Raw genomic sequence first — 125,404 nt, 5'->3', positions numbered from 1 at the left:
TTTTTAGTTTTAAAGCTCATTATTACAGCAATTTTATAAAACAATTATCCAGTTTTACTTATTTTATTTATTATTTTGCAATAGGGCAGAGAGAGTATTTTGCAGTTTTAAAGCTAATTTCCTGCAATGTTAGTGGGGGCCCCTGAATATCAGGGCCCCTGGGCACGTGCTCTGTGTGCACGGTCCATAGCTAGCTAGACTAACTAAACATTTTCAGTGATTATCAGTGACTGACAAAACAAGATAAAAACTGCTGATGCACAAACAGATTAAAAAGGATTTTTAAGTATTGAGACAATTGAGACATGGATTGTGTATGTGTGCCATATCGAGGGTGAATTGGCAAGCCAAAAATTCCTAGTGCCTTTGTATGGTCGTAGGTAGCAGGCACACCGGTTTGTGTCAAGAACTGCAACGCTGTCGGGGTTTTTCACGCTCAACAGTTTCCTGTGTGTATCAAGAATGGTCCACCACCCAAAGGACATCCAGCCAACTTGACACAACTGTGGGAAGCATTGGAGTCACCATGGGCCAGCAGCCTTGTGGAATGCTTTCAACACCAATGAATTGAGGCTGTTCTGAGGGCAAAAGGGGGGAGTGGTGTTTTTAATGTTTTGTACACTCAGTGTATATATTTTTTGGGGGGGTGCCCTATGCGACAACTTATGTCGCTTATGCCTGGAGGCTGCCCTGCGTAAAATCTTTCACTCCCAATAACCTTTCTGCTGCAGCTACTTTTATCTTCTGTGAGTTCTGTGCAGTAGGCTACAGTTAATTATCATAGAAATGAACGCCAAGAAACCAACCTTGCTAAAACACCTACTGTCCAGGTCACTCAGTCCTGGCCTACTTACTGATATCCTCTTATGACCCCTCACCCTTGGCCCATCACCCATGTCACGTTCTGCGCTGCTCGAACCCTGGCAACCTCAACCTGTTGTGACGACCCTCCCACTCTGTCTGCCGTATTCTCTCTCTTTATTCTTGTTTCCTTATTAGGATGCCGGTGGGCGGAGTTGGGAGGGTCGTCAGCTACATGGTAAACACCTGGGCCCGGGTGTGTCCCATGATAAATAGGGACACACCCGGGGGACCAGTACATAGGAAGAAAAAAAAATAAGAAAAATAAAAAAAATGGATGAAATGTATGCATTCACTACTGTAAGTCGCTCTGGATAAGAGCGTCTGCTAAATGACTAAAATGTAAATGTAAATAGACCTCTTCCACATTGATTGGAGAGACTCTCTCCATGCAGACACCTTGGTTGATTTCTGTTGTGGTAGTTTTGTGGCTTTTTGGTTATTTGCTTTGGCACCTTTCAACACCCTGCATTATTACATTCAGGCATGCAAAACACTCACTTACACTACTGATTACTGATTACACACTTCATTGTTCTTAGTTTACTTTATTTAAAAATATATATTTTGATGTTCCTTGTCTCCACTTTGTCTCCCTTTTGTTGCGAACTCTGAGCCGGTTCGTAACACTGTCTAATAGCATAGGCAGCCAATACCTGTCTCACTCGCACAGGACATTTCTGATCCCCAGCAAAATGGTCTCCCCCCACAAGCTACTTTCTCCTCAGAAATTACACACTCCTTTGTCCCATGCCTTCTTGCACACTTCTCACATCTAGGAATCTCCCTCTTACATACTGCTGCAACATGAGTGGCCATAACCATTGGCACCTGAAACACAGTATGGGGTTCGGAACAAACGGTCTCATGGGATAACTAGCATCTCCTAGCATGACTTTATCAGGCAAACACTCAATCAAAATTCAAAAGGATAGACATGGTCTCCTCAGTCTCGTGCTCGCCACCGGGTCTGCTTCTCACCAAACGGTGTGTATCAGACACCAGGGATCCTCAACTTCAGTTGATCCATCTCCCTACTCAAAGCCATAGAGCGATTCTTTAATAAAGCACGGATATTGTATTTGTAATCCAGCTGAGCAAGCTTCACTTCTCTGACATTAACTTTGGCTGTAGCATTTTGGTGTCAATAACAGTTTTTTTTAATCGCTTCGGGCGTTGTTCAGATGTAAAGTAGTATATTTTCAAAACTGTAAGTAAAAAACTCTAAACTGAGAACACTAGTAATGCCCCCTGTCTTATGTTCAGAACCTTTGATTGTGCATTCATTCGAGTTGAACACATCTTTCACCCCTACATAAACCTGGTTCAGTAGCTTATCCATTTTGAGCAGTTTGATTAAGTGATAGTTAAATGTATTGTTAACAAATGACAAGAAAATCATATAAAAATAAAGATATTGCATTTTGAAAAGCACATACTGAATATGTATTCAAATTGAAAGAGTGTTTTGGTGCAGTGAAGAAGTGATATTGTGAATTTGTTTTTTGAAATGTGAGCCATTGTGATCATCTGTTTAGATGTTTGCCCTTAGAGTTCTGAAAATGTACAACGTGAAAATTGCACTGAAGTGATTTACCTTTTTTGTTGTTGAGGACTTCAGTTCCATCAAAGATGTGGCTCCATTGCATTATTCCATTTCAGCCAGTAGAGGTCGCCCTGAGGCTGATGGAAATTATACTAAAGTATCAAAGGTGGGGTAATTTCTTTCAACTGGGAGAGGAAAATACACAACTTAGAAAAAATTACCACTGGTGTATTTTACTGACAGAATCAATACTACGATTACCCAATTCAAAACATTTGATCAACATTTAGCAGATGTATTGTTCATGTCAAATGATCTCCATCATCACGTTTCTATAAAACAAGGTCTATTTAAAAAAAAAACAACAGATCATTGTATTATTTATGGTATTCTGAATGTCAGACTGCGATTTAACTTAGTTTTCTGTAAGCAAAATCAAGACAATACTGTCCAGAGAAGTGTTTTAGTAGTTGTGCAGAAGAGCCATGGTCGTGTGTACAGTAGTTCCCCTTTAACAGTGCTCCTGTAAAAGTAAAAGCAGAAGTGAGCCATGCAGTGTGTATATGGTGTATGTTGTCTGCTTGACTATTGTGAGAGGGGTGACTGACGCTGTAACCTCAAAGAAGGAAGTACGGCTCTTCTACAGCCTAGTGAGACGTATGATGATGTGTCATGTGTGGTTTTAGCAGGCGCCGTGTAATGTCAAAATCAAATAACATTTTATTGGTCACGTACACATATTAGCAGATGTTATTGCAAGTGCAGCAGAATGTTTGTGTTCCTAGCTTCAACAGGGCAGTAATACCTAGCTATATTTTATATCTTTTATTTAACCTTTATTTAACTAGGCAAGTCAATTAAAAGAACAAATTCTTATTTACAATGACGGCCTACCAGAAGGCAAAAGGCCTCCTGCGGGGACGGGGTCTGGGATAAAAAATTAAATAAAAAATATAGGACAAAATACACATCACGACAAGAGAGACACCACAACACTACATAAAGAGAGACCTAAGACAACAACATAGCAAGGCAGCAACACATGACAACACAGCATGGTAGCAACACAACATGACAACAACATGGTAGCAACGCAACATTGCGGCAGCACAACATGGTAGCACCACAAAACATGGTACAAACATTATTGGGAACAGACAACAGCACAAAGGGCAAGAAGGTAGAGACAACAATACATCACGCGAAGCAGCCACAACTGTCAGTTAGAGTGTCCATGATTGAGTCTTTGAATGAAGAGATTGAGATAAAACTGTCCAGTTTCAGTGTTTGTTGCAGCTCGTTCCAGTCGCTAGCTGCAGCGACCTGAAAAGAGGAGCGACCCAGGGATGTGTGTGCTTTGGGGACCTTTAACAGAATGTGACTGGGTGTTGCATGTGGAGGATGAGGGCTGCAGTAGATATTTCAGATAGGGCGGGTGAGGCCTAAGAGGGTTTTATAAATAAGCATCAACAACTGGGTCTTGCGACAGGTATAAAGAGATGACCAGTTTACAGAGGAGTATAGAGTGCAGTGATGTGTCCTAAAAGGAGCATTGGTGGCAAATCTGATGGCCGAATGGTAAAGAACATCTAGCCGCTCGAGAGCACCCACCTGTGTATAAATTACGTCTCCGTAATCTAGCATGGGTAGGATGGTCATCTGAATCAGGGTTAGTTTGACAGCTGTGATGAAAGAGGAGCAATTACGATAGAGGAAACCAAGTCTAGATTTAACCTTAGCCTGCAGCTTTGATATGTGCTGAGAGAAGGACAGTGCACCGTCTAGCCATACTCCCAAGTACTTGTATGAGGTGACTACCTCAAGCTCTTAACCCTCAGAGGTAGTAATCACACCTGTGGGGGAACCAAACTATATGACCTTTGTTTTGGAGGTGTTCAGAACAAGGTTAAGGGCAGAGAAAGCTTGTTGGACACTAAGAAAGCTTAGTTGTAGAGCGTTTAACATAAAATTCGGGCTGGGGCCAGCTGAGACTGTATAATCTGCATATAAATGGATGAGAGAGCTTCCTACTGCTTGAGCCATGTTATTGATGTAAATTGAGAAGAGCGTGGAGCCTAGGATCGAGAGTTGGGGTACTCCCTTGGTGACAGTGGCTGGGACAGCAGATGTTCTGACTTTATAAACTGCACTCTTTGAGAGAGGTAGTTAGCAAACCAGGCCAAAGACCCCTCAGAGACACCAATACTCCTTCCGGCCCACAACAATGGAATGGTCTACCATATCAATATATTTGGTCAAGTCAATAAAAATACCTAACTAAATACCTAACTAAATGCTTGTGTTTCTAGCTCCAACAGTGCAATAATACCTAACTAAATGCTTGTGTTTCTAGCTCCAACAGTGCAGTAATACCAAACTAAATGCTCGTGTTTCTAGCTCCAACAGTGCAGTAATACCTAACTAAATGCTTGTGTTTCTAGCTCCAACAGTGCAGTAATACCAAACTAAATGCGTGTTTCTAGCTCCAACAGTGCAATAATACCAAACTAAATGCTTGTGTTTCTAGCTCCAACAGTGCAATTATACCTAACTAAATGCTTGTGTTTCTAGCTCTAACAGTGCAATAATACCAAACTAAATGCTTGTGTTTCTAACTCTAACAGTGCAATAATACCTAACTAAATTCTTGTGTTTCTAGCTCTAACAGTGCAATAATACCTAACTAAATGCGTGTGTTTATAGCTCCAACAGTGCAATAATACCTAACAATACAAAACAATACACAAAAATCCCCAAAATAAAAAGAAAGGAATTAAGAAATATCAGAAAGAGCAACGTCAGAGTCCAGAATTTAAATATATATGTATGATGATGGTGTGTATAGACAGTATATGAATCGAAAATGTGTACAGCAGGAGTTGTTTTGGATGAGCCTTGACTAGAATACAGTATATACATATGAAGTGGGTAAAACACTATGTAAACATTATTAAAGTGACCAGTGTTCAATAGCTATGTACACAGGGCAGCAGTCTCTAAAACTAGTGGACACTACATAACTTAAAAAATCTAACATTACTGAGCGTCTCACTTTAAACTACCGTCTTTCCTGTAGTTTGTTGTGTTGTTGCCAACGTAGTGGTGCTAACCGATGTGACACTAACCGATGTGACACAGATGGTGGGCAAATACTACAAGATTCTTCACTTGAATGTGATGATTCTTGATACCACGCTGTCTCGCGAAAAACAATGTTGTGATTAGATTTTAACGTGCCTACGAGCTGTGGCTCACAGCAGACTCATAAACGTTCAGTCAGACATTCACGCTTGCCATACACATGTCACGTCCTGACCAGTAAAAAGGCTTATTTGTCATTATAGTTGGTCAGGGCGTGGCAAGGGGGTGTTTGTTTTGTGTGTTTGGGTATTGTGGGTTTAGGTTCTAGTTTTCCTATTTCTATGTTTAATCTAGCTTTTCTATTTCTATGTGAGTATTGGCAATGACCTCCAATTAGAGGCAGCTGGTTGTTGTTGGCTCTAACTGGAGGCTATATTTAGTTGTGTTTGTTTTCACTTGTGGTTGTTTCTAGTATAGTCTGTGCACCTTACTGGACTGTTTTTGTCGTTTGTTTATTTTGATTAAGTGATTTCTTTAATAAAATAAGAAGATGGGCACTTTACCCGCAGTGCCTTGGTCTGTCCTTTACGACGCATGTGACAACAGTTGAAATATCAAATAATTTTGAAATGAAAAACAATGCTTGCAAAATTCAGAGCTGTAAGGGTTTTACACCTTAGCTTTGGTTAAAGGCAAGTACAAACGCATACCAGTAGTCCTGCTCTAGTCTATATATTCATACCAGTAGTAGTCATTAGTCCTGCTTTAATCTATATATTCATACTAGTAGTAGTCATTAGTCCTGCTCTAGTCTATATATTCATAGTAGTAGTCATTAGTCCTGCTCTAGTCTATATATTCATACCAGTAGTAGTCATTAGTCCTGCTGTAGTCTATATATTCATACCAGTAGTAGTCATTAGTCCTGCTCTAGTCTATATATTCATACCAGTAGTAGTCATTAGTCCTGCTCTAGTCTATGTATTCATACCAGTAGTAGTCATTAGTCCTGCTCTAGTCTATATATTCTGGTTGATGTGAAACAACATCATCATCTCACTGGCTTCTTCTCTGACGAGCTCTCATTGGCTGTTGCTGATTACTGTTCTCAAAACGTGTCGTCACTCTCACACCTCAAGAGCATTCCAGATTTTGTGCCGATAAAATCAAACGTTTGAAAATATCGGGGACGTCCTAGACTGCTCAAAGACGAGATCGGTAGCCCTCAGTTTGTGTCTTTGACCCTCTCACATCATCAGTGACAGCCATGCGCCCCGAGTAGGCACCGACATGGGGGATTTTGTCTCCGATCTCTAAAACTTGTCTGGGACAGCTAAATCGTGGCCAAAGTCGTGTCGTGTACACCCGGCTTAAGGTGCAGGGTAGAGTACCGGGTGGTAGCCAGCTAATGACAGTTTCTAAGTTCAGGGTAGGGTATTGGGTGGAGACCGGCTAGTGACAGTGACTAAGTTCAGGACTAAGAGTACTGGGTGGAGGCCGGCTAGTGACAGTGACTAAGTTCAGGGCAGGGTACTAGGTGGAGGCCGGCTTGTGGTGGTGGCTGTTTAACAGTCTGATGGCCTGGAGATAGAAGCTGTTTCTCAGTCTTTCCGTCCCAGATTTGATGCACCTGTACTGTCTCTGCCTTCTAGATGGCAGTGGGGTGAACAGGCCGTGGCTCGGGTGGCTGAGGTCCTTGATGATATTCTTGGCCTTCCTGTGACACCGAGTGCTGTAGGTGTCCTGGAGGACAGGCAGTGTGAACCCGGTGATGTGTTGGGCTGACCACACCACCCTCTGGAGAGCCCTGCGGTTGCAGACGGTGCAATTGTCGCACCAGGCGGTGGTACAGCCCGATAGGATGCTCTCAATGGTGCATCTGTCTTAGGGACCAAGCCAAATTTCTTCAGCCTCCTGAGTTTGAAGAGGCGCTGTTGCACCTTCTTCACCACACTGTCTGTGTGGATGGACCATTTCAGGTTGTCTGTGATGTGCACGCCGAGGAACTTGAAGCTTTTCACCTTCTCCACCATCGATTTAGATGGGGCGTGCTTTCTCTGTTGTCTCCTGAAGTCCACCATCAGCTCCTTTGTTTTGTTGACATTGAGGGAGAGGTTATTTTCCTGGCACCACTCCGCTGGGGCCCTCACCTCCTCCCTGTAGGCTGTCTCATCATTGTTGGTAATCAAGCCTACCACTGCTGTGTCGTCTGTAAACTTGATGATTGAGTTGGAGGCGTGCAAGGCCACACAGCCATGGGTGAACAGGGAGCACAGGAGGGGCTGTGTGGGGCCCCTGTGTTGAGGGTCAGCATAATGTAAGTGTTTTTGCCTACCTTCACCACCTGGGGTCGGCTCGTCAGGACGTCCAGGACCCAGTTGCACAGGGCGGGGTGTGCAGAAAGAGCCATCTTTTTTGGTTGTTAAGTATTTGATAAAAGGTGTGAATCTTGAAAGTGCTTTCTGATGTCACTGTTTATGTATATGTGTGTGAAAGGGAGAGGGGGAGGGAGAGAGAGAGAGAGAGAGAGAGAGGTTAGATAGGTAGGTGTGTGTGTTGGTGATGTGTTCTGTATCTATCCCTGGGTTTAACAGGACTGTATCCTTTATGGTGCAGACTGTAGCTGCTGGCCATGCATTTCCGTCTTGTTGGGATCCCAATGTAAGGTGGGATTCTAGACTGTGATGTCACTGTGTGGGGGTGTATGAGAATACTGGTGGTGGTCGTGGTGTTCGCGGTTTGGTTGGAAATGTGACCTTTGGGCTCTGTTGGCTTGTCATCCACCCCTTTCCAACTCCTCCTCTCCCCTCCTCCTCTCACCCACAGCCAAGAGGTATAGCTGCACATTCACATTCTGCAAAGTGGTTCAAAGTCCCTGCCTACCGGGCAAAACAGAGGGCCACAATGGAAATAGAAAAGAAAAACTGTTATCCTTGATGATTTAAAATACTTTGCATCTACATGTGTGGTGGAATTGTGTTTTTAAATGATCAAATAAATCAAATAAAATTAAAAAAGTTTTGTTCACACAGTTTCAGCAGCTGAAGACAAAGCCTAACATTATTGCTACACCAAACAATGGGGAGCCTAACATTACTGCTACACCAAACAATGGGGAGCCTAACATTACTGCTACACCAAACAATGGGGAGCCTAACATTACTGCTACACCAAACAATGGGGAGCCTAACATTACTTCTACACCAAACAATGGGGAATCTAACATTACTGCTACACCAAACAATGGGGAACCTAACATTACTGCTACACCAAACAATGGGGAGCCTAACATTACTGCTACACCAAACAATGGGGAACCTAACATTACTGCTACACCAAACAATGGGGAGCCTAACATTACTGCTACACCAAACAATAGGGACAAAGCCTAACATTACTGCTACACCAAACAATGGGGAGCCTAACATTACTGCTACACCAAACAATGGGGAATCTAATATTACTGCTACACCAAACAATGGGGAGTCTAACATTACTGCTACACCAAACAATGGGGAATCTAATATTACTGCTACACCAAACAATGGGGAGTCTAACATTACTGCTACAACGAACAATGGGGAATCCTAATATTACTGCTACACCAAACAATGGGGACAAGGCCTAACATTAACGCTACACCAAACAATGGGGAATCTAACATTACTGCTACACCAAACAATGGGGACAAAGCCTAACATTACTGCTACACCAAACAATGGGGACAACGTCTAACATTACTGCTACACCAAACAATGGGGACAATCCTAACATTACTTCTACACCAAACAATGGGGACAAGGCCTAACATTAACGCTACACCAAACAATGGGGAATCTAACATTACTGCTACACCAAACAATGGGGACAAAGCCTAACATTACTGCTACACCAAACAATGGGGACAAAGCCTAACATTACTGCTACACCAAACAATGGGGACAAAGCCTAACATTACTACTACACCAAGCAATGGGGACAAAGCCTAACATTACTGCTACACCAAACAATGGGGACAAGCAGGAAATATAATCTTAGTGTTTCAAGCATGAGCGGCACCTGAGACAAATTGAAAAGACAGAGAAACTTTAGACATTCCCCTTCTATTCACCATCTCTGTCCCTGTGTGACCATCTCTGTCCCTGTGTGACCATCTCTGTCCCTGTGTGACCATCTCTGTCCCTGTGTGACCATCTCTGTCCCTGTGTGACCATCTCTGTCCCTGTGTGACCATCTCTGTCCCTGTGTGACCATCTCTGTCTCTGTGTGACCATCTCTGTCCCTGTGTGACCATCTCTGTCTCTGTGTGACCATCTCTGTCCCTGTGTGACCATCTCTGTCTCTGTGTGACCATCTCTGTCTCTGTGTGACCATCTCTGTCCCTGTGTGACCATCTCTGTCTCTGTGTGACCATCTCTGTCCCTGTGTGACCATCTCTGTCCCTGTGTGACCATCTCTGTCCCTGTGTGACCATCTCTGTCTCTGTGTGACCATCTCTGTCCCTGTGTGACCATCTCTGTCTCTGTGTGACCATCTCTGTCCCTGTGTGACCATCTCTGTCTCTGTGTGACCATCTCTGTCCCTGTGTGACCATCTCTGTCCCTGTGTGACCATCTCTGTCCCTGTGTGACCATCTCTGTCCCTGTGTGACCATCTCTGTCTCTGTGTGACCATCTCTGTCCCTGTGTGACCATCTCTGTCTCTGTGTGACCATCTCTGTCCCTGTGTGACCATCTCTGTCTCTGTGTGACCATCTCTGTCCCTGTGTGACCATCTCTGTCTCTGTGTGACCATCTCTGTCCCTGTGTGACCATCTCTGTCCCTGTGTGACCATCTCTGTCCCTGTGTGACCATCTCTGTCCCTGTGTGACCATCTCTGTCCCTGTGTGACCATCTCTCTCTCTGTGTGACCATCTCTGTCCCTGTGTGACCATCTCTGTCCCTGTGTGACCATCTCTCTCTCTGTGTGACCATCTCTGTCCCTGTGTGACCATCTCTGTCTCTGTGTGACCATCTCTCTCTCTGTGTGACCATCTCTGTCCCTGTGTGACCATCTCTGTCCCTGTGTGACCATCTCTGTCCCTGTGTGACCATTGCTCAATGACAGTGAAGGCCTAGATTCAATATGGAGTGCGGAGGGTCTGCGCTAACACGTAATTTAAATTTAAAGGAAATGTTCCCACGTTCCTGCATCCAGGAGATATTTCTTCTTTTCAAAGGTTGTATGGGACTCCGTTCCTATACAGTTCCTGCCCAGAGAAATGACTGTGTTCCTGTGATGTTGCGTCATGTTATTTGCCGGGCAGCACATCTGAGCGGCTTGAGGCTTCTATGGGTACTTTCCATCTCACTCCCTGAATGTGTGTGAGTTAGAGTGTGTGTGTGTGTGTGTGTGTGTGTGTGTGTGTGTGTGTGTGTGTGTGTGTGTGTGTGTGTGTGTGTGTGTGTGTGTGTGTGTGTGTGTGTGTGTGTGTGTGAGAGCTATGTGTGTTTGTTTGTGTGTGTGTGAGCACGCTTATGTGTGTGACTCAAGGCGTGTTGTTGACATGAACCTGTATGCCTGCCCGTCAGAAGAGGAAGTGAAATGTTTGACTGCATTGCAAATCACATAATGCCTCTGAATGGAACATCACACCAGGGACCAGGTCTCTGACTAATTATTATTCTGATTGTCTGGGTGTGTTAATCAAACAGAATTTTCATTATGTTTTAATAGATTAAAAAAAGTATTTTAGTTTTTTCATGTTTTCTAATACAATGCATTCTTATGATGTTATAACTAATGTACCGTTAAGTCATATCAGGTCAGACCGATAAACAATGGGGGGAAACGTTTCTGGTAAACTACACACATTAAACTACATACTACAATTACTGTTCCCTTGCCACTGTCTCCAGTCCTGGCCTCGCAAGCATCTAGAAGATCATAACGGTTATAATCTGTGTCCCAAATGGCACCCTATTCCTTATATAGTGCACTACTTTTGACCAGGGCCCTATGCTCCTATGATCCCTATGCTATAGGGCTTTGGTCAAAAGTAGTGCACTATACAGAGAATAGGGTTCCATTGGGAACACACACACTGTACCTGGTGCCACATGAATGGGATTTCCCCCATGCTCTGAAATCTGAGATAAATGTTGTGTGAGCTATACTTAAAATGTACTGCAAGAAGACTGGAAAGGGCAGGAACACACACATTATAATAATCACTTTCCATTTCAGATTAAGAATTTTGACCTCGTCATATTTTCCAGGCAGCGCTCATTGAAAATAAATGTTGATCTATATTATTGTTGATATTGGAATATTTTTGGCTTATTTTCAAGCCATAAGTACTTTAAAAAAAGATTTTCAGATTCCCTTTTCATGCAAATAAATCCGAATAATAACTTTTCTGGATAAAGTGCCATCCAGATGCACTGATTCGTGGAGGAAAACAATTGTAAATCCACCTGATAATGTGACTGATTGTCTAGAGACTATTGTGTTGGAGAGATACTATAGTGTTATGGATACAGGTATCCTCTGTGTATTTAGTTTTTATTTAGTTTTCTCTCCTTCTGTCCTAGTCACAGGTGGCAGCAATCAGTCGCCAATCAGTCATCAATCTGAAGACACACCTCCTCCTGTTTCCATTACCCAATCACATCCCCTTTCCCTTGGTTTAAAAACCCATTCAGTTGTTTTCCCAATCTCTCTTTCTTTCTCTCTCTCCCTCTTTTGATAGAGCAATCTCTCTCTCTCCCTCTTTTGATAGAGCAATCTTCTCTCTCTCTCCCTCTTTTGATAGAGCAATCTCTTTCTCTCTCCCTCTTTTGATAGAGCAATCTCTCTCTCTGCCTCTTTTGATAGAGCAATCTCTCTTTCTCTCTCTCCCTCTTTTGATAGAGCAATCTCTCTTTCTTTCTCTCTCTCCCTCTTTTGATAGAGCAATCTCTCTTTCTTTCTTTCTCTCCCTCTTTTGATAGAGCAATCTCTCTTTTTGTATTTTGGTGCCTACATCTCATGTTGTCTTTATCCTGTGAGTATGTGCTGTTGTGGTGTATGACTGTTTGTTTGTTGGTGGGAAAAGGGGATACCAAGTCGCCCATGGGCCTACATTACCCGTAGGAAAACATTGTCTAACCCTAGTTAGAACTGGGCGGACCACCCACTGTATTTTATTGGTTAGTTAGCTAGCTGTGCTTGAAGCAGGTAGACTAGCTTTAGGTTTTTTTGATATTTATTATTTCTTTCCTTGGGTCCAGCTCAGCCCCTTTTTCCCACACCCCCATTACCGTGTGTTTAAAATAAACCTAAAGTGTTTGACGGTAGGTTTTAAGCTGTCTGTGGATTTCTTCTAGTTCTCACTGTTCCTTTTCACTGTTATGATTTGCATGAAATATGTTACGGGTCTCGTTTCCATCACCCCCTAGACTGCAGGGCCAAAGGGGTTCGTAACATATAGCTTGAATCATACAAGTCTTTGCCCTGCTTCTGTTATAATGTTCAGTGAGGAGAGATGCTCGAGGAAACTTCCTGATCTGACGTGATTGGGATATGTTGGGGGGGGGTGAGGAAGACTGGAAGAGGGAGGAGAGAAAGCAGAGGAGGAGGAGTGTTACTGGAAATAGGTGGAGGAGCAGGTCAGTCAGGTATATTACATCCCCTCTGGTTGTGTTCCAGGAAATGGGGAACACACACACACACAGGCAGACACACACACACACACACACACACACACACACACACACACACACACAGGCAGAGACACACACACAGGCAGACACACACACACACACAGGCAGACACACACACACACACAGGCAGACACACACACACACACACACACAGGCAGACACACACACACAGGCAGAGACACACACACACACACACACACACACACACACACACACACACACACACACACAGGCAGAGACACACACACACAGGCAGACCACACACACACACACACACACACACACACACAGGCAGAGACACACACACACACAGGCAGAGACACACACACACACAGGCAGAGACACACACACACACAGGCAGATATAAACACACACACACAGGCAGAAACACACACACACACACAGGCAGAGACACACACACACAGGCAGAGACACACACACACACACAGGCAGAGACACACACACAGGCAGACACACACACACACACAGGCACACACACACACACAGGCAGACACACACACAGGCAGACACACACACAGGCAAACACACACACAGGCAAACACACACACAGGCAAACACACACACAAGAAAGCGCGCGCACCTACATACATACACACACATACAAAGAACGCACTTACCAACACACCTACACACACACCTATGAGTGGGCTGGCCTAATGACATAGTTACATAACAAACTGAAATATTTGCATCAGAACTGTGATGCTACAATTCATGCCTCATGTTTCCCTGTGTATACCCTGACCTTCTCTGTAAGGAGATCACAGAGGAACGGACTAGATTCTTTCATGTTGTAGTACAACTTCCTGCTGCTGATGACATGTTGTAATGTGTGAGCCATATACAGTATGTCTCACCTATCCACCTCATTACACTACTTTTGATTAGTGATTACATTACGCTGGTAGTTAAATGGAAATAGACAGGTCTCACCTATCCACCTCATTACACTACTTTTGATTAGTGATTACATTACGCTGGTAGTTAAATGGAAATAGACAGGTCTCACCTGTCCACCTCATTACACTACTTTTGATTAGTGATTACATTACGCTGGTAGTTAAATGGAAATAGACAGGTCTCACCTATCCACCTCATTACACTACTTTTGATTAGTGATTACATTATGCTGGTAGTCAAATGGAAATAGACAGGTCTCACCTATCCACGTCATTGAGTTGTTATTTGAATTTAATTAAGAGGGAAGACAAAACATCCAAACTGAATTCATGTTAAGTTGACTGCCTGATGTTCACACTGTAGTGTACAGTTGTAAACAACCTGGTTTCAAACCCAAATGTTATCCCACTGAGCTAAAGCCTGATCGTAGCTCTTGAAGCTGCCATGAGTCGTCAAGTCTCGGAGGCAGGGTTACATTACCGTGAGTTGTAGTGTACACATGAACCAAAAGCAAAAGCCTTGGTGCAGGATGCTAGTTCAGTATCCTCTCTGTGAGGTTAGCTAGCTTTAGCCTGCCCTGTCACCACAGTGCGTAGTGGTGTGTTACAGAGAGACAGGCAGGATGCTACGTTTTTCTACAGCATTTCATCTCAGGTGTTGATAAGAAAGAACAACACACACATCCAGAAAACATGTCCTGTATTCACAGGTAATGACGTCCCTGTGTTTCTGATATGGACCAGCAGAAAGTACCTTATCCATGCGTTAAAGCCATCCCTTATGTGAAAAGAATCTCAGGTGTGGTGTATGTCATTTAGCAGAAACTGTCATTCACGTTAGGATCGGGGCGAGGGGAGGGCTTTGCTGTCATGTATGCAACACAACCTCCAAAGAGTTCAAATGGAGACTTTTGCCATAACTTCAGGCAACAGAGATTATGAAGTGTGTTGCCCTTTTAATTATGGAATGTGTTGCCTTTTTAATAACAGAGTATTTTGCATCTGTTAGCTGTCAGTCAAACTGAGCAAAAAGGGAAATCGAAACGTACTTTTGGCATTAATACCGAGTGGTTAAGGTTAGGGTTTGGGATGGGGTTTGGGATGGGGTTAAACTTAAGGTTAAGGTTAGGGTTTGGGATGGGGTTAAACTTAAGGTTAGGCATTAATTCCAAGTGTTTAAGGTTAGGATTAAGGGTTGCTAGATTGAACCTGCGATGCTCGGAGCCGTAGCTAGCAGTTTAAGCCCATCTTCAACAGATAACAGGTAACAGGCACTCTTGTTGCCCCTAATGGATGGTTGGAAATTGCCATGAAAAGACCATGCCATAACTTCACTATTCCAGAAATGGCTAGACAGTGTATTATAGACTGGTGTTTGGGCTGCATATACATTCTGTAAGAACCATATTTTCTATGTAGGCTACTTACAATTCTGAACCCTAGGCTAGCTGTTGAAACATTTGCAAAAACACTAGCGCAAATGCTTTTTGAGGGCCAAGTATAGCCTTTTTGAGAAGGAAAAGTATCATTTTGCATCAAAAGGAACCAGAGAGGAGACAGTTAATAACAGGTATTGTGCTTTGCATAGATACAATCTGATTCAATCCTCTCTCTCGCTCTCTTTCTCTTCCCCTCCCCTCATGTTGTTTATTGATACAGTAGTGTCTCTGAAAAGCTGTGACACAGACCTGAGGAGATAGGAGTGGAGACTCCCGTCAGACAGACAGCTCTTGATGAGAGCCACAGACTCAGGTAGCATCGCAGAATTTCTCAGCAACTCAATCTTCAAAGAGAAAGCGAAAAAGAGTGAAGAGGAGTGCTGATCTAGGATCAGGTCCCCCTGTTCATATCATCTTATTCATTATGATCTAAAGGACACAACTGATCCTAGATCAGTACACAACTTTAATTGACTCTTTGTGAATATGGGTAAACGCATTATAATAGTAATGATTTAAAAGGCAAAACTGATCCCAAATCAGCTACTCTGAGCTTTGTGAATACAGGCCCTGACCTGACTCAACCTCTCCTCAGGGGAAGGGGTAGGCGAGGGAGTGTATGTGACACAAGGGAAAGAACACAACTTTGTGTTGACATCGTCACAATCGTGATGTGTTTGAATCATCACTCTAGGCCCAACAAATGAAACCTTTTGTGACATTAGCCAGGTTTTCATACAATTGGCAACAGATTTTCTTTCAAATATTAAAAAATATACATAAAGAAAATATGCGCATTTCCACCAAACGGACTTCTTGCAGATAAAAAACCAGTGTGTGATTATGTAGTGCACACACAATGTACTTTTTCGCTTAAGTTTTCATGTACCGAATAACAATCTACTGTTCAATGTGTTTCCATCACATTTTGTTACAAAAAAACAGCTAAGTAAAATATCAAATGTTCTTCTGCCTACTCTGTCTGGGCTTGGTATGCGAGTTCTAGCCAGGGTAGGCTCTGTGGGTAGGTTAGTCTACATGAAGACATTATGGATAAGAGCAAGAATTTTTTATTTGTCTAAACGGCAATCAAGCATTGATCATCAAGCCACCAGTATAAGAACCTCAGCATTTATTGGAAAGGAGCATCAAGCTCCTACTGTGCCCTTTCACCACCCTTTGAAGTTCATCATAACTTATTCCATATGTAGCCTAATTTAAACTGCATGGTTTCCAGAGTGGTAGTGGGACAATGTCATCACATGACTCCAAGTTTACTTCGACATGATGGTAATTATATCAATATTTGCGTAGAAAAACCTTTCCACTGCCAATTCCCGCATAATACATTTTACCTACACAAAAAGATCCCACCATGTCAATCGAACTAATTATTTGTTGGTATTTATATAATTGTACTGAAAATTCATGTTTCCATCACAGCTGTCCTGATTGTTTTTTATAAGGTATGACTTTAGTCGCATAAAAACTGTGGCTGGAAACGTCGTTACAGTTGACGATGACAAAATAACATTAGGGAACTGAGGCTAGCCTAGGGGATGACTTTGGCAACAGTATTTAATAGAAAGCATTATGGGAAAGCTTTATGTTGAGTCATTACATTTGATTATGGTGCCTCATTTTTTACGTAAATTAGATTTTTTTTTACCTTTATTTAACGTAGGCAAGTCAGTTAAGAACAAATTATTATTTACAATGACAGCCTAGTAACAGTGGGTTAACTTCCTTGTTCAGGGGCAGAACCACAGATTTTTACCTTGTCAGCTGGAGATTCGATTCAGCAACCGTTCGGTTACTGGCCCAACGCTCTAACTTCTAGGCTACCTGCTGGTTACTGGCCCAACGCTCTAACCACTAGGCTACCTGCTGGTTACTGGCCCAACGCTCTAACCACTAGGCTACCTGCTGGTTACTAGTCCAACACTCTAACCACTAGGCTACCTGCTGGTTACTGGCCCAACGCTCTAACCACTAGGCTACCTGCTGGTTACTGGCCCAACCCTCTAACCACTAGGCTTCCTGCTGGTTACTGGTCCAACGCTCTAACTTCTAGGCTACCTGCTGGTTACTGGCCCAACGCTCTAACCACTAGGCTACCTGCTGGTTACTGGTCCAACGGTCTAACCACTAGGCTACCTGCTGGTTACTGGTCCAACGCTCTAACCACTAGGCTACCTGCTGGTTACTGGTCCAACGCTCTAACCACTAGGCTACCTGCTGGTTACTGGTCCAACGCTATAACCACTAAGCTACCTGCTGGTTACTGGCCCAACGCTCTAACCACTAGGCTACCTGCTGGTTACTGGCCCAACTCTCTAACCACTAGGCTTCCTGCTGGTTACTGGTCCAACGCTCTAACCACTAGGCTACCTGCTGGTTACAGGTCCAACGCTCTAACCACTAGGCTACCTGCTGGTTACTGGTCCAACGCTCTAACCACTATGCTACCTGCTGGTTACTGGTCCAACGCTCTAACCACTAGGCTACCTGCTGGTTACTGGTCTTTCAGACGCTCTAACCACTAGGCTACTTTTTTCTGTGCTGGTTACTGGTCCAACGCTCTAACCACTAGGCTACCTGCTGGTTACTGGTCCAACGCTCTAACCACTAGGCTACCTGCTGGTTACTGGTCCAACGCTCTAACCACTAGGCGACCTGCTGGTTACTGGTCCAACGCTCTAACCACTAGGCTACCTGCTGGTTACTGGCCCAACGCTCTAACCACTAGGCTACCTGCTGGTTACTGGCCCAACTCTCTAACCACTAGGCTACCTGCTGGTTACTGGCCCAACTCTCTAACCACTAGGCTACCTGCTGGTTACTGGTCCAACGCTCTAACCACTAGGCTACCTGCTGGTTACTGGCCCAACGCTCTAACCACTAGGCTACCTGCTGGTTACTGGTCCAACGCTCTAACCACTAGGCTACCTGCCGCCGGTCGATGAACCTTCCAGTAACATTAGTTAGGCAATAATTGATTGGATGTTAAGATATTTCATCTGTTCATTAGTGGGAAATAGCCTCTTATCACATAGACAGAGGTTCTGACTTATGATCGATTACACTATTTCAGCCTGACAACAACAACAACAACTGTAAAATTATATATTAAATGAATGTCCTGTGTCTTCAAAAGGTCATATACAGTCACATCTAATAAAAACAAAACACTAAAACTTTCAGAACTGTTTTGTAATTGTTCTTCAATATTAGCTACCAGAATAGAGGAACCTCTATGCCTAAGTCTTGAATCAACCCACAACCACAATGTGGATGCCAGACAGCTACATCATGAACAAGTTTGTGTTGTAAATTGCACCCTATTCCGTATCAGTGGTGCAAAGTACTTAAGTAAAAATACTTTAAAGTACTACTTAAGTCATTTTTTGGGGTATCTGTACTTTATTATTTATATTTTTGACAAGTTTACTTTTACTTCACTACATTCCTAAAGAAAATGATGTACTTTTTATTCCATACATTTTCCCTGACACCCAAAAGTACTTGTTGTGTTTGAAATGCTCAGCAGGACGGAAATTGCCCAATTCACGCACATATCAAGAGAACATCCCTGGTCATCCCTACTGCCTCTGATCACCGAGGTAAAGCTAGTTTCAAATTGGATATTCGCCTGTCGTTTTCCTTATGTTCACCAACAGCAGTTAGGGACCGTCAATATAGTGACAAACAAATTTTTCAAATTTCAATAGCTCTTTCACCATTATTCCTAAAACTTTAAAAACTGGGTCTAGCTAACCCGATGGCATAGACACAAACTGCACTCTATTTTGTCGATTTACATCTCGCATAATTTTAAATTATTTATTACAATTTTTTAATTTCAATAGCTCTTTCGTCATATGATCTACTGACTTCAAACAAGGTTCAGAATGTCCACTCAGTGGGCCTACACATTGCACACCCTTTAGTTTGTCCATTTTCATTTCACACGTTTTTACATGAATTTTTCAAACTTTCATATTTCAATAGCTACTTGGTCATGTGACCTACTGACTTCAAACAAGGTTCATAATGTCCACCGACTACCCTTCTATATTGCACATGCTTTAGTTTGTCCATTTTCATCTCTCATGATTTTACATGAATTTTTCAAACATTTCAATGTCAACAGCTCCTTGGTCATGTGACCTAACTTCAAACATGGTTCAGAATGTACAGTCAATGGGCCTACACATTGCACACCCTTTAGTTTGTCCATTTTCATCTCACTCAATTTTACATATATATTTTTTTATTTTAAATTTCAATAGCTCCTTGGTCATGTGACCTACTGACTTCAAACAAGGTTCAGAATGTCCACTGACTACCCTTATATAGTCAGTGGACTATAGTTATTCCATTGTACTGGATCTAATACATATTAGCATTTTACATACATTCATAAGTGTAATAATTTGTTATGACATACTGTCACGTCCTGACCATAGAAAGCTGTTATTTTCTATGGTAGAGTAGGTCAGGGCGTGACGGGGGGTGTTCAAGTTTAGTTTTTCTGTTGTCAGGTTCTAGTTTTGTATTTCTATGTTGGGTTTTGTTTGGGATGATCTCCAATTAGAGGCAGCTGGTCATCGTTGTCTCTAATTGGACATCATACTTAAGTAGGGCTTTTTCCACCTGGGTTTGTGGGAGATTGTTTTTGAGTACGTGTATGTTAACTCTGCGTCACGGTTTGTTGTTTTTGTTATTCAGTTTATTTATATGTATTGCATAGTTTCACAGTGTAAATAAAATGTGGAATGACACACACTGCACTTTGGTCCGCTCATTCCTACGACAACCGTGACAGAATCTCCCACCACCAAAGGACCAAGCAGCGTGGTATGGACCAGTGGACTATTGAGGAGAAAAGGAGGAGTATATCCAGGGCTTTGGAGGATTTAGGGGCAGGAGAAAAGCGCCTCCCATGGGAACAGGTGGAGGCAGCGAGAGCACGGCAACAAGGGAAGCACGAGAGGCAGCCCCCAAATTTATTTTGAGAGGGGGGACACACGGGGAGATTGGCAGAGTCAGGTTGGAGACCTGAGCCAACTCCTCGTGCTTACCGTGAGGTGCGTGTCACCAGTCTGGCGCCACCTGTGCCAGCCCCACGCATCAGGTCTCTAGTGCGCCTGCTCAGTCCGGTGGGTCCTGTTCCTGCTCCTCGCACTCGCCCTGAGGTGCGTGTTACCAGTCTGGCGCCACCTGTGCCAGCCCCACGCATCAGGCCTCCAGTGTGTCTTCCCAGTCCGGAGCTTCTGGCGACGTCTCCCAGTCCGGAGCCTCTGGCGACGTTCCCCAGTCCGGTGAGACCTGTTCCGGCTCCACGTAAGAAGCCTCCAGTGATGATCCATGGTCCGAAGCCTCCAGTGATGATCTATGGCACGAAGTCTGTAGGGATGATCCATGGCCCGAAGCCTGTAGGGATGATCCATGGCCCGGAGCCTGTAGGGATGATCCATGGCACAAAGCCTCCAGTGGTGATCCATGGCGCGGAGCCTGCAGTGATGATCCATGGCATGGAGCCTGCAGCGACGGTCCCCAGTCCGGAACCTCCTGAGGCGGTCCGCAGCCCGGAATCTCCTGAGGCGGTCCGCAGCCCGGAACCTCCTGAGGCGGTCCGCAGCCGGAACCTCCTGAGGCGGTCCGCAGCCCGGAACCTCCAGCGGCGGTCCGCAGTACAGAGCCTCCGGCGATGATCTACGGTACGGTGGCACAAAAGCAGAGGGATCAGTGGGCGGCGCGGGGGTTACGCCCCGAACCGGAGCCACCGCCTCTGTTGGAGGATCCGCGGGATGTGAAGGTTCTGCTTGCTGCACCATTTGTCACCCTCCCTAACCCTCCCTTTTTTTTGTTCTTTTGTTGTGTAGGTGAGTACGTGTATGTTAACTCTGCGTCACGGTTTGTTGTTTTTGTTATTCAGTTTATTTATATGTCTTGCATAGTTTCACAGTGTAAATAAAATGTGGAACGACACACACGCTGCACTTTGGTCCGCTCATCCTTTCGACAACCATGACACATGCTGTGAAAAACTCTCTTGGCTGCTGGCTCTGTCACTTCAGACATGCGCAGAGCAGACTGAAAGGGGAAGGGTAGCTCTTGACTTGAACCACAGGGGTTCTCTGTAAAGAGAGAGTAATCCAAAAGGCACAGACACACCCCTTTGACTTTCAATTGGCACCCTTGACCTGTATTTATTCTCTCCTGATTGGTCTACGTGGTGCTTAGTCAATGGGACGGCCCCATCATAACGTTTTTACACAGTCTGGCAGTCTGACTAAAGTGCCAGAGATTTGAGGAGAGACTAGAGGTTGACCGATTAATTGGCATGGCCTATCAACTCCCGAGATTAGGCTGGCAATATGAAGTGCCTATAGGAACATCCAATAGTCAAAGGTATATGAAATACAAATGGTATTGAGAGAAATAGTCGATGCGTTATAATTCCTATAATAACTACAACCTAAAACTTAACTGGGCATATTGAAGAACTGGGAATATTGAACCACCAGCTTTCATATGTTCTGATCAAGGAACTTAAACATTAGCTTTTTTACATGGCACATACTGCACTTTTACATTCTTCTCCAACACTGTGTTTTTGCATTATTTAAACCAAATTGAACATGTTTCATTATTTATTTCAGACTAAATAGATTTTATGTATTATATTAAGTTAAAATAAAAGTGTTCATTGTTCATTCAGTGTTGTTGTACTTGTCATTATTACATATATATATAAAATCACCCGATTAATCGGTATCGGCTTTTTTTGGTCCTCCAATAATCGGTATCGGCGTTGAAAAATCATAATCGGTTGACCTCTAGGAGACACATCCTCCTTTGTATTTATGGGAACAAATGTTTCCTAACACTTTGGATCCTATTCTTGGACAGTTAGAAGACACAATGCATCAATACTTTGCCTTTTTCCTTTATGATTGATATTAATGATGAAAGGAGATATTATCGCTCTCTCTCCTATTGTTGTTGCTGAATAATGGCAAAATAATGGCAAAATAAAAAAACTGTGAAAATAATTACTTAGAACTACCAATTATTATGGATAAATACTAAAGAAAAGGGTAAACACAACACTGGACTGAACCCCCTAATTGTCAAACTAATATTAATGTACAACAATATAGAAGATTCATGACTAGAGGTTATGCAATATGGGTGTATATCCACTGCACTCTTCTTAGGTGTGTAATTGACATGACCAAGGAGCAATTGAAATGTAAAACTATGAAAAATGTACGTTACACTGCATGATTTTACAGCACACAAACAAGTGTGCAATATATAAGGCTAGTCTGTGGACATTCTGAAGTTTGTTTGAGTCCAGTAGGTCGCATGACCAAGGAGCTATTGACATTTTATTTATTGCATATGGTGTATCCTGACGTTTGAGTCAAGTAGCTCACATGACCAAGGAGCTATTGAAATTCAAATGTAAAAAAAAGTTTGTACTTTGTTTACGCTCCCTAACTAATTCAACTAGGAATACAAAATGCTGCTCACATTTCCACATGTTTATTAGCTTTGGAAAGTGAATAAATGTCCAAATCGTGAAAATAAGACTTGTGCAATGTTGTGCACATTTTTTCCAACATTATAACACTTATTTGGTGTCTGTGGCTCAAGTGGTTTGAAAGCTATTGAGGTTTGAAAGTGCGACTATCTGTTGAATATCCAACTTCAACTGTCTTTACCTCGGCCCTCTGATCTGACTCGCTAAACACAAATGCTTTGTTTATAAGTTACGTCTGAGTGTTGGAGTGTGTTCCTGCCTATCCGTAAATTAAAAAAATAAACAAGAAAATGGTGCCGTCTGGTTTGCTTTATATAAGGAATTTGAAAGGATTTCTACGTTTACTTTTGACACTTAAGAACATTTTAGCAATTACATTTACTTTTGATACTTAAGTATATTTAAAAGCAAATACGTTTAGACTTTTACTCAAGTAGTATTTTACTGGGTGACTTTCACTTTTACTTGAGTCATTTTCTACTAAGGTATCTTTATTTTTACTCAAATATGACAATTGGGTACTTTTCCCACCACTATGCACTACTTTTGACCAGAGCCCAACTAGGCTTCAACTCTACAAGCCCTGGTCAAATGTAGTGCACTACATAGGGAATAGGGTACCATTTGGGATGCATTACAAGAAAATAAAAAAAGTGTTTTAAAAAGCATGACTGGAAATTTGGACAGTGGGGTGGTTAAAAACACTGTATCCATTTACCAAAACATCCAGCATTGCATCACCACGGATGACTATTGCCCCATCCAAAGACAGGAATGGTGAACACTGGTTTACTGTAAATCATGCAATAGGCAACTTTAAGGCAACCAAAAAAAAGTGAGCATGAATATAACCACAGTAGAGCTACGGGATTGGCTGTCCGGCCTCCAGAAAGAACCTGTGTCTAACAAGGACAGACTCACGAGGACAACATCTTGCTATTGGTAAAAGATATTGTGAACATTGTTACATTAGAGCCGCCCTTTAATATCTTTCACATGTTAGATCAAAGGAGAAGTTGCACTTTAAATTATTAGGCTCAAATGTCATTAAAAAGTTACAAGAATATGTCGCCTAACACAATTATGTAAAATTTTAGTTTCAGAGAATATGAAATACTGATTATTTCGTCCACTGGAAATGAGTACTAAGTATGTTTCCCATTCGATACAATCAATTGCAAACTTGTCTGGAAAAAATAAAGATTTTTATTAAGAATTAATTGCATAAAACATTTAGGAAAAACCACAGAAACATCATCAGCTTACAAAATGTTGTTCATGAAAATAATACAACTTTTTAAGACAAAAACCCATCAACATTTATAAACCATGCATACTGTATTTATAAACCATACATACAGTATTTATAAACCATACATACAGTATTTGGGTAAATTATGACATGAAAAGTAACTGATGCATTTGATGTGGAACCACGGTCAGCATCCCAAGGTGCACCTTATCCCCTATACAGTGCACTAGTTTTGATCAGAGCCCTAATATAGTGCACAAGGGAATAGGGTGCCATTTGGGATTTTACATACTGTTGATCACATCACAATGCTCTGAGAACTCTGGGATAGATAGCCCACGTGATTATTAATATGACATAGCCATTACCAGGGAATACCACAGTGCTACCTACCACTGGTCCTGTTGAAATACTTTAGAAATGCATCCTTCCTTCCTACCTCACCTGAAGTCATCATGGATCTCAATTGGTTGGATTGGTGGAAGTAATAAGGTGATCACTTTGCTTTCAGCTATACTATCACTTGTAGCTCAGTGAGTGATAGGATAGGTAAAGGAAACAAGGACGCATCTCTGAAGTATTCCAACAGTGACTGACTGGACACTCCCAGAATCTTCCTCTGAGGGAATCTGAGTACCTCGCCACTCTTCAGAGCTATAGCATTTGTAGAGATTTAACATGCTAAACTCTCAACTGGCTTTATTGTAGATGTACAGGACATAGAACACTTTACCCAAAGTGGACTTGTCATAATACCTCTATAATGCTGTTATAACAGCTGACGTAACAGGTCATGACAGTTTTTTATGATCAACTTTTATAAATGTTTTTATATTTTTTGTATTTTTACCCCTTTTTCTCCCCAATTTCATGGTTTCCAATTGGTAGTTACAGTCTTGTCCCATCGCTGCAACTCCCGTACGGACTCGGGAGAGGCGAAGGTCGAGAGCCGAGTGTCCTCCTAAACACAACCCAGCCAAGCCACACTGCTTCTTGACACAATGTCCGCTTTACCCAGAAGCCAGCCGCACCAATGTGTCGGAGAAAACACAGCCTCACCTGGCGACCATGTCAGCGTGCACAGCGCCCGGCCCGCCACAGGAGTCGCTAGAGCGCGATGGGACAAGAACATCCCACCCGGCCAAACCCTCCCCTAACCCGGACGACACTGGGCCAATTGTGCGTAGCCCCATGGGTCTCCCGGTCGCGGCCGGCTGCGACAGAGCCTGGACTCAAACCAGGATCTCTAGTGGCACAGCTAGAACAGTGTCAGACCACCGGGCCACTCTGGAGGCTCTATGATCAACATTACACTGCAACATAACACTGTCATGGAACATGGAACAGTAGACAGTTGAATCCGGACATTAGAACCACAAAGTTCTATCTGATAAAAGTTCATTCTGAGATAATTGGCTTTAAAGTTCCGAACCCTCATTGGTTTGAATGGTGTGAACAATTTTAATCGTGTGTTCTTTTTAACTTAACAACATGATTTGGGGTCATTTCATGGGAGGTGTAACCACATTCTTACAGCTGTATGCGTTAGTAAGGCCATTATAACAGCCCACTTCAAGTAAAGTGTTGACAAAAACATACTATCACCTGTTTATCTTAACCTTTATCCACCTTTTCCTCAAAAGCATATTCATCATGTTAAAACCACAAAGCATTGATTACTTCTGTTGGCAGAGAACTCAACCCATCTAACTCTGAGACTGATTGAGTGATAAAAAAAAGTACATTCATATCGTATTCATATAGCCAGTTGAGTTACCTTTGCCCTGAAAATATCTCTATATCTGTTCACAAGTTCTGACCACATTCTTGCACAGACAAAATGACTAGAGCGCTTGCTCACTGAGACTGCCCGAAGCATTTTTCACAGGCTGAGAATGTGCCGAGTCACTGAGGTGGAGTGGAAAAGGCCCAGGCAGCCAAGGAGTCAAAATGGACACCTTCTTGCCCCATTCCATTGGCTGGGGTGAAGGGGTTCTGTAAGTTCTTGAGGGCCTGGATGTTGTTGGAGTTGCTTTTGGTGCTTTCATGCCTTGCTGTCTCCATGGCGATGCCGTTGCTGTTACTCATAGGCCGGGGAAGGAGGTTGGCGTACGACTGCTGTTGCTGGCCGTCCGAGGCGGAGAAGGAACAAGAGGCGGTCATCTGGCCCTCTTGTCCCCCAGTTAGGGGCTCCTGCTTTAGTTGGAAGGTGGTCTGAGGGCCCCCTCCTCCCACCAGGCCCTGGATGATCTCATCACTCTCCACGCTATCCAGGAGGAAGCCGAACCCCGCTTCGCCACCGCTGTTCCAGGGTGCCTGGATGCCCAGGGTCTGGGTCTGACTCCCCTGGATCTGCCCTTCCTGGCTCCCCATGCCCTGGGAGAAGGATGACACTTTCCTCTGGTGGAGCTGCTGGTGTATATGCAATTGGTGGTGGAAGTGCTGCTGCTGGTGGAGGTGCTGCTGGTGAGGGTGCTGGTGGTGCTGGAGATCAGGCCCACCGGACTGGGCTTGGCTGGCCGAAGGACCCTGGAGATTGGACTCCAGACCCAGACATTGCAGGTCCCCCATGGTGAGTTGGGGCAGGATGTTACCACCACCGCTACCGCTGCTCTCCCCTCCATGAAGGTACCCAGAGGTAACACGGTGGTTCCCCTGCTGTTGCTGCATACAGTTACCCTGGCTACTACCGGTGCTCGAGGGGTTAATTCTAATGGTCTCCAGGGACAAAGTCGGGTTGGGTTGGGGCCACATCTGGTTGATGGATGTCATCATTGTGCGCTGCTGAGGGCTATGTTGTTGGTAATGTTGGTTGGCGTGGTTGTACATGGTCGGAGGGGTTTGGCGCATCATAGCGGGAGAGGGCTGTTTCATGTATATGTTGTTGATGTCTGGCAAAGAGGAGGTTTGGAGATTAGTGTTGTTGTGTATATAGAAATACATCTCTACAACAATGCTTAAATACAGCCTGGTCTCAGAGCGAAACAATACATCTCTGCAACAAGGCTTAAATACACCCTGGTCTCAGAGCAAAACAATACATCTCTACAACAAGGCTTAAATAAAGCCTGGTCTCAGAGCAAAACAATACATCTCTACAACAAGGCTTAAATACAGCCTGGTCTCAGGGCAAAAACGTCAAATATTTTCCTAAAATCCAAGCCTCTCTATTTAGTATGATACAGTGAGGGGAAAAAGTATTTGATCCCCTGCTGATTTTGTACGTTTGCCCACTGACAAAGAAATGATCAGTCTATAATTTTAATGGTCGGTTTATTTGAACAGTGAGAGACAGAATAACAACAAAAAATCCAGAAAAACGCATGTCAAAAATGTTATAAAATGATTTGCATTTTAACGAGGGAAATAAGTAATTGACCCCCTCTCAATCAGAAAGATTTTTGGCTCCCAGGTGTCTTTTATACAGGTAACGAGCTGAGATAAGGAGCACACTCTTAAAGGGAGTGCTCCTAATCTCAGCTTGTTACCTGTATAAAAGACACCTGTCCACAAAAACAATCAATCAATCAGATTCCAAACTCTCCACCATGGCCAAGACCAAAGAGCTCTCCAAGGATGTCAGCGACAAGATTGTAGACCTACACAAGGCTGGAATGGGCTACAAGATCATCGCCAAGCAGCTTGGTGAGAAGGTGACAACAGTTGGTGCGATTATTCGGAGGAATGCTGCCTATGACCCCAAGAACACCATCCCCACCATCAAACAGGGAGGTGGAAACATTATGCTTTGGGGGTATTTTTCTGCTAAGGGGAAAGGACAACTTCACCGCATCAAAGGGACGATGGACTGGGCCATGTACCGTCAAATCTTGGGTGAGAACCTCCTTCCCTCAGCCAGGGTATTGAAAATGGGTTGTGGATGGGTATTCCAGCATGACAGTGACCCAAAACATATGGCCAAGGCAACAAAGGAGTGGCTCAAGAAGAAGCACATTAAGGTCCTGGAGTGGCCTAGCCATTCTCCAGACCTTAATCCCATAGATAATCTGTGGAGGGAGCTGAAGGTTCGAGTTGCCAAACGTCAGCCTCGAAACCTTAATGACTTGGAGAAGATCTGCAAAGAGGAGTGGGACAAAATCCCTCCTGAGATGTGTGCAAACCTGGTGGCCAACTACAAGAAACGTCTGACCTGTGTGATTGCCAACAAGGGTTTTGCCACCAAGTACTAAGTCATGTTTTGCAGAGGGGTCAAATACTTGTTTCCCTCATTAAAATGCAAATAATTTTATAACATTTTTGACATGCATTCATCTGGATTTTTTGTTGTTATTCTGTCTCTCTCTGTTCAAATAAACCTACCATTAAAATTATAGACTGATCATTTCTTTGTCAGTGGGCAAACGTACAAAATCAGCAGGGGATCAAATACTTTTCCCCCCACTGTATGTATAACGTGAACGTGGAGCTAGCAACTCAAATGTTGTGCGTTCGAATCTCATCACGGACAACTTTAGTGTTTTAGCTAATTATCAATTTTGCAACTACTTACTACTTTTTAGCTACTTTGCAACTACTTAACATGTTAGCTAACCCTTCCGCTAACCCTAACCTTTACCATTTAACCTAACTCCTAACCCTAACCTTAACCCTAACCTAACGTAATATATCATACTAAACTAGTCATACATAATATATCATAATAAACTATTTGAACATAATATATCATACTAAAGCAGTTGAATGTAATATATCACACTAAACTAGTCGAACCTCTTACTTAAAAAAATAAATATTATTTAACCTTTATTTAACTAGGCAAGTCAGTTAAGAACAAATTCTTATTTGCAATGATTGCCTACCCCGGCCAAACCCTCCCCTTATCCGGATGATGCTGGGCCAATTGTGAGCCACCCTATGGGACTCCCGATCACGGGCCGGTTGTGATACAGCCCGGGATCGAACCAGGGTCTGTAGTGATGCCTCTAGCACAACGATGCAGTGCCTTAGACCACTGCACCACTCGGGAGCCCAAAAACACTAAACTAGTCGAATGTACATTTACATTTACGTCATTTAGCAGACGCTCTTATCCAGAGCGACTTACAAATTAGTGCATTCACCTTATATGTAATACATCATACTAAACGGGTCAAATGCGATCAAGGTGTAGGATACTATACGTCCTGCAATTCGTATTATATTGTACGACCGCTATTACATTGGTAGGCCAATGTTATGTAACCTAATGTAAAGTAACATATCATGCTAAATAGAGTGGCATGGATTTCGTAAAATATAATATGTTTTGCTCTGAGACCAGGTTGTTAAGTAAAGTTTATTTCAGTGGGAGATTTTATGTGTGTGTGTGAGTGTGTGTGTGTGAGTGTGTGCGTTCCACAGACAGCCACAGACAGACAAACACAGATAAAGAGGGGTAGCAAGGGGTTTAAGATAAGAGGATCAGTGTCTGGGTCTTGGTCGGGGTTGGATACGTGGTTTGTGTGTGTGTGTTCTCTTACCTTTTCTCATGGACTGGGCCATGGGACTGTGTGGTACTGCCTTCGGTCTGTTCATCGGATTCATTCCACCTAAAGGTAGGAACCCGGGTAAGGTTTTCATCAGGTGCTCTCTTCTCCTCTTCTTCTCCTGGCAACCATAGGGATCTGTAGACAACACACAGATACTTTGTTAAAGTGTCAGCCAGTGGAAACCAACATTCATTTGGTATGTTCCTGATTAATAGAGCAGTCAACATGAATGAGTAAACTATTATTACAACAGGGAAAGAATGAATATAAAAATGATATGACTTCCTCACCCTTGTCGTCGGGTAGATATCTGAACTCCATGGGCTCGCTGACTTCCTGGTCGGTGGGACGGCGTAACTGCATGTGCACAGTGACTGGGCCGGTGATGGACGTGTCGTAGTAGGGCGGGCTCTTAAAGACGATGGCCACCTGGCGGTGAACGTCAGCCTGGGAGAAGGAGCCCTTAGCCTCCCAGCCAGGAGAGAAGAAACGCACCTCAATGTCATCTGGACAGGAGCAGGGAATGAGAGGGATGGAGGGATGAGGAAATGAAGGAGTGGGTGAATAGGAGAGGCGAGACAAGGACTATGACTAAGGAAGTGCTTGGATGAATGGATGGCTGGGATGGATGGATGAATGGATGGGTGGATGGATGGGTGGTGGATGGATGGATGAATGGATGGATGGATGAATGGATGGATGAATGGGATGAATGGATGGATGAATGGGTGGATGAATGGATGGATGGATGAATGGGTGGTGGATGAATGGATGAATGGATGGATGAATGGATGAATGGGTGGATGAATGGATGGATGGATGGGTGGATGAATGGATGGATGGGTGGATGGATGAATGGGTGGATGGATGGATGGATGAATGGGTGGATGTATGGATGAATGGATGATGAATGGGTGGATGAATGGATGAATGGGTGGATGAATGGGTGGATGGATGGATGAATGGATGGATGAATGGGTGGATGGATGGATGAAAAGAGACATATAGCAGTACATTGTAATCCATGGTAGGGAAGGTGAGAATATATATTTTCAATTCCTTTACAATCTGTGGACATACTGTACCTTTCTGGACTTTATCACACAGCAGAAAGATCTCGTCTCCTCCCTTCACACAACCACTGTTCCTGTTGACCCGACAGATACGCAGCTCAGCCGTGTTCGGAGCCCCTTGGTGACAAAGGTTACAGGAGAGGAGATGGCAAAGGTTACAAGGTGTGTGTGTGTGTGTGTGTGTGTGTGTGTGTGTGTGTGTGTGTGTGTGTGTGTGTGTGCGCAAGCATGCCATGTATTTATATTGTGAGTGAAATCTCTTTAACCCTACACTCTTGTCTGGTATACTAAATGACTTTAGGGACAGACGACAGGGGCATCAAGTTATTGTGGAGTGCTCTCTAACTAGATAGAGAATCACATGCATGCTTTCATATGAGGAAGTGAACCATGGCAACAGTGCTGCTTAAAACATTCATGTTAATGTTGAGTTTGTGGTCTGCTTGCTTCCTCTTTCTCTATAAACAGAAGGGGTGCAATGCCAGACGGAGAATGTAGCCAGGTCACACTCAAAACCTCTATCTAACGTCATAAGATAGCATTAGCGTAGTAGTCACTCTTGCTTCTACTCACTGTTGTCTTAGATGAGGTTGGTGCTAGCTAGCTTTAGCCTGGCTATGGTTAGTCCTAGCTAGTGTTAGCCTGGCTACAGTGCTCACTGGTAATGTATATAGAGGTCTGTAAGCAAGCTAGGGTTAGCCTAGCTACTGGATACTCACTGTTGCTGTAGATGGGGGTGGTGCTAGCGAGCATTAGCCTGGCTAGGGTTGGTGCTAGCATTAGCCTGGCTATGTTACGGTTTTCGTATATGGAGTTATTTAAGCTAGCTAGCATTAGCATAGCTATACTCACTGTTGTCGTAGATGGGTTTGTGCTAGTGTTAGTCTGGCTATTCACTGTCTAGACTAGCTAGTGTTAGCCTAGCTATACTCACTGTTGTCGTAGATGAGGTTTGTGCTAGCGTTAGCCTGGCTATTCAATGTCTAGGCTAGGTAGTGTTAGCCTAGCTATACTCACTGTTGTCCTGGATGGGGTTTGTGCTTAGTCTGGCTATTCACTGTCTAGACTAGCTAGTGTTAGCCTAGCTATACTCACTGTTGTCGTAGATGAGGTTTGTGCCAGCGTTAGCCTGGCTATTCAATGTCTAGGCTAGCTAGTGTTAGCCTAGCTATACTCACTGTTGTCCTAGATGGGGTTTGTGCCAGCGTTAGCCTGGCTATTCAATGTCTAGGCTAGCTAGTGTTAGCCTAGCTATACTCACTGTTGTCGTAGATGAGGTTTGTGCTAGCGTTAGCCTGGCTATTCAATGTCTGGCTAGTGTTAGCCTAACTATACTCACTGTTGTCATATATGGGGTTTGTGCCAGCGTTAGCCTGGCTATTCAATGTCTAGGCTAGCTAGTGTTAGCCTAGCTATACTCACTGTTGTCGTAGATGAGGTTTGTGTTAGCGTTAGCCTGGCTATTCAACGTCCAGGCTAGCTAGTGATAGCCTAGCTATACTCACTGTTGTCATAGATGAGGTTTGTGCTGGCGTTAGCCTGGCTATTCAATGTCTAGGCTAGCTAGTGTAGTGTAGATTGAGGTTTGTGCTAGCGTTAGCCTGGCTATTCAACGTCTAGGCTAGCTAGTGATAGCCTAGCTATACTCACTGTTGTCATAGATGGGGTTTGTGACAATGGGGTTGAGGGCACGGTTGTAGTGTCCGCTGTCGTCCTGTAGGAACACCTGGAGACAGAGACGCACCACGTTCAGGTCGTACTCCTCCGTCTGTAACAGCTGCTCCCGTGGCACTGTGGGGACACACATCAATCAATCAGTCAGTCAATCAATCAATCAATCAAACCAACGTCAAGTAAATACGCACACACACACACACACACACACACACACACACACACACACACACACACACACACACACACACACACGGGATGACATGACCTTGTTCAGTGGTTGAATACGCGAGTAGTAGATAGGCTACTCGTTTCCACGTAGTTGAAACACTATTGGCCACAATAGGAAAGTGAAACATCATCTCTTTTCAAAAAGTTAAAATACGATAGACAGAGAAGGAAAGGGAAACTGGGTTGCACAGAGATCTAAGAGAGAGCGGTAGGGCATGAAAGAGAGCGAGAGGGGGATAAAGAGAGAGAGAGAGAGAGAGAGAGAGAGAGGGTGGGGGAGTGTGTGAGAGTGAGAGAGAGAGAGAGAGAGAGAGAGAGAGTGAGTGAGAGATGCGCAGTAGGCGTTAACGTGTCTTACAAGACGTCTACCCTTAACACCTTCTCTATGGTCCGTAGTAGCAGAGTGTTTGGGCTCTGACATGGGCCACGTGGGAGGTTCCCCCAGCCTCACACACAGCTAGTGCTTAGATAGGGTGGTTAGAAACATCCCAGATTCAACCCACAGACTCTTAGACCTACTCATCCACACACAGAGATATAGGTCTCCCCCCCACACACACACATATACACATACATTAACGGTTTTGACAGCCCAAAAGTGTCACACCCCCACACACACGTACGGTGACCATGTTTCACATCAGCCCACGCTTTCTCTCTTTCTGCCTCTCTCGCTCTCTCTCTCTGGGTTCTCTCTCTCTCTCTCTGGGTTCTCTCTCTTTCTCTCTCTCTCGTGGGTTCTTTCTCTCTTTGGGTTCTCTCTCTCTCTCTGGGTTCCTCGCTCTCGCTCTCTCTCTCTCTTGGTTCTCTCTCTCTCGTGGGTTGTATTTACAATGTGTTTGTTCTTCACTGGTTGCCCTTTTCTTGTGGCAACAGGTCACACATCTTGCTGCTGTGATGGCACACTGTGGTATTTCACCCAGTAGATATGGGAGTTTATCAAAATTGGGTTTTCAAATTCTTTGTGGATCTGTGTAATCTGAGGGGAATATGTGTCTCTAATATGGTCATACATTTGTCAGGAGGTTAGGAAGTGCAGCTCAGTTTCCACCTCATTTTGTGGCCAGTATGCACATAGCCTGTCTTCTCTTGAGAGCCAGGTCTGCCTACGGAGGCCTTTCTCAATAGCAAGGCTATGCTCACTGAGTCTGTTCATAGTCAAAGCTTTCCTTAAGTTTGGGTCAGTCACAGTGGTCAGGTATTCTGCCACTGTCTACTCTCTGTTTAGGGACAAATAGCATTCTAGTTTGTTCTGTTTTTTTGTTAATTCTTTCCAATGTGTCAAGTAATTATATTTTAGTTTTCTCATGATTTGGTTGGGTCTAATTGTGTTGCTGTCCCGGGGCTCTGTGGGGTCTGTTTGTGTTTGTGAACAGAGCCCCAGGACCAGCTTGCTTAGGGGGCTCCTCTCCAGGTTCATCTCTCTGTAGGTGATGACTCTGTGGGGTGTGTTTGTGTTAACAGAGCCCCAGGACCAGCTTGCTTAGGGGACTCCTCTCCAGGTTCATCTCTCTGTAGGTGATGACTCTGTGGGGTGTGTTTGTGTTTGTGAACAGAGCCCCAGGACCAGGTGATGGCTTTGTTATGGAAGGTAACGGCTCTTTTCTGGATTTTTATAATTAGCGAGTATCGGCCTAATTCTGCTCTGCATGCATTATTTGGTGTTTTATGTTGTACACGGAGGATATTTTTGCAGAATTCTGTATGCAGAGTCTCAATTTGGTGTTTGTCCCATTTTGTGAATTCTTGGTTGGTGAGCGGACCCCAGACCTCACAACCATAAAGGGCATTTTTAGCCAGATTCTAATTGGTATGTGGAATTTTATGTTCCTTTTGATGGCATAGAAGACCCTTCTTGCCTTGTCTCTCAGATCGTTCACAGCTTTGTTCTCTCTCTCTCTGGGTTCTCTCTAGAGGTTATCCCTCCTACAGCATCACCATTGTGATGCCTAGTGATGTCACCGCAGGTGGAAATATCAGTGTGTGTATAAGTGTGTATGTCTGTGTGTAGGTGTGTGTAACGCAGATTTGAGAAACGAGACTGTCAGGGCACCAATGACGACTTCTGACTCGAAAGAGAGAGGGAAGAGGGGAGTGAGGGAGGGGCTTAGAGAGGGGGAGAGAGGAGAATTGACGTAGACAGCAGCCCTGGTAAAACCTCAATGACCAGACAAAGCAAGAGGAAGGAGGTAGGGTCCCCTACTGTATGCATTAAACTGTGTATGTTGACTTGAAGTCCAACAGGCAAGGTGAGAGGGTGGCAGAGATCAGCACCTCTAATAGAAGTGGAAATAGACGTTCTCACACTTGGTTGTGTGTATGTGTGTGTGCCGGCCAGACACTGACAGGCAGACAGGCAGACGGACATACGGACAGACAGACAGACAGACAGACAGACAGGCAGGCAGGCAGACAGACAGGCAGACAGACAGACAGACAGGCAGGCAGACAGGCAGGCAGGCAGGCAGACAGACAGACAGGCAGGCAGGCAGACAGGCAGACAGGCAGGCAGGCAGGCAGGCAGGCAGGCAGGCAGGCAGGCAGGCAGGCAGGCAGGCAGGCAGGCAGACAGGCAGACAGACAGAGAGGTCTGGGTTTGGAGCTGGGTTGATTAGGTGGTACTGTAGGATGGTACTGTGAGAGTGAGGAAGGGTGAGAGAGGGGGAGGCAGAGGGGAGGCAGGTGTGTGTGTGAGAGAGAGAGCGAGACAGCCACAGATCAAGAAAGGTTAAGCAGGTGGAGGGTTGAGAATGTGAAAGGGTGAGAGGAGGAGGAGGGGGACTGAGACGGGGGAAGCTGAATCTTGAGCTGTGGGTACCTTACCACTAACAGCATTTATGTCCCCCTTATGAATCATCTCTTTGGCTGTCTAGAAACCACCTTCAAATGCATTGATTAACCCTCGTCCCAACCTGTCTAGAAACCACCTTCAAATCCATTGATTAACCCTCGTCCCAACCTGTCTAGAAACCACCTTCAAATCCATTGATTAACCCTCGTCCCAACCTGTCTAGAAACCACCTTCAAATCCATTGATTAACCCTCGTCCCAACCTGTCTAGAAACCACCTTCAAATCCATTGATTAACCCTCGTCCCAACCTGTCTAGAAACCACCTTCAAATCCATTGATGTCGAATATTGGCCTGTTGGAAACTACAACTCCCTACTACATTGCACAGTTCAGGCTTGATCTGATTTATCTCTAGAGAAACTACAACTCCCTACTACATCGCACAGTTCGGGCTGGATCTGATTTATCTTTAGAGAAACTACAACTCCCTACTACATTGCACAGATCGGGCTGGATCTGATTTATCTTTAGAGAAACTGCGCATTGAGTTCACAGGCACAAAAAATGAACAAAATGGAATTAATAATTTTTTTAAGATGTCAGCCATTTCCGCATGTAGAAGCAGACCTAGTGGTCTGTATACATAAAGGGAAGGGGGGCTCTGTGTGTGTGTGTGTGTGTGTGTGTGTGTGTGTGTGTGTGTGTGTGTGTGTGTGTGTGTGTGTGTGTGTGTGTGTGTGTGTGTGTGTGTGTGTGTGTGTGTGTGTGTGTGTGTGTGTGACTGTATCTCTCCCTATACAGGAAGCAGCTGTGTTTCACTGCAGAAGTGAAATGTTCTTCTCTTGCCTTGCCATTCGACCATTGTCGCGACAACTCGCCACCGACCATCACCACGGAAACAACGACCTGGACTGGAAACTCTAGTTATTCTACATTGCAGGTGTCAAAATCATTCCACGGAGGGCTGAGTGTCTGTGGGTTTTCTCTCCTCCCTTGTACTTGATAGATGAATTAAGGTCACTGAGAAGTAAGGCACTTCCCTCACCTGGTTGTCTAGATCTTCATTGAAAGGAATAAAGAAAAGCCTACAGACACTAGTCCCTCCATGGAATGAGTTGGACCCTCTACAGCGTGCTCGTGTTTCTCACAGTTTCATGTAAAGCCTATTGTCTGTCTCCATCGCAGGATTTATTTATATGTTTCATTTCTCTTTTTTTAATCCCACAACAAAGTTGTTTGAAATGGATCCATAAGGGCCAGATAACCAGGGCTAATCCTGGTACTACATCTGAGAAGAACTATCTCAATCTCAGTCTAGCTACACATGTTGTTACCGCCATCTTGCTTAGACCGTCGAGCCGTAAAGAGTAGCGGACATGATGAGGTAAAACATTTGAGGGGAGTTGAGAGGAAGCTGTGTAACAGAATTGGTACAAAGTTTAGCAACAGAACTGCTGTGTGTTATCACAACGATGAATAATGACTCCTACTTCCTTTTAACAACACGTTCTATATCGCCAAACAGTGACCAGATTTCCTCATTTGCTATTGACAAATCAGAGCTAGCCTGTGCTGCCTGTTAAGGCCCTATATCAGGGCACTCCAACCCTGTTCCTGGAGAGCTACCCTCCTGTAGGTTTTAACTCCAACCCTGTTCCTGGAGAGATACCGTCCAGTAGGTTTTAACTCCAACCCTGTTCCTGGAGAGATACCATCCTGTAGGTTTTAACTCCAACCCTGTTCCGGGAGAGCTACCATCCTGTAGGTTTTAACTCCAACCCTGTTCCTGGAGAGCTACCATCCAGTAGGTTTTCACTCCAACCCTGTTCCTGGAGAGATACCATCCAGTAGGTTTAAACTCCAACCCTGTTCCGGGAGAGCTACCATCCAGTAGGTTTTCACTCCAACCCTGTTCCTGGAGAGCTACCATCCTGTAGGTTTTAACTCCAACCCTGTTCCTGGAGAGATACCATCCTGTAGGTTTTAACTCCAACCCTGTTCCTGGAGAGATACCATCCAGTAGGTTTTAACTCCAACCCTGTTCCTGGAGAGATACCATCCAGTAGGTTTAAACTCCAACCCTGTTCCTGGAGAGCTACCATCCAGTAGGTTTTAACTCCAACCCTGTTCCTGGAGAGATACCATCCAGTAGGTTTTAACTCCAACCCTGTTCCTGGAGAGATACCATCCAGTAGGTTTTAATTCCAACCCTGTTCCGTGAGAGCTACTCTCCTGTAGGTTTTAACTCCAATGCTTTAACTCCAAAACTCCAGATACTGAATGGTATCTCTGCAGGAACAGGGTTGGAGTTAAAACCTACAGGAGGGTATCTCTCCAGGAACAGGGTTGGAGTTAAAACCTACAGGACGGTATCTCTCCAGGAACAGGGTTGGAGTTAAAACCTACTGGACAGTATCTCTCCAGGAACAGGGTTGGAGTTAAAACCTACAGGAGGGTATCTCTCCAGGAACAGGGTTGGACAGAAATGGCTTGTATGGCAGTTCTGCCCAATCATTAAAATGGCTTGTATGGCAGTACTGCCCAATCATTACAATGGCTTGTACGGCAGTACTGCCCAATCACTACAATGGCTTGTATGGCAGTACTGCCCAATCATTAAAATGGCTTGTATGGCAGTACTTCATGTTTTCAATGTTATCAGAGGCTGAAATCAGCTCAGGTTCTCTGTGTACTAGACCCCCACACCCGCACCTTCAGCGCACACACACACACACACACACACACACACACACACACACACACACACACACACACACACACACACACACACACACACACACACACACACACACACACACACACACACACACACACACACACATTCCCCTCTCTCACGTGGCATCCAGCACGACGCTGAATTGCACAACTGTGTGTTATGAAAAAGGGGAAGTAGGTTAGCTCTTGTCTTGTAATGGAGACAACAACGACACTTTGCTGTAGAGACCCAGAGATAAAAGTTCTATGAGGAAATGGACAGATCTTTCTCTATCTCTGTCTAGTTGTGGTTAGGACAGCAGTAACCCATGTATATATATCTACTTCTCACTCTAAATGAATATGTCAGAAAGTAAATGTGAAAGAGGGGTGGGGAGAGAGAGGGGGAGAGAGAGAGGAAGAGGGGGAGAGAGAAAAGGGAAAGAAATAAGGAAAAAAAAGGGGGAGAGAGAGAAAAGAGGGAGAGAAGGAAGAGAGGGGGAGAGAGAGAGGAAGAGAGGGGGAGAGAGAGAAGAGGGGGAGAGAGCATGGAAGAGTAAAGGAAAGAAAGGGGGGAAAAGGGGAGAGAGAGAAAGAGGGGGAAAAAAGCCAGAGAGACTGTAGCTGAGAGAGAGACTCACCATTGAATGGGTTGATCCCTCTGGTCATCCTCTGCATGATGGAGTCCTTTACCTCTCTCCTCCTCACACACTGGATACCCAGATTTTGGAAGCTGTGGATACGAAGCATAGGGAAGTCAGAAACTCAGGGTTCTGGGGCACAAAATGGTCTCCATGTATAACCCAAGCGGTTACACAGATACATAGACAAAGTGATATTATCTGGGGAATTCCCTCAGCACTGTGGTTTTGCAAAGTGAGGGGCCATTTGGACTTGTGTGTGTGTGATCACACCATCACATGCAAAACAACTGGAGGAACTCCCACAATGATGACTGGTGGAACTCCCACAACATGACTCTGCCCTTGACAAGGGGGTGGTGATGCAAATGACAGTGAAAAGGGTGATGATGATGATGATGATAGTGATAGTGATGGTGAGTGACTAAAAGTGGAAAATAATGATGATGGTGGTGACTGTGTTTATTATAATAATGATGATGGTGGTGACTGTGTTTATTATAATGATGATGATGGTGATTATAATGGTAACAGTGTGTGTGAGATAACTAAAGATGATGATGATGATGATGGGTAAAGTGATGAAGGGTAACTCACGCGAAGACCTTGCGCTCTGGGCCAAACTCAGCTTCGTAGAATCCCTCCTTGCAGTCCTTGCCCACCAAGTCATGAGGGTGGGGCCTAAAGGGCTCGTTCTTGGTTACGAGGGAAACGCGCACTTTGCCCTTCCCACAGTAGTTCAGAATCTGATGGGGAAAGAGAGGAGAGGTAAAAATTTGAAGAAGGAAGTGAATACAAAGCATTCAGGTCGTTATTGTAAAAGAGATTACTTACCGGGTTAAATAAAGGATAAATACACAAATAAAAGAGGAACATAGAAAAGAGAAGAAAATAAAAGAGAGGATAAGAGGAGGAGAAAAGAGAGGAGAAAATAGAAGAGAGGAGAAGAGATGAGAAGATAGAAGAGAGGAGATAACAGAAGAGACGAGCGGAGAAGAGAGGGGAGAAGTGAGGAGAAGAGAAGAGAGGAGAAGAGATGAGAGGAGAAGAGAGGAGAGAAGAAGAGAAGAAGAGAGGAAAAGAAAAGAGAAAAGAGAAGAGAAAAGAGAAGAGAGGAGAAGTGAAGAGAGGAGAAGAGAGGAATCAAAAACATGGACAACATCAGTGAAAACAGCAGAAAGTTGTTAGTAGACCAGAGAGTCTAGAATATTAGCAATGACATCACTAAACATTAGATCTCTTTATCATTTCATCTCAGCTGTCTGTGAGTGGTTTTCACAACGCTGGAGCAGGAAGGAGTGGCTATGTGTTCAGATGGGCCGAGAGAGTAGAAACTATTCAAAACAGATATACCTGCTCATGGGGTCAGAGAGGACTAGATTTAGCGGCAAATGCTGGCTCGAATACTGCAATACACTTGTGACTAGGATATGGTCCTGTATATACTCCTCAGGCTTAGCGTATTATGATACACTAGTGTATATACTGTAGTATTAGTGCTGTGATGGATATACTGTAGTATTAGTGCTGAGATGGATATACTGCAATATTAGTGCTGTTATGGATATACTGTAGTATTAGTGCTGTGATGGATATACTGTAGTATTAGTGCTGTGATGGATATACTGCAGTATTAGTGCTGTGATGGATATACTGCAGTATTAGTGCTGTGATGGATATACTGCAGTATTAGTGCTGGGATGGATATACTGTAGTATTAGTGCTGTGATGGATATACTGTAGTATTAGTGCTGGGATGGATATACTGCAGTATTAGTGCAGTGATGGATATACTGTAGTATTAGTGCTGGGATGGATATACTGTAGTATTAGTGCTGAGATGGATATACTGCAGTATTAGTGCTGTGATGGATATACTGTAGTATTAGTGCTGAGATGGATATACTGTAGTATTAGTGCTGAGATGGATATACTGTAGTATTAGTGTTGAGCAATTTCTGCTTTTTGAGGTCGGTTTGGTTTTGGTTCGATAATTTTTTTAAATTACCACGGTTTTGAAATTCAATTCTTTTTTTTCTTTTTTGACATTAAATGCTTATCAAATAATTACAATAAAATTATTATATTTGTGTAATGGAAAATCCAAAGTAAAAATGTTGAATCTTCAATTGCCAAAACATAGAAAATATTCCATTGTCTCTGTCAGGTCCAAATAGAAAAATAGGAAATTACTATGAAATAATAAAATATTTCAGTTGTGTATATTAGTTAGTTTTTATATAACTTTATCATTTTTTAATTCCTTAAAGTCATCATCTCATCTCAGGCAGTAACAGTCAGTCAGCCAGGCCATCTAACGTTTGTTCTCCCTGTACTGTCTGTAGTCATCCTATCTAACTAGACTAGCCTGTCTAAGTATGCTGCAGAGCTGTCTGTAGTCATCCTATCTAACTAGGCTAGCCTGTCTAAGTATGCTGTAGAGCTGTCTGTAGTCATCCTATCTAACTAGACTAGCCTGCCTAAGTATGCTGCAGAGCTGTCTGTAGTCATCCTATCTAGATAGACTAGCCTGCCTAAGTATGCTGCAGAGCTGTCTGTAGTCATCCTATCTAGATAGACTAGCCTGTCTAAGTATGCTGCAGAGCTGTCTGTAGTCATCCTATCTAGCTAGACTAGCCTGCCTAAGTATGCTGCAGAGCTGTCTGTAGTCATCCTATCTAGCTAGACTAGCCTGTCTAAGTATGCTGTAGAGCTGTCTGTAGTCATCCTATCTAACTAGACTAGCCTGCTTAAGTATGCTGCAGAGCTGTCTGTAATCCTATCTAGATAGACTAGCCTGCCTAAGTATGCTGCAGAGCTGTCTGTAGTCATTCTGTTTAGCTAGGCTAGCCTGCCTAAGTATGCTGCAGAGCTGTCTGTAGTCATCCTATCTAGCTAGGCTAGCCTGCCTAAGTATGCTGCAGAGCTGTCTGTAGTCATCCTATCTAGCTAGGCTAGCCTGCCTAAGTATGCTGCAGAGCTGTATGTAGTCATCCTATCTAGCTAGGCTAGCCTGCCTAAGTATGCTGCAGAGCTGTCTGTAGTCATCCTATCTAGCTAGGCTAGCCTGCCTAAGTATGCTGCAGAGCTGTATGTAGTCATCCTATCTAGCTAGGCTAGCCTGCCTAAGTATGCTGCAGAGCTGTATGTAGTCATCCTATCTAGAGTGTATCCTTCTGTGTCAGAGCCGGAAAAGAACAGACGCAATGGATTTTGGTCATTGTAGTAATTACACAGTTCCTGCGCTGAACTAGGTTGAATATTTGCTTTATGAAAACTACAACTCCCTTCAGCCCAGCCTCCCATATAGTTGTTGATTTGATTTCTCTCTAGAGAAACGACGCGTTGGACTAAATGGAATTCAAGTAATTGAACCGATATCGGTGAATTAGTTGTTTAATAACCGACCCCCCTCCGAATATTTGGTTAATCGCTCAACACTATGTAGTATATAACTACAGTATATAGGTTGCAGTGGCGTGATAAATATTGTGTAGTCCCCTGTAGCTCAGTCGGTAGAGCATGGTGCTTGGAACTCCAGGACAGTAGGTTCAATTCCCAGGACCGTATGTAAAATGTACGCACACATGACTGTAAGTCAGATAAAAGTGTCTTTAAATGGCATATTATTATGATAGTATTTGCTTACCTGTATGGTGGGGTATGACCTGTTGTTTTCAGAGCTCCTCTCTCCAGGGATGCTGCCTGCAGAGCGGCCCTCACACTTGTACCTGAAGCGCATGCCCCTCTGTTTGGGCTGCTCAAAGATCTGAACACTAGGCTCTGCCACTGGACAACACAACACAGGGAGAAGAGGGTTACAGATGGTTCCCTGTAGCTCAGTTAGTACAGCATGGTGCTTGCAAGGCCAGGATAGTGGGTTAGATTCCCGGGACCAACCATATGAAACATTTATATACACAAGACTGTTAGTCGCTTGGAATAAAAGTGTCTGTTAAATGGTATATACAGTACTATTATTATACATTGAGTATACCAAACATTAAGAACCCCTTTCCTAATATTGAGTTAGACCCCCCCCCACTACCTAACCCTGTTCAAAGGCACTTATACTGAACAAAATTATAAACGCAATATGTAAAGTGCTGCTCCCATGATTCATGAGCTGATTTAAAAGATCCCAGAAATGTTCTATATTCACAAAAAGCTTATTTCTCTCAAATGTTGTGCACAAATTTGTTTGTATCCCTGTTAGTGAGCATATCTTCTTTTGCCAAGATAATCCATCCACCTGACAGGTGTGGCATATCAAGAAGCTGATTAAACAGCATGATCATTACTCAGGTACTGAGTGCTGGGGACAATAAAAGGCCACTCTAAAATGTGCAGTTTTGTCACACAACACAGTTTTGAGGGAGTGTGCAGTTGCCATACTGACTGCAGGAATGTCCACCAGAGCTGTTGCCAGAGAATTTAATGTTATTTTCTCTAACATATAAGCTGCCTCCAATGTCTTTTTATAGAATTTGACATCACGTCCAACCGGCCTCATAACCGCAGACCACCTGTAAGACCACCTGTAACCACACCAGCCCAGGACCTCCACATCTGGCTTCTTTGCAAAATGTACAATATGTTACGAATTTCATATAGTTTAGTATTCCATATAGCTTAGTATTCCACATAGCTTAGTATTCCAACCCCCACCCCTCCTATGGGTTAAAGGGTTAAGGTTAGGGTTGGGGAAGGGTTAGGGTTAAGGTTAGGGGAAGGGTTAGGGGACAGGTTAGGGGAAGGGTTAGGGTTAGCTAAAAGGGTTAGGTGAAGGGTTAGGGGACAGGTTAGGGGAAGGGTTAGGGTTAGCTAAAAGGGTTAGGTGAAGGGTTAGGGGACAGGTTAGGGGAAGGCTTAGGGTTAATGGGAAGGGTTAGGGGAAGGGTTAGCTAAAAGGGTTAGGGTTAAGGGTTAGCTAAAAGGGTTAAGGTTAGGGGAAGGGTTAACTGAAAGGGTTAAGGGTTAAGGTTAGAGTTAGGGGAAGGGTTAACTGAAAGGGTTAAGTAACCATCTGTCTTATGTAACAATACCAAACGTACCATATGAGTGTTCCAGATTTATGTTTACTATGTTACGTTAGTCTATGAGACCAGGCTGGTTTCCATCACAACTGTCATAATTTTTTTTTATACAGTATGACTTTACTCACAAAGAAACTGTGGATGGAAATGTTGTTTGTGTCATGGAAAGAGCAGGTGTTCTTAATGTTTTGTATACTCAGTGTATATATAAACTGTATATATATATATATATACCAAATATGGCAATCTTCTGTATACCCCCCTACCTTGTCAGAACACAACTGATTGGCTCATTAAGAAGGAAAGAAATTCCACAAATTAACTTTTAACAACCTGTTAATTGAAATGCATTCCAGGTGACACCTCATGAAGCTGGTTGAGAGAATGCCAAGAGTGTGCAAAGCTGTCATCAAGGCAAAGGATGGATATTTGAAGAATCTCAAATATAAAATATATTTTGATTTGAACACTTTTTTTGTTACTACATGTGTTGTTTCATAGTTTTGATGTCTTCACTATTATTCTACAGTGTAGAAAATAGTAAAAATAAAGAAAAACCCTTGAAATGAATAGGTGTTCTAAAACTTTTGACCGGTAGTGTATATATGTATATATACTGTTTATAGATGACAATACACACTCAAATGCTCTACAGCTATAGTGTAAAAGGCAGTCATCAAAGCTTCTGAATAGTTACTGAGAGAACAAAGACTATGGGTAGATAATGTATTGGATAGATAATGTATTGGGTAGATAATGTATTACAAATCCTGAGAAATTGGCTCCATATTTACTGGCTTATTAACAATTCTAGTCGGTGAGTTTTGTAGCCAACGGTGGAGCAGGGAAGCAAACCCAGGTCACGAGTGTGAAAGACAAACACCCAAAGGCATTGCGCCAATAAGGGTTAAGCCACTTGGTGTGAATTGTAACGTGGCTCATATAGCAAGGATCGGTACAGTATGTTAGTACATGGGGAACTTATTGACAGTCAACCACACATGACTTCTCATAAACCCAACCTAAACCTAACCAGAGACACACACACACACACACACACACACACACACACACACACACACACACACACACACACACACACACACACACACACACACACACACACACACACACACCACAGCTATTCTTTAGCAATTCTTCCTAATGAGACACCTGATGCATGCTTACACACACTTGCCTCCCACAAACCACCATACCAACTCAGACCTTCTCTCCACCACCTGCTGCTGAACCTTGGTCTGTCTGTCTGTCTGTCTGTCTGTCTGTCTGTCTGTCTGTCTGTCTGTCTGTCTGTCTGTCTGTCTGTCTGTCTGTCTGTCTGTCTGTTCTGTGTTCTGTTTTTCTGTCTGTCTGTGTGTCTGTCTGTCTGTCTGTCTGTCTGTCTGTCTGTCTGTCTGTCTGTCTGTCTGTCTGTCTGTCTGTCTGTCTGTCTGTCTGTCTGTCTGTCTGTCTCACATGCACATTCTCTAGCAGAAATATGACTGACATCTCTGCCAACCCAAGAAAACAATTGAGGAAGTGAATGGGGAGGAACGTTATCACACCCAAGCTGCCGCACACGCACAGGTAAACAATTTGACACTCTCCCTTTCCTGTATGTACTTAATGATTTTCGGATGGTCCACCATTATCTATGCATAGTCACTTCACCCCTACCTACATGTACAAATTACCTCTAACCTGTACCCCCGCACACTGACTCGGTACCTGTACCCCCTGTATATACCCTCCACATTGACTCTGTACCGGTACACCCTGTATATAACCTCCACAGTGACTCTGTACCGGTACCCCCTGTATATAGCCTCCACACTGACTCGGTACCTGTACCCTCTGTATATAACCTCCACACTGACTCTGTACCGGTACACCCTGTATATAACCTCCACATTGACTCGGTACCTGTACCCCCTGTATATAACCTCCACACTGACTCGGTACCTGTACCCCCTGTATATAGCCTCCACATTGACTCTGTACCGGTACCCCCTGTATATAACCTCCACACTGACTCGGTACCTGTACCCCCTGTATATAACCTCCACACTGACTCGGTACCGGTACCCCCTGTATATAGCCTCCACATTGACTCTGTACCGGTACCCCCTGTATATAGCCTCCACACTGACTCTGTACCGGTACCCCCTGTATATAGCCTCCACATTGACTCTGTACCGGTACCCCCTGTATATAGCCTCCACACTGACTCGGTACCTGTACCCCCTGTATATAACCTCCACACTGACTCTGTACCGGTACCCCCTGTATATAGCCTCCACACTGACTCGGTACCTGTACCCCCTGTATATAACCTCCACACTGACTCTGTACCGGTACCCCCTGTATATAGCCTCCACACTGACTCGGTACCTGTACCCCCTGTATATAACCTCCACACTGACTTGGTACCTCCACACTGACTCTGTACCGGTAGCCCCTGTATATAACCTCCACACTGACTCTGTACCTGTACCCCCTGTATATAACCTCCACACTGACTCTGTACCGGTACCCCCTGTATATAGCCTCGTTATTGTTATGTTATTGTGTTACTTCTTATTTTTTACTTTAGTGTATTTGGTAAATATTTTCTTAACTCTTCTTGAACTGCACTGTTGGTTAGGGGCTTGTGGGTAAGCATTTCACTGTAAGGTCTACATTTGTTGTATTCCGCGCATGTGACAAATAAAGTTTGATTTGATTTGATCAACGAGGGCATAAGTACTGTTGGAGACTGAGTGCGTAACTAGATATTCACAATAGTTGTTCACAGGCTATTAGATGAGACACGTTCTGCAACCCGTGCCAAATTTCAAGTAAATAACAGACACTTCCTCCTAACATATCGTGCACACCCTGTATAGACTTGGTATAGGCTACAGTAGGCTATATAGACCATTATCAATATATGGGAACCAAGTGCTTTTAAATCATTTAGTCTACAAAGTTTTTGCTTGTTTTTAAAGAAAAGTTTCTAAAGAAAAGTTTAAACACCCAATCTGAAAACTATCACGCGCAAATAGACAAGCACTTTAACCTTCCTTCCGTGCCGGTGATCAGTGTTGATTCTAAGACTGGTCATTTTGGCATATGTTAGACTACAGTTAGCAATGTTGTCCAAAAAAAACATGTTCAACATTTAATAATAACGTGTAAGCAAATCATAGCAATATTTTATTTCTTATTTTTCACAAAAATACTTCTCAGATCATCGCTATTATGTCAATGACGAACCACATTCAGAAACGTTAAAATAATAATTACATGTGTAGCCGAAAGGTGTTACAGAATCCTGCTGAAAGCCTCGTAATAATAATAATATCTGTAGATACTTACCATCCATGGTGTTGGTGTGCACAACCTTATCACGGGTTGTTGTCTGAATGAGAAGCTCCAGCTGGGAGAGAGAGAGAAAGTGTGTGAGAGCAGAGTGAGAGAGAGAGAGAGAGAGAGAGAGAGAGAGTCGCCTGGGAATTCCCCGATGTCTCCGCCCAGAATATCACAGCCTCTGAAGCGCGAACGAATGTGCTGCTGTGTAAATATGGACGGGAACGCTAAAAACAGATTTATCGATAGATCAATTTGCTATTCCTCTGAAAAGCACATAACTGTCGCATTTACGTTTGAACTTGGGCCAACTTTAAATGAAAGGGGCATTATGTATGGCCAAAAACGTTGATCAGTAGGAATGCACGGGAACAGTGAGATCAGATGACATAGGCTAAGGGAATTCACCCAAATGAATTAAATGTACAGATTACGTTGATAATAGACTAGTCTACACTTGCGGAGATGTTGTCTATGCGTTGACTACCAATAATGTATTGAATATTACACGAGAGTAACATCATTTGGTTACCTGTAAACATGTCTGTATTTGAGCGGCATTCTCCATGTTGAGTTGGGGTAATCCCCTCGAGACGTTGAACGCCCACAATTCAGTGGGAATCTCCCAACTAATACAGAACAAGGAAGTAGAGGAAACAACAAGACTTATTCCTATCTATATTTTATTCATACTAATGTAATCATCTATATTATATTTTAGCAAATTCACACATGATCAGTAAAACTATCTGAAGCTACCATCTCGCATGGTTTTATTATGAATATAAAAGGGGCGCACAACAATCATTTTTTACATTTTATGACACATTTGGAGATAATTGGTCACTGTGTGTTGTTGTTTGATTTTTGGGATTACAGAAGCATATTTGCTCACATGCTGTCGAACTCTGGTGAGGTACTGTGCGTCAGTGACGTGCGGTCAGTGTAGGAGGGGTAGGCAGTGTTCACCCTGTGATAATGTCATACAAAAAGCTGTTATGAAAAGACAAATTATAAATTATTGTCATTTTCTTTTGATATCTAATGTTTTTCTCAATGATTCTGGTGGTTTTTATGCTCATAATATTAGATATTTTTTTAAACCTCAGGAAAGGCGCCAGGGTATTATCGCCTTTCTTTCCATCCTTTCAAAGCCATTCAAATCTTTGACGCACACAGCGGTTAATGCAGGGCTGGTCCTGGCCTTTCTGCCGCCCCTACAAGTCACTGTGAGTAAAATGAAGGTGAAAAGACATCTAAAATACTTCTTTTTTCCCAGACATTGAAGGTATTCGATTTAGGTTCTGAGTGAAAGTTGAACATATGTATTTTCTGGACGTTGAAATCAGGTTAATTTTCGGTTTTGAATGAAAGTTGAAAATATGTAATTTAGAGAAGTCAATGTTTGGGCCATTGAAGTCGCCAGACCTGGGATTTCGGGTGTTTAGCCCCGAATGATTTTGTCTCAGCCCGGAGTCTTTTGCCCTGCTGGGATGGTGTAAAAACAAACTAGTCTACACTGTATTACACACTGCAAAGAATACTCCAATCATGAATGAACCTGTCCTGCCCTTTTTCAGTGCTGCCTAAAAGCAGCATTTCTGTGTGAGGTGGCACTTTAGGAGGTGGGGTCAAGGTGGTTTTCCAAGACATTTCTGATTCATCCAAAGACATTTCGGCGTAAAGATGGAGAACTGGAGGTAAACCTTGTTATCTTGCCTCTACTGTAACACATTTTCTTAGCCCATGTTGATGCTATTCAGAGTTATTGACCTCACAGTAAACCAGATTAGAGTCATTTACATTTCAACATGTTGACTCAAAGCTGTACTGACAGATAACGTTAAACTATATCAATCATTTTATTTGTCACATACACATGTTAAGCAGATGTTATTGCGGGTGTAGCAAAATGCTTGTGTTTCTAGCTCCAACAGTGCAGTAATATCTAACAATACACACAATCTAAAGCAAAGGAATGGAATTAAGAATATATAAATATTTGGACGAGCAATGTCAGAGCGGGACGTTAGTTGACTACACAGTCTATCTAGCAGTGCTGCTAACATTAGCTACCTAGCAAATTTTATGAGCAGGGTTTTGACAGTAATTGATTAGCTATCTGGACACTGAATCCAACTTTTGGAGCTCTGTTCACCATTCGACAAGTATCACTGACTAACCAACAAGTATCACTAACTAACCAACAAGTATCACTTACTAACCCCCCCACTCACACACACACTCTACAGTTATATTACATGCCTACTGTTAATGTAAATTTATGCAGTTCCAACATAATCAAGGTTGGCAGCCTAAAATCCCAATCCTGCTAAATCCCAACCAAACTACAACATTATTTCATGCAAAACATTAATTTGTGGTCTAGGCTGCCACCCTTTGGATTGTTTTGGAACTGCACAGTGCCCACATGACTAGCTCACATTAGTTAGCAATAATGTGACCAACATCAACATGAGGCTTTTTGTTTTTATTGCCAATCAAATATTGGACATGGTTTATGAAAACATTGCAACAAAATTATACAAATACTTTTTCCAACAATTTTTCTTAATGGAAAATTACAATATAGTTATGCACTTGTAATATGTACTTGCTAATAGATTTGTATAAATATTATTAACACCATATTCCATGGGTTTACTGACCAATCTATTGAATTAATATGAAGAAGTGTTGATTATTTGACTTCAGGAGAACACAGTGCATGGAAGAAAGCAGTGAGATATGCAACATCGCGTTATGTTTCTGCTAAATGTTCACTGCTCAGGTGCCAAGCCAAGAGTGTGGGGTGCTTCATTTCGGTCGCGCAGAGATCAAACCCCCCCACCCGGAGTTGGCCCCGGGTCTTCAGGGTTGAGCTCCGGATGTTCTGAATGTCTAGTGACGTCCCTGGTTTGGGCCAAATCAATGCTGGTCCAGACCTGACTAAATCTGAACCAAACATAGACATCTATAATTGGTTCAGATTTGGTCCGGACTCGAACAAAAACAACGTCCGTGGACGTTGAAACCAAGTCCAGTCCGGACAGGGCCAAAAATCAAGTCCAGTCCGGACTGCACCAAAAACCAAGTCCAGTCTGAACTGCACCAAAAAACCAAGTCCAGTCCGGACAGGGCCAAAAAAATGTGTCCAAAAGGTATCAGCGTCGGTCCGTGCTTACTGAGGTATAGCCTACAGCAGGGAGGGGCAATTCCAGTCCTCAGGGGCCGGAGTGATGTCACACTTTTTCCCCCATCCCCAATCAACACAGCTGATGAAACTAATTGCATTCTAAACTGAAGATCATGATTAGTTGATTATTGGAGTCAGATGTGTTATTGTGACACCAATCAGGCCCCAGAGGATTGGAGTTGCCCATCCCTGGCCTACAGTGTCACATGAAATTTGCTGCCCTCGTCAACATGCTGCCATAGGCGGCTGTGTAATCCTGTCTAATGAGTGGGCCGACCCTGGGTTCCTGACTCCAGTCACTGTTAATGGACAGGATCGCCATAGGCAGCTGTGTAATCCTGTCTAATGAGCGGGCCGGCCCTGGGTTCCTGACTCCAGTCACTGTTAATGGACAGGATTGCCATAGGCAGCTGTGTAATCCTGTCTAATGAGCGTGCCGGCCCTGGGTTCCTGACTCCAGTCACTGTTAATGGACAGGATCGCCATAGGCAGCTGTGTAATCCTGTCTAATGAGTGGGCCGGCCCTGGGTTCCTGACTCCAGTCACTGTTAATGGACAGGATTGCCATAGGCAGCTGTGTAATCCTGTCTAATGAGCGTGCCGGCCCTGGGTTCCTGACTCCAGTCACTGTTACTGGACATGACTGATGATTGGCTGAGAGATATTGATGATACAATTATTGTGGGGGCTGTCTTGTTAGACTTCAGTGTAGCTTTTGACATTATTGATCATAGTCTACTGCTGGAAAAACGTATGTGTTATGGCTTTATACTCACTGCTATAATGTGGATAAAGAGTGACTTGTCTAGGGCCTTCCCTGTGGCTCAGTTGGTAGAGCATGGTGTGTGCAATGCCAGGGTTGTGGGTTCGATTCCCACGGGGGGCCAGTACAAAAAAGAATGCATGCATGAAATGAAATGGATGCATTCACTACTGTAAGTCGCTCTGGATAAGAGCGTCTACTAAAATGTAAATGTTGTCTAACAGAACACATGTTCTTTAATGGAAGCCTATCAAATATAATCCAGTTAGAATTAGGAATTCCTCAGGGTAGCTGTTTAGGCCCCTTGCTTTTTTCAATTTTTACTAATGACATGCCACTGACTTTGAGTAAAGCCAGAGTTTCTATGTATGTGACTCAGCACTATACACGTCAGCTACTACAGCGACTGAAATGACTGCAACACTCAACAAAGAGCTGCAGTTAGTTTCAGAGTAGGTGGCAAGGAATAAGTTATCCCTAAATATTTCTTAAACTAAAAGCATTTGTATTTGGAACAAAACACTCACTAAACCCTAAACCTCAACTAAATGTTGTAATAAATAATTTGGAAATTGAGCAAGTTGAGATGCTAGATTGTAAACTGTCATGGTCAAAACATATTTATGCAGTAGTAGCTAAGATGGGGAGAAGTCTGTCTATAATAAAGCGATGCTCTGCCTTCTTAACAACACTATCAACAAGGCAGGTCCTACAGGCCCTAGTTTTGTTGCACCTTGACTACTGTTCAGTCGTGTGGTCAGGTGCCACAAAAAAGGACGTAGGAAAATTGCAATTGGCTCAGAACAGGGCAGCACGGCTGGCACTTGGATGTACACAGAGAGCTAATATTAATAATATGCATGTCTCTCCTGCCTGAAAGTGGAGGAGAGATTGACTTCATCACTACTTGTATTTATGAGAGGTATTGACATGTTGAATGCACTGAGCTGTCAGTCTAAACTACTGGCACACAGCTTGGACAGCCATGCATACCCCACAAGTCATGCCACAAGAGGTCTCTTCACAGTCCCCAAGTCCAGAACAGACTATGGGAGGCTCACAGTACTACATAGAGCCATGACTACATGGAACTCTATTCCACATCAAGTAACTGACGCAAGCAGTAAAATTAGATTTAAAAAACAGAAGAAAAAAACACCTCATTTCCCTCATTAAAATGCAAATCAATTTATTACATTTTTGAGATGCGTTTTTCTGGATTTTTGTTGTTGTTATTCTGTCTCTCACTGTTCAAATAAACCTACCATTAAAATTATAGACTGATCCTTTCTTTGTCATTGGGCAAACGTACAAAATCAGCAGGGGATCAAATACTTTTTTCCCTCACTGTGTGTGTGTGTTTGCGTGTGGTGGTGCTCAGTGCATTGGAAGATTTGTAAATCCATTGTGAAAGGCTATGGAGTTTGCGTTGTGCATTATTCAGATGAAATGTGTCCATATATTGGTCTTTTAGTACCACTTATCAGTTGTAACTGTGGATGCTACATCGGTCTATGGCTGAGCTCAGTTCAGCAGTGTGTCTTTTTGTTTGATAGTCATCTGAGCCTATCCCTTGTGTATCTTGGCTACAATGGTATTTACATTTGGTGAAAAATTGTTTGTCATTTTCAGTTAATATCCTATGTCAGTGTTTCTCAATTTCAGTCCTCCAGTACTCCCAGCAGCACACATTTTTGTTGTAGCCCCAGACAAAATCACCTGATTTAACTCATTGAGGACTTGATGATTAGTTGACAAGATGAATCAGGTGAGTTGGCCGGGGCTACAACAGAAAAAGGTATGCTGTTAGGGTACTGGAGGACTGGAGTTGGGAAACACTGGCCTAAGTCACTCTGGTTGTTGGAGCTATCTGTTGTGTGATGAACTGGGGCTTTATCAAGGTTTATTGAGTAAAGGGAGTAAATCTGGCTTTGGTAATAACCAGTGCCTATCCAGTCATTGAACTCACCACACGTCACTGTTGTGTGTCCGTAGCTTCACCTAGTGCCAAGTGGACAGTTTTTGGCCAGCTAGGCAACAAGGGCAGTTAAGGTCACCGCTACAGAATTAAAGTCCCCCAGCCACATTTAACAACACAACAAGCACATACGTCACACAACAAACAAAGTGAGATGCTGAAACAGATGAAGGCATTCCAATCAGTGCAAAGAAGCCTGAATGTTCCCCTTTATGTGTGTCCCAAATGGCACACGATTTCCTATATAGTGCACTATTCTTTTGACTAGAGCCCTATGAGCCTTGTGAAAAGTAGTGCCCTATATAGGGAATAGGGTGCTATGTGGGTCGCATACTATGTATTTAAAAGACTTATTATCATCATTAATGTTTTTTAAATCATATTATTCATATTTGCATATTTGTAACATGTGTTTCTTTATATCACACAGAACAGAAGGTCAGGGTTCTTTCTCAATTACATTTATTTGGGTCCTGAGTGGCGCAACGGTCTGAGGCACTCCATTTCAGTGCTAGAGGCGTCACTACAGACACGAATCCAGGCTGTATCACAGCGGTCTGAGGCACTGCATTTCAGTGCTAGCGGCGTCACTACAGACACGAATCCAGGCTGTATCACAGCGGTCTGAGGCACTGCATTTCAGTGCTAGAGGCGTCACTACAGACACGAATCCAGGCTGTATCACAGCGGTCTGAGGCACTGCATTTCAGTGCTAGAGGCGTCACTACAGACACGAATCCAGGGTGTATTACAGCAGTCTAAGGCACTGCATTTCAGTTCTAGAGGCGTCACTACAGACACAAATCCAGGCTGTATCGCAGCAGTCTGAGGCACTGCATTTCAGTGCTAGAGGCGTCACTACAGACACAAATCCAGACTGTATCGCAGCGGTCTAAGGCACTGAATTTCAGTGCTAGAGGCGTCACTACAGACACGAATCCAGGCTGTATTACTGCGGTCTGAGGCACTGCATTTCAGTGCTAGAGGTGTCACTACAGACACAAATCCAGGCTGTATCACAACCAGCTGTGTTTTAGAAGTTTTAGAACACCTACTCATTCAAGGGTTTTTCTTTATTTTGACTATTTTCTACATTGTAGAATAATAGTGAAGACATCAAATCTATGAAATAACACATATAGAATCATGTAGTAACCAAAAAAGTGTTAAACAAATCAAAATATATTTTATATTTGAGATTCTTTAAATAGCCACCCTTTGCCTTGATGACAGATTTTCACAATCTTGACATTTTCTCAAACAGCTTCATGAGGTTGTCACAGCTGTCTTCAAGAATGGACCAAGGCGCAGCGGGAATGTGGATACTCATATTTTTTATGAATCAGAGTAAAGCATCCACAGGAAAACCAATAATAACCACGACAGCAACAGTTTTGCAGGCACACAAAACGCAGTGCAAAAACAACTACCTACAACCCCAAAGAAAAACACACACTACTATATAGGACTCCCAATCAAAGGCAACTCAACACACCTGCCTTCAATTGGGAGTCCAATCACCAACACAACACTTAACACACACTTAAACCCTGCCACATCCTGACCAAAACTAACACAATTACGCCCTCTGCTGGTCAGGACGTGACAGTACCCCCCAAGGTGCAGACCCCGGAATGCACCTAAAAGAAAAAAACAAACCCCCAAACAACAAAAAATATCCCCCTAAACAATAAGGGAGGGAAGGGAGCCACTCGGGCTGGGCCGGAGGACAGGCGGGCCACTTGGGCTGGGCCGGAGGACAGGCGGGCCACTCGGGCTGGGCCGGAGGACAGGCGGGCCACTCGGGCTGGGCCGGAGGACAGGCGGGGCACCCTGGCAGCTCCGGGTAGTCGGGCCACCCTGGCAGCTCCGGGCAGTCGGGCCACTCTGGCAGCTCCGGGCAGTCGGGCCACTCTGGCAGCTCCGGGCAGTCGGGCCACTCTGGTAGCTCCGGGCAGTCGGGCCACTCTGGCAGCTCCGGGCAGTCGGTTCACTCTGGCAGCTCCGGGCAGTCGGGCCACTCTGGCAGCTCCGGGCAGTCGGGCAGCTCTGGCAGCTCCTGACTAGCGGGCGGCTCTGGCGACTCTTGACTGGTGGGCGGCTCTGGCGACTCTTGACTGGCGGGCGGCTCTGGCGACTCTTGACTGGCGGGCAGCCCTGGCAACTCTTGACTGGCGGGCAGCCCTGGCGACTCTTGACTGGCGGGCAGCCCTGGTGACTCTTGACTGGCGAGGCTGGGCTGACGCACTAGACGCCTGATGCGTGGGGCTGGTACTGGACGTGCCAGCCTGGAGACACGCACCTCCATGCTAGTGCGTATAGCGGGAAACACCGGACCGTCGAGGCGCACTGGCGGTCTTGAGCGCAGGGTTGGCATCACCCCTTCCGGCTCGATGCTCACCTCGCCCTGGCACATGCGGGGCGCTGGTACTGTGCCTACCGGCCTGAAAATCCCAGGCCTCACCACAGCCCCAACCCCAAAGCACGGGACCTGTCCAGTCTGTCTCTGCCCTACAAGGGTACGGGGAGCTGGCCTGGGGCTCAAATATCGCCCCGCCAAACAGCCCTTGTGCCCCCCCAAAAAAAAATTATTGGGGCTGCATCTCGGGTTCCCTTAGCTCCCTTAACTTGTTCTCCCAGAATCTTCGCTCATCCTGCCAAGTCCATCCATCCACGCTGTTCTCCTGTGGCTTCCTCCTCTTCCGCTGCTTGGTCCTTTTGTGGTGGGTAGTTCTGTCACAGCTGTCTTCAAGAATGGACCAAGGCGCAGCGGGAATGTGGATACTCATATTTTTTATGAATCAGAGTAAAGCATCCACAGGAAAACCAATAATAACCACGACAGCAACAGTTTTGTAGGCACACAAAACGCAGTGCAAAAACAACTACCCACAACCCCAAAGAAAAACACACACTACTATATAGGACTCCTAATCAAAGGCAACTCAACACACCTGCCTTCAATTGGGAGTCCAATCACCAACACAACACTTAACACACACAAAAACCTTGCCACATCCTGACCTAAACTAACACAATTACGCCCTCTGCTGGTCAGGACGTGACAGAGTTAGTCTCCTGGAATGCATTTAAATTAACAGGTGTGTCTTGTTAAAAGTTAATATGTGGAATTTATTTTCTTCTTAATGCGTATGAGCCAATCAGTTGTGTTGTGACAAGGTAGGGGGGTATACAGAAGATAGCCCTATTTGGTAAAAGACTACGTCCATATTATGGCAAGAACAGCTCAAATAAGCAAAGAGAAATGACAGTCCATCATTACTTTAAGACATGAAAGTCAGTCAATACGAAACATTTCAAGAACTTTGAAAGTTTCTTCAAGTACAGTCGCAAAAACCATCAAGCGCTATGAACTGGCTCTCATGAGGACTGCCACAGGATTGGAAGAACATCTGCTGCAGAAGATAAGTTCATTAGAGTTACCAGCCTCAGAAATTGCAGCCCAAATAAATCCTTCACAGTGTTCAAAAAACAGACACATCTCAACATCAACTGTTTAGAGGAGAGAAGTGTGAATCAGGCCTTCATGGTCGAATTGCTGCAAAGAAACCACTACTAAAGGACACCAATAAGAAGTAGAGACTTTCTTGGACCAAGAAACACAAGCAATGGACATTAGACTGGTGGAAATCTGCCCTTTCCAAATTTGAGATTTTTGGTTCCAACCGCCGTGTCTTTGTGAGATGTGGTGTGGGTGAACGGATGATCTCCACATGTCTATTTCCCACCGTGAAGCCTGGAGGAGGAGGTGTGGTGGTTTTGGGGTGCTTTGCTGGTGACACTGTCTGTGATTTATTTAGAATTCAAGGCACACTTAACCAGCATGGCTACCACAGCATTCTGCAGCGATACGCCATCCCATCTGGTTTGGGCTTAGTGGGACCATCATTTGTTTTTCAACAGGACAATGACCCAACACACCTTCAGGCTGTGTAAGGGATATTTTACCAAGAAGGAGAGTGACGGAGTGCTGCATCAGATGACCTGGCATCCACAATCACCCAACCTCAACCAAATTGAAATAGTTTGGGATGAGTCAGACCGCAGAGTGAAGGAAAAGCAGCCAACAAGTGCTCAGCATATGTGGGAAGTCCTTCAAGACTGTTGGAAAAGCATTACAAGAGAAGCTGGTTAAGAGAATGCCAATAGTGTGCAAAGCTGTCATCAAGGCAAAGGGTGGCTATTTGAAGAATCTCAAATATAAAATATATTTTAATTTGTTTAACACTGTTTTGGTTACTACATGACTCCATATGTGTTATTTCATAGTTTTGATGTCTTCACTACTATTCTACAATGTAGAAAATAGTAAAAATAAAAACCCTTGAATGAGTAGGTGTTCTAAAACTTTTGACCGGTAGTGTATATATTTCCACCACTCTAATGCACCGTACATATACCAGGAAGTTGCTTCATGTCATGTCTTCTATAAACCATAAAGGGGTGACAAGACACAGTGGCTGTAATCAACTATCCAGGGAGCCATGGACACATAAATAATGAATAAACAGTTCTAAGAAAACTCCTGGGTTAAAATGGTGAGATTGTCATAATGAAACTAACTCATGGACAAGTATTAAAGTCTTGAGAATCCTCCTACCACATAATAAATAAATATCCACGGCAGTAATACAGTTGATAAACATGACTTTATTCAGTTATTAATGTATTTGATTGACAGGAGTCATTCATGTCTATCAGAAATTAACCAGTGGTGTGATTCATCCCAGATAGAGGTTTGATGAGGATAGACTGTAAGGCTTATGAGTCAATCACAGATCACTGATAGACAGACTTATGAGTGGATGACAAGACGTTGCTGATAGGAGGATGAGGTCACCGTGATGTAAATGGAGGCTGGGGAGGTAGATGGATCGATACAGACAGAACCTTCATTTTATTTTTATTGTTTTAAATCATCAGTTCATCTTTTGAAATTAAAATCATCAAAATTCTATCCTAAACCTTGACCAGCTCTGCACTCTCAGAAACCAGCTTGGGTGCCTGTAGGAGAAAACAAGGTGATCAGTTGTTAGAATCAATGAATGTTTTCCCTTTACTGTTCTGTACCACCTCTTAATGAAACATGATGTTTTCTCTTTACTGTTCTGTACCACCTCTTAATGAAACATGATGTTTTCTCTTTACTGTTCTGTACCACCTCTTAATGAAACATGATGTTTTCTCTTTACTGTTCTGTACCACCTCTTAATGAAACATGATGTTTTCTCTTTACTGTTCTGTACCACCTCTTAATGAAACATGATGTTTTCTCTTTACTGTTCTGTACCACCTCTTAATGAAACATGATGTTTTCTCTTTACTGTTCTGTACCACCTCTTAATGAAACATGATGTTTTCTCTTTACTGTTCTGTACCACCTCTTAATGAAACATGATGTTTTCTCTTTACTGTTCTGTACCACCTCTTAATGAAACATGATGTTTTCTCTTTACTGTTCTGTACCACCTCTTAATGAAACATGATGTTTTCTCTTTACTGTTCTGTACCACCTCTTAATGAAACATGATGTTTTCTCTTTACTGTTCTGTACCACCTCTTAATGAAACATGATGTTTTCTCTTTACTGTTCTGTACCACCTCTTAATGAAACATGATGTTTTCTCTTTACTGTTCTGTACCACCTCTTAATGAAACATGATGTTTTCTCTTTACTGTTCTGTACCACCTCTTAATGAAACATTATGTTTTCTCTTTACTGTTCTGTACCACCTCTCTTAATGAAACATGATGTTTTCTCTTTACTGTTCTGTACCACCTCTTAATGAAACATGACTGGAAGGAGGAAAAGGTATCTGAACAGAAACAGTCACACAAACAGTCTTAAGGTAATATGGTGTTTTGAGTGATCTTTTCTACAATAAAGATGAAAAGGTTTGAACATGTGATCAGTATGGAGCAGTGAGTGTTTACCTCCTCAGTGAAGCATGCTGCTTGGTCCTCAGCAGCACAGCACTTCTCCTTCATGGTGTGATATTTAGTAGAGATGGTCTTCAGATGATCCTCAGTGATGGTGGTCTTATGTCTGACCACACCGTACAGTAGTCTGAGGAGACACACACACATATACACACACACACACACACACAAACACACACATAAAAAAATGAGTTGGAGTGTGTGTATGTGTGAGCTCGTGCTCGTGTGTGTGTATGTGTGTGTGTGTTAGTTTCATGCCTACGTGTGTTTAATTTGTGCCCACGTGTTTATTCACAGTGCGTTGGTAATATATCTTACTCACTTCTTCCCAGAGAGCAGCAGATCCTTGCTGTCCTTGGTGCAGAGCTCGGGGCCCATGTGGAAGCTGCTGGCATCCAGCTCTGGGGGCGTGAACTCTGTGTCAGGCTGGATGGCCAGGATGCAGTGTCTCCTCATGGAATAGGACTGGTTGCAGCAGTGGGCGATGTGGGGGTTAATGCTGGAGGGGTCATAGTCGTCACATGTGGCGTCGATGGCGTCGGTCAGCTGTGGAGAGGCCACATGGAGGAAGATGTCAATGGGTCATGTAGAGTAGAGCAGAGTAGAGCAGAGTACAGTACAGTAGAGTACAGTACAGTAGAGTAGAGTACATTAGAGTACAGTACAGTAGAGCAGAGTACAGTAGAGCAGAGTACAGTAGAGTACAGTACAGTAGAGTACATTAGAGTACAGTACAGTAGAGCAGAGTACAGTAGAGTACGGTAGAGTACAGTAGAGTAGAGCAGAGTACAGTACAGTAGAGTACAGTAGAGTACAGTACAGTAGAGTACATTAGAGTACAGTACAGTAGAGTAGAGTACAGTAGAGTAGAGCAGAGTACAGTAGAGTACAGTAGAGTAGAGCAGAGTAAAGTAGAGTAGAGTAGAGTAGAGCACAGTACAGTACAGTAGAGCAGAGTACAGTAGAGTACGGTAGAGTAGAGCAGAGTACAGTAGAGTACGGTAGAGTAGAGCAGAGTACAGTAGAGTACGGTAGAGTACGGTAGAGTAGAGCAGAGTACAGTAGAGTACAGTAGAGTAGAGCAGAGTAAAGTAGAGTAGAGTAGAGCACACTACAGTACAGTAGAGCAGAGTACAGTAGAGTACGGTAGAGTAGAGCAGAGTACAGTAGAGTACGGTAGAGTAGAGCAGAGTACAGTAGAGTACGGTAGAGTAGAGCAGAGTACAGTACAGTAGAGCAGAGTACAGTAGAGTAGAGTACAGTACATGGTGTTGGTCAGCTGTGGTGACAGAGACAGTAAGAGGAGGGGTCAACACTGGGAAGAGCAGAGTGATTTAAAATGAGAGGATGTGACATGTCTAGGGAGACGTGGAGGGAGGGGATAGTGGAGGGAGGGGGTAGTGGAGGGAGGGGGTAGTGGAGGGAAAGGTAGGGAGGAGGTGTGTGTGTCAGACCTCTGTCTGTATTTGTGTGCTTGCGTATGTGTGTGCTTATATGCGTGTGTGTGTGTGTGTGTGCTTGCGTGCATTTGTGTGTGTGCTTGCGTGTGTGTGTGTGTCAGACCTTCTCCTCTGCGCAAGGCAGGACGAAGTGGCCTGGCTCGTCCTTGCAGCAGGCATGGAGGACATCATGCACTGTCTCTGACACCATGTGGAGCTGGTCGAAGGAGGCCTGGGGCATTATCCTGGTGTAGTACACCATCATACTGAAGAAGGAGGAGATGGAGGAGGAGGTGGAGGAAGAGGTGGAGGAAGAGGAGGAGGAGGAAGAGGAGGAGGAAGAGGAGGAGGAGGAGGTGGAGGAAGAGGAGGAGTTAATTGTCATTACATAGTAATGTATTAAATATAAATGAACCATTCATAAACTATTAATAAGCCATAAAGTAACGATCAATTCACCCATAAAAACATCTGTCGGTAAGTTGTTAGGTGATATTTAAGATCCCATATAACATGAATCTCATCTACTTTGATCTTCAATATCTCTGTGTTAAAGCGTGACCCCTCACCTCTTCTCAAAGCTGTCATCGCTCACGGCAGCCTCAGCAGCACACATCTTCTTGTAGTAGTCCGTCTCATCAGTGATCTTCTTATCAATATCACTGCCTGCCAGCTGGAGACAGAACCATTCATACAGTTGGCATGATGCCACATGACGGGGCAGAGGCCATTATTATGGTCTAAACATACTATGGATTCAGTGCTAGCCTGCTGAGTTAAAGCCAACAACCATCAACTATTAGCTCAGGGAGCTAACGCAAGTATTCAGGTCAAGGCAATCATCACACTGTAACCAGCTAGGTAGTTCATCATCACAGACTGATATATAGTGTAACTAGCCAGGTTACTCATCATCACACTGTAACTAGCCAGGTTACTCATCATCACAGACTGATATATAGTGTACCTAGCCAGGTTACTCATCATCACAGACTGATATATAGTGTAACTAGCCAGGTTACTCATCATCACACTGTAACTAGCCAGGTTACTCATCATCACAGACTGATATATAGTGTAACTAGCCAGGTTACTCATCATCACAGACTGATATATAGTATAACTAGCCAGGTTACTCATCATCACAGACTGATATATAGTGTAACTAGCCAGGTTACTCATCATCACAGACTGATATATAGTATAACTAGCCAGGTTACTCATCATCACAGACTGATATATAGTATAACTAGCCAGGTTACACATCATCACAGACTGATATATAGTATAACTAGCCAGGTTACACATCATCACAGACTGATATATAGTATAACTAGCCAGGTTACTCATCATCACACTGTAACTAGCCAGGTTACTCATCATCACAGACTGATATATAGTGTAACTTATAGTGTAACTAGCCAGGTTACTCATCATCACAGACTGATATATAGTGTAACTAGCCAGGTTACTCATCATCGCACTGTAACTAGCCAGGTTACTCATCATCACAGACTGATATATAGTATAACTAGCCAGGTTACTCATCATCACACTGTAACTAGCCAGGTTACTCATCATCACAGACTGATATATAGTATAACTAGCCAGGTTACTCATCATCACACTGTAACTAGCCAGGTTACTCATCATCACAGACTGATATATAGTGTAACTAGCCAGGTTACTCATCATCACACTGTAACTAGCCAGGTTACTCATCATCACAGACTGATATATAGTGTAACTAGCCAGGTTACTCATCATCACAGCTGAAATAACTAGCCAGGTTACTCATCATCACAGACTGATATATAGTGTAACTAGCCAGGTTACTCATCATCACACTGTAACTAGCCAGGTTACTCATCATCACAGACTGATATATAGTATAACTAGCCAGGTTACACATCATCACAAACTGATATATAGTATAACTAGCCAGGTTACTCATCATCACAGACTGATATATAGTGTAACTAGCCAGGTCTTCTGATAAGAGAAGATAAGACATGATCAACTTTGTTGTCCCCAAAGGGAATTGGTCTTGGGTTGGGGTTACTATGGAAATAACACATGGGTAATACATACAGCGGTTTTGACACACTCTGCGTGGTCCTCCATGTCGCAGCACTGGAGCAAGGCCTGCTCAGCCTCCTTGGCGAACCTCAGAATCACCTGCTGAGACGACTCAGGGTGACGCACTGAGATCTCATAGACCAACCTGCCAATCAGGACAGACCATATACAGAGAGTCAGTAGTCAGACAGCCAATCAGGACAGACCGTACACAGTCGTTTAGCCAATAGCAACACCCCATACAAAGTCAGAATTGTGTGTGTATAGGCAGCTTTTCCAGATGTGTGTGTGTGTGTGTGTGTGTGTGTGTGTCTGCATGCACGTATGTATGTGCGTAAATACATACTTCCCCATGGCTACATCCGGGGTCTTGGTAAAGGTCTGGCAGACTGCTGCTATGTCAGCGTGAACGTCATAGTGCTCAGACAGACCGTCTGGCTTAGGGTCTGGCTTCATGGCCTCAACACAGGACCCTCTGTGTACTGCATCCTCCTTACAGCATGCAGACAGACCCGCCGCGCGAGACAACACACTCTCATCAGCACACACCTCATCCACCAGGGTCTTCTGTTTGTGGGGTACACACACACACACAGGCAGGAAGAGTCAGGGACACAAATACATGTATATGCAGACACACACACACATACATCCAACAGAATGAGTCTGAGGGTGAGAGGGTGAGAGAGTGAGAGGTTGAGAGGTGAGAGAGTGAGAGGATGAGGGGTGAGAGGCTGAGAGAGTGTGAGGCTAAGAGGTGAGAGGCTGAGAGGTGAGAGAGTGAGAGGCTGAGAGGTGAGAGATGAGAGGTGAGAGTGAGAGGCTGAGAGGCTGAGAGGTGAGAGAGTGAGAGGTGAGAGAGTGAGAGGCTGAGAGGTGAGAAAGTGAGAGGTGAGAGAGTGAGAGGCTGAGAGAGTGAGAGGCTGAGAGGTGGGAGAGAGAGGCTAAGAGGTGAGAGGCTAAGAGGTGAGAGGCTGAGAGTCTAAGAGGCTGAGAGGTGGGAGGTAATAGGCTAAGAGGTGAGACAGTGAGGAGTGAGAGAGTGAGAGGTTGAGAGGTGAGAGACAGAGAGTGAAAGTTTAAAACGGAAATGATAGAGTGTTAAAAGAGAGGAGGAACTAAAAGAGAAATACACCAATAAAAGAGAGGAATAGAGAGAAGACATAGTTTACCCTCTCCTTCATGCATGTGACCATGTCTCCGCTGCAGCAGGGGGCAACAGTCGCTACGATCTTGTCTACCATGCCTCCCATCTCCTGGAAAGAGGCCTGAGGCATCTTCTGACTGTACTGAACCAGCTTCCTGTTAGAACAAACAGACACACACATCAACCAATGGGACTGGCCCAAGGGCGGGCTCTCCTGGCTCTCAGCCAATTAGAACCATAGAGTTTTAGATTGACGTTTCCTACTTGGCCTTGACAACGCGGTCTCCATATTTCTTGTGGACGATGCACAGGGACTTGAGTTCAGCCACGCGTTTCGCGACGGCGTGTTGGAAAGTAGCTTTCTGGAAAAGAGAGAGAGAGAACGTTTACGTTGGCTTTGTAGGTGCTTTATCTGTCCATGCCAATAAATATGATTGAATTGAATTGAGAGAGAGACTGCATCCAAAATGGCACCCTATTCTCTCATAGGGTTCTAATCAAAAGTACTGTACTGTATAGAAAATAGGGTGCGATCTGAGACGCCTCCTGACCTTGGTGTCGAAGCAGGTCTGGGCCTCAGCCTCTCCACAGCATGTAGTCAGAACCTCTCCATAACCTTTGGCGATAGCCAGGACCACATGTGGGGGTAGCATCGGGTTACTCTTGGAGAACTTGAAGATGAACCTGAAACACACGCGCACACACACACTCAGTAAATTCCCGAAAAACACTCCATATAGCTCAGTGGCCTAACACAGTATTTTAGCTGGTGTGGTCTCAAGTCGATGGTCTCTAGTCAATGGTGTAGTCTCTAGTCGATGGTGTGGTCTCTAGTCAATGGTGTGGTCTCTAGTCGATGGTGTAGTCTCAAGTCGATGGTGTGGTCTCTAGTCAATTGTGTGGTCTCTAGTTGATGGTGGGGTCTCTAGTCAATGGTCTCAAGTCGATGGTCTCATGTCAATGGTGTGGTCTCTAGTTAATGGTGTGGTCTCTAGTCAATTGTGTGGTCTCTAGTCGATGGTGTAGTCTCTAGTTGATAGTGTGGTCTCTAGTTAATGGTGTGGTCTCTAGTCAATTGTGTGGTTTTAGTCGATGGTGTGGTTTTAGTCGATGGTGTGGTAACTAGTCGATGGTGTGTTTTAGTCGATGGTGTGGTTTTAGTCTATGGTGTGGTCTCTAGTCGATGGTGTTGTCTCTAGTCGATGGTGTGGTAACTAGTCGATGGTGTGGTCTCTAGTCGATGGTGTTGTCTCTAGTCGATGGTGTGGTCTCAGGTTGATGGTGTGGTCACTAGTCGATGGTGTGGTCTCAAGTCGATGGTGTGGTCTCTAGTTGATGGTGTGGTCTCAGGTTGATGGTGTGCTCTCTAGTTGATGGTGTGGTCACTAGTCGATGGTGTGGTCTCAAGTCGATGGTGTGGTCTCTAGTTGATGGTGGGGTCTCAAGTCGATGGTGTGGTCTCAAGTCGATGGTGTGGTCTCTAGTTGATGGTGGGGTCTCTAGTCAATGGTCTCAAGTCGATGGTCTCACGTCGATGGTGTCGTCTCAGGTTGATGGTGTAGGCTCTAATCGATGGTGTGGTCTCAAGTCCATGGTGTGGTCTCTTGTTGATGGTGTAGTCTCTAGCCGATGGTGTGGTTTCAAGTCTGGTGTAGTCTCTAGTTGATGGTGTGGGCTCAAGTCCATGGTGTGATCTCTAGTCGATGGTGTGGTCTCTAGTTCATGGTGGGTGTAGTCTCTAGTTGATGGTGTGGTCTCTAGTCGACGGTGTGGTCTCTAGTCGACGGTGTGGTCTCTAGTCGATGGTGTGGTCTCAAGTCGATGGTGTAGGTTCAAGTTGATGGTGTGGTCTCTAGTCGATGGTGTGGTCTCTAGTCGATGGTCTGGTTTTTAGTCGATGGTGTGGTTTTTAGTCAATGGTGTGGTCTCTAGTCAATTGTGTGGTCTCAAGTCGATGGTGTGGTCTCTAGTTGATGGTGTGGTCTCTAGTCGATGGTGTGGTTTTTAGTCGATGGTCTCAGGTCGACGGTGTGGTCTAATCTATGGTGTGGTCTCAGGTCAATGGTGTGGTAACTAGTCGATGGTGTGGACTCAAGTTAATGGTATCAAGTTGATGGTCTCAAGTCGATGGTGTGGTCTTAGGTTGATTGTGTAGTCTCTAATCGATGGTGTGGTCTCAAGTCCATGGTGTGGTCTCTAGTAGATGGTGTAGTCTCAAGTCGATGGTGTAGTCTCAAGTTGATGGTGTGGTCTCTAATCAATGGTGTGGTCTCTAGTCGACGGTGTGGTCTGTAGTTGACGGTGTGGTCTCTAGTCGTCGGTGTGGTCTCTAGTCGATGGTGTGGTCTCTAGTCGACGGTGTGGTCTCTAGTCGACGGTGTGGTCTCTAGTCGATGGTGTGGTCTCTAGTCGATGGTGTGGTCTCTAGTCGACGGTGTGGTCTCTAGTCGATGGTGTGGTCTCTAGTCGATGGTGTGGTCTCTAGTCGATGGTATGGTCTCAAGTCGGTGGTCTCAGGTCGATGGTCTCTAGTTGATGGTATGGTCTCTAGTCGATGGTGTGGTCTGTAGTTGACGGTGTGGTCTCTAGTCGACGGTGTGGTCTCTAGTCGATGGTGTGGTCTCTAGTCGACGGTGTGGTCTCTAGTCGATGGTGTGGTCTCTAGTTTAAGGGGGGGGGTCTCTAGTCAATTGTGTGGTCTCTAGCTGATGGTGGGGTCTCTAGTCAATGGTCTCAAGTCGATGGTCTCAAGTCAATGGTGTGGTCTCTAGTCGATGGTGTGGTCTCTAGTCGACGGTGTGGTCTCTAGTCGATGGTGTGGTCTCTAGTCGATGGTGTGGTCTCTAGTCGATGGTGTGGTCTCAAGTCGGTGGTCTCAGGTCGATGGTCTCTAGTTGATGGTGTGGTCTCTAGTCGATGGTTGTGGTCTCTAGTCGATGGTGTGGTCTCTAGTCGATGGTGTGGTCTCAAGTCGATGGTGGGGTCTCTAGTCAATGGTCTCTAGTCGATGGTCTCACGTCGATGGTGTGGTGTCAGGTTGATGGTGTGGTCTCAGGTTGATTGTGTAGTCTCTAATCGATGGTGTGGTTTCAAGTCCATGGTGTAGTCTCTAGTCGATGGTGTAGTCTCAAGTCCATGGTGTGGTGTCTAGTCGATGGTGTGGTTCTCAAGTCCATGGTGTGGTCTCTAGTCGATGGTGTAGTCTCTAGTTGATGGTGTGGTTTTAGTCGATGGTGTGGTTTTAGTCGATGGTGTGGTCTCTAGTCGACGTTGTGGTCTCTAGTCGACGTTGTGGTCTCTAGTTGATGGTGTAGTCTCTAGTCGATGGTGTGTTTTTAGTCGATGGTGTGGTTTTAGTTGATGGTGTGGTCTCTAGTCGACGGTGTGGTCTCTATTCGACGGTGTGGTAACTAGTCGATGGTGTGTTTTAGTCAATGGTGTGGTTTTAGTCTATGGTGTGGTCTCTAGTCGATGGTGTTGTCTCTAGTCGATGGTGTGGTAACTAGTCGATGGTGTGGTCTCTAGTCGATGGTGTTGTCTCTAGTCGATGGTGTGGTCTCAGGTTGATGGTGTGGTCACTAGTCGATGGTGGGGTCACTAGTCGACGGTGTGGTCTCAAGTCCATGGTGTAGTCTCTAGTCGATGGTGTAGTCTCAAGTCCATGGTGTGGTGTCTAGTCGATGGTGTGGTTCTCAAGTCCATGGTGTGGTCTCTAGTCGATGGTGTAGTCTCTAGTTGATGGTGTGGTTTTAGTCGATGGTGTGGTTTTAGTCGATGGTGTGGTCTCTAGTCGATGGTGTGGTCTCTAGTCGACGTTGTGGTCTCTAGTCGATGGTGTGGTCTCAAGTCGATGGTGTGGTCTCTAGTTGATGGTGGGGTCTCAAGTCGATGGTGTGGTCTCAAGTCGATGGTGTGGTCTCTAGTTGATGGTTGGGTCTCAAGTCGATGGTGTGGTCTCAAGTCGATGGTGTGGTCTCACGTCGATGGTGTCGTCTCAGGTTGATGGTGTAGGCTCTAATCGATGGTGTGGTCTCAAGTCCATGGTGTGGTCTCTAGTTGATGGTGTATACTCTAGCCGATGGTGTGGTTTCAAGTCTGGTGTAGTCTCTAGTTGATGGTGTGGGCTCTAGTTGATGGTGGGGTCTCAAGTCGATGGTGTGGTCTCAAGTCGATGGTGTGGTCTCTAGTTGATGGTGGGGTCTCTAGTCAATGGTCTCAAGTCGATGGTCTCACGTCGATGGTGTGGTCTCTAGTTGATGGTGTGGGCTCTAGTTGATGGTGCGTGTAGGCTCTAGTTGATGGTGTGGTCTCTAGTCGACGGTGTGGTCTCTAGTCGATGGTGTGGTCTCTAGTTGATGGTGCGTGTAGGCTCTAGTTGATGGTGTGGTCTCTAGTCGACGGTGTGGTCTCTAGTCGACAGTGTGGTCTCTAGTCGATGGTGTGGTCTCTAGTCAATTGTGTGGTCTCAAGTTGATGGTGTGGTCTCTAGTTGATGGTGTGGTCTCTAGTCGATGGTGTGGTTTTTAGTCGATGGTGTGGTTTTTAGTCGATGGTGTGGTCTCTAGTCAATTGTGTGGTCTCAAGTTGATGGTGTGGTCTCTAGTTGATGGTGTAGTCTCTAGTCGATGGTGTGGTTTTTAGTCGATGGTCTCAGATCGATGGTGTGGTCTCAGGTCAATGGTGTGGTCTCAGGTCAATGGTGTGGTAACTAGTCGATGGTGTGAACTCAAGTCAATGGTCTCAAGTCGATGGTCTCAAGTCGATGGTGTGGTCTCAGGTTGATTGTGTAGTCTCTAATCGATGGTGTGGTCTCAAGTCCATGGTGTGGTCTCTAGTCGATGGTGTAGTCTCAAGTCGATGGTGTGGTCTCTAGTCGATGGTGTGGTCTCTAGTCGATGGTGTGGTCTCTAGTCGATGGTGTGGTTTTTAGTCGATGGTGTGGTTTTTAGTCGATGGTGTGGTCACTAGTCGATGGTGTGGTCTCTAGTCGATGGTGTGGTTTTTAGTCGATGGTGTGGTCTCTAGTCAATGGTGTGGTCTCTAGTCGACGGTGTGGTCTCTAGTCGATGGTGTGGTCTCTAGTCGATTGTGTGGTCTCTAGTCGATGGTGTGGTAACTAGTCGATGGTGGGGTCTCAAGTCAATGGTCTCAAGTCGATGGTCTCAAGTCAATGGTGTGGTCTCAGGTTGATTGTGTAGTCTCTAATTGATGGTGTGGTCTCAAGTCCATGGTGTGGTGTCTAGTCGATGGTGTTGTCTTTAGTCGACGGTGTGGTCTCTAGTCGATGGTGCGGTCTCAAGTCGACGGTGTGGTCTCTAGTCGATGGTGTGGTCTCTAGTCGATGGTGTAGTCTCTAGTTGATGTTGTGGTCTCTAGTTGATGGTGTGGTCTCTAGTCGATGGTGTGGTCTCTAGTTGATGGTGTGGTCTCTAGTCGATGGTGTGGTCTCTAGTCGATGGTGTGGTCTCTAGTCGATGGTGTAGTCTCTAGTTGATGGTGTGGTCTCTAGTTAATGGTGTGGTCTCTAGTCGATGGTGTTGTCTCTAGTTGATGGTGTGGTCTCTAGTTAATGGTGTGGTCTCTAGTCGAGTGTGGACACTTACCTCCCAACAAAAGCCTTGTGGTCCTTCTTGAAGTCTTCACACTGGTCTGCAGCGGGCAGCTCAGCTTTGAGGGACAGGTCCCGAGGAATCTACAATCAATCAATCAACCACTCAATCAATCATCAGTCAAATGTATCCATAAAGCCTTTTTTACTTCATCAGTTGTTATATTGTTTTCCAGTAACCCGGTCTACACCCCAAAGAGCAAGCAGAAGCAGAAGGAAGAAACCTAGAAAGGAACCTGGCTCAGAGGGAGGGGTGGTCCATTCTACCTTGGCCTTGTGGTCCACGAAGCAGTGTGTCCTCTCAGCGGCAGTCTTCTCACAGCACATCTTCAGATCGTTCTTCTCCACCAGGGTCTCAGAGGAACACACCGCGCTCTGGAACAGGTCCGCCTGCACACACACAACACACACACAAATAGGAGTACACCGTTTAGCCAGCAAAGAGTGCTATTATATCAGAACAGTTTCAACTGAAACAAACACTGACTGGAAACATTAGTCACTAATGCCCAATTCCATACCTACCCCTACCTCTGGCCCCTTTCTTTGGGCTCTACCTTTGTGCCCTACATCTGGCCCCTATCCCTGGCCCCTATCTCTGGCCCCTCTCTGGCCCCTACCTACCCCTGGCCAGGCTGGCCAAATGTTAAATGTAAAGTTGTGTGGATGATGAGGTGTGATACGGTTGATGAGGTGGGATAAGGATGATGAGGTATGATAAGGATGATGGCATATGATAAGGATGATGAGGTGTGATAAGGATGATGGGGTATGATACGGATGATGGGGTATGATAAGGATGATGAGGTGTGATAAGGATGATGAGGTGTGATAAGGATGAAATGTGATAAGGAAGATGGGGTATGATAAGGATGATGAGGTATGATAAGGATGATGGGGTGTGATAAGGATGATTGGGTGTGATAAGGATGATGGGGTGTGATAAGGATGATGGGGTATGATAAGGATGATGAGGTATGATAAAGATGATGAGGTGTGATAAGGATTATGGCATATGATAAGGGTGATGAGGTGTGATAAGGATGATGGGTGTGATAAGGATGATGGGGTGTGATAAGGATGATGGGGTATGATAAGGATGATGAGGTATGATAAAGATGATGAGGTGTGATAAGGATGATGGCATATGATAAGGGTGATGAGGTGTGATAAGGATGAGATGTGATAAGGAAGATGGGTTATGATAAGGATGATGAGGTATGATAAGGATGATGGGATGTGATAAGGATGATTGGGTGTGATAAGGATGATGGGGTGTGATAAGGATGATGGGGTATGATAAGGAAGATGAGGTATGATAAAGATGATAAGGTGTGATAAGGATGATGGCATATGATAAGGGTGATGAGGTGTGATAAGGATGATGGGGTATGATAAGGATGATGGGGTATGATAAGGATGATGAGGTGTGATAAGGATGATGAGGGGTGATAAGGATGAGATGTGATAAGGAAGATGGGTTATGATAAGGATGATGAGGTATGATAAGGATGATGGGATGTGATAAGGATGATTGGGTGTGATAAGGATGATGGGGTGTGATAAGGATGATGGGGTATGATAAGGAAGATGAGGTATGATAAAGATGATAAGGTGTGATAAGGATGATGGCATATGATAAGGGTGATGAGGTGTGATAAGGATGATGGGTGTGATAAGGATGATGGGGTGTGATAAGGATGATGGGGTATGATAAGGATGATGAGGTATGATAAAGATGATGAGGTGTGATAAGGATGATGGCATATGATAAGGGTGATGAGGTGTGATAAGGATGATGGGGTATGATAAGGATGATGGGGTATGATAAGGATGATGAGGTGTGATAAGGATGATGAGGTGTGATAAGGATGAGATGTGATAAGGAAGATGGGTTATGATAAGGATGATGAGGTATGATAAGGATGATGGGGTGTGATAAGGATGATTGGGTGTGATAAGGATGATGGGGTGTGATAAGGATGATGGGGTATGATAAGGATGATGAGGTATGATAAAGATGATGAGGTGTGATAAGGATGATGGCATATGATAAGGGTGATGAGGTGTGATAAGGATGATGGGTGTGATAAGGATGATGGGGTGTGATAAGGACGATGGGGTATGATAAGGATGATGAGGTATGATAAAGATGATGAGGTGTGATAAGGATGATGGCATATAATAAGGGTGATGAGGTGTGATAAGGATGATGGGTGTGATAAGGATGATGGGGTGTGATAAGGATGATGGGGTATGATAAGGGTAATGAGGTGTGATAAGGGTGATGAGGTGTGATAAGGATGATTAGGTGTGATAAGGATGATGAGGTGTGATAAGGATGATGGCATATGATAAGGATGATGAGGTGTGATAAGGATGAAGGGGTGTGTTAAGGATGATGGGGTGTGATAAGGATGATGGGGTGTGATAAGGTTGATGAGGTATGATAAGAGTGATGAGGTGTGATAAGGGGGATGAGGTGTAATAAGGATGGTTAGGTGTGATGAGGATGATGACGTGTGATAAGGATGATGGCATATGATAAGGATGATGAGGTGTGATAAGGATGATGGGGTGTGATAAGGATGATGGAGTGTGATAAGGATGATGGGGTGTGATAAGGATGATGGGGAGTGATAAGGATGATGAGGTATGATAAGGGTGATGAGGTGTGATAAGGATGATGGGGTGTGATAAGGATGATGATGTGTGATAAGGATGATGAGGTGTGATAAGGATGATGGGGTGTGATAAGGATGATGAGGTGTGATAAGGATGATGGGGAGTGATAAGGATGATGGGGTATGATAAGGATGATGAGGTGTGATAAGGATGATGGGGTGTGATAAGGATGATGAGGTGTGATATGGTTGATGAGGTGTGATAAGGATAATGAGGTGTGATACGGTTGATGAGGTGTGATAAGGATGATGAGGTATGATAAGGATGATGGCATATGATAAGGATGATGAGGTGTGATAAGGATGATGGGGTATGATAAGGATGATGGGGTATGATAAGGATGATGAGGTGTGATAAGGATGATGAGGTGTGATAAGGATGATGGGGTATGATAAGGATGATGGGGTATGATAAGGATGATGAGGTGTGATAAGGATGATGAGGTGTGATAAGGATGAGATGCGATAAGGATGATGGGGTATGATAAGGATGATGAGGTGTGATAAGGATGATGGGATGTGCTAAGGTTGATGAGGTGTGCTAAGGTTGATGAGGTGTGCTAAGGTTGATGCAGTATGATAAGGATGATGGGGTATGATAAGGGCGATGGGGTATGATAAGGATTATAGGGTGTGCTAAGGTTGATGAGGTGTGCTAAGGTTAATGAGGTATGATAAGGATGATGGGGTATGATAAGGATGATGAAATGATAGGTGTCTCTCACCACATCTCTTTCGCAGTCCTCTGGAGGAGTGTCTGAGCAGCATTTGACGCCCATGGCTAAGGCCTCTGCGATGAGAGGCACCAAGTCACCCAACGTACTATCGGGAAGATTCTGAGCCAGCCCTACAAGGATCCTACACACACACACACACACACACACACACACACACACACACACACACACACACACACACACACACACACACACACACACACACACACACACACACACACACACACACACACACACACACACACACAGTCAGATGATGCATTATACCAAAACATGAACACACAGTGCAGTTTACTGACTGAACTCATTGTTATTTGTGGTTAGAGCGTTGGGCCAGTAACCGAAAGGTTGCTGGATCGAATCCCCGAGCTGACAAGGGAAAATCTGTCGTTCTGCCCCTGAACAAGGCAGTTAACCCACTGTTCCTAGGCTGTCATTGTAAATAATTATTTGTTCTTACTGACTTGCCGAGTTAAATAAAAAAATGTTTTGTCATACTTTTTCTCCCTACCCTACCGTCCCGTCCCGGACAACAATACTTCTACTGCTACTTACAGCTAAGGTTTTAAACAGCAAAAAGGCAAAGAGCCCGCTTTTAAACATAGGATGGTCCTCTCTCAGTAGCTTGCTAGAAAACCAATTTGGATTTAGAATTTTTTGGGGTACAATGGAGGCTTTAAGAGAGAGGCCTTAGTATTTAATAGTTTTAACCCTCCAAACTCATGTTCGTTATGTAAATATGCTCATTTAATTTTATCTGGTTTGCCATTCCAAATAAAGGGAAATAATATCTCCTCACATGATTTGAAAAATGATTCCCTTTGGAGTCAGTAAATTAATTAATAAATATGTAAACTGCGATATGGCTAGAGAATTTATCAGGGTAATCTTCCCGTAAATGGATGGGTGTTTTCCCTCTCCACGGTTTTAAGATTCTATATATTTTGCTGTTTTTGATCAAAGTGAATAGTTGCAAAGATTATTCAACTTTTGCAGGATATGTACACCAAGCACATCGACTTCACCATGCACCCATTTAATCGGGATTTAATGTTTGCATCTTTTAGAGACCCAATCCTTAATATAGTATTATCATATTATCTCTTATCATAGTTGGGTTTAAGTCTAGAGAAACTGGTTAAATTATCAAAGTCTTCAATGTGGCCCTTCAAGGTTGAAGATTGAGGACTCAAAGAGAATCATCAGGGTACATTGATCATTTTGTCTCTAATCTCTTTTTTAAAGCAATTCAATGGCCTTAATAAATAGGTAAGGTGACAGAGGAAAACCTTGTTTTCCACCTCTTGACAATTCAAAATTCTCAGAGAAGTAACCCTTATTTAATTTTTGACATATTATTGTACATGACTTCTACCCACTTTATGAGATATTCTATAAAGTTGAAAAAATCCAGGCACTTATAAACAGATTCTAGACGTACTGTATGAAATGTTTTCTTAAGATCTGCCATAAAGATTATACTTAGTTTCCCTGCATTCTGATAGTTTTCCATTATTTCTAGTAGTTGTCTAATGTTGTCTCCAATATATCTTCCTTTTAAGAATCCTGTCTGATCGTGATGAATAATGTCCGGTAGGACCTTTTTATTCTATGAGAAATACATTTTGCCAATATTTTTGAATCACAACATTGAAGTGTGAGGGGCTTCAAATTTTTTTCAAGAGACTGGTTCTTTATATTGCCCCCCTGGCTCCTGCTTCAGTAGCAGAGAGATCAGTCCCTTCTTTTTGTATGTCTGACAGTTTGCCATTTATATTGATTCATTTCAAATGGGGAAAATCCCTGGTCTCGATGGTATTCCAAAATGTTTATGAACTACTGAAAGATCCATTACTATCATGTTTTAATTACTTATAAATAAATGTCAAACTGTTGGACACATAAAGAGGGACTGATTGCTCTCCTACTGAAACAGGGCGGCAATATAAAGACCTAACCATCATAATAATGGATCTGTCCCTCTTGTGTGTAGATCAATTTAATACATGTTGAATTCAGAATGTAACACAACAAAATGTGGACTAAGTCAATGGGTATGAATACTTTCTGAAGGGTTGTATATATACAGTTGAAGTCGGATGTTTACATACACTTAGGTTGGAGTCATTAAATCTCATTTTTCAACCACTCCACAAATGTCCTGTTAACAAACTATAGTTTTGTTAACAAGAAACTATAGTTAACAAACTATAGTTAACAAACTATTTCTTGTTAACAAACGATCTACTTTGTGCATGACACAAGTCATTTTTCCAACAATTGTTTACAGACAGATTATTTCACTCATAATTCACCATATCAAAATTCCAGTGGGTCAGAAGTTTACATACATTTACATTTACGTCATTTAGCAGACGCTCTTATCCAGAGCGACTTACAAATTGGTTCATTCACCTTATGATATCCAGTGGAACAACCACTTTACAATAGTACATCTATATCTTTTTTTGGGGGGGGGTTAGAAGGATTACTTTATCCTATCCCAGGTATTCCGTAAAGAGGTGGGGTTTCAGGTGTCTACGGAAGGTGGTGATTGACTCCGCTGTCCTGGCGTCGTGAGGGAGCTTGTTCCACCATTGGGGGGCCAGAGCAGCGAACAGTTTTGACTGGGCTGAGCGGGAACTGTGCTTCCACAGAGGTAGGGGGTACAGCAGGCCAGAGGTGGATGAACGCAGTGCCCTTGTCAACACTAAGTTGACTCTACCTTTAAACAGCTTGAAAAATTCCATAAAATTATGTCATAGCTTTAGAAGCTTCTGATAGGCTAATTGACATAATTTTTGGATGGCAGGAGTGCGTGATGCAAGGCAATCTGGCGCCTTCAAGCGCCAGGGGGAGGGAAGAGCGGGAGCAGACGTGACATAATTGACAACATTTGAGTCAATTGGAGGTGTACCTGTGGATGTATTTCAAGGCCTACCTTCAAACTCAGTGCCTCTTTGCTTGACATCATGGGAAAATCAAAAGAAATTAGCCAAGACCTCAGAAAATAATTGTAGACCTCCACAAGTCTGGTTCATCCTTGGGAGCAATTTCCAAATGCCTGAAGGTACCACGTTCATCTCTACAAACAATAGTACGCAAGTATAAACACTATGGGACCACGCAGCCATCATACCGCTCAGGAAGGAGACGCGTTCTGTCTCCTAGAGATTAACGTACTTTGGTGCGAAAAGTGCAAATCAATCCCAGAACAACAGCAAAGGACCTTGTGAAGATGCTGGAGGAAACAGGTACAAAAGTATCTATATCCACAGTAAAACGAGTCCTATATCGAAATAACCTGAAAGGCCGCTCAGCAAGGAAGAAGCCACTGCTCCAAAACCGCAATAAAAAAGCCAGACTACGGTTTGCAACTGCACATGGGGACAAAGATTGTACTTTGTGGAGAAATGTCATCTGGTCTGATGAAACAAAAATATAACTGTTTGGCCATAATGACCATCGTTATGTTTGGATGAAAAAGGGGGGGATTGCAAGCTGAAGAACACCATCCCAACCGTGAAGCACGGGGGTGGCAGCATCATGTTGTGCGGGTGCTTTGCTGCAGGAGGGACTGGTGCACCTCACAAAATAGATGGCATCATGAGGAGGGAAAATTATGTGGATATATTGAAACAACATCTCAAGACATCAGTCAGGAAGTTAAGGCTTGGTCGCAAATGGGTCTTCCAAATGGACAATGACCCCAAGCATACTTCCAAAGTTGTGGCAAAATAGCTTAAGGACAACAAAGTCAAGATATTGGAGTGGCCATCACAAAGCCCTGACCTCAATCCTATAGAAAATGTGTGGGCAGAACTGAAAAAGTGTGTGCGAGCAAGGAGGCCTACAAACCTGACTCAGTTACACCAGCTCTGTCAGGAGGAATGAGCCAAAATTCACCCAACTTATTGTGGGAAGCTTGTGGAAGGCTACCCAAAACGTTTGACCCAAGTTAACCTGTTGGGTCTAGGGGGCAGCATTTGCACGTCTGGATAAAAAAAATGTACCCGATTTAATCTGGTTACTAATCCTACCCAGTAACTAGAATATGCATATACTTATTATATATGGATAGAAAACACTCTAAAGTTTCCAAAACTGTTTGAATGGTGTCTGTGAGTATAACAGAACTCATTTGGCAGGCAAAACCCTGAGACATTTTCTGACAGGAAGTGGATACCTGATGTGTTGTATTGACTTTAAACCTATCCCATTGAAAAACACAGGGGTTTAGGAATATTTTGGCACTTCCTATTGCTTCCACTAGATGTCACCAGCCTTTACAAAGTGTTTTGAGTCTTCTGGAGGGAGATCTGACCGAACAAGAGCCATGGAACGATGATGTCCCATTAGACACCTGGCGCGAGTTCATGTTGGGTACCCTCGTTCCAATACGTTATAAAAGAGTATGCATTCGTCCACCTTGAATATTATTCATGTTCTGGTTAAAAAGGCCCTAATGATTTATGCTATACAACGTTTGACATGTTTGAACGAACGGAAATATATTTTTTCCCCTCGTTCATGACGAGAAGTCCGGCTGGCTTACATCATGTGCTAACGAGACGGAGATTTTTGGACATAAATGATGAGCTTTTTTGAACAAAACTACATTCGTTATGGACCTGTGATACCTGGAAGTGACATCTGATGAAGAGAATCAAAGGTAATGGATTATTTACATAGTATTTTCGATTTTAGATCTCCCCAACATGACGTCTAGCCTGCTCGCAACGCGTATTTTTCTGGGCGCAGTGCTCAGATTATTGCAAAGTGTGATTTCCCAGTAAGGTTATTTTTAAATCTGGCAAGTTGATTGCGTTCAAGAGATGTAAATCTATAATTCTTTAAATGACAATATAATATTTTACCAATGTTTTCTAATTTTAATTATTTAATTTGTGACGCTGACTTGACTGCCGGTTATTGGAGGGAAACGATTTCCTCAACATCAATGCCATAGTAAAACGCTGTTTTTGGATATAAATATGAACTTGATAGAACTAAAAATGCATGCATTGTCTAACATAATGTCCTAGGAGTGTCATCTGATGGAGATTGTAAAAGGTTAGTGCATCATTTTAGCTGGTTTTATGGTTTTGGTGACCCTGTCTTTGACTTGACAAAACATTACACACAACTCTTGTAAATGTACTGTCCTAACATACTCTAAATTTATGCTTTCGCCGTAAAACCTTTTTGAAATCGTAAAACGTGGTTAGATTAAGGAGATGTTTATCTTTCAAATGGTGTAAAATAGTTGTATATTTGAAAAATTTGAATTTTGACATTTATTTGGATTCAAATTTGCCGCTCTTGAAATGCACCTGCTGTTGATGGAGTGCACCACGGGTGGCACGCTAGCGTCCCACCTAGCCCCAAGAGGTTAAACAATTTATAGGCAATGCTACCAAATACTAATTGAGTGTATGTAAACTTCTGACCCACTGGGAATGTGATGAAAGAAATAAAAGCTTAAATAAATCATTCTCTCTACTGTTATTCTGACATCTCACATTCTTAAAATAAAGTGGTGATCCTAATTTACCTAAAACAGGGGATTTTTTACTAGGATTAAATGTCAGGAATTGTGAAAAACTGAGTTTAAATGTACTTGGCAAAGGTGTATGTAAACTTCCGATTTCTTTTGATTTTCCCATGATGTCAAGCAAAGAGGCACTGAGTTTGAAGGTAGGCCTTTAAATACATCCACAGGTACACCTCCAATTGACTCAAATGTTGTCAATTATGTCACGTCTGCTCCCGCTCTTCCCTCCCCCTGGCGCTTGAAGGCGCCAGATTGCCTTGCATCACGCACTCCTGCCATCCATCACGCACACCTGCCTTCCCTCGTCACGCGCATCAGCATTATTGGACTCACCTGGACTCACTTATCACCTGTTCATTTCTTCCCCTATAATTGTCAGTTCCCCAGCTCTGTTCCCCACTGCTGCATTGATTGTTTTTGTCTTTGTTTTCTGTATGCTGACGCTGTTCCTGTCTCGTTCTATGTCCGTTATTGATTAAATGTTACTCCCCGTACCTGCTTCGTCTCTCCAGCGTCAACTCATGTGACAAATTAGCCTATCAGAAGCTTCTAAAGCCATGACATCATTTTCTGTAATTTCCCAAGCTGTTCAAAGGGACAGTCAACTTAGTGTATGTAAACTTCTGACCCACTGGAATTGTGATACAGTGAATTATAAGTGAAATAATCTGTCTGTAAACAATTGTTTGAAAAATGACTTGCACAAAGTAGATGTCCCAAGTGGTTGAAAGGGGTTGGATTGGTTGAAAAACGAGTTTTAATGACTCCAACCTAAGTGTATGTAAACTTCCGACTTCAACTGTATATACTGTACTACTGCAATATGCCTCATATCTACTACTGCAGTATGAGGCATATCTACTAATGCAATATGAGGCATATCTACTATTGCAATATGAGGCATATCTACTACTGCAATATGAGGCATACTACTACTACTGCATTATGAGGCATATCTACTACTACTGCAATATGAGGCATACTACTACCGCAATATGAGGCATATCTACAACTACTGCATTATGAGGCATATCTACTACTACTGCAATATGAGGCATACTACTACTGCAATATGAGGCATATCTACTACTACTGCAATATGAGGCGTATATACTATTGCAATGTGAGGCATATATACTACTGAAATATAAGGCATGGCTACTACTGCAGTATAAGGCATATCTACTACTGCAATATGAGGCATACTACTACTACTGCATTATGAGGCATATCTACTACTACTGCATTATGAGGCATATCTACTACTGCATTATGAGGCATATCTACTACTGAAATATAAGGCATATCTACTACTGCAGTATAAGGCATATCTACTACTGCAGTATAAGGCATATCTCCGACTACTGTAGTATAAGACATATCTGCTTCTGCAATATGAGGCATCCTACTACTGAAATATAAGGCATAGCTACTACTGCAATTTTAGGCTGCACTACTCACAAAGATTTGAATCCATCTTCCTTGGCCTCAGTGAAGATGGTACAGATCTGGTTCTGAGCCTGAGACCGGGATAAAACACTCAGCAGCACCAACAGGCTGCAGACAGACAACCACTGCATGATGAAAGGACAGGCGCACGGACGGAGGGATGGATGGAGAGAAGGAGGGATGGATGGAGGACGGAATCTAGCGATTGAGCCGAGGAATGGAGAAATGCAGAGCTCCTTTATACTATTGTGGAATCTGTCAATCATTAGCTGACATCTCTCTGTCTCTCTCTCTCTCTCTCTCTCTCTCTCTCTCTCCGCCTCTCCGCCTCTCCGTCCGTCTGTCTGTCTGTCTGTCTGTCTGTCTGTCTGTCTGTCTGTCTGTCTGTCTGTCTGTCTGTCTGTCTGTCTGTCTGTCTGTCTGTCTGTCTGTCTGTCTGTCTGTCTGTCTGTTTCTCTCTCTCTCTCTCTCTCTGTCTCTCCGCCTCTCTGTCTGTCTCTCTCTCTCTCTCTCCCTCTGTTTCTCCGCCTCTCTCTCTATTCTCTCTTTCATTTGGACCCTGGGACTGTGTTTCACAACTGGTCTTTGCACACAGTGATCTGTCAGTAAATAAACACTGCTTTTTAGATTCCCTTTTCTGTAGTTAGTTCTATGGAAGAAAACTCAGTCACCCAGGTGAAAGTACAGAATATGTGTAGCATGACTTGGGGGGTGAACGGCCAGGAACACAAAGCTCTGAAAGACAAAGTCCACTGTACGTTGAGCTTCCAAACTGTCCCCATGCTAACCCACCATCTGACCACGTAATATGTCTCCAAACTATCACCAAGCCAACCAACAATCTGACCAGATAATATGTCTCCAAACTGTCCCCATGCTAACCCACCATCTGACCAGATAATATGTCTCCAAACTGTCCCCATGCTAACCCACCATCTGACCAGATAATATGTCTCCAAACTGTCCCCATTCTAACCCACAATCTGACCAGGTAATATGTCTCCAAACTGTCCCCATGCTAACCCACCATCTGACCAGATAATATGTCTCCAAACTGTCCCCATGCTAACCCACAATCTGACCAGATAATATGTCTCCAAACTGTCCCCATGCTAACCTGCACCATCTGACAAGAGAACATGTCTCCAAACTGTCCCCATGCTAACCCGCCATCTGACCAGATAATATGTCTCCAAACTGTCCCCATGCTAACCCACCATCTGACCAGGTAATATGTCTCCAAACTGTCCCCATGCTAACCCACCATCTAACCAGTTAATATGTCTCCAAACTGTCCCCATGCTAACCCACCATCTAACCAGATGTGTCCAAACTGTCTCCAAGCTAACCCACCATCTTTCCACATAATATGTCTCCAAACTGTCCCCATGCTAACCCATCATCTGACCACGTAATATGTCTCCAAACTGTCCCCATGCTAACCCACCATCTAACCAGATGTGTCCAAACTGTCCCCGAGCTAAACCACCATCTATCCACATAATATGTCTCTAAACTGTCCCCATTCTAACCCACCATCTGACCTGGTAATATATGTCCAAACTGTCCCCATCTACCCAAATAATATGTCTCCAAACTGTCCCCATCTACCCAAATAATATGTCTCCAAACTGTCCCCATGCTAAACAACCATCTAACCAGATGTGTCCAAACTGTCTCCAAGCTAACCCACCATCTATCCACATAATATGTCTCCAAACTGTCCCCATGCTAACCCATCATCTGACCACGTAATATGTCTCCAAACTGTCCCCATGCTAACCCACCATCTAACCAGATGTGTCCAAACTGTCCCCGAGCTAAACCACCATCTAACCAGATAATATGTCTCCAAACTGTCCCCATGCTAAACCACCATCTAACCAGATGTGTCCAAACTGTCTCCATGCTAACCCACCATCTATCCAAATAATATGTCTAGAAACTGTCCCCATGCTAAACCACCATCTAACCAGATGTCTCCAAACTGTCCCCCTGCTAACCCACCATCTATCCAAAATTAGGTCTCCAAACTGTCCCCATGCTAGCACACCATAAGACCAGATAATGTCTCCATCCTGCCCCCATGCTAACCAACCATCTGACCAGATAATATGTCTCTATACTGTCCCCATGCTAACCCACCATCTGACCAGGTAATATGTCTCCAAACTGTCCCCATGCTAACCAACCATCTGACCAGATAATATGTCTCTATACTGCCCCCATGCTAACCCAACATCTGACCAGGTAATATGTCTCCAAACTGTCCCCATGCTAACCCAACATCTGACCAGGTAATATGTCTCCAAACTGTCCCCAGCATCTAACCAGATAATGTCTCCAAACTGTCCCCATGCTAACCCAACATCTGACCAGATAATATGTCTCCAAACTGTCCCCATGCTACCCCACCAACTGACCAGATAATATGTCTCCAAACTGTCCCCATGCTAACCCACCATCTGACCAGGTAATATGTCTCCAAACTGTCCCCATGCTAACCAACCATCTAACCAGATAATATGTCTCCAAACTGTCCCCATGCTAACCCTACATTGAACCAGATATTGTCTCCAATCTGTCCCAATGCTAACCCAACATCTGACCAGGTAATATGTCTCCAAACTGTCCCCATCCATCCAAACAATATGTCTCTAAAATATCCCCATGCTAACCCACCATTTGACCAGATAATATGTCTCCAAACTGTCCCCATGCTCACCCACCATCTGACCAGGTAATATGTCTCCAAACAATTCCAAGCCACCATGCACCATCTAACAAGGTAATATGTCTCCAACTCTCCCCATGCTAACCCACCATCTGACCAGGTAATATGTCTCCAAACTGTCCCCATGCTAACCTGCACCATCTGACCAGATAATATGTCTCCAAACTGTCCCCATGCTAACCTGCACCATCTGACCAGGTAATATGTCTCCAAACTGTCCCCATGCTAACCTGCACCATCTGACCAGGTAATATGTCTCCAAACTGTCCCCAAGCTAACCCACCATCTGACCAGATTATCTGTCTCCAAATTGTCCCCATGCTAACCCACCATCTGACCAGATTATCTGTCTCCAAATTGTCCCCATGCTAACCCACCATCTGACCAGATAATATGTCTCCAAACTGTCCCAATGCTAACCCACCATCTGACCAGGTAATATGTCATAAAACTGTCCCCAAGATAACCTTCACCATCTGACCAGATATGTGTCCAAACTGTCCCCATGCTAACCCACCATCTGACCAGGTAATATGTCTCCAAACTATCCCCAAGCGAACCTTCACTATCTGACCAGATATGTCTCCAAACTGTCCCCATGCTAACCCACCATCTGACCAGGTAATATGTCTCCAAACTATCCCCAAGCCAACCTGCACCATCTGACCAGGAAATATGTGTCCAAACTGTCCCCATGCTAACCCACCATCTAACCAGATATTATGTCTCCAAACTGTCCCCATCTATCCAAACAATTTGTCTCCAAACTGTCCCCACGCTAACCCACCATTTAAACAGATGAGTCCAAACTGTCCCCATGCTAACCCACCATCTATCCAAATAATATGTATCCAAACTGTACCCATGCTAACCCATCATCTGACCAGGAAATATGTCTTCAAACTGTCCCCATGCTAACCCACCTTGTAATCAGATAATATGTCTCCAAACTGTCCCCATGCTAACCCCCCATCTACCCAGATAATATGTCTCCAAACTGTCCCCATTCTAACCCACTATCTAAAAAGATAATATGTCTCCAATCTGTCCCCATGCTAACCAACAATCTACCAAATTAATATGTCTCCAAACTGTCCCCATGCTAACCCACCATCTAACCAGATGTCTCCAAACTGTCCCCATGCTTACCCACCATCTGACCAGATATGTCTCCAAAATGTCCCCATGCTAACCCACCATCTGACCAGGTAATATGTCTCCAAACTGTCCCCAAGCCAACCTGCACCATCTGACCAGGTAATATGTGTCCAAACTGTCCCCATGCTAACCCACCATCTAACCAGATAATATGTCTCAAAACTGTCCCCATCTATCCAAACAATTTGTCTCCAAACTGTCCCCACACTAACCCACCATCTAAACAGATGAGTCCAAACTGTCCCCATGCTAACCCACCATCTATCCAAATAATATGTATCCAAACTGTACCCATGCTAACCCATTACTGACCAGGAAATATGTCTTCAAACTGTCCCCATGCTAACCCACCTTGTAATCAGATAATATGTCTCCAAACTGTCCCCATGCTAACCCCCCATCTACCCAGATAATATGTCTCCAAACTGTCCCCATTCTAACCCACTATCTAACAAGATAATATGTCTCCAAGCTGTCCCCATCTATCCAATTAATATGTCTCCAAACTGTCCCCATGCTTACCCACCATCTGACCAGATAATGTCTCCAAACTGTCCGCATGCTAACCCACCATCTGACCAGATAATATGTCTCCAAACTGTCCCCATCTATCCAAATAATGTCTCCAAAATGTCCCCATGCTATCCCACTATCTAACCATATGTCTCCAAATTGTCCCCATGCTTACTCACCATCTGACCAGATAATATGTCTCCAAACTCTCCCCATCTATCCAAATAATGCCTCCAAAATGTCCCCATGCTATCCCACTATCTAACCATATGTCTCCAAATTGTCCCCATGCTAACCCACCATCTAACCAGGTAATATGTCTCCAAACTGTCCCCATGCAAACCCACCATCTGACCAGGTAATATGTCTCCAAACTGTCCCCATGCTAACTCTCCATTCAAACAGATATGGTCTCCAAACTGTCCCAATGCTAACCCAACGTCGGACCAGGTAATATGTCTCCCAACTGTCCCCATGCTAACTCTCCATTGAAACAGATATGGTCTCCAAACTGTCCCAATGCTAACCCAACATCGGAACAGGTAATATGTCTCCAAACTGTCCCCATCCATCCAAACAATATGTCTCCAATCTGTCCCCATGCTAACCAACAATCTACCAAATGAATATGTCTCCAAACTGTCCCCATGCTAACCCACCATCTAACCAGATGTCTCCAAACTGTCCCCATGCTTACCCACCATCTGACCAGATATGTCTCCAAACTGTCCCCATGCTAACCCACCATCTGACCAGGTAATATGTCTCCAAACTATCCCCAAGCCAACCTGCACCATCTGACCAGGTAATATGTGTCCAAACTGTCCCCATGCTAACCCACCATCTAACCAGATAATGTGTCTCCAAACTGTCCCCATCTATCCAAACAATTTGTCTCCAAACTGTCCCCACGCTAACTCACCATCTAAACAGATGAGTCCAAACTGTCCCCATGCTAACCCACCATCTATCCAAATAATATGTATCCAAACTGTACCCATGCTAACCCATCATCTGACCAGGAAATATGTCTTCAAACTGTCCCCATGCTAACCCACCTTGTAATCAGATAATATGTCTCCAAACTGTCCCCATGCTAACCCCCCATCTACCCAGATAATATGTCTCCAAACTGTCCCCATTCTAACCCACAATCTAACAAGATAATATGTCTCCAAGCTGTCCCCATCTATCCAATTAATATGTCTCCAAACTATCCCCATGCTAACCCACCATCTGACCAGGTAATATGTCTCCAAACTGTCCCCACGCCAACCCACCATCTATCCAGATGTGTCCAAACTGTCCCCATGCTAACCCACAATCTATCCAAATAAAATGTCTCCAAACTGTCCCCATGATAACCCACCATCTAACCAGATGTGTCCAAACTGTCCCCATGCTAACCCACCATCTACAACAATAATATCTCACCAAACTGTGCACACGCTAACCCACCTTCTAACCAGATAATATGTCTCCAAACTGTCCCCATGCTTACCCACCATCTGACCAGATAATGTCTCCAAACTGTCCCCATGCTAACCCACCATCTGACCAGATAATATGTCTCCAAACTGTCCCCATCTATCCAAATAATGTCTCCAAAATGTCCCCATGCTATCCCACTATCTAACCATATGTCTCCAAATTGTCCCCATGCTTACACACCATCTGACCAGATAATATGTCTCCAAACTGTCCCCATGCTAACCCACCATCTGACCAGATAATATGTCTCCAAACTGTCCCCATGCTAACCCAACATCTGACCAGATAATATGTCTCCAAACTGTCCCCATGCTAACCCAACATCTGACCAGGTAATATGTCTCCAAACTGTCCCCAGCATCTAACCAGATAATGTCTCCAAACTGTCCCAATGCTAACCCAACATCAGACCAGATAATATGTCTCCCAACTGTGCCCATGCTACCCCACCAACTGACCAGATAATATGTCTCCAAACTGTCCCCATGCGAACCAACCATCTAACCAGATAATATGTCTCCAAACTGTCCCCATGCTAACCCTACATTGAACCAGATATTGTCTCCAATCTGTCCCAATGCTAACCCAACATCGGACCAGGTAATATGTCTCCAAACTGTCCCCATCCATCCAAACAATATGTCTCTAAAATATCCCCATGCTAACCCACCATTTGACCAGATAATATGTCTCCAAACTGTCCCCATGCTAACCCACCATCTGACCAGATGTGTCCAAACTGTCCCCATGCTAACCCACCATTTGACCAGATAATATGTCTCCAAACTGTCCCCATGCTTACCCACCATCTGACCAGATAATGTCTCCAAACTGTCCCCATGCTCACCCACCATCTGACCAGGTAATATGTCTCCAAACAATTCCAAGCCACCATGCACCATCTAACAAGGTAATATGTCTCCAACTGTCCCCATGCTAACCTGCACCATCTGACCAGATAATATGTCTCCAAACTGTCCCCATGCTAACCCACCATCTGACCAGGTAATATGTCTCCAAACTGTCCCCATGCTAACCTGCACCATCTGACCAGATAATATGTCTCCAAACTGTCCCCAAGCTAACCCACCATCTGACCAGATAATATGTCTCCAAACTGTCCCAATGCTAACCCACCATCTGACCAGGTAATATGTCTCCAAACTGTCCCCAAGATAACCTTCACCATCTGACCAGATATGTGTCCAAACTGTCCCCATGCTAACCCACCATCTGACCAGGTAATATGTCTCCAAACTATCCCCAAGCGAACCTTCACTATCTGACCAGATATGTCTCCAAACTGTCCCCATGCTAACCCACCATCTGACCAGGTAATATGTCTCCAAACTGTCCCCAAGCTAACCCACCATCTGACCAGATAATATGTCTCCAAACTGTCCCCATGCTAACCTTCACCATCTGACCAGATAATGTCTCCAAACTGTCCCCATGCTAACCCACCATCTGACCAGATAATATGTCTCCAAACTATCCCCATGCTAACCTTCACCATCTGACCAGATATGTCTCCAAACTGTCCCCATGCTAACCCACCATCTGACCAGGTAATATGTCTCCAAACTGTCCCCAAGCCAACCTGCACCATCTGACCAGGTAATATGTCTCCAAACTGTCCCCATGCTAACCCACCATCTAACCAGATAATATGTCTCCAAACTGTCCCCATCTATCCAAACAATTTGTCTCCAAACTGTCCCCACGCTAACCCACCATCTAAACAGATGAGTCCAAACTGTCCCCATGCTAACCCACCATCTATCCAAATAATATGTATCCAAACTGTACCCATGCTAACCCATCATCTGACCAGGAAATATGTCTTCAAACTGTCCCCATGCTAACCCACCTTGTAATCAGATAATATGTCTCCAAACTGTCCCCATGCTAACCCCCCATCTACCCAGATAATATGTCTCCAAACTGTCCCCATTCTAACCCACTATCTAACAAGATAATATGTCTCCAAAATGTCCCCATCTATCGAATTAATATGTCTCCAAACTATCCCCATGCTAACCCACCATCTGACCAGGTAATATGTCTCCAAACTGTCCCCACGCTAACCCACCATCTAACCAGATGTGTCCAAACTGTCCCCATGCTAACCCACAATCTATCCAAATAAAATGTCTCCAAACTGTCCCCATGATAACCCACCATCTAACCAGATGTGTCCAAACTGTCCCCATGCTAACCCACCATCTACAACAATAATATCTCCCCAAACTGTCCACACGCTAACCCACCTTCTAACCAGTTAATATGTCTCCAAACTGTCCCCATGCTTACCCACCATCTGACCAGATAATGTCTCAAAACTGTCCGCATGCTAACCCACCATCTGACCAGATAATATGTCTCCAAACTGTCCCCATCTATCCAAATAATGTCTCCAAAATGTCCCCATGCTATCCCACTATCTAACCATATGTCTCCAAATTGTCCACATGCTTACCCACCATCTGACCAGATAATATGTCTCCAAACTGTCCCCATGCTTACCCACCATCTGACCAGATAATGTCTCCAAACTGTCCCCATAATAACCCACCATCTGACCAGATGTCTCCAACTGTCCCCATGCTAACCCACCATAAGACCAGATAATGTCTCCAAACTGTCCCCATGCTAACCCAACATTTGACCAGTTAATATGTCTCCAAACTGTCCCCAGCATCTAACCAGATAATGTTTCCAAACTGTCCCAATGCTAACCCAACATCGGACCAGATAGTATGTCTCCCAACTGTCCCCATGCTACCCCACCAACTGACCAGATATTGTCTCCAAATTGTCCCCATGCTAACCCACCATCTAACCAGATAATATGTCTCCCAACTGTGCCCATGCTACCCCACCAACTGACCAGATATTGTCTCCAAACTGTCCCCATGCTAACCCACCATCTAACCAGGTAATATGTCTCCAAACTGTCCCCATGCTTACCCACCATCTGACCAGATAATGTCTCCAAACTGTCCCCATGCTAACCCACCATCTGACCAGATAATATGTCTCCAAACTCTCCCCATCTATCCAAATAATGTCTCCAAAATGTCCCCATGCTATCCCACTATCTAACCATATGTCTCCAAATTGTCCCCATGCTTACCCACCATCTGACCAGATAATATGTCTCCAAACTCTCCCCATCTATCCAAATAATGCCTCCAAAATGTCCCCATGCTATCCCACTATCTAACCATATGTCTCCAAACTGTCCCCATGCAAACCCAGAATCTGACCAGGTAATATGTCTCCAAACTGTCCCCATCCATCCAAACAATATGTCTCCAAACTGTCCCCATGCTAACCCACCATCTAACCAGATGTCTCCAAACTGTCCCCATGCTAACCCACCATCTGACCAGGTAATATGTCTCCAAACTATCCCCAAGCCAACCTGCACCATCTGACCAGGTAATATGTGTCCAAACTGTCCCCATGCTAACCCACCATCTAACCAGATAATATGTCTCCAAACTGTCCCCATCTATCCAAACAATTTGTCTCATAAACTGTCCCCACGCTAACCCACCATCTAAACAGATGAGTCCAAACTGTCCCCATGCTAACCCACCATCTATCCAAATAATATGTATCCAAACTGTACCCATGCTAACCCATCATCTGACCAGGAAATATGTCTTCAAACTGTCCCCATGCTAACCCACCTTCTAATCAGATAATATGTCTCCAAACTGTCCCCATGCTAACCCACCATCTACCCAGATAATATGTCTCCAAACTGTCCCCATTCTAACCCACCATCTAACAAGATAATATGTCTCCAAACTGTCCCCATGCTATCCAATTAATATGTCTCCAAACTATCCCCATGCTAACCCACCATCTGACCAGGTAATATGTCTCCAAACTGTCCCCATGCTAACCCACCATCTAACCAGATAGTGTCCAAACTGTCCCCATGCTAACCCACAATCTATCCAAATAAAATGTCTCCAAACTGTCCCCATGATAACCCACCATCTAACCCGATGTGTCCAAACTGTCCCCATGCTAACCCACCATCTACAACAATAATATCTCCCCAAACTGTCCCCACGCTAACCCACCTTCTAACCAGTTAATATGTCTCCAAACTGTCCCCATGCTTACCCACCATCTGACCAGATAATGTCTCCAAACTGTCCCCATGCTAACCCACCATCTGACCAGATAATATGTCTCCAAACTGTCCCCATCTATCCAAATAATGTCTCCAAAATGTCCCCATGCTATCCCACTATCTAACCATATGTCTCCAAATTGTCCCCATGCTTACCCACCATCTGACCAGATAATATGTCTCCAAACTGTCCCCATGCTTACCCACCATCTGACCAGATAATGTCTCCAAACTGTCACCATAATAACCCACCATCTGACCAGATGTCTCCAACTGTCCCCATGCTAACCCACCATAAGACCAGATAATGTCTCCAAACTGTCCCCATGCTAACCCAACATCTGACCAGGTAATATGTCTCCAAACTGTCCCCAGCATCTAACCAGATAATGTCTCCAAACTGTCCCAATGCTAACCCAACATCGGACCAGATAGTATGTCTCCCAACTGTCCCCATGCTACCCCACCAACTGACCAGATATTGTCTCCAAACTGTCCCCATGCTAACCCACCATCTAACCAGATAATATGTCTCCAAACTGTCCCCATGCTTACCCACCATCTGACCAGATAATGTCTCCAAACTGTCCCCATGCTAACCCACCATCTGACCAGATAATATGTCTCCAAACTCTCCCCATCTATCCAAATAATGTCTCCAAAATGTCCCCATGCTATCCCACTATCTAACCATATGTCTCCAAATTGTCCCCATGCTTACCCACCATCTGACCAGATAATATGTCTCCAAACTCTCCCCATCTATCCAAATAATGCCTCCAAAATGTCCCAATGCTATCCCATTATCTAACCATATGTCTCCAAACTGTCCCCATGCTAACCCAACGTCGGACCAGGTAATATGTCTCCCAACTGTCCCCATGCTAACCCTCCATTGAACCAGATATTGTCTCCAAACTGTCCCAATGCTAACCCAACATCGGAACAGGTAATATGTCTCCAAACTGTCCCCATCCATCCAAACAATATGTCTCCAATCTGTCCCCATGCTAACCAACAATCTAACCAGATGTCTCCAAACTGTCCCCATGCTTACCCACCATCTGACCAGGTGTCTCCAACTGTCACAATGCTAACCCACCATCTACAAAAATAATATGTCTCTAAACTGTCCCCATGCTAACCCACCATCTAACCAGGTAATATGTCTCCAAACGTTCCCAGTGCAAACACATCATCTGACCAGGTAATATGTTTCCAAACTGTCCCCAAGCTAACCCACCATCTATCCTACATTATGTCTCCAAACTGTCCCCATGCTTACCCACCATCTGACCAGATAATATGTCTCCAAACTGTCCCCATGCTTACCCACCATCTGACCAGATAATATGTCTCCAAACTGTCCCGATCTATCCAAATAATGTCTCCAAACGTTCCCAATACTAACCCACCATCTGACCAGATGTCTCCAACTGTCCCCATGCTAACCCACCATAAGACCAGATAATGTCTCCAAACTGTCCCCATGCTAACCCAACATTGAACCAGATATTGTCTCCAAACTGTCCCAATGCTAACCCAACATCGGACCAGGTAATATGTCTCCAAACTGTCCCCATCCATCCAAACAATATGTCTCCAAACTGTCCCCATGCTAACCCACCATCTTACCAGATAATATGTCTCCAAACTGTCCCCATGCTAACCCACCATCTAACAAGGTAATATGTCTCCAAACTGTCCCCATGCTGACCCACAAACTAACCAGATAATATGTCACTAAACTGTCCCCATGCTAACAAGCCAGCTAACCAGATAATATGTCTCCAAACTGTCCCCATACTAACCCACCATCTGACCAGGTAATATGTCTCCAAACTGTCCCCATTCTAACCCACCATCTGACCAGATAATGTCTACAAACTCTCCCCATGCTAACCCACCATCTAACCAGTTAATATGTCTCCAAACAGTCCCCATGCTAACCCACCATCTTTCCTAAATTATGTCTTCAAACTGTCCCCATGCTAACTCACCATAAGACCAGATAATGTCTCCATTCTGTCCCCATGCTAACCAACCATCTGACCAGATAATATGTCTTTATACTGTCCCCATGCTAACTCACCATAAGACCAGATAATCTGTCTCCAAACTGTCCCCATGCTAACCCACCATCTGACCAGGTAATATGTCTCCAAACTGTCCCCATGCTAACCCACCATCTAAGCAGATAATATGTCTCCAAACTGTCTCCATGCTAACCCACCATCTGACCAGGTAATGTCTCCAAACTGTCCCCATGCTAACCCAACATCTGACCACATAATGTCTCCAAACTGTCCCCATGCTAACCCACCATCTGACAAGATGTCTCCAACTGTCCCCATGCTGACCCACCATCTAACCAGGAAATATGTCTCCAATCTGTCCCCAATGCTAACCAACCTTCTAACCAGGAAATGTGTCTCCAAACTGTCCCCAAGCAAACCCACAATCTGACCAAGTAATATGTCTCCAAACTGTCCCCCATGCAAACCCACCATCTGACCAGGTAATATGTCTCCAAACTGTCCCCATGCTAACCAACCATCTAACCAGATAAAATGTCTCCAAACTGTCCCAATGCTAACCCAACATCGGACCAGGTAATATCTCTCCCAACTGTGCTCATGCTAACCCACCATCTGACCAGGTAATATGTCTCCAAACTGTCCCCATCCATCCAAACAATATGTCTGTAAAATGTCCCCATGCTAACCCACCATTTGACCAGATAATATGTCTCCAAATGGTCCCCATGCTAACCCACAATCTACCAAAATAATATGTCTCCAAACTGTCCCCAGGCTAACCCACCATCTGACCAGGTGTCTCCAACTGTCACAATGCTAACCCACCATCTACAAAAATAATATGTCTCCAAACTGTCCCCATGCTAACCCACCATCTACAAAAATAATATTTCTCCAAACTGTCCCCAAGCTAACCCACCAGCTAACCAGATAATATGTCTCCAAACTGTCCCCATACTAACCCACCATCTGACCAGATAATATGTCTCCAAACTGTCCCCATACTAACCCACCATCTGACCAGGTAATATGTCTCCAAACTGTCCCCATGCTAATTTACCATCTGACCAGATAATATGTCTCTAAACTGTCCCCATGCTAACCCACCATCTAACCAGATAATATGTCTCCAAACTGTCCCCATTCTAACCCACCATCTGACCTAGTAATATGTCTCCAAACTGTCCCCATGCTAACCCACCATCTAACCAGTTAATATGTCTCCAAACTGTCCCCATACTTACCCACCATCTGACCAGATAATATGTCTCCAAACTGTCCCCATACTAACCCACCATCTGACCAGGTAATATGTCTCCAAACTGTCCCCATGCTAATCCACCAGCTGACCAGATAATATGTCTCCAAACTGTCCCAATGCTAACCCACCAGCTAACCAGATAATATGTCTCCAAACTGTCCCCATTCTAACCCACCATCTGACCTAGTAATATGTGTCCAAACTGTCCCCATGCTAACCCACCAGCTAACCAGTTAATATGTCTCCAAACTGTCCCCATGCTACCCAACCATCTAATCAGATAATATGTCTCCAAACTGTCCCCATCTATCCAAATAATATGTCTCCAAACTGTCCCCATGCTAACCCATCATCTAACCTGATGTGTCCAAACTGTCCCCATGCTAACCCACCATCTATCCTAAATTATGTTTTCAAACTGTCCCCATGCTAACTCACTATAAGACCAGATAATGTCTCCATTCTGTCCCCATGCTAACCAACCATCTGACCAGATAATATGTCTTTATACTGTCCCCATGCTAACTCACCATAAGACCAGATAATCTCTCCAAACTGTCCCCATGCTAACCCACCATCTGACCAGGTAATGTCTCCAAGCTGTCCCCAGCATTTAACCAGATAATGTCTCCAAACTGTCCCCATGCTAACCCACCATCTGACAAGATGTCTCCAACTGTCCCCATGCTGACCCACCATCTAACCAGGAAATATGTCTCCAATCTGTCCCCATGCTAACCAACCTTCTAACCCGGTAATATGTTTCCAATCTGTCCCCATGCTGACCAATTAATATGTCTCCAAACTGTCCCCATGCTAATCCACCATCTGACCAGGTAATATGTCTCCAAACTGTCCCCATGCTAACCCACCATCTAACCAGATAAAATGTCTCCAAACTGTCCCCATGCTAACCCACCATCTGACCAGGTAATATGTCTCCAAACTGTCCCCATGCTAACCCACCATCTGACCAGGTAATATGTCTCCAAACTGTCCCCATCTATGCAAATAATGTCTCCAAACTGTCCCCATGCTAACCCACCATCTGACCAGGTAATATGTCTCCAAACTGTCCCCATGCTAACCCACCATCTAACCAGATAATATGTCTCCAAACTGTCCCCATTCTAACCCATCATCTGACCAGGTAATATGTCTCCAAACTGTCCCCATCTATCCAAATAATATGTCTCCAAACTGTCCCCATGCTAACCCATCATCTAACCAGTTAATATGTCTCCAAACTGTCCCCATGCTAACCCACCATCTATCCAAATAATATGTCTAGAAACTGTCCCCATGCTATCCCACCATCTGACTAAATCATGTCTCCAAACAGTCCCCATGCTAACCCACCATCTATCCTAAATTATGTCTCCAAACTGTCCACATGCTAACTCACCATAAGACCAGATAATGTCTCCTTTCTGTCCCCATGCTAACCCACCATCTGACCATATAATCTCTCCAAACTGTCCCCATGCTAACCCACCATCTATCCTAAATTATGTTTTCAAACTGTCAACATGCTAACTCACCATAAGACCAGATAATGTCTCCATACTGTCCCCATGCTAATCAACCATCTGACTAAATCATCTCTACAAACTGTCCCCATGCTAACCCACCATCTATCCTAAATTATGTTTTCAAACTGTCAACATGCTAACTCACCATAAGACCAGATAATGTCTCCATACTGTCCCCATGCTAATCAACCATCTGACTAAATCATGTCTCCAAACAGTCCCCATGCTAACCCACCATCTATCCTAAATTATGTTTTCAAACTGTCAACATGCTAACTCACCATAAGACCAGATAATGTCTCCATACTGTCCCCATGCTAATCAACCATCTGACTAAATCATGTCTCCAAACAGTCCCCATGCTAACCCACCATCTATCCTAAATTATGTTTTCAAACTGTCAACATGCTAACTCACCATAAGACCAGATAATGTCTCCATACTGTCCCCATGCTAATCAACCATCTGACTAAATCATGTCTCCAAACAGTCCCCATGCTAACCCACCATCTATCCTAAATTATGTTTTCAAACTGTCAACATGCTAACTCACCATAAGACCAGATAATGTCTCCATACTGTCCCCATGCTAATCAACCATCTGACCAGGTAATATGACTCCAAGCTGTCCCCATGCTAACCCACCATCTGACCAGATAATATGTCTCCAAACTGTCCCCATGCTAACCCACCATCATGTAGACATCCCTAAATGATGGATTGTGCCATCAAACCTCTGCAACTTATCCAGAATGCCACAGCCCACCTGGTGTTCAACCTTCCTGAGTTCTCCCATGTCACCCCATTCCTCCTCACACTCCACTGGCTTCCAGTCAAAGCTTGCATCATCTTCAAGACCCTGGTGCCTGCCTACAGATCAGCAAGGGGAACTGCCTTCAGGCTGTGCTCAAACCCTACACCCCATCCCAAGCACTCCATCCCGCCACCGCTGGTCTCTTGGCCCTCCCATCCCGCTCCCGCCCAGCCCAGTCAAAGCTCTTCTCTATCCTGGCACCCCGATGGTGGAGCAAGCTTCCCCCTAAAGTCAGGACAGCGGAGTCCCTGCCCATCTTCAGAAAACATCTGAAACCCTACCTTTTTGAAGACTCTCTTAAATAACTCACTATCACTGACTGCTCATAGCTACTTCATTGAGGGAAAATGTACTTGATACGACAGTGATGTGTAGTTGTCTCACCTAGCTATCTTAATGCATTAACTGTAAGTTTCTCTGGATGAGAGCGTCTGCTATGTGACTGAACTGTCAATTAGAAACACGTGGCTTATAGTAAGTCAAGTGTTACTAGTGGGGCTCCTGAGTGGTGCAGCGGTCTAAGGCACTGTATCTCAGTGCAAGAGGCGTCACTACAGCACCTGGTTCAAATCCAGGCTGCATCACACCCGGATGTGATTGGGAGTCCCATAGGGTGGCACACAATTGGTCCGGGTTTGGCCGTGTAGGCCGTCATTGTAAATAAGAATTTGTTTTTAACTGACTTGCCTAGTTAAAAAAGGTTTAAAAAATTATGTGGCTGTCTGTTGCCAATGGTCCATAAACTCAACACACACGGACGCATACTTTGAATCCCCCAATCAAATTTACAAAAAAAGGATCCAAACATTTCAAAGGTATGCGTGGCACTCAAGTGTACAGGAAGCACCTCCTTCTCCAAACAGCTAGGCTGCCCACGACAGCTGAAACCGTCTTTCAAACAAGCCGTACTTAGTGGCCAAGTCTACCAGGAGCAATGGAGTATTCCAGACCCATCCCCAGTTCACCTGGTGGGCAGGGATACCTTTCTCTGAGTATGAACATCGACTACGAACACGCACGCATACGCGCACACACACTAACTGTAGAACTTTGAGATTGTTTTTCAATGAACAGCGTGTTACAAATTCAATGCATTGTTAGTATTTAATATTAAATTACAACCCTCATTCAGCCATACATTTATTACCAAAAACATTTTCAAAGGACATTTTTGCAGACCCCTGTACTTAAAATGCCCAGATAGATAACCCCTTGCCACGTTACACAAACAACCCCTCTTGGACTGTCAACACATCTTCAGCCTACACACACAGCCCACCCACTTATGCACACAGACGTGAGCACACAACAGCCACCACATTAGAATGCAGGCAGAGAACACACACACACACACACACACACACACACACACACACACACACACACACACACACACACACACACACACACACACACACACACACACACACACACACACACACACACACACCACCCTGTAACACACCCCACCCTGCCTCATGTTTTCAATGAACAGCGAGTTACAAATTCAATGTATTGTTATTATTTAGTATTAAACTTCAACCCTCGTCCAGCCATACGCTTATTACAACAACAAAAAATTCAATTGACATTTTTGTAGAACCCTGTTTATTGGAGAAATGTGTCAATTTGGTAGTTAGGTCCATAGAAATGTAAACACCAAGGCATATTATTGTGGCCCTTTGTTATATATAGCAATATGAAAGTACATTTTGGAGGCAGATTGCCCTTGCATTGCTATAATAATGTTTATTATAGGCCTATCCCTTAATATTAACAATTTCTGCTGCTCTGACAGCTACACACTGGTATCAGCTGAGCTGATACAGCACAAACTGTTATCTACAGAACACACACACCTCCCACACACACCCAATACACACACACCCCACACACCTCCCACACAACCCCACCCCACACAGCAGGCACAGGGTATACTGGGCCGTGGAGGTGCACTGGAGATCTGGAGCTTATGGCTGGTACAACCCGTCCTGGCTGGATAACCCCCGTAGCCCGGCAAGCGCGAGGCGTTGTGACAGGTCGCACAGGTTTGTGTTGGCGAACTGGGGCTACCGTGCATAGAGCTGGCGCAGGATAACCTGGGCCAAGAAGACGCACCGGAGACCAGGAACGCTGAGCAGGCATACTCCTTCCTGGCTGAATGCCAACTCTAGCACGGCACCTGTGAGGAGCTTGCACCGAGCGCACCGGGCTGTAGCTGCGCACTGGCGACACAGTGCGTATCTCAGCATAACATGGTGCTTGCTCGATCACTCGCCCCCACAGTAAGCACGAGGAGTTGGCTCAGGTCTCCAACCTGACTCTGCCAATCTCCCTGTGTGCCCCCCAAAACATTTTTTGGGGTCTGTCTCTCGCACTTGCCTCGTGGCCGGGCTAGTTCCTCTTCTCGTCGCCGCTCTGCTCTCGCTGCCTCCACCTGTTCCCATGGGAGGCGATCCCATCCAGCTTGGATCTCCGCCCACGTCCAGGATCCCTTGCCGTCCAGAATTTCTTCCCAGGTCCATTCCTTTCCACGCTGCTTGGTCTTTTTGTGGTGGGTTATTCTGTCACAGCTGTCGAAAGGAGCAGACCAAAGTGCAGCGTGGTTGTAGTTCCACATTTTTATTTAATCCGTGAAACTTTGCAATACATAAATAACTGAATATGACAAAACAACAAACCGTGACGCAGAGAGAAACAAACACTACTCAAAATATAATAACCCACAAAACCCAGGAAGAAAAACCCCTACTTAAATATGATCTCCAATTAGAGACAACGAGGACCAGCTGCCTCCAATTGGAGATCAACCCCAAACAAACAACATAGAAATAGAAAACTAGAACTAAACATAGATATAGAAAACATAGAAAAAAACACAAAACACCCCCTGTCATGCCCTGACCTACTCTACCATAGAAAATAACATCTTACTATGGTCAGGATGTGACACCCACCCTGCCCCATCTAGTTACTGTAACACACCCCACCCTGCCCCATCTAGTTACTGTAACACACCCCACCCTTCCCCATCTAGTTACTGTAACACACCCCACCCTGCCCCATCTAGTTACTGTAACACACCCCACCCTTCCCCATCTAGTTACTGTAACACACCCCACCCTTCCCCATCTAGTTACTGTAACACACCCCACCCTGCCCCATCTAGTTACTGTAACACACCCCACCCTGCCCCATCTAGTTACTGTAACACACCCTGCCCCATCTAGTTAGTGTAACACAAGTCTGATATTAGGTGTAAACAATCTATAATCAATGCCAATATGATAACATTTCACATGATCACTAGTACTGACTTTTCAATATGGTAGCACCTCTGAATTATTTTTTTTTTTTAAAACATAAGTTAATTTTATTTCACATCCAGAAAGAAGTTAGAGTGTACAGATATGCAAATATAAATAAGTGATAAGAAAAAATAACTTAATGGAGACAATAAGCCTTTTAAATACACAGAACACGACCCAAATGGCACTCTATTCCCTATATAATGCATTACTTTTGACCATATCCCTTTAACTGACTTAAATAAATTAAGGTTAAATAAAATTAACAAAATAAATTATAAATGTCTTTGTTCTGAAGTTCACCATCCCTTTTACAGAATATCTTTGTTTTGATTACCTGCTGAAGTTTACCATCCTTTTTACGCAATGTCTTTGTTTGATCGTGTTGCAGTTGACCATCCTTTAAAGAATGTCTTTGTTTTGATCATGTTGAAGTTTAGCATCCTTTATAGAATGTCTTTGTTTTGATCACCTGTTGTGTTTGACCATCCTTTATATAGAATACCTTTGTTTTGATCACTTGTTCTAGTTGACCATCCTTAATTAAATGAATGTCAGGCTTCCAGGTTTTATCCATGGAATGGATGTGCTCCTTAGCCTTCAACCTCAGTGCTGCGATGCTGGAACCATGTTCCAGGTCCTTAGCAGAGGGTACTTATCATTGAAGCTGCAGGGGCACTGGTAGAGTGGGGGGGCCACAGACTGCATCCCCTGCATGCCCTGTACCATCCCTTGGTGCACCATGCCATGTCCTGGGGGACTGTCGAGGAAGCTGTGGCTGTGGCTATGGCTGTGGGAGTAGGAGTGGCTGGGGTAGGCAGGCTGAAGGTGAGGGCCCTGCCCTGGGCCTGTATATCCGGGGATAGTGTGCATTGTGTTGCCGCTGGAAATGGACGAGGCTAGCCAGGAATCCAGGGGTAATGGGTTGGACATGAGCCCCACATTGGAGGGCATGGGTGACCGGTTGACAGACAGCATGGGGGAGTTGTGGAGGTTTGTTGAGTTGGAGTCCATCTTCTCCTGACGTCTCCACTTAGCCCGACGGTTCTGGAACCACACCTGGACACGGACAGAGAGGATACCGTAGTATTCGTCTACAGTAGTCACTCAGTAGTGCACACTACATTGCACACTACATCACAGATTTTGTTGTTAAAAATAAAATAAAATGGCCTGGACTAAATTATTCAGAATTCAAATGAATTTGGTTAGAGGCTGTGTAATTTAGTTAGAGGCTGTTTAATTTGGTTAGAGGCTGTTTAATTTGGTTAGAGGCTGTGTAATTTGGTTAGAGCCTGTGTAATTAAGTTAGAGGCTGTGTAATTTAGTTAGAGGCTGTGTAATTTAGTTAGAGGCTGTGTAATTAAGTTAGAGGCTGTTTAATTTGGTTAGAGGGTGTGTAATTTAGTTAGAGGCTGTGTAATTTAATTAGAGGCTGTTTAAGAGCTTGTGTAATTCTGTGTAATTTATTTCACCTGTGGTAAGTGCCTACAGGTTAAACATAGTAATTGAACCAGTTTTTAAAAAGAGAAAACAGAACATTTTGCTCCACTCCATTTTAAAGTGCAAGTGTACCAATATATTTGACGACAACTGTTTGAGAAAATGTACTAACAAGAGAAGCCTCCACCTCCTAAACAGAATCTCTCATCCAAAAAATGGGCCAAAAGTCCCCTCCCATTCCAAAATTTGAAAGATGAGAACACTTGCAAAAACCTTATTGTCCAAATGATCGGTGATGAAAAAATGTGTGCTGGTTGTGGTGGTAATAGTAGTAGTAGGGGTGGTGGTGGTAATAGTAGTAGTGGTGGTGGTGGTGGTGGTTATAGTAGTAGTGGTGGTGGTGGTGGTAAATGTAGAAGTAGGGGTGGTGGTGGTAATAGTAGTAGTAGTGGTGGTGGTGGTAATAGTAGTAGTGGTGGTAGTGGTGGTAATAGTAGAAGTAGGGGTGGTGGTGGTGGTGGTGGTGGTGGTAATAGTAGAAGTAGGGGTGGTGGTGGTGGTAATAGTAGTAGTGGTGGTGGTAATAGTAGTAGTGGTGGTGGTGGTGGTGGTGGTGGTGGTAATAGCAGTAGTGGTGGTGGTGGTGGTAATAGTGGTAGTGGTGGTGGTGGTGGTGGTGGTGGTGGTGGTAATAGTAGTAGTAGGGGTGGTGGTGGTGGTAATAGTAGTAGTGGTGGTGGTAATAGTAGTAGTGGTGGTGGTGGCGGTAATAGTAGTAGTGGTGGTGGTGGTGGTGGTAATAGCAGTAGTGGTGGGGGTGGCGGTAATAGTAGTAGTGGTGGTGGTGGTGGTGGTGGTAATAGTAGTAGTGGTGGTGGTGGTGGTGGTGGTGGTAATAGTAGTAGTGGTGGTGGTGGTGGTGGTGGTAATAGTAGAAGTAGTGGTGGTGGTGGTGGTAATAGTAGTAGTAGTGGTGGTTGTGGTGGTGGTGGTGGTGGTAATAGTAGAAGTAGGGGTGGTGGTGGTGGTAATAGTAGTAGTGGTGGTGGTAATAGTAGTAGTGGTGGTGGTGGTGGTGGTGGTGGTGGTGGTGGTGGTAATAGCAGTAGTGGTGGTGGTGGCGGTAATAGTAGTAGTAGTCCTGGTGGTGGTGGTATTAGTAGTAGTAGTGGTGATGGTGGTGGTAATAGTAGTAGTAGTGGTGGTGGTGGTGGTGGTGGTGGTGGTAATAGTAGTAGTAGTGGTGGTGGTGGTAATAGTAGTAGTGGTGGTGGTGGTGGTGGTAATAGTAGTAGTAGTGGTGGTGGTGCTAATAGTAGTAGTAGTAGTGGTGGTGGTGGTGGTGGTGGTGGTGGTGGTGGTGGTAATAGCAGTAGTGGTGGTGGTGGTGGTGGTGGTGATAGTAGTTGTAGTGGTGTTGGTGGTGGTAATAGTAGTAGTAGTGTTGGTGGTGGTGGTGGTGGTAATAGTAGTAGTGGTGGTGGTGGTGGTAATAGTAGTAGTAGTGGTGGTGGTGGTAGTGGTAATAGTAGTAGTAGTGGTGGTAATATTAATAGTAGTAGTGGTGGTGGTGGTGGTGGTAATAGTAGTAGTAGTAGTGGTGGTGGTAATAGTAGTAGTGGTGGTGGTGGTGGTGGTGGTGGTGGTGGTAACAGCAGTAGTGGTGGTGGTGGCGGTAATAGTAGTAGTAGTGCTGGTGGTGGTGGTATTAGTAGTAGTAGTGGTGATGGTGGTGGTAATAGTAGTAGTAGTGGTGGTGGTGGTGGTAATAGTAGTAGTAGTGGTGGTGGTGGTAATAGTAGTAGTGGTGGTGGTGGTGGTGGTGGTGGTGGTGGTGGTAATAGCAGTAGTGGTGGTGGTGATAGTAGTTGTAGTGGTGTTGGTGGTGGTAATAGTAGTAGTAGTGTTGGTGGTGGTGGTGGTGGTAATAGTAGTAGTGGTGGTGGTGGTGGTAATAGTAGTAGTAGTGGTGGTGGTGGTAGTGGTAATAGTAGTAGTAGTGGTGGTAATAATAATAGTAGTAGTGGTGGTGGTGGTGGTGGTAATAGTAGTAGTAGTAGTGGTGGTGGTAATAGTAGTAGTGGTGGTGGTGGTGGTGGTGGTGGTAATAGCAGTAGTGGTGGTGGTGGCGGTAATAGTAGTAGTAGTGCTGGTGGTGGTGGTATTAGTAGTAGTAGTGGTGATGGTGGTGGTAATAGTAGTAGTAGTAGTGGTGGTGGTGGTGGTGGTGGTGGTGGTAATAGTAGTAGTAGTGGTGGTGGTGGTAATAGTAGTAGTGGTGGTGGTGGTGGTGGTAATAGTAGTAGTAGTGGTGGTGGTGCTAATAGTAGTAGTAGTAGTGGTGGTGGTGGTGGTGGTGGTAATAGCAGTAGTGGTGGTGGTGGTGGTGGTGGTGATAGTAGTTGTAGTGGTGTTGGTGGTGGTAATAGTAGTAGTAGTGTTGGTGGTGGTGGTGGTGGTAATAGTAGTAGTGGTGGTGGTGGTGGTAATAGTAGTAGTAGTGGTGGTGGTGGTAGTGGTAATAGTAGTAGTAGTGGTGGTAATAATAATAGTAGTAGTGGTGGTGGTGGTGGTGGTAATAGTAGTAGTAGTGCTGTAGGTGGTGGTATTAGTAGTAGTAGTGGTGGTGGTGGTGGTAATAATAGTAGTAGTGGTGGTGGTGGTGGTGTTGGTGATGGTGGTGGTGGTAATAGTAGTAGTGGTGGTGGTGGTGGTGTTGTTGTTGTTGGTGGTGGTAATAGTAGTAGTGGTGGTGTTGGTGGTAATAGTAGTAGTGGTGGTGGTGGTAATAGTAGTAGTGGTGGTGGTGGTAATAGTAGCAGTGGTGGTGGTGGTAATAGTAGTAGTAGTAGTAGTGGTGGTAATAGCAGTAGTAGTGGTGGTAATGGTAGTAGTAGTGGTGGTAATAGTAGTAGTTTTAGTAGTGGTGGTGGTAACAGTAGTGGTGGTAGTGGTAGTAGTGGTGGTAGTAGTAGTAGTAGTAGTAGTAGTAGTAGTAGTAGTAGTAGTAGTAGTGGTAGTAGTGGTGTTGGTGGTAGTAGTAGTAGTAGTGGTAGTAGTGGTGGTAACAGTAGTGGTGGTGGTAGTAGTAGTAGTAGTAGTAGCACTAGTAGTCGTGGTGGTTGTAATAGTAGTAGTAGTAGTAGTAGTAGTAGTAGTAGTAGTAGTATTGGTGGTGGTGGTAACAGTAGTAGTGGTGGTAACAGTAGTGGTGGTGGTAGTAGTAGTAGTAGTAGTAGTGGTGGTGGTGGTTGTAATAGTAATAGTAGTAGTAGTAGTAGTAGTAGTAGTAGTAGTAGTATTGGTGGTGGTGGTAACAGTAGTGGTGGTAGTGTCAGTAGTGGTGGAAGTAGTAGTAGTTTACAGTGTCTCCTGACCCCTCCGACTCAGCCTCCAGTATTTATGCTGCAGTAGTTTATGTGTCGTGGGGCTAGGGTCAGTCTGTTATATCTGGAGTATTTCTCCTGTCTTATCCGGTGTCCTTTGTGAATTTAAGGATGCTCTCTCTAATTCTCTCTTTCTTTCTTTCTCTCTCTTGGAGGACCTGAGCCCTAGGACCATGCCTCAGGACTACCTGACATGATGACTCCTTGCTGTCCCCAGTCCACCTGGCCGTGCTGCTGCTCCAGTTTCAACTGTTCTGCCTGCGGCTATGGAACCCTGACCTGTTCACCGGACGTGCTACCTGTCCCAGACCTGCTGTTTTCAACTCTCTAGAGACAGCAGGAGCGGTAGAGATACTCTCAATGATCGGCTATGAAAAGCCAACTGACATTTACTCTTGAGGTGCTGACTTGTTGCACCCTCGACAACTGTGATTATTATTAATTGACCATGCTGGTCATTTATGAACATTTGAACATCTTGGCCATGTTCTGTTATAATCTCCACCCGGCACAGCCAGAAGAGGACTGGCCACCCCTCATAGCCTGGTTCCTCTCCTGGTTTCTTTCTAGGTTTTGGCCGTGCTGCTGCTCCAGTTTCAACTGTTCTGCCTGCGGCTATGGAACCCTGACCTGTTCACCGGACGTGCTACCTGTCCCAGACCTGCTGTCCCAGACCTGCTGGAACCCTGACCTGTTCACCGGACGTGCTACCTGTCCCAGACCTGCTGTTTTCAACTCTCTAGAGACAGCAGGAGCGGTAGAGATACTCTCAATGATCGGCTATGAAAAGCCAACTGACATTTACTCTTGAGGTGCTGACTTGTTGCACCCTCGACAACTGTGATTATTATTAATTGACCATGCTGGTCATTTATGAACATTTGAACATCTTGGCCATGTTCTGTTATAATCTCCACCCGGCACAGCCAGAAGAGGACTGGCCACCCCTCATAGCCTGGTTCCTCTCCTGGTTTCTTTCTAGGTTTTGGCCGTGCTGCTGCTCCAGTTTCAACTGTTCTGCCTGCGGCTATGGAACCCTGACCTGTTCACCGGACGTGCTACCTGTCCCAGACCTGCTGTCCCAGACCTGCTGGAACCCTGACCTGTTCACCGGACGTGCTACCTGTCCCAGACCTGCTGTTTTCAACTCTCTAGAGACAGCAGGAGCGGTAGAGATACTCTCAATGATCGGCTATGAAAAGCCAACTGACATTTACTCTTGAGGTGCTGACTTGTTGCACCCTCGACAACTGTGATTATTATTAATTGACCATGCTGGTCATTTATGAACATTTGAACATCTTGGCCATGTTCTGTTATAATCTCCACCCGGCACAGCCAGAAGAGGACTGGCCACCCCTCATAGCCTGGTTCCTCTCCTGGTTTCTTTCTAGGTTTTGGCCGTGCTGCTGCTCCAGTTTCAACTGTTCTGCCTGCGGCTATGGAACCCTGACCTGTTCACCGGACGTGCTACCTGTCCCAGACCTGCTGTCCCAGACCTGCTGGAACCCTGACCTGTTCACCGGACGTGCTACCTGTCCCAGACCTGCTGTTTTCAACTCTCTAGAGACAGCAGGAGCGGTAGAGATACTCTCAATGATCGGCTATGAAAAGCCAACTGACATTTACTCTTGAGGTGCTGACTTGTTGCACCCTCGACAACTGTGATTATTATTAATTGACCATGCTGGTCATTTATGAACATTTGAACATCTTGGCCATGTTCTGTTATAATCTCCACCCGGCACAGCCAGAAGAGGACTGGCCACCCCTCATAGCCTGGTTCCTCTCCTGGTTTCTTTCTAGGTTTTGGCCGTGCTGCTGCTCCAGTTTCAACTGTTCTGCCTGCGGCTATGGAACCCTGACCTGTTCACCGGACGTGCTACCTGTCCCAGACCTGCTGTCCCAGACCTGCTGTCCCAGACCTGCTGGAACCCTGACCTGTTCACCGGACGTGCTACCTGTCCCAGACCTGCTGTTTTCAACTCTCTAGAGACAGCAGGAGCGGAAGAGATACTCTCAAAGATCGGCTATGAAAAAGCCGACACTTACTCTTGAGTTGCTGACTTGTTGCACCCTCGACAACTACTATGATTATTATTATTTGACCATGCTGGTCATTTATGAACATTTGAACATCTTGGCCATGTTCTGTTATAATCTCCACCCCGGCACAGCCAGAAGAGGACAGTTTCTTCCTAGGTTTTGGCCTTTCTAGGGAGTTTTTCCTAGCCACCGTACTTCTACACCTGCATTGCTTGCTGTTTGGGGTTTTAGGCTGGGTTTCTGTACAGCACTTTGACATATCAGCTGATGTAAGAAGGGCTATAAAAATAAATTTGATTTGATTAATAGTAGTATTAGCTAGGTGGAGGTTGCATACAGTATTATTAGTGTATAGTGATATTAATAGTAGTATTAGATAGGTGGAGACGCTATACAGTATTATTAGTGTATAGTAGTAGTAGTATTAGATAGGTGGAGACTCTATACAGTATTACTTGTGTATAGTGATAGTAGTATTAGATAGGTAGAGTCTCTATACAGTATTATTAGTGTATAGTGATAGTGATAGTAGTATTAGATAGGTAGACTCTATACAGTATTATTAGTGATAGTAATAGTAGCATTAGATAGGTAGAGACTCTATAGAGTATTATTAGTGTATAGTAGTAGTAGTATTAGATAGGTAGAGACCAGGGGCGAAAATCTGATATCAACTTTGGAGGGGACAATTACATGAAATTTTCTCAAGAGCAATTCCTGAGGGGGACACCAAAAGTATTGCTGTAACACATAGCCTACGTTGTAATATGGTAAATGTATATTGAGGAACAAAATAAATAAGGTGTTTGCTGTACTCCTAACTACCGGTACCCAAAACTACACAACTAATCACAACAGCAATACCATTGCCTTTAACAAATCTTAGTTCAGTCACCAGTTTAAGTTGAGAGTGGGGGTATCCATGGCATTTTCCAGTTATGTTCCTATTTTACAAGTGAAAAAAAAATGAGAACCTTTCATAATGTTGCCAAACAAAGACTCAACAAACTTACCTGAGACTCCCTGTCTCTGCCAGTCTGTCCCTGCATATCTGTCCCCAACTCTGCTGTCTGTGTGCCATCTGTTGCCTGCTCTGCCTAATGACATCATTGTGAAACATTTCAATTAGCATTTCACTTCTTTCTTATGAACATTTTATCAACTAGTCTGAGATATTAGGCTACTAGGGTTCTTACTTTGCGTTTTGGTGTACTGAAAAATACTCTGACGTCTGTCTTTTTTCTGCCATTTTTCTACCTGGCTGGCTACACACACACAGTATGTAGGTTATTTACAGTAGGAGATGGGCTTCTATCATCTTATCTTCTATCATTCTATATGAGCTTCGTTCTAAAAGGTAGCTAGCAAATGTGAAACGGATTGCAGTGACAAGAGTTGACAGCTGTATGAGTTCACCATTTACACAACATATGCTGCAACCTTTTGTAATTTTAATCGTTTGCTTCATATTGGCTGGCTTCCAACAATAGCTGAATTTGCAAAGCTAGCGAGCACCAATTCAGTGGTGTTTGCTATAATCTTTGCTACCCGGGTTAAATAAAGGTGAAATCAAATAAATAAGTAAAAGTTCCCTTGCGACAATTTAGCTTTTGCAACGAGACCATTAAATATATTTAAAACAATGGTAGAAGAGAGTGTAGTTCTGTTCAGTTTATCGCTAACATTATCACAGGGACTTTGAAGCACTAACTTACATGCATGCTGATCTTGGAATAAATTGACGATAGCAAAGATTCCATCTTTGACGACACCACATAAATGGAATAGGTACTAGCTAGCTTAATAGTTAATATTTGCGCGCTAGCTCTGCAAATTCAGCTAGGGTGTGTGTGAACCCTGGCGCGATTGACTGGATTAACCTCACGTCAGTTACGTGCATTGAGTGCCTTTCAGACAGTAGATACTAACAATCTGCTACATTGACAACTAAGGAACTGGCAGTGGATCAAACCATTGTGAGGCAAAGGGCGGGGGGGTCGCAATCTTTTGAAACTTAAAAACACGCTATCAAGTGTCTATAATCAGCACAATTGCTTTCATTGCGTATTATTAATATTATTTAAATTACAGTTATGTTTACAGTGATATATTGGGGGGGACAAATCATATTTTTCCCAGGATGGGGGGGTCGTGTCCCCCCCGTCCCCCCTGGGATTTCCGCCCCTGGTAGAGACTCTATACAGTATTATTAGTGTATAGTGATAGTAATAGTAGCATTAGATAGGTGAAGGTTGCATACAGTATTATTAGTGTATAGCGATAGTAATAGTAGTATTAGATAGGTAGAGACTATACAGTATTATTAGTGTATAGTAGTAGTAGTATTAGATAGGTAGAGACTCCATACAGTATTATTAGTGTATAGTGATAGTAATAGTAGTATCAGATAGGTAGAGACTCCATACAGTAATATTTGTGTATAGTAGTAGTAGTATTAGATAGGTAGAGACTCCATACAGTATTATTAGTGTATAGTGATAGTAATAGTAGTATCAGATAGGTAGAGACTCCATACAGTATTATTTGTGTATAGTAGTAGTAGTATTAGATAGGTGGAGACTCCATACAGTATTATTAGGGTATAATGATAGTAATAGTAGTATTAGATAGGTGGAGGTTGCATACAGTATTATTTGTGTATAGTAGTAGTAGTATTAGATAGGTGGAGACTTCATACAGTATAATTTGTGTATAGTAATAGTAATAGTAGTATCAAATAGGTAGAGACTTCATACAGTATAATTAGTGTATAGTAATAGTAGTATTAGATAGGTAGAGACTCTATAGAGTATTATTAGTGCATAGTGATAGTAATAGTTGTATTAGATAGGTAGAGCCTCTATACAGTATTATTAGTGTATAGTGATAGTGATAGTAGTATTAGATAGGTAGAGACTCTATACAGTATTATTAGTGTATAGTGATAGTAATAGCAGTAATAGAAAAGTGGAGGTTGGATACAGTATTATTAGTGTATAGTGATAGTAATAGTAGTATTACATAGGTAGAGACTATACAGCATTATTAGTGTACAGTGATAGTAGTATTAGACAGGTGGAGACTATACAGTATTATTATTATCCAATTTGTAAGTCGCTCTGGATAAGAGCGTCTGCTAAATGACGTAAATGTAAATGTAAATGTTATTAGTGTGTAGTAGTAGTAGTATTAGATAGGTGGAGGTTGCATACAGTATTATTAGTGTATAATGATAGTAATAGTAATATTAGAGAGGTAGAGACTCTATACAGTATTATTAGTGTATAGTAGTAGTAGTATTAGATAGGTGGAGTCTCCATACCTGGACACGGACCTCAAGGAGGTTGACCTTCATGGCCAGGAGCTCCCGGCTGTAGACGTCAGGGTAGTGGGACTTCTCAAAGGCCTTCTCCAACTCATGGAGCTGGAAGGTGGTGAAGGTGGTGCGGTTGCGCCGGTGCTTCTTCTTAGGGTGGTCCTTCTTTGGAAGCTCAGGGGACTTTTCCCCACTGTCCACCCCCTTCTGGAGGTCTCCCAGGTCCCCGTCACACTTGTCCCTGGAGAAAAGGCTTGACTCTGAAGGGAGACAGTAGAACAGGAGAGACGTGTATGTTTAGGTATCTGTCTTCTTGCACTCGATTCCTTCGGCAGTGCCCAGTTCTACTTACCAAAAGTGACCTAATATGCAGCTCTCTCTACGGGTGATTTCATAGTCCCATGGGGACAGATGCCACCTGTTCAACCTGAGTGTCCCCATGTACCCTGGGAATGGACAGCTCTAATCTACACCAAGACTGTACTTGTCCTCTGAACCGCATCTTTTCTAAGAAAACAGGGTGAGGTTGAAGCCCCACTACACATGGCTGATGGATGGTAGAAAACAAGGTGAGGTTGAAGCCCCACTACACATGGCTGATGGATGGTAGAAAACAGGGTGAGGTTGAAGCCCCACTACACATGGCTGATGGATGATAGAAAACAGGGTGAGGTTGAAGCCCCACTACACATGGCTGATGGATGGTAGAAAACAGGGTGAGGTTGAAGCCCCACTATACATGGCTGATGGATGGTAGAAAACAAGGTGAGGCTGAAGTCCCATTACACATGGCTGATGGATAGTAGAAAACAAGGTGAGGTTGAAGCCCCACTACACATGGCTGATGGATGGTAGAAAACAGGGTGAGGTTGAAGCCCCACTACACATGACTGATGGATGGTAGAAAACAGGGTGAGGTTGAAGCCCCATTACACATGGCTGATGGATGGTAGAAAACAAGGTGAGGTTGAAGCCCCACTACATATGGCTGATGGATGGTAGAAAACAGGGTGAGGTTGAAGGCCCACTACACATGACTGATGGATGGTAGAAAACAGGGTGAGGTTGAAGCCCCATTACACATGGCTGATGGATGGTAGAAAACAGGGTGAGGTTGAAGCCCCACTACACATGGCTGATGGATGGTAGAAAACAGGGTGAGGTTGAAGCCCCACTACACATGACTGATGGATGGTAGAAAACAGGGTGAGGTTGAAGTCCCATTACACATGGCTGATGGATGGTAGAAAACAAGGTGAGGTTGAAGCCCCACTACACATGGCTGATGGATGGTAGAAAACAGGGTGAGGTTGAAGCCCCACTACACATGACTGATGGATGGTAGAAAACAGGGTGAGGTTGAAGCCCCATTACACATGGCTGATGGATGGTAGAAAACAAGGTGAGGTTGAAGCCCCACTACACATGGCTGATGGATGGTAGAAAACAAGGTGAGGCTGAAGTCCCATTACACATGGCTGATGGATGGTAGAAAACAGTGTGAGGTTGAAGCCCCATAACACATGGCTGATGGATGGTAGAAAACAAGGTGAGGTTGAAGCCCCATTACACTTGGCTGATGGATGGTAGAAAACAGGGTGAGGTTGAAGTCCCACTACACATGGCTGATGGATGGTAGAATCAAGGTGAGGTTGAAGCCCCATTACACATGGCTGATGGATGGTAGAAAACAGGGTGAGGTTGAAGCCCCATTACACATGGCTGATGGATGGTAGATCTAATCAGAGCTTGTTAAATAATTAATCCAAATCAATTGAGGCTCAAGATTACAGTGGGTGAAAAAAGTATTTGATCCCCTGCTGATTTTGTACGTTTGCCCACTTACAAAGAAATGATCAGTCTATAATTTTAATGGTAGGTTTATTTGAACAGTGAGAGACAGAATTAAAAAAAAACACATGTCAAAAATGTTATAAAATGATTTGCATTTTAATGAGGGAAATAAGTATTTGACCCCTCTGCAAAACATGACTTAGTACTTGGTGGCAAAACCCTTGTTGGCAATCACAGAGGTCAGACGTTTCTTGTAGTTGGCCACCAGATTTGCACACATCTCAGGAGGGATTTTGTCCCACTCCTCTGTGCAGATCTTCTCCAAGTCATTAAGGTTTCGAGGCTGACATTTGGCAACTCGAACCTTCAGCTCCCTCCACAGATTTTCTATGGGATTAAGGTCTGGAGACTGGCTAGGCCACTCCAGGACCTTAATGTGCTTCTTCTTGAGCCACTCCTTTGTTGCCTTGGCCGTGTGTTTTGGGTCATTGTCATGCTGGAATACCCATCCACGACCCATTTTCAATGCCCTGGCTGAGAGAAGGATGTTCTTACCCAAGATTTGACGGTACATGGCCCCGTCCATCGTCCCTTTGATGCGGTGAAGTTGTCCTGTCGCTTTAGCAGAAAAACACCACCAAAGCATAATGTTTCCACCTCCATGTTTGACGGTGGAGATGGTGTTCTTGGGGTCATAGGCAGCATTCCTCCTCCTCCAAACACGGCGAGTTGAGTTGATGCCAAAGAGCTCCATTTTGGTCTCATCTGACCACAACACTTTCACCAGTTGTCCTCTGAATCATTCAGATGTTTATTGGCAAACTTCAGACGGGCATGTACATGCATTCTTGAGCAGGGGGACCTTGCGGGCGCTGCAGGATTTCAGTCCTTCACGGCGTAGTGTGTTACCAATTGTTTTCTTGGTGACTATGGTCCCAGCTGCCTTGAGATCATTGACAAGATCCTCCCGTGTAGTTCTGGGCTGATTCCTCACCGTTCTCATGATCATTGCAACTCCACGAGGTGAGATCTTGCATGGAGCCCCAGGCCGAGGAATATTGACAGTTCTTTTGTGTTTCTTCCATTTGCAAATAATCACACCAACTGTTGTCACCTTCTCACCAAGCTGCTTGGCGATGGTCTTGTAGCCCATTCCAGCCTTGTGTAGGTCTACAATCTTTTCCCTGACATCCTTGGAGAGCTCTTTGGTCTTGGCCATGGTGGACAGTTTGGAATCTGATTGATTGATTGTTTCTTCTGTGGACAGGTGTCTTTTTACAGGTAACAAGCTGCGATTAGGAGCACTCCCTTTAAGAGTGTGCTCCTAATCTCAGCTCGTTACCTGTATAAAGACACCTGGGAGCCAGAAATCTTTCTGACTGAGAGGGGGTCAAATACTTATTTCCCTCATTAAAATGCAAATCAATTTATAACATTTTTGACATGCATTCTTCTGGATATTTTTGTTGTTATTCTGTCTCTCACTGTTCAAATAAACCTACCATTAAAATTCTAGACTGATCCTTTCTTTATCAGTTGGCAAATGTACAAAATCAGCAGGGGATCAAATACTTTTTCCCCCCACTGTATCAATCAGATCGTTGACTTGGTAACAAACATGTGAGGCAGGAAAAGCGGTCTCCTTAAGTCACTATGCCGTAATGTTACAGTAATAGAGGGTTATAATGTTATGTAATGTTCTAATAAACAAGGATTGTTCAGGAAAAAATACTTGGTACACCAGTCCCTTATTCATCCCAGCCAGGCCTACTTAGTCAGTCAGTCGATATCCAACCTGCTATATCTTATCCAAGCCTGGTCCTAGATCTGGTTGTGTAAAGGTAGAAACGTTAAGTTCAACATTGTAGCTATACTGTAGTGATAAACTGTAGTCTCTAAATCTTGAGAAAATGACAATCCAAGCACAGTATGCTTTCAACTGTCACTTCCTTTCCTCCTGGATGAGGTCAGCACCGTATGCTTTCAACTGTCCCTTCCTTTCCTCCTGGATGAGGTCAGCACCGTATGCTTTCAACTGTCCCTTCCTTTCCTCCTGGATGAGGTCAGCACCATATGCTTTCAACTGTCGTTACCTTTCCTCCTGGATGAGGTCAGCACCGTATGCTTTCAACTGTCCTTACCTTTCCTCCTGGATGAGGTTAGCACCGTATGCTTTCAACTGTCCTTACCTTTCCTCCTGGATGAGGTCAGCACCGTATGCTTTCAACTGTCCTTACCTTTCCTCCTGGATGAGGTTAGCACCGTATGCTTTCAACTGTCCCTGCCTTTCCTCCTGGATGAGGTCAGCACCGTATGCTTTCAACTGTCCCTTCCTTTCCTCCTGGATGAGGTTAGCACCGTATGCTTTCAACTATCTCTACCTTTCCTCCTGGATGAGGTCAGCACCGTATGCTTTCAACTGTCCCTTCCTTTCCTCCTGGATGAGGTTAGCACCGTATGCTTTCAACTGTCCCTTCCTTTCCTCCTGGATGAGGTCAGCACCGTATGCTTTCAACTGTCCCTTCCTTTCCTCCTGGATGAGGTCAGCACCGTATGCTTTCAACTGTCCCTTCCTTTCCTCCTGGATGAGGTTAGCACCGTATGCTTTCAACTATCTCTACCTTTCCTCCTGGATGAGGTCAGCACCGTATGCTTTCAACTGTCCCTTCCTTTCCTCCTGGATGAGGTTAGCACCGTATGCTTTCAACTGTCCCTTCCTTTCCTCCTGGATGAGGTCAGCACCGTATGCTTTCAACTGTCCCTTCCTTTCCTCCTGGATGAGGTTAGCACCGTATGCTTTCAACTGTCCCTTCCTTTCCTCCTGGACGAGATTAGCACCGTATGCTTTCAACTGTCCCTGCCTTTCCTCCTGGGCGAGGTTAGCACCGTATGCTTTCAACTATCTCTGCCTTTCCTCCTGGACAAGATTATCACCGTATGCTTTCAACTATCTCTACCTTTCCTCCTGGATGAGGTTAGCACCGTATGCTTTCAACTATCTCTGCCTATCCTCCTGGATGAAGTTACCACCGTATGCTTTCAACTGTCCCTGCCTTTAGTCCTGGATGAGGTAATCTAAGTAAACATTGTGACTACTCATTTTACTGTGGAGAAGTGAAAGTCTTGGATATAAGTCTTAGATTGTTTTGGTCTTACTCTTATATGAACTGCTATTTCACTGATGTTGTTGCTGTATATGTTATAGATGTTTATGAGCAGTTATTAGCGCCTATGTTGTGCATTATAATGCATTATGCATGTCTCATAAGAGGTTATTCATAGGAAGTGTTACTTTTATTTTATTTTTTATTTTATTTAACCTTTATTTAACTAGGCAAGTCAGTTAGGAACAAATTCTTATTTACAATGACGACCTAGGAACAGTGGGTTAACTGCCTTGTTCAGGGGCAGAACGACAGATTTTTACCTTGTCAGCTCGGGGATTCGATCTAGCAACCTTTCGGTTACTGGCCCAACTCTCTAGGCTACCTGCCGCCCTTCACCTTGTCTTTATGTAATAAACAACATCACCTAATCAATCAATGAATTAACCTAGAAATCAATAACAACCATGGTACTGACCGTGAAAGGCAGAGTGCTGGGTGCTGTCCTCCAGGCTGGCCAGGTATCTGTAGGGGTCTGACTGGCCCTGCTTCCCCTGGTGGTCCTCCAGGCCCTCAGTGTCCTCTTCATGGGTCCGTTCGGACCCTACGGGAGTGAGCAGGGGGTAACTGGTCCTTACTGAAGCCCAGGATCAGGTCAGTGCTGTGGAGCCGGCCTCCTCCGCTAGACCCTCCTCCCTTCACCATGTCATGGTAGTTGTCTAGTGACAGGCAGCCATCGTCAATCATTCCCAAGGTATCCATTGACAAATATGTCCAAGAAAAGAAGGATGCTGTCAAAGAGCACTTTGACGGGGGATGCAGATCTGTCTGTCCTTGGACTTCCTGTCAGTCTGCAAAACAGGGAAAGTTAGATACGTTGATCTCATGACCACAGGGTTTTGCAGAACGGTTCTGTTGTGAAAGTGCATATGTGCCACTTGCATAAGCCTCTTGTTAATATTGTGTCGTAGCCCTTTCCTGCAGTCGAATGACCAGAAATGCCGTCTAGTGGCCTCAAGGGTGGAATGTTATTAATATTTTTCATAATTTTATAATTAGTCAACATATATATTTTTTACGCACCCGAAAATCCAGTGTTTTTATGTCAAACGTTTTTTATATTTCAGTCTTCTGTGATGTATTTAAAGTGTAATTTTGGGATGCAAACTCAAAATGTAATACATTCCAACTCTATATCTGACATGGTACAGGTGTCTTCCTTTTTATAGACCCATAACCATGTGTGTGAGGTGTAGACTTTTGTTTCAAAGTAGATCTGTTTAAGACTACCAAGAACCACTGTGTGACAATGATTTAGCCCACTGCAGTAAAAGGTTATGCAACGACATATTGGTTGTAATGCATATTACTACAGTAACAATCAATTTCCCTTCAGTTGGAAAACGTTTGAGTGTATTTGACGCTGATATGAACAATTCACATCTGGTACTACTTGACATTTATTCATTATGTTCAATGCATGAAGGAACCTGGACTTATTTCTATGTCTATCTTTGTCACATGTGCACCAGTTCGCATTAACATACAGTATGTCTTTCATAAAACAATGTAAATTTGACAGTTAGTTAAAAATCTGATCTGAAATTATCAACATGTGTTTGTCAAATCAGATGTTATGTATAGCTACAGTATCTACATTTATCAACAAGAGCAAATAATATGTTATGTACAGTAGCTACATTTATCAACAAGACCAATAAAGTATAGAATGTACAGTATCTACATTTATCAACAAGACCAATAAAGTATAGAATGTACAGTATCTACATTTATCAACAAGACCAATAAAGTATAGAATGTACAGTATCTACATTTATCAACAAGACCAATAAAGTATAGAATGTACAGTATCTAGCATTTATCAACAAGACCAATAAAGTATAGAATGTACAGTATCTACATTTATCAACAAGACCAATAAAGTATTGAATGTACAGTATCTACATTTATCAACAAGACCAATAAAGTATTGAATGGACCAGTTGAAAGATGAAACAGTAAATCTTCTTTAACCCTTGAAACATGGGTCTATTAATAAATACTGTAGTTACTTTCCCCCAAAAAAACTTCTAAATCTGTCTTTGATTGTAAAAAAAATTTCAAGGAGAGACAATAGATTCATTCAAATGAAGTAGCCTATACCTTTTCCCATTGGAAAAACAGGCCGCATTGAAATTAAATGAAGAATTATTTTAACAATAATGATATCTTCAACAACAAATAGTAGTTGTAACTAAGTGGTAGTAGTACTATCAAGTCAAAATAAACAGCAATAATAACAGTAGCAGCATGTGTAAATGTACTTACCTCTATCCAGGTAACTTACAGTATACACTTCCTCTTCCAATGCTGAGCCGTGCATTGTGCTTCCTCTATCTGACAAGATGTAAATGACAGAAGATGGGAGTTCTGGTAGCAGTGCACCTACTCCTCCCAACCAGCTAAATCCTTGAAAGTCTGCAAGCATATAAGTGAGCAATGTAATAAGTATTGAAATTCTCTGTAACAAGGCAATGGAGTTCCTCCCTCTTTTGGCTCCCTGCCCTAATCTTGTGGCCCAGGTGGAGTGGGCAAGGTCAACACTGTAGTTCCTAAGCCCGACAGGCGTTCATCTTCATTTGACCACTTTCTCACAGCAGGAAAATATTCCTGCATCAACAGGAAATGTGAATTATTATGTGGATTATAATGAATGGACATTTTTGTAAGGGTTGATAAAAAAATTGTTAGTGTAAATCAAGTCTGACATTTTAAAGTAGAAATTACAAACTTTGGTAGCCTCTTTAAATGTTGACTAAAGTACAAGTTTGCATTTCCTGCTGTGCAGTGACCAAATTAAGATAGCACATACAGTCAGGTCCAAAATTATTGGCACCCTTGATAAAGATTATCAAAAAAGACAGTATAAAATAACAATAAAAATACTGAGCTAAATGATATATACAAAAGTATGCGGACACCCCTTCAAATTAGTGGATTCGGCTATTTCAGCCAAACACGTTGCTGACAGATGTATAAAATCAAGCACAGCGCCATGCAATCTCCATAGACAAACATTGGCAGTAGAATGGCCTTACTGAAGAGCTCAGTGACTTTCAACGTGGCACCGTCATAAGATGCCACGTTTCCAACAAGTCAGTTTGTCAAATTTCTGCACCTGCTAGAGCTCCCTCGGTCAACTGTGTTGTTATTGTGAAGTGGAAATGCTAAGGAACAACAACGGCTCAGCGAGTAACACGTAAAAATCGTCTGTCCTCGGTTGCAACACTCACTACAGAGTTGCAAACTGTCTCTGGAAGCAACATCAGCACAATAACTGTTTGTTAGGAGCTTCATGAAATAGATTTCCATAGTTGAGCAGCCACACACAAGCCTAATATCTCCATGTGCAATGTCAAGTGTCGTCTGGAGAGGTGTAAAGCTCGCTGCCATTGGACTCTGGAGCAGTGGAAAAACATTCTCTGGAGTGATGCATCACGCTTCACCATCTGGCAGTCCGACGGACGTATCTGGGTTTCGCGGGTGCCAGGAGAACGCTACCTGCCCGAATGCATAATGCCAACTGTAAAGTGGTCTGGGGCTGTTTTTCATGGTTCAGGCTAGGCCCCTTAATTCCAGTGAAGGGAAATCTTAACGCTACAGCATACAATGACATTCTAGACGATTCTGTGCTTCCAACTTTGTGGCAACAGTTTGGGGAAGGCCCTTTCCTGTTTCAGCATGACAATGCCCCCGTGCACAAAGCGAGGTCCATACAGAAATGGTTTGTCCAGATGGGTGTGGAAGAACTTGACTGGCCTGCACAGAGCCCTGACCTTAACCCCATCGAACACCTTTGGGATGAATTGGAACGCCGACTGTGAGCCAGGCCTAATCGTCCAACAACAGTGCCCATCCTCACTAATGTGCTTGTGGCTGAATGGATGCAAGTCTCCCGCAGCAATGTTCCAACATCTAGTGGAAAGCCTTCCCAGAAGAGTGGAGGCTGTTATAGCAGCAAAGGGGGAACCAACTCCATATTAATGCCCATGATTTTGGAATGAGATGTTTGGTCATGTAGTGTATATTGGAAGCAAAAGAATTGGAGAAATTATATTATTTTATACTAATACAATTGCTCGGAGAAAGACCTTTTGTTTAACATATGGTATAATTTCTTCCAGGAAGATAGTTATCAAAATTATTGGCACCCTTGTTTTCAATAACTTTCAATACCTCACTTTGCAAAGATAATTATTTTATGAGTTTGGACACATTGGGAGGAATCTTAAACAGAGGAGCTATAGGAGGTCAGGCTTATTGTAATGGAATGGAATAAATGGACCAGAGTCAAACATGTGGTTTCCATGTGTTTGATCTTATTCCATTCCAGCTATTACAATGAGCCCGTCCTCCTATAGCTCCTCTCACCAGCCTCCACTGATCTTAGACCATTCCTCCATACAGAATCTTTCCCGATGCTTTATATCATTAGTCTGCACTTATGGACTGTCCTCTTCAATTCAAACCAACAGGTTATCAATGGGGTTAAAGTCCGGAGACCGAGATGGCAATTGCGAAATGCTGATTTTGTTGTCAAATAACTATTTATTTGTGGATTTTGATGTGGAAGGGAGTGCTCTGTCCGTACACTCCACAACTCCACCCTTGATTAGAACTAGGCGCTCCTGGCAGGCCGCAGGCAGAGGAGAGAGTGCGTCATTAGTGTAGAAAAAGTAACAGCTGGGACTGTCACTACGTAGCTCCTTTTCTAAGTTTCATTAAGGAATCTCTTTCTGAGAAACCGTAGCGGTAACCTGGCAAGCCCATTAGAAGTGGATATGTGCGCTAAGCTCCGAGACATGATTTCTGACATGTTCACGTGTTACACGGAACTCAGACATTTCCAACGTGCTACCTGGTTGTAGTTATACACAGGCCACGTTCCACCAGTTTGCAAACCGGATTTTTGACTAGTACTTGAACGCAGCAGAAATACCTGGGTTGAATGGTGCATATGTAGGAGTATCGTGTTATTCCCAACCCACGCTGTTCTCAGGGCAGCAGGGGCGGTTCTGGGGGAGGGGGGGGCGGGGCCCCTGTGACAACAATTTTGGACCCCCTAAATGTGGAGTATGAAATAATCTCTACATAAAATTTTTGCTATCGTTCTTTTTCTACATCCGTTATTAGACAGTGGCAACGCGGAACACTAATGATTATGAACATGGTCTTTTACCTGCTAATGCCTGCAATGCAGTGAAGAAAACGATATGACAACAATGTCTAATGTAACTGGCCCCTCTAACAGTACAATTGGCCCCAGCTTGGCCCCCACAGTTGAAATGGTCTAGAACCGCCACTGCAGGGCAGGCATGCCGGATTTGTCTAAAATAAGTGACTTTTTGCAGAGGTTAGGAGATCTTACACAGCAGTTTAGGATAATTCATGTGACAGGTTAGGAGAATTAGGTTAATGTCAGGAAAAGGTTAGGATTAGCTAAACTTCTCCCTGAAGCGACTTTGAAATATCTAGTTACGATCAGGCATGCCCTGAAAACACCCTCCGTTTCCACTAATGTGATTATGTGTGTACGTAGCAGACCAGATGTACGGTGGATGATCCCAACACCTTAGCTCCTTAACCTCTTAGTCTACAGGCCATGGTACTACTGTACATTGCCAGTAAGTGTTTCTAAGTAACTGTCTTAGTGGAATTGGTTTCCAATAAACAAGCGCTGTGGCTTTAGTGTTACCAGTACTGGACAGAAGATCTAGGGTACAGAGACTTCACCAGGCACTGCATCAACGGTGCCAACCAGGTAGTTGGCATCCTGACCTGGGAGTACAGTATCTTTCTCTAGCTGTGCTACAGGAGCCGATTTGCTTTCCACACTAATAAACACTGAAGGGATCAACATCTGATGTCTTGTTTAAATGTTGTACAATTCATCTAAAAATCTGTCCATTTCTGGAAAAGAAGGTGGTAGACATAGGTCCATTATGTAGTTGTAAATCATTTCAGTTTCAGATAGAAAATGAGTTATAGATATGTAATTCCCATTTAAAGACAGTCTGGTAAGCGGTAGATCTTGTGCATTTTACTTTCAGCTTCAAAACAGTTGAAAACACAATGTTTTAGGTTATTGAAAATATATTTCACAACGGTTTAGGTGATACAATGATTCTCTAGAGTCTGCAGGGAATAGAGTCAATGAGATGCAAAACAAGACAAAAGGAGAGCTAGGGGTTTTATGGATTTAATGGTCTGGTTTAAAGGTGATACACAGTACATACAAAAATACCTTTTCAAATACAACTTGTTGCCCTACAAAAACAACTGATAAATGACCTGTTAATTATTTCTCAAAAATCAGAGAAAGTTGTTGAAAACAGAGTGGTGTAAAAGTCATTGAGAGCCTTAAGCTGCTAGAACAGATGATATAAAAATGGTACAAATACACACAAAGCAATAAGACAACAAAAATATGAATGAAGAGAATACACCTAGTGTGCATCCCAAATAACACCCTATTCCCTATTTAGTGCACTACTCTTAACCAGAGCCCCATGTAGGGAATAGGGTGCCATTTGGGATGCATTCATGGATGCTTTCTGTACACCTAACCAATGTAGAATGGAGAGAGATCACTGTTTAACGAGAGCAGGGCTTGTACTCAAAGGGTCTCAGAGCACCACTGCTGATCTACAGTCGGTTTTGCCGTTTAAATCATATTATAAACTGTGTGGTTCAAGCCCTGAATGCTGATTGGTTGACAGCCGTGGTATACAAGACCGTGATGATTGGCTGACAGCCGTGGTATATAACCACGGATATGACAAAACATTTATTTTTTTACTGCTCCAATTACGTTGATAATCAGGTTATAATAGCAATAAAGCACCTTGGGGGTTTGTGGTATATGGTCAATATACCGCGGCTAAGGGCTGTATCCAGGCACTCCGTGTTGCGTCGTGCATAAGAACAGCCCTTAGCCGTGGAATATTGGCCATATACCACATCCCCACATGCCTGACTGCTTAAAAACAAACAATTATATAGACAAGGGGGACCTGATCCTAGATCAGCACTCGTACTCAGAAATGTTGTGAGTATGAGTCCTGAAATTTGATTTGAGAGGTCAACTCCTCGACCAGACTGCATCTGAAATTGCACCCTGTTCCCTACATAGGGCACTTCTATTGACCAGGGCCGTATAGGGCTCTGGTCGAAAAAGTACACTACATACAGAATTGGGTGCTATTTGGGACTCAGCCCAGGATGACCCCAGGAGAAGCCATGTTTAACAACCTCCACGGGAGGTGCAAAGGGTCAACACCCCACACTGAGGGAATTACAACACACACTCATGTACACCAACATCCTCACATACACACACCAGCAAAAGCTTGAAACCCTTTCCACAACACAAACCCAGTGGTGAACCACCTCACAACCATGACCCTGCTAGCACGCAACACAACCGTTCAGTCCCTCATGTTTAGTACATTCCCTGGGGAGCCTACCGCACGCAGGGTTGTGTTCCAACCCTACTATAAAACACCCGATTCTACTAATGATCTGCCCCTCAGGACCCTGGTTGGCTGAATCAGGTGTGTGAATCTAGTGCAGGGCAGGAGGAAAAACCTACAATACCCAGTAGATCTCCAGGAGAGTTGGTTCTCTCTATTCTAGTGGGTGCCAAAGCTTGAGAGAGGACATACACAGGAGGTCCTGTTAACCAAGAGGAAGGGACATACGCAGGAGGTCCTGTTAACCAAGAGGAAGGGACATACGCAGGAGGTCCTGTTAACCAAGAGGAAGGGACATACGCAGGAGGTCCTGTTAACCAAGAGGAAGGGACATACGCAGGAGGTCCTGCTAACCAAGAGGAAGGGACATACGCAGGAGGTCCTGTTAACCAAGAGGAAGGGACATACGCAGGAGGTCCTGTTAACCAAGAGGAAGGGATATACGCAGGAGGTCCTGTTAACCAAGAGGAAGGGACATACGCAGGAGGTCCTGTTAACCAAGAGGAAGGGATATACGCAGGAGGTCCAGTTAACCAAGAGGAAGGGATATACGCAGGAGGTCCAGTTAACCGACCTGGGGGGGAATATACGCAGGAGGTCCTGTTAACCAAGAGGAAGGGATATACGCAGGAGGTCCTGTTAACCGACCTGGGGGGGGACATACAGGAGGTCCTGTTAACCAAGAGGAAGGGATATACGCAGGAGGTCCTGTTAACCGACCTGGGGGGGGACATACAGGAGGTCCTGTTAACCAAGAGGAAGGGATATACGCAGGAGGTCCTGTTAACCGACCTGGGGGGGGGACATACAGGAGGTCCTGTTAACCTAGAGGGGGGGGGACATACAGGAGGTCCTGTTAACCTAGAGGGGGGGGACATACAGGAGGTCCTGTTAACCTAGAGGGGGGGGACATACAGGAAGAAAAAAGGGAGGTACTATCTGAACTTGTCCAAAAGGAATGCTCATTTTAGGTTTCTGTTGCAAAACATTTTTCATATGTTGGGCCCAAATGAACACAACCCAGGTTGCTGAGTCTACTGGGTGGGAAGGCTGAGATTGGCTATCAAGGTCACGTTGTGATGCGGTTGACAAACAGTGGGGGGGACAATACATTTTTTAAACATTTTTTTTTCTTTCATTTTAGATCATAAAACTATAACAGCTGTATGGAAAGACTAAAGGTCTGTGATACTTTTTTTCTTTTTTTAAAGACGAGCTATGTACAATAAACTACACCTACTGTAGAAGTCTTCCATTTGTCAAAACATTAGGATGGTACAGACCGGTGTAGTAGCAAGCATCGACACGTTAAGGCCATTTAAAACACAACTACACAGAGTAAGAGGGGGAAATTTACAAAAATAAATAAATCCAACTCTTCTCCAACCCAATCTTAAATCAGCATTTTCATTTCTGCTTCAGGCTCAACTGGGAAGGACCATAGAAACAGAGATGACATTTTTTGGGGAACAAGGGACTGTCGTTGCCCATCGTCCAGTGACAGGGTGGGGTGAGTGGGAGAGTTAAAAATCGGGCTTCCTCACTAGGTTTTACCACAGTAGTCTTGATTTTGGATCTCAGGTCTGGAGCTAGTCAGTGTTGTAGGTCCTGGCCTCGTGAAGGAGGGGGTTTGGGAGGGGGGGGCGTTACCTGGGGTTACCTGTGCCTGTTGAGGGCTAGTCTGATGGAGTTCTTAACCACCCGCTGGTGGTTACTGCTGGGGAGGGGGGAGGTCACATCTGGCAGCTCCATACTGGGAAGTCTCTGAGGATGGACACACACATGGAGAAATAAAAGCAGACATGTGCACACACACATTATGAGATTTCAAATCAACTACTAATTTGAAGACTGCTTTCAAGCATTCTAGCTAATAAAAATCAGTACCTGTGTTCTTGATGTGTCGATAGTTGGAATAGGCATAGCCTTTACCCCACCAAGACTTTCCTGTTAAGAGAAACCATTTTTTTTTTTAAATGAAAGGCAATAATCGACTGACATAAAACCTCTGAATAATGTGAGGTGTGTATTTCTAGAGTTCAGTTGGTGTTCGGAGTGCAGTGGGTTGAAAGAAGAGTACTCACGACGTTCACTCCGTCCCCTTGCTCCTGGCCGTCGCTAGATAGAGGGAACGGCTCCTTGAATGCAGAGTCATCACCGGACACCAGCTGGAGAAAGAGTGAGAGAAAGTGAGACTGACAATATGACCTCATTAACCTAAAAACATTTTCCAACAAAAAATGTATATTTATACAGCTCCTGTGAGACAATAGTGAAAGGGTGATTAATAAGTGCATCGACGGCGTCGTCCCCACACTGGCCGTACGTACATATTCCAACCAGAAGCCATGGATTACAGGCATTCCATGACTCTTCCAAATTCAAAATTGATCACTCTAGCTAAAGGATAGAGCTGCCGCTTTCAAGGAATGGTACACTAATCTGGAAGCTTACATTAAATCCTGTTACGACCTCCAACAAGCCATTAACCTGTTAGGGCTAGGGGGCAGTATTTGCACGGCTGGATAAAAAAATGTACCCGATTTAATCTGGTTACTAATCCTACCCAGTAACTAGAATATGCATATACTTATTATATATGGATAGAAAACACCCTAAAGTTTCTAAAACTGTTTGAATGGTGTCTGTGTATAACAGAACTCATTTGGCAGGCAAAACCCTGAGACATTTTCTGACATGAAGTGGATACCTGATGTGTTGTATTACCTTTAAACCTATGCCATTGAAAAACACAGGGGCTGAGGAATATTTTGGCACTTCCTATTGCTTCCACTAGATGTCACCAGCCTTTACAAAGTGTTTTGAGTCTTCTGGAGGGAGATCTGACCGAACAAGAGCCATGGAACGATGATGGCCCATTAGACACCTGGCGCGCGAGTTCATGTTGGGTACCCTCGTTCCAATACGTTATAAAAGAGAATGCATTCGTCCACCTTGAATATTATTCATGTTCTGGTTAAAAAAGGCCCTAATGATTTATGCTATACAACGTTTGACATGTTTGAACGAACGGAAATATATTTTTTCCCCTCGTTCATGAAGTGAAGTCCGGCGGGCTTAGATCATGTGCTAACAAGACGGAGATTTTTGGACATAAATGATGAGCTTTTTTTGAACAAAACTACATTCGTTATGGACCTGTGATACCTGGAAGTGACATCTGATGAAGAGAATCAAAGGTAATGGATTATTTACATAGTATTTTTGATTTTAGATCTCCCCAACATGACGGCTTGTCTGTATCGCAACGCGTATTTTTCTGGGCGCAGTGCTCAGATTATTGCAAAGTGTGATTTCCCAGTAAGGTTATTTTTAAATCTGGCAAGTTGATTGCGTTCAAGAGATGTAAATCTATAATTCTTTAAATGACAATATAATATTTTACCAATGTTTTCTAATTTTAATTATTTAATTTGTGTTGCTGACTTGACTGCCGGTTATTGGAGGGAAATGATTTCCTCAACATCAATGCCATAGTAAAACGCTGTTTTTGGATATAAATATGAACTTGATAGAACTAAAAATGCATGCATTGTCTAACATAATGTCCTAGGAGTGTCATCTGATGGAGATTGTAAAAGGTTAGTGCATCATTTTAGCTGGTTTTATGGTTTTGGTGACCCTGTCTTTGAATTGACAAAACATTACACACAACTCTTGTAAATGTACTGTCCTAACATACTCCAAATTTATGCTTTCGCCGTAAAACCTTTTTGAAATCGTAAAACGTGGTTAGATTAAGGAGATGTTTATCTTTCAAAGGGTGTAAAATAGTTGTATGTTTGAAAAATTTGAATTTTGACATTTATTTGGATTCAAATTTGCCGC

At 44.0% G+C, this 125,404-nt stretch overlaps 3 protein-coding genes and 1 pseudogene across 3 annotated transcripts in view; all 4 read right to left on the bottom strand.

Moving 5' to 3' along the window:
• Window positions 1-24,271: 24,271 nt before the first annotated feature.
• On the bottom strand, window positions 24,272-47,919 carry rel (v-rel avian reticuloendotheliosis viral oncogene homolog). The gene is made up of 10 exons (XM_045714157.1): window positions 47,869-47,919; window positions 47,346-47,406; window positions 42,602-42,741; window positions 39,550-39,698; window positions 38,953-39,044; window positions 32,550-32,690; window positions 30,912-31,016; window positions 30,117-30,332; window positions 29,818-29,961; window positions 24,272-27,228 (listed from the first exon to the last, which is right to left on the bottom strand). The coding sequence occupies exons 1-10, from the start codon at window positions 47,902-47,904 to the stop codon at window positions 26,243-26,245; spliced, it is 2,070 nt and encodes a 689-aa protein (XP_045570113.1). The 5' UTR covers window positions 47,905-47,919; the 3' UTR covers window positions 24,272-26,242.
• A 10,007-nt stretch (window positions 47,920-57,926) lies between these two features.
• Window positions 57,927-80,131, bottom strand: alb2 (serum albumin 1). Its single transcript, NM_001123665.1, is given in 14 exon segments — window positions 57,927-58,298; window positions 59,229-59,361; window positions 59,557-59,780; window positions 60,798-60,939; window positions 61,243-61,346; window positions 62,765-62,897; window positions 63,099-63,319; window positions 63,925-64,054; window positions 64,164-64,261; window positions 64,451-64,583; window positions 69,503-69,591; window positions 69,775-69,897; window positions 72,917-73,049; window positions 79,944-80,131. Coding segments are annotated over 14 exon segments (1,827 nt in total). The 5' UTR covers window positions 80,063-80,131; the 3' UTR covers window positions 57,927-58,253.
• An 18,389-nt stretch (window positions 80,132-98,520) lies between these two features.
• LOC106613799 (retinal homeobox protein Rx1-like) lies at window positions 98,521-116,887 on the bottom strand (annotated as a pseudogene).
• A 3,379-nt stretch (window positions 116,888-120,266) lies between these two features.
• papolg (poly(A) polymerase gamma) overlaps window positions 120,267-125,404 on the bottom strand; it is a 20,763-nt gene continuing 15,625 nt past the window's right edge. Inside the window, 3 exon segments of the mRNA XM_045714162.1 lie at window positions 120,267-123,319; window positions 123,443-123,502; window positions 123,640-123,723. Coding sequence (XP_045570118.1) covers window positions 123,212-123,319; window positions 123,443-123,502; window positions 123,640-123,723 — 252 coding nt within the window. The 3' untranslated portion in view covers window positions 120,267-123,211.

This window comes from Salmo salar, unplaced genomic scaffold, assembly GCF_905237065.1.
Source record: "Salmo salar unplaced genomic scaffold, Ssal_v3.1, whole genome shotgun sequence".
NCBI lineage: Eukaryota > Metazoa > Chordata > Actinopteri > Salmoniformes > Salmonidae > Salmo > Salmo salar.
This window is presented reverse-complemented; position numbering and strand designations above follow the sequence as displayed.

Coding starts and splice junctions, on each gene's coding strand:
- rel (XM_045714157.1), bottom strand. CDS start 47,904: ATGGAGAATGCCGCTCAAATACAGACATGTTTACAG. Junction 39,045..39,549: donor CCAGAGCGCAAGGTCTTCGC/GTGAGTTACCCT, acceptor TCGTATCCACAG/CTTCCAAAATCTGGGTATCC. Junction 31,017..32,549: donor AAACCCCATCTATGACAACA/GTGAGTATAGCT, acceptor TTTGTCACCAAG/GGGCTCCGAACACGGCTGAG.